This window comes from Varroa destructor, unplaced genomic scaffold, assembly GCF_002443255.2.
Source record: "Varroa destructor unplaced genomic scaffold, Vdes_3.0 BEIS01000007.1, whole genome shotgun sequence".
NCBI classification, from domain to species: domain Eukaryota; kingdom Metazoa; phylum Arthropoda; class Arachnida; order Mesostigmata; family Varroidae; genus Varroa; species Varroa destructor.
The window spans coordinates 19,096,863-19,241,041 of record NW_019211460.1 but is presented as its reverse complement, the minus strand read 5'-3'; the positions used below and the strand labels follow the sequence as shown (position 1 = coordinate 19,241,041).

Here is a 144,179-nt window from a genome sequence, read left to right as displayed (position 1 = left end):
TTATTTTTATTTTTCGTCTTTCATTTTCGTTTAGCTCAGGTGGTTTTCGTTTTGTTGTTGTTGTTGTTGTTGTTGTTGTTGTTGTTGTTGTTTCTGCTGTTGATGTTGCCCGTAAAAATCGTTGGAGTTAAGGTGGAGGTTTTTATCGTCGTTGATGGTATTGTAGTTGGATACTTTTTTCGCTACACGTTTTGTGTCCGGTGATTGAGTGAACTGTTTTCGTTACTCTTTGCCAGCTGCCGCTTCGGCAATAGTTTTCAGTTGCTTAAAGGGAGCTGCGGGCATCAGCGGGGGCGCAGCATCCTAAAAAGGCGCGGCTTGCAGCTTCCTCTAAGTAGCCGAAGACAATGGCCGAGGTGGTAACCAGCAAGCAGCAGTAAAGGGTACTATCCACTTAATCATCGGTCACAAAACCGTGTAGCCAAGAAAATATCTAGCAACAATCACAATAATGTCTATAAAAACCTCCGCCTTGACCCCGACAATTTTTTTGCTTTACTCTTTCTTGCCAGCTACGACTTCGGCCATCGTCTTCGGTTGGTCAGAGGGAGCTGCGGGCATCGGTGCGGGGGCAGCAGCCTGGGCAGGCGCAGCCCGAGCGATCTCTTCCTTGGCCTGGTGGGCTTGGAGCACAGCAACGGCTTCGTCAACTTTCGCACGTAGCGATTCATTGTGCTCCAGCATGTGGAGAAGCTCGGAGTTGTCAATTTCCAAAAGCATTCCTACAATAGACAAAAACGTAAAAAATTATCGTCATAAATTACACCTCCGTGCTCTCGACATAATAGCGTATCAGCAAGAAGAGGAATTATATCGCTGAACAAACGAAATTTATTAGAACAGAAAAGAGCAGTGCTTCTACATCTACGCAAGAAACATCAGCAGTCGGATATTGCTATGATGAATTGAATAATGTATTCGGTTTTTACCTATTGACCAAATCACAGGCACGACTAGCTAGAAAGGTATCGCATAAACGGGATGAAGCGCTCTTATTCGACAAAAAAAAGTTCGTAGTCTCGAGACGAACCTAAGACGAACCTCGAAATAATGTTTTTCAAATGCATTTCAACTTCAGCTTCGACACATATTCCACGAACTGATTTGCGTCGCTGACATTGACTCGACGTCATTTTAGGGCTGACCATGCCTAACAACCAATTGCATGAGGCTTCTGTGGCAATAATGCGACGTGCCATATCAGCATGGGCGGTAGCAGCAGAGGTATCAACGGCTAATTCGAATCGTTTCATAGGTGTAACCGGAAGCTAGTAGGATATTGAAATAATTATGTATAGACTTCTGGCACCGCCAAATTCCCAATAATTGTACAGCGCCAGTGCTACTTCTAGCAAAAAAGAGGAAAATTTAGCGAACAAAAATTTAAAAATTCTGCCTTCCTGGTCAATATTGGAATCACAAGCGACATTAAGAATGAACAGAACATCGCTAGTATTTAAGTCAAAACAAGGCAAAAGTGCCAATCACACCGCCGTCCAGCAAATCGCTGCCGTTTTCGCTGTCATTATTGATTAATATCATGGACGTCATAAACGATACGACAACAAGTGCCATTCAGTTTTCCTGCTTTCCAGCTTTAGCCAAGTTGCTGAAGCAGCGCTGGTTCCGGCCAACGTGAAGCAAAGAGGCCCCAACGGCAGGTGGCCGCAATAAGCAAGTCTTGTTATTAGTGTCCCCACCGTCACCCCACACAGCCCACAATACCTGCTGTTCCACGAAGGTTTAAGGATAAACGCAAAAAAGTTACCTAGTGCGGGCCACCCCTGCCGTAACCAACGCTAAGTTTAGTCACAAAACCCCCAATAGATTTCAGCTGTGACACAGTCATCAGACACGAAAGCTACTACCGCAACAACAGCGAAAAAACAAACAATAAAACAGAAACAATTTCTTGCTTCCCCCAAAGCCTTCAGTGCTGACGGCATCAAACGCGAGGCTGGCTTCATTACGGACAGTGGGAAGCAACAGGAAACAGCAACAACAGCAGCTCTAAAACTGAAGACCAAACGGAACCACATCGGAGCCACACACCGACGTCAACGGCAACGGGGCCGGTAATGCCTATGCAGAATGGCTTTAACATTGCTACAGAATCCATGCTATCCACATTGGTCCTGACTGCCGGCTGCTGGTGGGCTACCTGCCATTCAAACGCGACCAGCAATAATGATGTCAACGAAGATGCCAGCAACGCCTTCTGCGTAGCGACGCAAAACGTACCTGTAGAAGGCCGAATGGATAAACAGGCAAACTGGCTCACAAACTAACAAAGGATCCCCATAATGCAGTCGCAAACTACACTCGCAGTTGTTCCGTTCCAGCAACAGGTATAGTCGCCATTCATTCGCTCGTCAACAATAAAAACAGCCACCCGCTTGGCGCTCCGGTTTCGTCGGCGCTGGCTGGTGACCACTGGGGACATACTTAGTAACCACGACCTGGCGGCAGTAACGGCGGCGGAATAACAGAAGAATAAGCCGACCTATCAGGTCTAGAACTACTGATGCTTAGAATAGTACTGTTAAGTGCCCTCATAAGTTAAGGGAGTACTTCGTAATCGGGCGACGCGGTCCTTATTTTAAGTACGCTCGTCACAACGAGCCAGGACGAGTTAGAGCTTGATCGTGCAAATGAACAGTAACACAAAACTTCTTGCCGTTAGCCATCTCTGTTTTTTGGCCACGCGCCAATGTTAGAGACAAGCGATTTGGACAAGTCACAGCGTCCCGACCGACGTTGGGGATTAAGTGCAATAGTTAACGAACAGGTAGACTGTTGGATCCATCTTAAGCCATACGACCAACTTTGCGGGCCTGAACACGTGAATTTTCCGAAATTATCACACATTCCTGTTCAGCATTCGCTGTTAAGCTTGAAAGCTAAATCAAACCTACCGGCAATCCTACTATTCTAATAAATCGCAAAAGCTCTATCCAAAAACAGCGATGTAAAATACAATGCACTATTCGATTCTTCAGCAATAATCAACACTGAGCCTACCGGCAATCCTAATATTCTAATAAATCGCAAAAGCTCTGTCCAAAAGCGATGCAAAATATGATGCACTATTCGACTCTTCAGTAATAATCAACACTGAGAAGCATAATCACGAACTGAACATATGTAACCTAATGCACCATGTATTTATTTAGAACAATTACTTTTTGACAATTGTCTGTCCATTCCGGAACGAACCAAACGTGAATATTACATTTATACAAAGAACAAATTTGGTGCTAAGACAGGCTCGCAAAACTACTTTTAGAATAAAATCCATGTTGCTCTCGAGGTTATGCATCTACTGTCGTTATGGTCCCAATAAAGCAGAATCAAAATAAAAGCAAGATGAATAATAGGTTAACAATTGGACGAATTTCATCCCTCCGTATAGATAGACTACGGTAAGATATGTCCGCCTTGTTGTTGCCTACTGAGTTCGTCATATTACATACGGAAACGTGTAAACACATTCAGCTTTAGTCGACGGGTCAAAAACATTTTGACATAGTAATTCGTTCAGCACCCAGCTGGTATCAAGAAGTAATTAATCACCACATGTCTTTATCAAGCTATCCAACCGTGATTATGACCGATAGGGCAACAAGCCCAAATACGACTACGTTTTAATTACAACAATTATGTGCATACTAAGGGAACAGCACTACTGCGTACAGTACCAGCTTGCAGTTGTACACTTGTGCCAGTTCTCGTAGTTTCACCATTTTATTGGTACTTCTAATGAAATTCGAAATTATGCTCTCACCAGCTAATCTACGATAACACGCGAAAAACACGAGAAAAGGTGTCAGCACTTACCAGTGATCTTTCCAGCGAGATCTGAGTGCATATTATAAATCAGAGGGAATAGGCGCTCTCCAAGCATCTGCTTTTGTTCACGGGGTGATGCTTCAGCCAACATTTGAGTAGTAAGAGGTTCCTGGCCTTGAACGAGCACGGCGTTCGCTGCATTGCCACCGAGAGCGCCACTAGCGGCTCCAGCGGCACCTGCCGCCCCACTCGGTGGTTGTGGGTTACGTACAGTGCTCGTGTACTTGTAGTTGGCACGGGCTCCGGCAGCCTGCTGGGGTGCTCCACCTGCGCCGATCCGGCCACTCACGCGTCCCCCAGTGCTCGCACCACCGGGCAAAGGCTGTCCAGTGATGGGTCGGGCGGCGTTGAGGGCTGCGGACCGGGCCGAGGCTGGTCCAGCGGCATGAGGAGCTCCATGGCCTGCAGCTACCTGTCCAGGCATAAGTGGGCGCTGTGCACGTGGGAATGTGGCGGTTGCCGCGATCTGCTGGTTCGGCAATGGGTACTGGCCGCCGACACGGATTTGCTGTCCGGCTGGCCAACGTTGGGCAGGTCGCACGCCACCAGCGACGCTGCCGCTGGGGAAATAGGCTCGAGGCTGTTGCATAGCTGGTACGAAGTAACTTGCCGGTGCCTGACTGAATGGCAGTTGGTTGAATGGCATGCGTACGCCGGCGAATCGCTGGACGAACTGTGAGCTAAGGTGAGCGCGACGGTCCTCCTTCCTCTGAGCCAGGGCGACGTATAGAGGCTTCTGCACGATAATTCGGCCGTTCATTTCTGTCACAGCCTTCGTGGCCTCCTCAGGGGAAGAGAAGCAGACAAAACCGAAACCCTTTGAGCGGGTTCCTGTTGTGTCCATCATCACCTTGGCTGAGGTAATTGTTCCGTAGGGAGCGAACTCCCGGCGCAGACGTTCGTCATCAATGACGTCGTCTAGATTTTTCACGTATAGGTTCACACCCTGGTAGCGGTTCATGCGCTCGATCTTCAGTTGCTCGAATTTCCTCTTAAGGTCGGCCTGACGTTCGGCCTTCTTTTGAGCGCGGCCAACGTAGATCTTCTTTCCATTTCCTATTTCCTTATCGTTCAGCTCCTTGACGGCCTGTTCGGCGGCCTCAGGGTTTTCGAAGCTTACAAAACCGAATCCTTTCGATTTGCCACTGGGATCGGTCATAACGCGGGCCGAGGTAATTTTACCATAAGCCTCGAACATCTCCTTAAGCTTATCGTCATCCAGCTCCTCACCGAAGTTCTTCACGTACACATTGGTGAAGAGACGAGCTTTATCGCCCATCATACGTTCACGTTCAGAACGCGGCACGAACTTGCCTACGAACACCTTTTTCTCGTTGAGCAACATTCCATTTACCTTGCCAATAGCCTCATTGGCCGCTTCCTCGGTTTCGAAGTGCACAAACCCGTAGCCTCGGGAGTTGCCTTGTTCATCAGTGGCCACTCGACACGACAAGATGTTACCAAAGGCCGAGAACGTATCGAAGATGGCCTTGTTGTCGATATCTTTGTGCAAGTTCTTGATGAACACGTTGCCAACACCAGATTTGCGCAGGGACGGGTCCCGTTGGCTCCACATGATCCGCATAGGACGGCCCTTTAGGGGTTCGAAATTCATCGTATCGAGTGCCCGCTCGGCATCGCCAGGCTGGTGAAAGTTAACATATGCGTAGCCGAGCGACCGGCGAGTAATCATATCTCTACATACCCGGATCGAAAGCACGGGTCCTGCCTGGCAGAACTTCTCGAACAGCATTGATTCCGTAACATCTGGATCGAGGTCCCCGACGTACAGAGACGCCATCGTGTAGTTACCTCCGCCCGAATTCATCCTCACTGTACCTTTTTTTGGTCCTTACTCGAAGAGACTTAGGCTTTTGCAATTTTTTCGATTTTTTTGGTTTTTTTTCAAAATTTAAGTGAGTGGCGTGGCGATTGCGAGACCTGAGCAACGAAGAATGACCATAGAGCAAGGCTCGCTGCTCTGAACCGCTGTCCTCTCCTAAATCCCAACCCGCCATCCCTCACCACGTGCGAACAACTAGCGCCAAATTCGTCTTCGAATACGCCGTCTGAGCCTTACCAATCCACGAAACCTACACAACACTCGTGCGCATGTCATGTACACAATTTGCAATCTACACGACACATGTTCACTAAGCTAGCATGGACATTTTAGGTTAAAATTTGCACGATTTAAATTTCCCGCCACTCACCGCCTGCCACGAACCCGCCAAACAGCGCGGCTAAGGGCTGACATCACTCGCGCACGCGCAAACGAGTGCTGAATGGTCTTTTTCTAGGCCAGAACGGAACGGCTCGATTGTCGGAACTATCCACTCACGGCTACTACGGACTCTCCTGTTGCTGCTGCTGCTGCTGGCCGCCTGCCTGGCCATCCGCTGTGTCCATCTGTTCGTCCGACCGCCTGTCTGTCTGTCTGTGATCCATCTGGCGGTCGCTGCTGGTAGCGTTGCGGACTGGAGTGAGCGGCTGGTTGTGTCGCCTAGTGCCTACCGCAGCCTGCTGCTGTGCCTGCCGCCACTGGTTTGTGTATCGGCTGCATAGTCGCCGTCTTTGCGTTAGCAACAGGAGCAGCGGCAGCAGGGACGGAGCTGAGCTGCTATTGCTGTCGCGGGCGCCACCGCCGCCGATCCTCGCACGTTTGTCCCTATGGCTAACTCTAATAGTGAGGCGACCGATGTCTCCCGCTGGTGGACGCTGACCTCCATTGTTCGTCCACCGGCCATGCCGTCCCTCTCCCCCCCCCCCCGCCACTTCCCCTCAAGTGACGATTTTTTCATCGGATCGGTTTAGATAGGGACGCAAGCGTGAAAATAGCACCAAGCCAGCAAGACGCCAAGTGCTGCGTAGCAAGGGCGCTGAAGCGAGTCGAACCTGGGCACTGGCTATGGTTGCCAATATGACCAGCATAACCGTCATCGCTAGTTCCTACCGATTGCCCAAGACGGCCGCGAACAGCTAAAGCAACATCACCTTTTTATCCCATTCTAATACAACTTTCTCCTATGTAGACGTTATGTAATGGCGGCGGCGGCAGCAGCAGCAGCTGTCTATTCAGATCATTGTCAGATGCAAAGCGATCGTCGTCGGACGCGCTGGTGACGTCCCGCAGTTTACCTGGCCCCTGTTTTCATTTTCGTCTTACCATTGGTTGCACAGGCCATATTAAAATGCAATACGTACGGTGCGGGTTGACTTGAGTTGGTCAACAAGCAGTCGATTGGCTTGTTGGCTTTTATTGCGTCTGCTGCTACTGGTTAGATGGGTGTAAACTGTTGGCACTGCCGGCGGACGCCTCCTATGATGACGACGCGGATGGCGCTAGCGAAGCCGGTTTTTTTTAGCCGTGAGCTGTAAAATTGCTTAAAGCAGTTTGCCTGCAAAAGCGGTAACAGCAGCATCCCGTCGTGGGCCGCACAGGCAGCCCCAGCACGGCTGGGGTTGACGTTGCTGCTACCAGCCGTTGCTGTGACGACTGCTGCCTTTTTCATGAGAAGTTGCTGGTTATAGCCTTTGCCTGCATGCAGCGGGCCTGTCTATCTTCGTCTGACCGTTTGACTGGCTGTTTGTCTATCTATAGAAATTTGCAACGCTCCGCTAACGCCTGTCACAACAAAAGCGGCAGGAGGAAAGCTAAACTGAGCTGCGTTTCAGTTGTCGTTGTGTCGGTAGATCGGCGAGTTGGTACGACAATTTTCTAAGGTCGCCCAAGCGCTGATCTATCGCGAAGTTCGCGCGATGCCAAGTGAATCGTATGCAATTTTGTGGACAACGTCGTTGTGTGGGGATGACAACGAAGCTAACCGCAGTTGTGTCTAATGTCACTATTGCTTCACTTGCTGCTTCATTGCTGACAAAGACGGCTTATGGGATATGAAGATGACGACCCTATTCACTGCGCATAACGCACGTATCACCGTTGCATCTTTAGTAGGGCAAAAAACTGACGTCAGCAGATGGCCGTTCTAACAAACAAACCAACAACAATAACAAAAACAAATAAAATACGCTAATTCTAGTAGCAAATCGAACACAAAACACATGCTCATGGTCTGCATGAAGGGGAAGGCTAGTATAGTGAATATCGATATTGATGATTATATGTGTAATGGCGAAAACTACCACATTTCCTCTAAAGATATACTTCCAGATCTTTTATTAGCGCATAACAACTGCATACGTGTGTATATAGGTGGTGTACACTCGCTGTATGGTAGAATTCAACTAGTGCGTTGAAGACAGGTAAAGTTATCTAATGTTTTTGTAGCTCCCATTTACTAGTACGCACATCGCATTGAGCTGTACAACCTCCATGAATTGTTCTCGCTTGTCTATGATACTAGGCTGGCAACGATGGGACTCTGTACTCTAAAAGATAAAATCAACAGTAATAACGGGAACTGTTATGGTAACAAAGCAGCTTAATCTGTGTCACTAATCGTTTGTCTGTTCATTTGTATGGTGTCTTTCTCAACAATCAACCCTCCATTTAATGCTCTTGTCACGCATGAACAAATAATAACTTTCATGCTAAGCAATAAATTCGCGTGTCGATTTTAATCAATATTTGACAATGATATTTCTAATCTGCTGCCGCAAGCCGTATTAACACGCTTTGTGAAAGGACTTTCTTCCTTATCATTTTCGCCTCCCGCCGGATCAGTGCTGAAATCCGCACATACTCGATCCGTATCTTTGCGAGGGTTGCCATGCGGAACTGTGTTGCTCCATTTAATCACTTATCGGTCAGGTCTGTGGCACAGACTGTGGAAGATTTCCGCTTGAATCATACGTAGAAGCTTCGCCTTCGGAAAGCAGCCCAACAAGGATTTACATGGTTAAGGTGTGTCACACCATTTATTTATCCATTGCGTCATTTTTACCTTTTTCCTTCATCTGTACCTAGCGAAGGCAGGTACCAACTGGACAGTAGTAATTTAATACTATAAAACACGCTTTGTTTCAAAATGTTCAGCTAATTTTTTCATGCAATTAAAGTTACCGTTGTACAAACACTAGAGCTGACCGAATCGATACAAGCTCAAAAAAAGATTAGTCATAAAAATGCGAGAAACATAAGATTAGAAACAAATGTTGAGTAATAGTGAGCCGTTTGAACACTTTGTGGCAAGATAAAAATCGTACAATATATAGGGGTTAGATTGACTGGGTTTTTGCTTTTCGTTGAATCCACGTTGATGGTCAATATTAGTTATAGAAGCTGAGGCGTTGGAGCAACGGTTGTCCTACTACAAAATTTAGCCAGACAGCGGTTCACGTCAACGTATTCCGCATCGATGTCCGTCGACAATTTTCAGTTTTCGTTAGCGACCATTCACCCTGCTGGTTGAATATCATGTACACATCTGAAATACAACCAAAGAAGAAAGATCATATGCTTGATTTCGTCAGATAGATTTACAAATCATATACATTTTCGGAGCTTGAAAAGCTAGAAAATTTTATACTTTAGATGCAGGTGGAGAAGGATTGATTTCTTGTTGAACCTGTAACAAATCAGTTCAAATATGTTCCATTAATGTTCAATAATGCATGGGCATGCTAATGATGATACGCACTAACATTTGAAGTCGCTTATATTTTTCATGTCTAAACGTGGTTTATAATGATAATAAGAAAGTTATATTTAAAATATTTGTCTACAAGCAGTAACTAGTTATATACGATTGCTATAATAGTAATTTATTTTCCCGAGGCGCAGAAAAATAAGCTCACGTAAACTTCACTCTCTGCACTCCAACCTGTGCTATACTACAATGTATCACAGACGAGAGGTTTTGTACTTTTTACCTCTAAGCACCAGCTCAATTTATTATTTACCTTCACTAATTAATATTTGTTTTGTCAACATACGCACGGATATACACGTAAATTAGACAAATCGATGTACGATTATTTCATTCCCCAAGCAATAAATGCACAATCGTTAGGTTTTGTGAAGAACTATGAATCATTATGGCTACTGGTATTGGCGATGTACGTAGTAAATTGGGCATAATCTCATTAATATATCAATGTACAAATAAAGCCAAAATGTTTATATAGAGCCTTAACGCGTCTTCTACTTTACATTTGTTCACTTCTCTCCGAAATTACTGCTTTTCAATCAGTGTCTGTGTTTTATATTTGAGCTGTAGTTTAAACTTTCACTATTGGCTTTGTGCATAAGGTAAGCACAGCACTTTCGACAGGCTGGCATGAATTGGGAAGCCCCCGGCTGAAGGAGACTAGAAATCATTGCTTTGAACGCTAACGACAGATGTAAAGTACTTCATTTGTGCAAATTAAATAATAAACGGTAAGCATTCCACTTAAAAAAAGTAGAGGTAGAACATGTTGCCTATTTAGGTACACTACTTCGTCCCCGGGTGGGATCGAACCACCAACCTTTCGGTTAACAGCCGAACGCGCTAGCCGATTGCGCCACGGAGACATCGATATAAGGACTAAACTTTCAGCACGGCCAAATAGCTTAGGGTGATTTTTGATGTGAAAAAAGTGGATTTGATGATATCTTTCATTAATCTGCTTCTGATGGATTAGCACGAAACAAACGCTTCTTTGTAATTCCTCATCAGTGGTGTACTCTTTGATGATGATTTATTAGGCGAGTGCTAAGTTCGGTGAAGATCGAGAAATTATTTAAGAGAAAGGAATTACAATAATTATACAAATGAACACATCTTAATAACAGTTTTGATTGCTTGTAGGAAATATTGTTTTGTTTTAAAAGTGTAGTGGTGTATGTCGCCTTAATAAATATTTTAAATGATAAATCTGTTAGTTGTAGTGCGTTAAAGAAACTTACGGTTACGTTATTTTAGTCTGACTACTAATGAGGAGATACGTATTACATACTGAAGAGAGGACCTAAAGTTCCAAAAAGTCAGGATTGACTCAATGGGTCTGTATGAAGCACACGTCAGAGCTATGAATAAGTAGCCATTTTAACTAAGCGAAGCAATCACCCATGAAAACATACTCACCGCATCTGGGTAGGACGAAGAAATAAAATCTACCATCCATCGTTTGAATACATGTAGTCAGAGGCTTCCATAAATTAGTTTGACTTCACGGTCCATCTTATCAAATATTGCTCTTTGAGAGCATAGACGAGATATTCGAGACATAAAGTTTATACCCCGTAAGCAACATTTTTTTTCTAAATTTTCCTTTGGGACAAAGTTTTTATACGACAAAGAGCTGTCAATGCCATTCAAACCCCCAGTTTACTAGCTGATTGACATATTTATCAATTAACGACAAAAGGAAGATAAATAGGCAGAAGTTCTCCACGGTTATGCACGTATGCTCAACGAAGATCCTACCAGTCGAATGTTTCAGGTTGGATACTTTCAATGCCCAGTTCACACGACAACTAACTGTAAAGACCAGCAATCGTACACTACGCAATAGCGCGATAACATTATTAGAAGTCACTCCGTAATAACTACTGTGAAAAGTAATTAAATGGGCGATCCTGACACGACAAAGCTATTCGTTCAAATTATCGGAACCTCGACAGTTCGTGTACACCATCTATTCTTAACTCTTTCATCTTTCATTGACACAAAAATTTGATTTCATTGCCTACAACAAACACCTCTATAAGGTACCTTTCGACTAGCCTTGATTATTAGGAACAGGGTTATTAAAATTGGAAACGATGATGTCTACTGGCTAAAAACGTATATACGTTTTGCTTTTTCCGTGTTCTTAATAATCTGTTAATATCTTAATTAGTTATCCTCTTGTGTCATACTAATACAATGACTACGGCGAAGAAAAAAGCAAAAGAGTACCCATGCAAAAAGTATACAATATGATATTCATTTTTCATTCATTTTCACAGAAACTTCAAGAGTGCCTAAATTGCAGTTCCATCAGCAAAGCAACATTCGTGTTGTGCTATATAAACGCTTTGAGTTATACATGCAGCTCTTAGGCTAGATGACGAAAATCGCTTTTACTTCACTCATCTAAAATTGTCCAGTAAACCAAATGTAGTCAATACATTTCGACTAGTTTAATTATGCATTATTATATATGCATTATGTTTAATTATTAGTTCCCGCCAGAAGATTTAAATGACCTCACTCGCCCCTTTCTCATATTGTATTCTATTTCTTTTGCTGTCTGCTAAGTATTTGTCAATAGAACGAAAGAGAGGAAATTGTTTTTCCGGAACTTATTATAATCGATAGACATTAAAGCGTGAATTACTCTAGGTGTCTATTCTGAAGGTTGAGCGTTTCCAGGCACTTTTCATAGAGGTAAAGATGCTAATCGTAAACACCAAATATTTGTTGAAGCTCTCGTACATAGGCAATCTATTAAGCTCCGCGCTGCCTTGCCTTGTGGTGATAGTCCTCAGTGATATACTAAACATATAAAATTCCATATTTAATGACAATTGTGTAGATAATGGTGACTACTATCGTGCGTTGTACTCTTGACTTGCAAATTGCTGGTCTTGAACCGATGGTGATAAAAGTCTGTCTACGATAAATGTTTCGTGTAAACCTCTTATACGGTGTGGACGGGAGGGCAAATTTCAGGCTAACTTGAGAATTTGTAAAATACTTATTATTATTATTTGAAAAATTCACAAGTTTAAGTTTCACAACTTGCATGTCTGCGGTAATACCGTTGATAACTATTTCGTATGTAACATGTTTTTACGGTGCATGTCTTCTAATACTAAAAAAATATGAGTATTTCCGGTTGATCTCTTTAGGAACACAGATACGAATATAATATTTAAGCCTGCCAAAAATTATATTTAGTAATATAGGGCAAGTAATAGCCAGTAACTGTTTAATAATAACTATAAAGTCATTCTAGGAAGTTCAGTCCGTTAAAATTGCCCAGAAGACAATCATGAGTCGCAAAACTTCGACATCAGACTTTCTGAAACAACTTGTAGGTCGTCCCGTTGTTGTAAAGCTCAACAACGGACTCGACTACCGAGGTGTTCTCTCGTGCCTAGATGGGTAAGTCTATTTAAAGTGTAAGTTCTAGTTGGTAAACATTTACATTCTTTTCCTTGGCACAAAACGGCTTATAAGCCTTTTAGCAAAGAGATGCATTCTACGGTCAGAGCAGTTACGTGTAATATCTGTATCTGTAACATTTTAAATTCACTCCTTTCGGGCACTTTAGACGGTTTAGGAATTCCGATTCGGAATTTTACTAATCTACATATGTACAGAACTAGTACTAATCGTGATGATCTCTTGAGCTAGCTTGTTGTTATACTATCCACATTTCACGTGTATTATAGCTGAATAATGCTGGTTATTAAATAATTTCAGGTATATGAACATTGCACTGGAGCAAACAGAAGAATATGTCAATGGACAACTCAAAAACAAGTATGGAGACGCCTTCATCCGCGGGAACAATGGTGCGTTTAATTTTCTAGGAAAGATTATATTTGAAAAAATCTCTTTCACGCGTGGTCCAGTATCATATATTTTATATATGATACTGTACCACGCGTGATATATATATATATATATCCTAATGTTATATATACGTATATATAACATTAGGAATAATATTTATGTATAATATTCGAATTTTTCATTTCCCATTATTGCACAGACAACAGGTGTATTATATGGCATAGCTCGGAACAGTGATCTCCAGTCTCACAGATACTGTTACTTTAACCATTAAAATGAGGCCGTGGATACCTTCGCTAATTGCTGATTGGACTGTTTTTATGTGATTCCCATTTTTTTTACTATTCCAATGTATTTCAGTTTTTGCTACAGCTTTGCTACATTGTCTGCGGCAGTATGGTTTATAGTACAATTGATAAATCTTACTGAATAAAATAGTCAATAAACAACACAAGATAAACAGTGCATTATTGTAGACCGGATACCTGTAGTCAAAAGACTTCCTTGCGAGCTCTATTTGAAACTACATCTGTGTATTGTTGATTTCTAAAACAATCACTTGTTGTCCCGTCTTATTGGTAACCTGGATTAACGTTTTTTCGTTACTTTCATTGGTTAATATTATTTGCAGTTTTGTATATCAGTACGGTGAAGCGCCGCGTATGAGGACTTTCGCGAGACGCGATCTCAGCATCATCATGTAATCATCCATCGGCTTCAGTCCATATGTATATGTATTCATTCATATGTTTTTCTAAACAATACATTGTTTGTATATCTAATTATTTACAGAACGCATCTTTATTTATTTAACGTGCAAGACCAAAGTTCAACAAAAAAAATGGTTAGTTCTTTGAGAATGGCACAATAGCATATACTTAGTCCACAAGACTACGGTATGCAGCACGTCTACTTCATTTATTGCTAGTACCAGTATCAAAACAAATAATAGTTGTTTAACGGCTGACTCCTTTTTTTTTAATATCATATACGTACATATTCAGCCTTTGTAAAAAGTTATAGATCTCAAACGACTACAACAATTGGAACTCTACATCATGAATTCGTAATGACATCTAAAACAAACGTCCAAAGATCTCTGTCACAGGCTAAAGACTTTGCTGTCTCACAAAGGCTCTCTCATTCTCAAAAGAGAGGAGGCTGTTCCACGGAATATACTTTTTTTCAGTCTACAGGGTCTCTTTTTAGGTCTTGCTGTTTAACGGGATTTCTGTCTTAGACTGTACAGGATAACTTGGGAATTTCTGTCAGTATTGTCCTTGTTGAGGTGCGCTATCAAATCCATTTCTTTCAAAAGCTGTGTTATTACGTGTCTGTTCAAAAGACAGTAACGTGCTTCTGTAGGCGTAGGAAATATTATGCTGATTTAGGAAAGTAAGCATTTTACCATAGCTGCCTTTTTTTTATCGAAACAATGTTAGTAGGCTGATACTCGCGATTAGACTTCGCGAGATAGACTCTAGCAAAAAATCCGAACTAGTCTTTTGTTGAAGGCGATTTTATCCTAAATTACATTGGAAAGATAAACATACGAATTATCTCCCTATGGCTTGGGCTGTATTCATTCGCGCCAGTCAAAAAGGACTGGGTTAATCACGCAACTCAGTCAAAAATGATCGCGTCACGCAAACATCTGCCTTACAGGAGTAAAAACCAGAGACAATTACCCCTTGAAATAGTTGGTGTTAGGTCTATGTAGTAATTCCGCGCAAAATATTATGTGATCAATTATGCAAAAAAGCTATTCCTAATTATACTTACTTGGAAATGCTTAATCTAAAGGGAAATGGAAAAAGAGTTGTACGAAACACACAGTCGTCCGTCCTAATTATGACCACCACATGCTTATAGATACAACATAAGGGTATAAAATACACATCACTTTGATTAAGTATTAATGTGTGGACGTTTTGTTAGGATCGGAAATCGCAATGATCCATAAAGATTTCGAAGGGTTTAGAATACAATGTGTTCCAAAAGTTTAAGACGTCCAGAAAATTCAATGATTTTGATGACTATGAAGAAATATCGTAATGGTTATTTGGCATACGGAATATGGTCAAAAATATGATTTTGACTGATATTATTATATTCAAATATGACTGAATATAATTTGTGCAAATATATTTGTGTATTATCATGCGTTTTTGTTAGGTATGGAAAACCATATGAACGCTGGTAAATGAAAGGTCAGCGCCGAATATACTTCTGAAAGAATTATTAGTAAGTATTGGCTAAAAAAGCTGGAATGTTTCTAGTTAGAAGTAAAATATATCGAATGACACTGGTTTCAGAATTCCTTGTCTTACCGCAGAAACAACTTAAGAAATTGGATTCCGTTAGTCACACCTTTCGCAATCACCTTTCGTGAAGTTTGCTTATTGTCCAAGTGGAACAGATAAGTTTGGCGAAACGAAATATTGCAGGTTTTATTTCAACATGAATTAACAACAAAGTATCCAGCATATCAGGATGCAGGATCTTTAAAACAACACAGTTTAGTGTGCAATACTCGAATCGAGCTTTTATACGATTACCTGTACTAAAACAGGTACCGTTTCAGCTTTGGTTAGCTTCGTGTTTTAAAAAGCGCATATGAAAGTATTTGTAAGTCTTTCCCCACAAGATTGATACCTTATGTCAGTCTTAACTCCTAGACGTGCCGTAGGACATCCTTTTGCGCTGTTGCCTACTTTCATTTTTCATCCAAACTACCTACCTGCTATGCTAGCCCAACCGTTCTACTGCTTCCCGTGGGGCCCTTTGCCCCTATATTTACCGATTATTATCATCTTAAACTCGATTCAACTTCGATCTTGGTTGCTTAATCGTATACAATGTACGATAGTTTATAGTATCAAGGGTAAGCTTGTGTACAAAGTCATTTACATAACATGTTTCCTTTTATTTGGATGGATTCGGGATGTGGCAGCGCGTCATACCGTTCTACTTATTATTACTTACCTCGCCGCAATGTTTGGCGCCGCGGACTTTATGCAGCCCGCCTGGAGTCTGTATTTGTCGCTGACCTACTAACTGGCTATGAAATATAGAACGCAATGATCACAGGTTTTGATATTTTAAAGCGACAAGATGGCGTTACCTAACGTTAGTAATGCAAGTCTGCGACTTCGGGCAGATATCGAAGTCATGGCAATCTTTCGCATTTTCAAGCTCCGTCTGTCGGCAAAGCGCAGCACATTCAGGAGCCAGTTCACCTTTGCCTTTTGAATTACTGCTATTTCATAAGATGGTTTCACCGGGAAGATGCTCAAACTGGTTTAGGTATTTGATGCTGAAAATGTTACACTTGGATGCGTCATCCGCGATAGCCTTAATCTATTATGGGTCAAATTCTGTGGTCTGATGAATCATTAACGAGCGAAATACGCAGTTGCCTTTTGTTCGTACTAAAACAAAAACGGAATGAGGCACAGGATGCCGTTTTGTACGCGATGTACTCACTGTATCCTCGCCAATAGAGCTTATGTTGCTTATGTCCTACAATAAGATGTCCTTGTAACGAGATAATATGTTATAAAATGGCTGACGTTTTTACAATGAATGGGTTTACATATGTGCACTGTGATTAAAGAGTAAACTTGTAAAAGCAACATGTTCATGGGACATGGCAGGGCATTTTCGAGCAAGTTAATGCTTTTCTTTGCTGCTTTCCGATACTATAACTGGGTTGTGATTAATATGAAAAGTCATATAATGGGCAGTACTACATTCAGTACACTTTTATCTTGAGTTGCTCTAGGTCAGGATGATATTGAATTCTGTACCTGCACGGACCCCAGTAGGTGTCATAGAGTCGTTTCAGATTGTAGCTGAGGCTCGGTGTGCTTATTTAGGCAATTATATATACGAGTAGTATTAATAAATGAGCCGCATAATTGTTTGTATCGTTGCATGAACTACCCAAATATTATCATCAGCTTTTGTAATCAGAGCGTGGATCTCTTTGGCACTAAAGATAGGAAAGTCCATCGTGGACAACTGAAACATTAATCTGAAATCCATGACAGAATGGCGCGCCGCGTTATTGACATTGTAAGCAACCTTTTCCAGGCCCTTGTAGGCCAATTTTCCGACTGTCTCCCATTATACGCAATGTGACGAACGCACAACAACGATCATGGAAACAAAGGAAACTTAAAGGACATTATATCTCGTCATTCTTGCTATAAACTGCTTATAATGATGTCCAAATACATATTTTTAAACCCCAACGCAAGCTAGATTGAAGTCAAAAATGCCTGCCGTATACGCTAAGTGGAATAAATTAAGACGAACGTCTATAATATTTAACAAATGTAAAACACTTCAAACTTACCTGCAAACTTCTAAATTAATTAAATCGCTATTAGATCAATCAGAATATGCCGAAGTAACATAGAGAATATATTTGACTTGGTATTGTAACTAAACGTCTACTACTATTTTAAATATAGTTTACACAGGAAAGTGTGTCAGAACCACTGTTCGCACTATGGTATGGCCGCATTAACAGCGAACATACAGTGACGTCCATATGGCAAGATACACGGTCCGGTAAAAGCAGGATCAGATCGCACTTAGCTCAGTAAAGAGCTTCCTTTTCTCTTAACACATTTTAATCATTTGGATCCCTTATTCTCTTTCGTAGGCAGTGCACGCATTCCGACGATTCCCGTCAAATTTCCCTACCTTTTAGCATCATTACTAGCCACAATATTTATCGCACGGTAGGAAAGTCGAGCATCGAACGTCTGCTTCTTCGGTGTAGGATTTGGCACAACTTTCAGCATTACGCGAACGTTTGCTGTTTTTTTTGGTGCTGAGAATATTTGTTTGAGCATTCGGTAAAAGATGTTAAATATTCTGGCGCCTGAAAAAGCATAAGCGTAGTAATTATTCGTTGCTCATCATGTGTGTCAAGTTGAGATTACGGAGGTTTTGGAAAAAGGTTAAAAAATTAAGTGAAAGCAAGATACTCGATTTCGATGTTATGCCGTCATGATAAAACTATTTATGTATGCACGCAAGCCGTCGAAGCAGTCGAAATCACAGCTACATCAGAAGCAATAATAGAATAACCTAAATTATGTTACTATTATCTTATCGTATTTTTAGTGTTATATCTCGCACTTACTTTGAGATATGCAAGCCATCAAGGCGAGATTTGACCTAGTCTAAGAAGCCCGCTCTATTTGTCCGTGTGTCATTTACGAGGTTCTCAATGGCGTCCGAAGCTCAACAAGCTGAATTGTGTCTTTCTAATAAAAATTATTTCACGCAGCATACGTAGAAATGTTATATAGGTTTTTTGAAAACAAATAAAAAAAACTTCCTTGGCTAAACAAAGTGCTCGTTTGTCCATTTTTAGATTCAGCTTGTCGTGATAAACCTAAATGAATATAATACCAGTTTAATTTTGGCAGAGATCAAAGAAATGTTATGAATAATTCTTACAATAATAATAAAACCTTGAAAAGCCATAATCACTATATTTAATTGCAGTGTAAAGATCGTTTAAATTTTTTCGTCTATAGAGATGTAGTTTGGAACATGGAGCAATTTAAACTCTAGTCATCATTACATCGTTGACACACATGGATGGCTGTTAAACAATTTTCTGTTCAGGGCCTTCAGGAAAGTCTACAAGGATTGATGCTTCTGACAAAAAGTTATACAACAGTATATTTAACGATCTTTAGCATAGAAAACTCGTAGCACTATAATCTGTATATTTCTATAAGGTTCACTCCTCTCTTTGGAACGGGTGCCGAGAACTCCTAAAGACTGTCCGATTCTGGCAGATTGAATTCAAACTTCCGTATTGTTAAAAAATGCTTGGGATTGGATCACGCATACCTCGGTGAAAAAAATTGGTGTTGGTAAATGGGTTCTACTATTGCAAGGCTTCTGTCCCATCAAAGAGTAAGCATTCAAAAATAAATAAAGCTCACGCTAATAAATGTCTTTCATTATATAAAATATCCAAACAAGATAGCCACTATTACACCATGTCACACAAAAAAGGCCAATCCTCGTAGGGTTAGAATTCTCTTAGTTGTAGGAATGGTTTATAACCCTAGCTGAATTCCAGTCCATATATCATGCCTCGGCAAAAAATTAGTTAGTGGTGGTGCACATTTCTTTTGATAGGATACTGTTGTAATAGTTCCGCAGCAACATTACATGCATATCACCATTCGACTACTTTTAATATATTTCGTCAATTGTTCGTGTTCTTTTGTCCAATAATAACGTAGCATTACCGAGTAAGTACTTTCGAAGACAGCTGCGACTCATCGCAACTCGCCTGGACAGTCTTTAGTGTTGAAGTTCTTCCTAAACTGATCGATGTCAATCGTTGAATAGCATTTGGATTCTACTTCAGAAATGTGTTTAATTTTTAATTCTATTTGCAAAGGAACCTAAGCTTTAAACACGCTGTTCAGTGAAACGTTAACATATGTTTTGCTATAGAATAGAAGCGGGACATTCGCTACCTTATTCGGGCCATCGGTCACTTCCTAGACATTTATAGGACGCCCTTCAGTCTCAGTTAAAACATGAAACGTAGAAAAAAAATAGGATAGAAATCTTCGCGCTGTGAAGTGATTATTTCTCTATGGTTGTAGATGGTAAAAAAACAAAAAATATTGTGCTGCCTGACTTGTCTTGATCTTGAATGTAATACACGTTACTTACTGCCAGTGCTCCGACAACGTAGACGCCTAGATGCCAAGGTCAAGTCATTGGATGTCTTGTGTGTCCGCTTGATCGTTGGCTTTAATATATATGTACAGCGTGCTCCGTTTGGAGCCGTCTGTTTCTTGTTTACTTTTGTTAACGCCTTGGCTATTTCTACTGTGTAAACAAATTCTCTTTAGTTACCTCTTCAGTATAGCATCAACGACTCGCCCTTATAAAAAGGTCCGGATGGGGAGGGTCTTACTGGATTAATTTGGGCATTTTTTAGCAAAATGATGAGTTGTAAGATCAATCATAGGCCCTGTTAAGCGTTTACCGGCAACGGAATTCAATTAGCGATGTCTGCATATTCATAGTTACCATGGCAGTTCACGAGGCGAACTTTTTATCTTATGCATCCCTCCGCCAGTCTCAATGCATTAAGGAAAGCCAGTTTTTTCGAGAATTAAAGAACAAAACTTATCATGGCGGAAAACGATATGAACAAGGATCGGCTATTATCCAGTAGTCCATAGATTAAAAGTTCTTTGCAGATTAGAAAAAAATTATTTCGGAAAAGTTAGTGGTTTGGGGTTCAAAATGTTAGAACGGTAAAGAGTAATTGTACTGAATAAAGATGACCGTCAGAAATAACAGTCCTAACCTACGCAAAACAGTTCTTTAAGATATCTGGTTTATCTATATATATCCCCCATTGGAAGCGAACATGCAAGACAATGAAGCACGCTCGCGTTAAGCATTACTTCGTCATCAAAAGCGACCGAAAGAGAGATCTTCGATACTTTAAACAGTTCGGTTTGGCGGGGATTTTTAGGCAGCTAAAAACCATTGTCGAAAGGAAGCTGAAAGTGAATCAATACTGATAGAAATATAATATATTATTAATAATATTATTTTACAGGCCTGTGCACTCATTAAAAACGATTACGACTGCGTTATTATATATGATACACCGTGTCTGCGAATGTCAATTAATCGAGTATGAAAATCTATTTATATATATAATGTTCCAGTATTGGATACCGAATAGTGAAATCAATACAGAAATATAAAAAGTTACTAGTTCTGACTCTAAAGGCTTAAATTCAGAGGGTTATCTATTTCGAAAAAGACTTCGTTATCTATACCGGAGGTGTGCAATACAATACGCTTGTTGCGTTTAGCTGCAATGTTGATATGGTATTGTGTACATATAAAGAAATAGAGGTATTTTATTTTATTATTATTATATATTTGTTATTTCACTATTAAATTTGGTACGATTAGCAAAAACGAAATCAAACAATTGGGCCAACAACATTTTGCAGGCATGGCTGTTAACCTAGACTATTTAGCGGGTCCCTAAGCTTGATACGCAGTTATAACAGGGACGCATCTTGAAATTACCTAGAAGGGCGAAGAGGTGCGGAATGATTCGTTCGAGATAAGATTGTAAATGCAGCAAAAGTTTTAGTTTCTTACAGTGACTTCACCGGTATTATTTGAAACCTTTTGAATTCGAATTGGAGACAGTAAACATTGTACATTGATGAACGTTTCGCTGCTCGGGCGAATTGTAATGATATATACGTTTGCCATGAAGGTGCTTTAGAGTAATTCTTTCTCTAGGCACGCCAAAATACAAAGTATAGAAAAAAAAAACATAATCGAACGAACATATCGTCATGCTTTCATTATTCCGTTGGGATAGAATACATTAAGCAGCTTTGCGTTTGGCCTTTGTCTGTTTACTTTTTTCACGCAAATTGCTTCTGAAGTGCTTGTTGTCAGATAAAATTGGTCTACGCATACGTTTGGATTCAGTTCAGAGATAACGATATCAGGCACCAATCCAGTCTTTCTTTCAAATTTAATCAACTTACGCTGCACAAAAGTTTTCGAATTTTTGCCCAGCTCATTTCAAATAATTATCTGCGCACAAACAATCAGTTTTTACTTTTTCTCAGGCTGAGGGAAATATGCAACACTCAACTACCGTAAGACGATGCGCCATTTCTGCAGCCAACAGTTGCCATCTGCGTAAGGCATACAGCTCCTTTTAAGAATAACTTTCACTACAATCCGCATAAATTAATCTTTTCGTAGTTACGAATGCTGTACAATACGCAACATAGATGTCTGTTTATATATAGGGTAACTGGGACCCGCAAGCCAGCTCGCATAGAAAATCGGATTGTTCTCTAGATACATCTGTCGACTGCACCTTTAATTTATGCTTCACCAAATTCGAAATAAATCTGTCAAGTCCTCAAAACACTATAGAGCATTTAAAGGATACCTAAAAACTATTTCTGAATAGTTCCTCCGGTGAACAGGCAAGACCTTGATAATAAATCGATGGGGTGTTTTCGAGGACTTTTCCGCCCAGCAAAATGACATATCTGCAAAACACTACCTCGGAGATCTCTATCATTTATATAGAGAAAGTACTATATAAATATGCCACTCCATATTGACGTAGTGCTTCTAAACTTATAATCTTCCCGTACGTACGTTGAACGTATGTAGGTTGCTGTCATAACCTTACTAAGCTAAGAGGTCAATATGTACGAAAAATCGTTCATGTAACAACGCACTTGATCAAGCCCCGTCACTTTTCTAGATAATGACTTCACCACTTCTGCTCAAGTAGGCGGAAAAAAAAGATCAAAGATGCTAATGCATATCGCTGAGTAAACTGGACCTTCATGTGTGACAAAGACTTTAGATTTTCATCGAAATGACCGCAGTGTACAATAATTAAACGTGTGCACTTCATGTCCTTTAAAAATGTACATGTTTATTCTTTACTAGAAAGGTGATGGTTTTTTTTAATATTTTCATATTGAAAAACAAGTTTTTCATAGCGGAGTTCTACCCATGAAGTCAAATATAGGTTACGTTTGAATATCTAAATATAAACTATTAAATTTAATACAATTAAGAAAGCCAATTAACAAATGAAACGTCAAGTTTCCTTCCAATATTAATCGTATAGACGCAGTCGCAGTAACATAATGCATGGTGTGTAGCAAATAACCAGCATGTAATGTCCGCCTCACCAACGCGTGCATGTTCGGTCAGAGTGGTGCGCGCAAAAAAGTGTTTCCCCTATCAAGTCTTTTGTGTACGTCAGTGCGTAACACAAAATCGTTACCAAAGGTCGAATATGTAACTCTGCCAGTCGATTGCAGAATGCATCAGTTATTGTTGTTCGGTAGCAAGGTGAACAAAGTCCTCACCACCTTGTTCCCAGGTGTTTGAAGTGTATTTCCGAGAACGCAAAGTCCTTGTATTGTCAACGTGATGTACTATAGTCTTTGAAGGTTACAAGCGGCGAATGTTTCGAATCCGACAGACAGCCACACAGGTACAATAGTGCATTTACTTATAGAAATTCTTCGAATAGTGCCGCATAACCCGTTTCCACTGTTGACTGCTAGAGGTGTCATCGAATCCTGGCGAATCCTGTTTATCATGACAGAGCTAAATTGTCGGGAATTTTATTTCATAACTGCTATTGTACAACTGGATGATACAAAACACCAAGTTTCATTTATTCACTTTTATTGGTAGTAATTTATATTGAAAAATAACAATACACAACTTCATAATCGTTAAAAATTCTGCCACTCTGTCTGCCACGTACTGTCAACAACATACTGCTTTTTTCGACTCATAACTGACAATTCTTTATAAATTGACAGAGGTCTTAGATACATAATTTGGTTGATGAACACTTCTATCTATACAAAAAGTGCGCTTCAATTGTGGGCATGCTTATGCCTTATGTCGCAATACCGGTCAATTTTATTTCATTCTTATGTAACAGCAATGATATGGCAGAAAGGTGGATGCTTGCGCATACAAGTCTTGTTGATTTGTATGTCGAACTATATTTTTTATAGTAAAAACTTAACAAAAATCCTGCGACGCAGTGTTTATGTATGTATATATATATACATACTATACCATTTTGTTCCCGAAGGCTGAACAGTTTTGTCGCGTTTCTGTATCGACGACAACTGAAAGCAAACGTTGCGCTCAATTTTTGTTGAACTGAATACACAGATATGCTTCGCGTTTGTTCGTGGTTGTGAAGTCCACTGTGCTGGCTTTTCAAGCGAACAAAAGCTTAAACATACGCCTAAAGATTCCTTGCTATTTATGTTCAGGCGTTATTTATTTCTTTTTTTTTTTTGTTACAGCGAGAATTTGCGTCCACATGAGCATAAGCTCAGTTGCCGTTTTTATTGTTCTTCTTATGTCATGCCAATCTTTGTTACTTCTTGTATATGCAACTGATACAAGACAAAGGTCATGATTAGATAATGATTGACAAATTAACGATCTGTATGATAACTGCGAAAAAAACTAAAAAAATATAAGGATGCCTTATGACAGCCCTTTTAGCTAAAACAATTATACGAGTGGTATTGAATTCTGTGCCAAAGAGATCCTTGAATGCTCCAAAGACCCTACTAGCGAGCGAATTCTTACCTTTAACAGTATAATATAGAGACAAATAGAACGAGCTGAACTCGGCCGCTTTGGTCAATAGGCAGATCAAAACTAAAATTGTGGCTTACTTTTGCGTTTTTTATCTTTCTATGCACACCAAACCCGTTGTCTGGCTAAATGCGAAACTTTCCTAATATTTCATCAGTATGCATTAATTTGTCCTAATTTCTGCCTCAAACGATTCAACATGTCATGAGGTATTTACTTCAGTTGGCGGATTCTGTTGTGAAAACCCTTTATCTTTTGCAGACACTGTGGCAGTTCAACTATTTGAACATGCGTCTATCGCTAATGCAATAGATCGGCGCCGTGGCAATATCAACAGAATAAAAAAAAGTGCCAAATTATGATAGGAAAATAAATAGAAAATTTCTTCATATGTAAATGATATATAGATATTAGTAATGTATATGCACAATAAAATTGATATCATATGCAACGCTAAGAGTAAAAACATACAAGCTATAAAAAAAATTAGGGTAATCATCATGTTATTGTACTCGTTAAGTAGTCTCATCAGTTGTTGAAGTTTTCCTGCATTATTTTGGTGTTATACATTGAATTCAATTTACAATAAACATTTTCAAATTCACTTTGCTTCATAGTCGATACGGGTCGATAGCTGTGAATTGTGCAATAAATTTAAAATACATGCGCACGGTAACTTAGCACGCCTTCGCCAGCTGCTGGTCTCTTTGCGCACATAATGTAAATGCTAAGTCTATGTGTCTGTTAGAGCCTAATGCGTTAATAAAACGTGAGGCCTGTCTATACTGTTGAACTTTGCGTCCGAACAATTTGCTTTTTTTCGAAGTTTTGGCAAGCCTCAGACCAAATACCGCTAAATTTAGTCCTGTGCTAATTTTTGATGATACAGAGACAGTCACTTTAGCCTCAATAAGGTCAACATGAAAATGATTTGACCTCAACACTCGTGATAGGAAAAATTTGAAATTGTGTTAATCTAGAAATTATAGCGGCCTTTGTAAAAAGTGATCGCCTATTAAAATTTATTTTGTATATGAATGAATGAATGAATGAAAAATACTTCAGCCTTACCATTTAGTCTAAATTTCTGTTGTAGTGACTGTATTCTTGACGGTTAGCTTTTTTTGGGAATAGACATGGACAACAGATGTACACGACACCCATTCTTGTACTCAAGCTATTCGGCTTCATCTGAATCGTGCTCCTCAATCGCCGCCGGTGTGACACTTCGTAAGTGTTTTAGATCATTGAGAATTAGTAGTCGGTGCTTTTTGTTTACTTTGCTTGTTATCCTGGTGAAGCTGATTTTCTAAATGTGCATCGGAGACCCTTCAGTACGGCTAGCATATTTTAGAAGTCAAATCAAAAGATAACTTATAGTGTCCTGAGGCTTAGTTATTAATATTTAACAAAATTTATGCACCTCACTTTTTCTTTCATCTAAATTTTTTGTTATTTACTCTAATTGCTTTATCATTGATAAAATTGAGGAACGTATAAACGAAACATCTATGTTACAGTTAATCTGATCGTTGTTTCTTTGGTGGTTCCTTGCGCCTGCGCTTGCAGCGGCACACGTCTCTGTTCTAGGACAAGAAAACGCTTCTAACAAAATGCTATTTCTATATGGGCTGCCAGCCGGTGTGGAGACGGTTGCTGTCCGAGATGCTGTCGTGGACGTCCTTAAGGCCTGTGATATGCGCTTAATACGTCATCTCGAGACCCTTGACATTAACAGCAAATATGGCACATGCATCTTTTACTTTGAGCGACATTCGTGAGTAGCATGAAGTCTATCGGTTACTCAAGAATGGATGTAACGACACGTATGCGCTGCTAAACGTTCATGAAAGAATCCAATCACAAAACGTTTTTTGATTAATACAGAGTGGACTGCGGGCAAAGTTCAGATCCAGCCACATTTACTAATTTGAACAAACTATTCTAGATCTAGATACAGTTATGCAGCAGAAGCGGTCATTCGTAAGGCTTTCAGTCGTTCCGACACTCAATGGGCATGTGATCGCAGTTATAAAAAATAATAAGGGATAATTTGGATTTGGTGAAATTTAGCCTGTCCGTAGGATGTTAATCTGACACAAGTGGGTCCTCTGAAATACAGCGGTGAGCTCAGTTGAAGTCGTACTTACTCAGAAGTCATACACATGTCTCCATAGGTGGGCTGCGGCCACTTTGAGTTATTTTACCAGCAACGGCGTCTTGGAGAAGCTACAGACACTTCTTGGAGGATTCGAACTGAATATCTCCTTCAACAGCCGCTATGATGGGGACGTCGCAGATCCCGCCGCTCGAAAGGTACGAAATACGTGCCACCCATAAAAACCAATCGTAGCTACTCATGACTGGTGTATATAACCCGTACCTACTACTGTCGAAAATGAACAGCGCAAATGATAGCATTGACAACCAAAAAGCACAGTGCTAAGTGGGGGGGGGGGGCTGGCGCCTCGGATACGGCGCGTGGATTACGGTTTGCTTGTACAAACAAAGCTCATGTCGTCTGTGTGCTTGTTTCAGACTAAATCAGTATTCTTGCGATTATATTTTATTTGTATGTAACAGAAAACGTCCTTTGACATATAAGTGCTATGTAAGTTTTTGTTTCGAGAAAAAGCGAATATTTACAGTTGATACGTTTTTTTTTCTTATCCTTACATTGACTGCTTACTTGATGTAATTCAGAAGTGACGATTTGCATGATAAATATTCGCGAAGGCCATACATTAAAGTAAAGATAAAAATCTCAATATAACCTATGTGTGTTGTATTTTGCACAGCTGTGCGAGCTAGTTCTGGACAATCTTCCATCGACGGCTAACAGCTGGGACATATTTCAGCGGTTGATGTTTCAGCCGAATTGTGACCTGGTGCCGTTACGAGTAAAAATAACAGACAACAGAAAGGCCATTGTAACGTTTACACGGCGCGAGAATCTTCTCTACGCAGTTTTTCGGTAATTAGTCAAACTAATAACTTGCCATTTGCCTTATTTAGAATAGAAACTTTGTGGAAAGAATTTTTTTTTACCTAAAGGTAATTTATTTTTCGATTTTATATTTTTTATGGGGTCATGGCCGGATGCTTTATTGTTTTTTCTATTATAGGTTAGTTACTCATCCATTTTTCCAGCTTCACAGGACATGTATAATTGGCATCTGCCAAGCTAATCTTAGGTCATTCAATTATACCTCGTTGATGTTATGCCAGGCTCAGCTGCACACCATTAGTAATCGATGGAGTCAGACTGGAACTACATTGGATTCAGAACTCAAATGACATAGTTCCAGACGTGACAGTGGTTTGAACGAATGCTTACCCCATCGGACGGCTCTAGTATATCAACGACTAAAACGATAGCTCCATCACCTACATCGGTACGCCCATCGACGTCAATAACGGCCTATTAAAACTAACTCTAGAATCAACGAGCTACTGACCTACATTCGTCCGACCACGATAGGCACACGATGAGGTGTCAAAATGGTCAAAAAAAGCAGAGGTGTGGCTAACCGTCAAGAGCCTGATTCGAAGCAGCATTTTAGAACCAGCTCAGCCTGAACGTTTTTCCCCATCGTGTTTTTTCGTACTCAGTGTCCAGATTGTGTATTACAGATACATCGGACCGGATAATCAAATTATCGAGTGTCTATTGAACATACTTTGTTCTATGTAGAAATGAATTAAATATTAGGGAGGCGCGTATGACAAATTTCTGGGAGTATGCATGGCGAATCTTATGATCACTGGATTCGTGAGGTAACCTTTCAGGGTATGCTTCGCCGATTGGGGCATTGGTTCACCCCTTTGTACGTATGATTATGCTGTAGTGAAACGTCGTAACACTTTTGTTCTGTTAGTTTTGTAGATGAGTTCCAAAGTATGGACTAAGCTCGAAGATTTTAACGTAGTTAGTTCTATTGCCTATTGAAGGCTCAGGTTTTTTCTCAGGTTTGCTCATCGCATTTAGTGCTTAAACGAATACATTTCGTGGAAGTATTCTGTTTCAAAGCATATCATAGTCTTAATTATGACCAAGCTCGTATATGTCACAATCTACGCGGATTTATAGTATGTAAATATGAACGGAAAGTACGAATGCGCAATTTGCACTTAACGATAGTCGCTCCGTAGATGCACATAAGCGTATCTTTGAGTCATCTTTGTTTTGGTACCTCTTACGGAGATACCTAAATTTGAACACTGCAAATGTTTCGCAGGAATATTTTTAACGGTACTTTTCATGAAGACAAAAACATTGCTTGAAAACAGGCTCAATTTGTAGACATGGTATTAGTTAAAATGTCTTATAAAGTATATCGAACCTTTCGGACACCACGTCCAAGTCGGCTATGTCATAGACAATTGTGGATTATGAACAAGCCAGCAATTTGGTAGTTATCAATAAATAATTAAAAAGAACTTGTAAGATACATATTTAGATGCTTAATGTAATGAAAATTTGTTGCTAAGCTTTCTAACATTCGAAGCAAAAATCGAGAACCGCGCGATGGATGAACGATAAGAATGAATGTAACGCAATATCTCATACGAATAAAGTAAAAACTATTTTTCGTTTATATAAATAACTTGTTTTGTACAGAATTACTTTAATGTTATATATTTCAATAACTTCGTTTAAGTCGTTGGTATGGGTTGGGTTTGGACGAGCGCGTTAACGCTCTCAGCCGTTTCAGAAGCGTTTCAGATCATACATTTTCGTGTTATTCGATCACCGTGCAATTAGCTGACTGCGCAATTTCGAAACAAAACAAAAATTAAAAATTATTTCCACAATATTACATCCGAATGTATGTGCTACACTTATGACTATGATCCAAGCTAAAATAATACTATAAACGCTTATTCTCAGCAACTAGTTTTTCTTCCGCAAGATCCAAATTCTATTTAGTGTTAAAAGACGTCGAAAAACACGAACACGAAAGTTGAGGGTAGTTGTAGAACGGTTTATCAGGCCTTGCCCAACCGCTCTACCTTTTGGAGGCAAGAGGGGTGCCCGGGTTTGGTGGGTTTGCGAGCCTCGCACTCTGCTGTTGACGCATGTACATCACGCAGTCCAAAAATCCTTTAGGAAAAAAGTATCGTAGAAGCAAGTTTTCAGCTGCTGCTGATTATGCAGCTAGAGCAGGAAACAACGAACAGATATGATCGCCGTATTCTGGTAAAGCTGACTGTTTCTTGAAAGAGAAAAAATCTACTGGCGGTACGTCTCATCAACACGTTATGACTCATACATTGTCAGTTTAAAATATTATTATTTATAATATGATATTGATCAAACTACTGGCTGATAGGTTTTAAATGCATGTACTTTTCATTCGTAATATTTAGACATGTCAGCAGATGCATTGATTAGTTCACGTACTACCTTCCTACCATTTAAATGAAACTACCAGCCCTAATTAAAACAGACAATGTTATTACTATATTATAAATAAATACAATAGATACAATCATTTGCTCACGGATATCGATCGCATTAAACAATATGATGCACAGTCTTTTGCAAATCACGTGACAACGGAACTAATATATATGTTTTCCACTTAACGTAAAGCTAATAGATAATTAATAAAATAGTGAAAATGGACACATTTTATCTAGGTGGAGTCCCACCTCGGTGTCTCTACACAAAAATAAAATGTCGAATAGACTTCAGCAGCGTTGATTGTATGAAAATTCGAAAGCTCATCTATTATTCTTTACTCGTTAATATGGTTGATAGAAAGCACTTGCTTCTATCTGTCTACACTATTAAACAATGCAGGGCAAATGTACGATCGTTGCTGAGAACTTTGGGTACACTCCGCTAAGGTGAAAACCGTTATAGTATCGTACGGACTGTCCGACCCCTGATGCCCGTTATAGACGCCATCGTCCCTGCGATCTGCTCTCCCGAGGACGATTCGTCGCTACAAAAACGGTTGTTCGAATCATCACAATATACACTGATAAGCAAAGATCATCGTTTTTGGAATACCACGAAGATTTATTGGACGGTCAAAATAAATAGCAAGAAGGTTGTATTACAGTTGACTTCGGTTATATTAAAAGCATAGATTATTAACATTGTTGTTCTATAGTTAAAAGTTTAATACCACTAAAATACCTGCCTGTGCTCATTACGCGTTTGTTCCAGTTCGCCATGATGGTCGTGTTGTTTTGCTGCTGTTGGAAGTTAAACTTTGAATGATTTTTTTGTAAAAGTGTTTTCCAACATAGGAAGATTCTGCTTGAGTAAACATATGGAATATCTCCATATGTTTCTAAACTAGAAATTAAGAAGCTATATTTATTTGCCGAGAAATTACACATATTGTGCAGAAGACTCTTCTTATATGAAGCCTATTCAAGATGGATAAGTACATTCATTAGCACAAAGTAATTGTTGTGAAAATTTAACATTCTTTGCTTACTGAAGTACTAAAAGTATTCTTAAAATATACGTTCCAAAAACAGACCAGAACTAAAACCTGTACAGGCAGACAAACGAAGATATAGGGCTGAAAGGCTAATCAAGTCGGGTGTCGGCCACAGATATTGTTAATTGTAAGGTATCTAAAGCTTTTCGAAAGGTAATAGCGGTATCGTACATCGCTTTCTTTGTCCAATTTTTATTCGGCGATCGTTAAGCCCTGTATGCCGTTGGAAAGCCGTTTCTGGTCTATAAGCCTGCTACCATCGTTTTGCACCAGGTTTCAAAACAGTACCTTAAATTTATATTCAAAAAGTGGGGCGCATAGACATGTAATTCTTGTTACATTTTTTGATAAAAATTCAGATATGATCTGATCGATCACCACTCGTCACTCAATCTATCGTCGTTCAGTGGGAAAAATGAAGTTGCAAGCTGCATAGTTAAATGTTATTACTTAAAGTAGTTGATCATGGTCTGAGACACATGGATATAATTAAATTTGGTCAGTTTATCAGGTTTAGAAAAGCCCATATAAGACCGAATTAATTTGTATGCAGCCTTAGTTGAATCTTGAGTCAGGACTAACTTGGACATTAGGCTGTCTAGCGTAAAATGTGCGAAAAATATTACGCGGTTAAGGAGTTCCGTTACGAAAAACCCTTGAAATTATTAAAATTTGTTCCTATCATAAATTATTTTTTACAAAACGCTGAGATTGGCTATTTTAAAAACGAGAAAATTTTCATTTTAGCCGAAATTCGAAATTAAGTATCGTGGCTTAGACAAAGCGATAGTAATAGACTTGTTCAATCCGCATATTCGCTTGGCCAAGGAAAAAAGAATTCATCTTCGTTACTTTGTATTAGTGTCTCTGGTTTTCCCTAGGCAGTCAAAGGTGACTGCCGCATATGTAAACTCATCGAAGGTTATCATCCTGCTAGACAATAGGTCCGCCTCGGCCCGTTAAAATCCGCGTATCTCTCCGACTTCTTTTAATAATAAAGAGTTAAAAGTTTCGCTGTGAACTTCTTTCTTAATAGCATTGAGAACAGTATCTGCGACGACAATGGCCAATATATGAGATGTGGGGCAACCTATAATACAATCCGTTCCTTTAAAGTTTTCTTAATAAAGCAGGTGGGCTTTCCTCGTGATATCTGTGCCCGCTGAGCCATCTAGCACTGAATGCCTATTCACGCAAAAGCAAGAGAACTGCAAAGAAATACAAATCTAACATTCATGCAGACAATTTTTTTTGCCAGCGGGGAAAAAGTAGGGTTACATTTTAAATTATAAGTATATTTTAATGAAACTTCAGTAGATTTTTTTTAAATTAATTGAATTTTCTAGACTTAGTTGATTATTAAATATTACGTTACATTTTCACCATAACCATATCAAAAATAATTTTTGCTAAATTTTCTAGTCAGTAAGTTTCATCGCATACGAATGCATCTCTAGTGCAAGAAGCGCTTTGTCTTCTAAATTAGCTTTTCTTTACACGATTATGCTGATGTTCGATTTTTCAAGCTTTTGGTACATTGGCACGTTCTCTATAATCGACGTATTCCAAAGAAATCACTGGTAAGCATATCTACGGGCCCACTGCACTAATTACTGTGCAGTTTTTTGCTATGTTTAAGGATTAGCTTATCGGAAGCTTTTTTCTTGCATGCTCATCTGTTAAAAAACGGCCACGGATAAATAGTCGTCATTTGGCATCAACAAACAAATTTAGATGAAATCGAACTCACATATCGTAGCCTTTTATTCTAATTTCGAATGTTTGCTTCTTAATAGAGTTATTAAAATAAGCCCATAAAAATGTGATGAGCAAATTGGCATTTTTGGATTTTTGCTTTCTTTATCAGTTATCAACAGGCAGCAACTTGTTGTTACATCTATTCAACATTTTACAATTATGCATAATTGCCCTATAATTTCAGTCTTGATTATCATATTCATATATAAAGGGATTCATATAATGTAAACTCTGAGTCCTGTTTTTGGGTTCCTAATATTCCTAATAATAATAACGGGGTGGGTGCTGATACTTAAGTAGCTCAAAAGAAGGCGGCTCGCTTTTAGATCATGCAAAAGCCGCCTTAGCAATGAACATGACATCGCAGCGCCAAAGATTAGACCAATTCTAGCTGTGGCCATACGAAGGGCACCCAAGAATCCGTCCGACAGTGTTGAGCTGGAAAAAGAAAGCGGTTAGGAGCTTATTTCTGGGCCATTCGGAGCTTACCCGCCACCCAACGACCAATGTATTCTATAAAGGATATCTTCTTAATCCTGTTTCAAGAGGTTGAGGCAGTTACAGAAGAACTGCTATGCATTTGGACAATATTTTACTTGCAGTGAAGATTTTCCCTCACGGAGAATCTACATTCAATCTTTACGTTGATGAAGAACACCATTTTTCAACGAGACGGGTGCCTCATGGAACAGAAAAGGGCAATCCTAGTCCTTACGAGTAGAAAGCATCAAAGCCTCCATTTGAGGGCATTCTTACTAGAGTTCCTTCAAATTAGATGAAAAAAAGAAAAGCCTTAATGACTGTCATCGATAGAAAGTTGGCGGCAGAATTTGAAGAGGAAAGCGCATTATCGAATAATCAGTTGATTTTCAAAGAGATAGGTCCACGGATCAAGGTTTACAATTAATTCTCGAAAAGAGCGAAGTAATCCTGCTAGTCGAAAGCAAGAGACATGAATCCATTTATCTATCCCTGGAATAAGGCAATACATATCTATTTCTAGCTAACTCTGCCCTTTGCAAAGCACCCACTTAAACGTAAATAGAAAGTAAGAATTGGTATTCGAATATAAGTTTAGCTCAGTGGACTTGCTGTATGTGAAGGTTTTCCTGATCCAGACGTTCATTTTACGTTTTTCTGCTTGTGAATTCAGTTCATCATCAGTTTCATACGTTTCAATCAAATGTGGATTATCCGAAACATCTGTAATGTAGTTAAGTGTAGATGCAGAATCCAAAAATGATCTGCTTACTGTTTTTTTTTTTGAGAATTACATATAGTGTATATACCTTCGGTCCACACTAACAGAAACAGGGCCTCGCTGCTAGTTAAACTAAAACCTAGGTACACAATTTTAGTTAGATTCTTCCCCATTATTACCTACATTTTACTTGCTTTCTAAGATAATCGAACGGACTCATCACTAAATGTGAAATGGCATACGGTTTGTCCGTTTAAGTCGATATACAATTAAGTGAAGACATAAGCATTGTGATTTTCTTTGTACCTAGTATTCTTCTACAGCGTATTATTGGTATTGATTTTTTTCGCTGAATTTCTTAGACTTTACTTGCTTGCATGTGTCGATGCTGATGTAGAGGTTAATATTATTTCTTTTATTGTGTGTAAACGTAGCCACGTTTTCTGAGTGATTAAGCAAAGACTTCCGCGGTTATCTTTTAGGGAGGGCATCACCATGTTCTTAATCATCTATAAGCTAACGTGTTATTATCAATCATCATCACAAATAGGAAAGTTATTTACGTTAATAGAGCGACTTCCTATTATCTGACCCGATTCATATCTGATACTATGTGTCCTACTCGCAAGGTTAGACTCAAAAGTTCTAGCTCGGACAACCAACCACCGGTGTAATCGTAACCGTGGAAGCTCAATTTATGAAAGGCACGCCGTGTATTACCGCTGAAATTCAAAGCTAGAATTAAGTTGCCCATTATGTTTGTCTCTTTCCGGTGATGTCAAAGCTAGTATTGTATCAATGCTATGCTTTTCTGTATAATCATTTGAGTATTTTAGCAGTGCATGTAGGGTACGACGCTATGTTAACGTATATTGGACAGGAATACATAGAGAATATGTTTGCGTTCAACATGTTTGAACTTCTTGTGTGTGTACCCTGAAAGTCTTCAGCATTAAAGATTTCGAGATTTATTTAGCAGATTGCGAGTTTATAACACGTACATTTGCTTTAGTTGGTCATTAGTTGCACCCTTTTTTGAAAGGACAAAATATGAATGACCTATGCTCCTCTTTAACGTACTAATCTTGCTCTTTGTTTGTTTGTTCTCGAGACGAAAGCGAATGCACGACGATACCATTTATACTTCACCTAACCGATGATGATCGTTAACACTGAGTAACTGGCCGACCGCCCTAAACTCTGCATACTGTTATAATTATATGAACCAGTTACTAAATAGAGGCTAATTATAATAAGAAAAAGAACTTGCAATGGCAGTAGATAAGGAAGTCGTAACAACCATTAGTAGTAGTAGTAGTAACAACGATATTTTATAACGCTGTAGGTATAGAGCGTAAATTTATTTACTTACGACGGCCTTCAATTTCTACCAGGGCTAAGTCAAACGAGAGAAACGGGAAATCGCATTTAACTAGGAAGTCCTTCGCATCGTGAAACTGTTCATTGATAAACTCTTGAAAACGGCTTTCTAACGCCAGTTCTTCGTAGATCGCCTTTACCTTCGACTCAGCCGATCCGCCTATGAATCGAATCGATAGAAGAAAAAGCTTTATTTAGTAAACAATAATATATACACATATATTATCGCAGTCTGCTGGTATATAGCAATGTCAGCTTCGATAGGTTAAATATGTTCAACCAAGAAGTGAGCGCGTTTTCCGCAACGCCAACGCCGACGATATTTTACTGAGTTTACTGTTTTTACTGAGTCCTTCTAGAACATGAGTGACATTTGAGTTCTATGATACTTTAGTCGAATAGTAACACTCATCTAAACGTAATATTTGAAACCGCGGTACTTTTTTCTTTGTTTCTAACTTTGCTTTTATTAGGGTTAATTGAAATATTTACAAGCCTTTTTTACGTTTGCCAACTATGTCAAGCTGTCGCTACGAGTGCATTTGGTATTCTTCCGATATTTGATCAAAGGGCTGTGAGAATATACATCAAAATGCTTATTAACTTTATTTATCCCGTTCAATTACCCCCTTTTGGTGAAACATACTTTCCGTTTATTCCACTTTCTAGGAATTATTGTCGTTCCAAGCAGTAATGCTAAAGCGAGTTTTGTGAGTTTGCGGTAGATTTAAAAGAAAAAATTGAATGGGAAATTTCAAACAGGTCCAAGAAGATTTTCTAGCACTTCAGCTAAGAATGTAAATAACAGTCAAAACTTTAAAGAGTAGCAAATTATATTCATTGCAAGAAAAAAGTTAACACTTCGATTGGTCAAGCCAAAGGTCTAGTTAAGATTTTACGATGAATACACTAGAGCTTAAGGCGCCTACGCATAACCCAATAATGCTAAGTGAGGTATGAGGACGGGTTCCTATAAGAACAAAGGATCTGATTAATTTGCTAATCATTTTTTCCGTGACAACTGGCGTTAGTGTTGTCAATTTGAAAACTATACCAGCTAAAATTAATCTGATATCATTAGCAGACGCAAGATAAGCCCTAGCGTATAATGACCCACCCCGTAGGCTGGGCCAGCTCGCGCGGCCGTATTAATAGCTAGTACACCCAGGTTCCTTCATAACGTTTTTCGTCGGCTCACACAATCTCTACGAATTTTCTGTTCATATATGTTGTACGACGTACACAATCTTACCCGGTTTACCCTGGCCGTAATTTTCCTCCAGTACTTTTCTCTGAGATTCATCTGCTAATTTCATTGCTGTCACGTAAAACCATGTGCATTTTCCGTCGGTAATATCCGTGCCGATTTTGCCAGTTGCGCTCGGATCTCCATAGCAATCTAGAAAATCGTCCTGCTGTTGGAAAATTGACCCGATCTTCAAAGAGAACTCTCTGACCTTCATATGGAGTGCGAAATCATCTTTATGAGCAAGAAGCAGGCCAAAGCGGACTGGAAGGTAAAATGTGTACAAAGCTGTTTTCGCGTTAATAAGTTCCTTATACACTTCTTCACTCGATAGGCGACCTCGTTCGGCCAGCATATCCAGGCTTTGACCCTTAATTGTAATTAGGGCTATCTCATGTGTAAGCTCTAGGAAATCAACGTAGTGCCGATGGTTCTTGAAACGCCGACGCATCACTTCATAAATGCCCTGTTCGAGCAAAAAAACGTCGTAAAGTGCCATCGATCCGACGTCGTCCCGAAGATGCCAACAGACACGACCACGTCGCGTTTGGGCGCGATCGACAAAGTCATCCAAGATAAGCGCTAACGCTTGACTCATTTCAATGAGCCAGAAGGCTATCGTCGCCAACTCGAGAGATTCCGTATTCGACGACGTTTCGACCATCTGATAGGTACTCAACAATAACATACCCCGAATACACTTTCCATGCGGTACCGTTTCTTCTATGAGCCGCTTGAACCAAGCGTCCACAGGGGCCATTCCACTCGAATCGCTATGGCAGACGATTTCGATGATCTCATTGAAGGCGCGCTTCAGCATAGGATGATCCGGTCGATCGATCATATCTCTTATATTTGTTGACGCCATCTGCGCTCTGGCTGTACCTTTCTTAACTTTATACACTATTAAGCTCTTGACAATCGATTCTCATCTGCGGCAAACGATCACTAATGTAAATGTTTAAGCATACAGGCTTGACAGGCAAGAAGCTCTATTGGTCAAGATGAACAATAGCTGAATCCGACACTAATGTAGAATCCGTTAAGCGCTTAGTGTAGAGATTCCATAAGACTGCAAAATACTGTTCACAAAAACGAGTAAGAGCTATTAGTAATGTTATCACATGTAATTATAAAATATTCGTTTTAGGAATTCCTGCTCGTGCTACTTTAAATAATTATGGCCCTTTCATCAAACAAGGGTTTTAGCCGACTGTTAACGGTGTGTGTCTACAATTTTCCACGGGGTCAATTGAAACAACATCAATTAACTGACTTACTTAAAACTAAAAAACAACAGTTAAATAGACAGTTGTTATTCAAGTCATCCCGAAATAGTTCTTGCAATTTATACCATAGTAGCCTAAAATTTAACCTTAAAGACGCATCCAGCAAAAAGCGGACGTCGTTTTCTGCAGCTGTATCCAGAAAGGGTAGTAGTCCCCACAGTGTGAGGGCATTCAAAGGCAAAGTTGCAGCGCTCAACACCGAGTTGTCAGCCGACAAGGAGCAATGTGACCTTTATGACATCGATCAAATGCATTGATTAGCCAGGTCTCGGTTCGTGCGAATAATAAACGTTCTCAAGCCGATACGCCAGGTTTACTCTACAGGAAAACCACCTGAGAATAGGTGAAGCCTCGAATAGACGGAGCTTATCCAAACACGCAAGGTCGCGCGACTGCTTACGGAGCTGCGATATACCCCTGCTGCCTACGATAAATTGTTTCGACTCCGTCGATTCTGGAATCTGCAGATTGGCGCCAAAGATGAGCATCGGTTTCTTAGTGAGATGGATGAATCGCTCTCGCGACAGCGGGATTTACTTCAAAGCGTTAGTATGTTTGGAGCCCGCGAGGCATCACTGGTGCCTTTGAAGGTTCGAAGTTATGCCATCCGCCAGCCGGATTCGGAAACAGTAAAGTTCAGAATGAGGTATGCGCAAATTGATTACGGTGAGATTCGGACAACGAAGCATTAGGTCAACAGACCTTACGGGACTGTTAGTAAAGAAATAAGAATCCGATTAAGATTAGGTGCATCGATTCAAGATTGAGCAGAATCTTAATGAAATACTAGGGTCTAGTTTACAGCACATATCCCAGTTTTACACGTAACACCTGCTCGTAGGTACGTACTCACCGTTTAATGATCCGAAATATCAAAATTTGACGACTCTTTTCTGTATTTAAATGACCTGTGAGCGGAAACAACAGCTAAACCATCTTCGATGCGACAAATAAGAGGGAGAGAAGAGAAAGACGCCATATTCTCCTTTCCTTTCCTTAGAATGACTGATAGTAATAATCTGCTCGGGCGCTCTTCTGAGCCGCAATCCAGGAACAACGTTATTGTCGACTGCTGTCGTCTGTCTATATATGTACATAATAAATGATCATACATAAGCACAACATGATTTATATGGTAGTATGTATATATAGATGCACGGATTATTGAGAAAGTGCTGACTGTTTTTCTAACTAAATTGTTTGAGGTCGTCTATTTCAAACAATATAAGACGCCTCGGGTTGGCCTTTGTGTCATTTGAAAGCTGATATAAAAAAGCTGAAACTGGATACAAAGAAAAGCCCCATGTCTAGGTATCGGATAGCTTGGTAGTCTATTTTTCGAGTCTTTTTCAATGATATTTTTAATATCATCTCTTTCGTTCTACTAAATGATCTAAGCGATGTTTGAAATGGTGTACAATCCGTCAATTTTATCGATACGTTGGCACCGCCAATAACGTACACTATACGAAAAACACATACATAGATAACGATTTTTTTTATCAATCCAGGTCACACATTTATTTAATTTTTTATGTTTTAAAGTAATCATTAACCTTAGAGAATCAATTAATAACGTTATAGTCGCATTTGCACATCTAACGTCTTCGAATATATCTTGACTAAATATATGTGACAAATTTTGTTTCTATCAACTAAGTCAAATCGTCACAAAAGAATGCTATACAATATATATCAATAGCATTTTCATAATAACATAGAGATTCAAACGAATACCTTGCGTGACCTTGATTGAGTAACCTTCATGATAAATTAACAGCAACTTGCAGAATTATGCCTACTTTTGCTGCCGACAGTGACAGTGCCGATTTTTTCCATGACCTGTCAAAATCGTCTTTAAATAGGAATCTCATTGCAACTTACTCTTATTGAAGCTTCAAGTCGTTTAAGTTCTTTTAAATGCATTTAAGAGCGTGTTGCCAGGGCGAACGGGTCTCCAACTCGGGAACGTTGTTGCAATCTGCTGGCTGTACAAGTGATTTTTTCGGAAGGTAGGTTTAGGGATTGGCTATTAGCAGGTAGGAATAAGATATTTCACGCGCATAAGGCCAAGTATCAGACTTGAAACGGTGTATTTCATAAAAATACTGCCGACGCAAAAAAAACATGCGAAGTGTCAATGCCCTTTCGGACATGCCAACAAGAACGGCCACATTGAGCTGGGTTACGATCAGCAAAATTATCCAGGACGAGCGCAGGTACTAAGCCGTATTAATTAAGCATTTCCTAAAATGTATATGACAAGTATACAAAGTACACAAATGTGCGTATCATAACGGTAATCAAGCTAGATTAAGGCTCTGGACTATGAAAGCAAATGCCTGTGTTAACTCCTGTTGATAACAGCCCTTCAACACATGCTAATGAATTACAATAAAGTTAGAATAAATCTATATTTTTGTCATGTGTAGTTATCTATTTTGGTGTCCTTTTGGAATCAGTAAGCTAATTAGATATTTTTTTAGATTGTGTAGTTTTTTTTATTTTATCTATTATACAGGACGAGGTAAGAATTTAAAAAACGTTTCTTGGCGAAATCTTTTTGGCTTTTCAGAGTTCGAATATCAAACAAACGAAAAGCGAATATATTCAGATTGTCAAACGAATATTTTTCACACTTCCAAGCGACTTTTTTTTTTACTCCGAATGTTAGAAACCAATTTTTGTAACTTTCTACAGCTTGTCTGGTCCTTCTCACTAGAAATTTTCAAGTTTGTGGTTGCTCAACTGGTAGAGTCAGTTTTTAGGACCCTCTTCGACGTTAAATATGTTGTTAACAACTGAATTTGCTAGAGACCTAAAAATGTGGTAATCCGTTAACATGAAACCTGAAAACTACGGTAATTAAATAGAGATAGCTAAGGTCTAATAAAGCTGCTTTAACGGTATTTGCCATGTGTGTGCTTAGCGTTATCTGGCCAAGACAAGCTTTGACTTGCCTGTAAGGTCCTTTTTGCTCGATGGCCTCATGTAACTGGCCTTACATAAACCCTTGGTAACGTGTAGTATCGCAACATATCTCAGTGTATAATCTTTAAAAGCAAAATAATAAAAATTTTATTAAAGATTCGTAATGCGAACAACTTCGATGTGTGAAAGGGTTTAATACTCTGTACTATATATATATATATATAATAAACCTATAGAATTTCCCGTACAGCGCCGGATTAGACTGGATTAGACAGTATGCCAACAAGAGTAAAACGTAAAAGAGAACGCCAATGTTATGATCGTAGGTCGATTAAGAGAACATACGCAGTTGGTGCCTATGCATCCAGCTTATCTTAAATGTGGTACCATCAGATGTAACGTTGCGACATTTGAGGTTTATAACAATCATAATGTGCGTCAGTGCTTAGTTCTGCTACGTTAGAAAGTGAATTTGTTTTACTGCTCCTTGCGACTCCTCACAATCTTTGCGACCTCTTTGAAAGAACGGGAAAATCGCATCCAGTCAAAAAAGTCTTCGAACGCTTCCAGAATGAACTTATCCTAATAGTCATTCGTCTGGAACTCTTCATAGACAGCATTGAGATTAGTTTCCTCCAACCTGCCAGTAAATCGAAGCCGCAGAAAAGACAAAAATTAAATTTCTGTATAGCAAAATGTTCACGTATCGTGCTACATATATAAACAGTGTAACTGGATTGTTTTGATTGACAACTGGGTGTCAATTGACTTATAGATTTAATACCGTCTTTCGGGCATGTCAGTAGTCCCCTAGAAATGCAGTCCATAGATTTATGGGTATAGCTTTCGAGTGCGTCAAGGAAACTGTATTCCATCCCATAAAATTGTTAGATAGAAGATAAGCTAAGACGTAAATAGCATAGCAAATACAAAACGCGCCAAATTTAAAAGCAAAAGAACAACTAAAATCGCACATACGAAATTTAAATGTTACAGAAATAAATTTCAGGCTAGCCTACTATAACATTTAAATATGTTAGTATAATTATTGTGGTCACTAACTAAGCCAATTAATTCTGTTTTTAGACAATTAGAAAAATTAGATAAAATTTGACAGAATAACACAAATAATAAAGTTAGAGCTTATCTAGTTATAAATAAAATTTCTGTAAAATTTCGACAGTGTTTGCCATCCAGCAACGTGAGAATTTACAGAATATACATTGCTTCTTTGGATAGTTATTATACTGTAAGATATTATATTTTGTAGAATCGAAACGACCTCTTTACTTCTTTAGAAATGCTAGATGGCCTACAAAGAACGGGGAGGATCACTGTGTAACTTAAACTTAGGTATCTGGGCCAGGCGGTTGCTCCGATTCACTAACTTTAACTCAGGTTGATTCGTTTATTCGCCCATTTCTTTATAATGAATAACGATAAACATACCCACCAAATTATCCTATTTCCCTAATAATTACTCGATCATAAATAGTATGCTACAACTGCCTAACGATTTTCCTGAGGAAATAATTTAAATTTTGTAAAAGTGAGCACTTTGCTGCCAAGTAATGTCAAACAAACGCAAAACTATTTTGAAGATGATAGCAGACCACTGTATTTAGAGAGTTAAATACTCATGAACTGCAGGGCAAGCGTAGAACGTATCGTGTGGAAAAACTGGAAACATGCAAGGTGCTGCGCTTCAGTTTCAGATGACTCAGTTTGATATAAGGCCAAGGCAAAATGTTTACTAGTCAGGACAGATTGAAAGCTTGATTGATGAAGGAGATTAAATCTGCCACGATGAACTATAGCTAGACTGTGAATGGTAACATAATTAGGCATTGATTTTATGTTCTCGAAAGCAGTGCAAAAGACTGTTATAGTGCATGAAGAAGGAATATTAGTCATATAAATCCAGTACCGGATTTATTGCCAGAGTATCGCCGATATAGCATTATCATTGTTTACAGAAACAAGCAAAATCTAGCAGTTCTTGTAGCTCAGCGCGAGTAAATATAAAATATTTTCTCTCCATTTTCCTGAAGATTGTCTTTATTAGGATGAGAAGAAAGACACAGATGATTATGACCAGCGCTTTTTGTCCCATGAAATGTTTAGGCAGGTTTTTATTTTATGCTCTTAGGGCCTATACGGCACGGGATACAGGGTCGATAAACACAAATATTGGAAAAATACAGCCAATATATTTTAAGTGGTTCGTTGCTGGGGTGTCGCGGTACATCGCTGAGGAGCCGAAGTTCTGAGCCATCCCATAATGGCTCGTTGCTTAATTTATAATAATCCTTGCTAAGCCGCCTGTTAAGACTGGTACTTTAATTTTTTGTTTAATAGATGTAGTGCCTGCATTATAGTGACGCGGGTCCTAATTGTAGATGTAATATCTTGTCCTACTAATTGTACGTACTCACCGCTGAAGTGTGAAGAACACATAAAGTAGCACAATTCGATGACGACACGGTGACTCTACAACAGCTACACTTCGCTTACTGTCCGATAACGAATGACTGTTTTCCGGCGTGGCACACAGGATATTTTCATATGATAATTTCACATATTGTCCTGCCATAGATTTCATATACAACGGATAGCGATGGAAGTTCTGTTTCTGAAGAACTCCCGGCTACTCATTATTTTAAGAAAAGGAAAGATGCTTGTTGTTTCTTCTTGTCTTCTTTTCATAGTTGTTGGATCGGATTCGGCTTATTCATTTATATATCAGACGCAGCTCAGTTCAGTACTTTAACTCGTTACAAAATTTTGTCATTTTATGCTGTCTATTTAAGAGGTCGGTACTCGTAATTATGAAGACAAAATGGTATATGTATAACTGATATGGTGCCATACTGTAGATTTTAGTACTTCTCCAGGACCAAGGGCCTCAACTAGACCAGTGCCCTTCTAACTTTGAATTGAGCCTTCTATTTGTATTGTAGCAGTTAATTAAGTTCTGAATTCGCTATTTTTTACGCTTCTTTTAAGAGAACGTTGCTCACAGCAGCGATCTGCTAGCTTAATCTGACGCTTCGTTGATAACTTCAGTTATGATCTCGTTACACGAGGGTCAGCCGAGACCTATTTTCTCCGAAAGCGACTAACGGATGGCACAGGTTCAGGATTTTGATGCTATCGGCGATGCCTTGCATAAGTCCGCTGCAGCAGGCGCACACAATCGAACATCCACGCATCTTAAGGTAGATCCTCTTGTTAGGGAAATATTTGCCACTCGGTTTCCCTAATAAAAACCTAACGTTCGCCCTCTTTAAGCGGCAGATTCTTAGATCCTGGAATTGAGGATTTTTCGTTGTTTTTTTCTGTAATTCGGGACCTGTTCCAGACACATATCTACCTGCCCGCTTCGTTTCGGATTCCATTGTCCAGATGAAAGGACGCAATTAATCGAAGTGAAGTATTATCTCCCTTCTTCGAGAACAAAGTTTGCATACTTTGTATAGCATACTGATCTTCTGCGCCAGCCGAGAACTAATTAGCTAATGCCGTAAGGCTAACACTGTTCTTGGCGGACTAGCAAATTTAGTTATTTTCCTTGACAGCCGTGACGTTGCCTTTGAATGCGTTCGCTAACGTCGTTTTGGTTAGAGTAACGGTAGACAGCATTCACTCTTTGCTGATTACGTTTACTCAAGCGATGGTGTCAAACGTATCCAGTGTGAAATTTTGAACAACCCTCCGAATCAAAAAAACACTACGAGATTTCTGCAGCAAGTGGGGTAGATGACATCGGTATAAACAGACAATGATTTATATCAACTTCAATCTTTGGTTGATATTATACTCATCTCTTTCGGGCATAATCTACGATTAAGTAGCATTTAATTATTGTTCGTTAGTGGGTAAGTGAAGGATCGAAGTCTTAACTTCAACAAGCCACTCGGTCTCAATATGCACTTTTAATTAAGGAACGGGCCATTATGGAGCAGTTCAGAACCTCGGCCTTTCAACAATGTCTTACTCGTCGTAAGCAATCCACTCGAGAAATACGGGCTAAAAAATAAAACGTGATTTAAAAATATTCTTGAAATCGTATTTCGTGCTATGTTGAATTCAGGACCCTGTGAGCGATAGGTAATGCCTAGCATCAACAAAAAGAGGACGCAAGTATTCCTGGTAACGAGCAGTTATCTTCGTTGACTAACTTAATAGAGACTCTTTCTAGGAAGATGGTTTTCTAAAGTTTTAGGTTTGGCTGTTGCGCATCTTGGCAGATTGGATCTCCTGTGTCTCGAGCTTGTGTGCTTCAGTCGCTTGCACTTGTGTACATTTCATACAGCCAACCAATAACCGTTCGATGCCAAACGTTCAATAGTGTGCAGAGCTAAGAAGGGTATTTAGTATATGTGTGATACCATTACCCATGGAAGATGTCTATCGGCCCGATCACTCAATGCTGAAACGCACCCATTAATCAAACAATCGAAAATGTTTTACCAAAGCAATGCGAAGTTTCTTTCGTACCCCGGGGCCCTTGTAGACGCTCGGTCCAAGCGGGTATTAATTCAAGTGTAAAGCAAGCGGTTCATCGAAGAAACAGTATCACATGGTCAACACATTCGAAATATTCTTTGCTTAAGACTTATTAAATGGTTAAAACATTACCAAGCGGGTAAATGTTGAAAGTTACGACCTCAGTGTTCTGGCTCATTCAAGCGTCGGGACCCATCCCGGATGACTTTGTTGAATGCTTCTCATAAAAATAGTCGATCCTTCACTCCATGTGAAAGTTGAAGAGGCCACCATGGAGATCGGAGCTGGATTGAGCTCAGTATGATGTCTTAAATGATAAATCGTGCTTTATAAATCGGTACCATCTGGTAAAACAACTGATGCGGACCTCCACTATCAAAAAAATTGACCGTAACTGGTTATAGCAAAGGCGTCATTTTTCTACCATGACAATGTAAGACCGCATGTATTATTTGTGCCCGCAAACCATAAAAGTTCCATAATGATAGGATTTCTGGTGTTCCTATAAAAATGCTATCAAAATAGCCTATATTTAATTAGATTGCATTTGTTACGCGTTAAAGCGTCTGATGTAATTCTGAGCGTGGCTCTAGTCTATTAGTAAGTACGTTTTGCCAATGAATAAAGGTGAGTTCAATCGAGATCTATCTATACATCTTGGCATTGTTATGTCACAATCGTTTCCATTGAAAGTATAATATTATCATGATGATCGGTCGAAGCAGACGTTTTAATAGCTCCTATAGAAATAATAACAGTTAGTATCATCGTAGGTGTCACGAACGTGCTGATGATGTTCGTTCGTTCGATACACAGCTGCTTGACACGCTAGGTTTACATTCATAGACATACGCTGTGTGAGCCCGAGCATGAAAAGGCAGCCATTTCTAGACAGATTAAAGGATTTTTTAATAACTCTTTCTGGTTACGCTATTGCACACTCATCGATAAGGAGCGGAACATTTCATGTAAATTACTCGTGGAAAAGTCATAAAAAAAAAGTAAATAGTCGTACTTTGTTTAAATAGGAAGATTTACGCTTACAAGTTTTAACTATTCTATTTACCCTAATAATAAAAATAATAGTATCGATAATGATAGTGACCAACGGATTAATGGAAGAAAGTTGCAATTCGACAGCCATTAGGAGTGTGCAGAAGTCGATTGAAAGCCTTTTGGTAATTCAAGAGTCCTCACTTTACGTCCGTTAAATTTTTAATATATAATACGTATAATAAATAATAATAATATGTAGATTATTACAGTCAAGCGCAGATGTGACTTCGCAATACGTCCGTAACAGTAACACCCTAATACTATCCTAATCACTGCTATAATATATGCTACAAATATACTGCGTGTGTCGCAATAACGTTATAGTGGTATATGTTAACATATAACTGAGCAACTAATTAACAATATTCTATTGCCTTTTTGCCAAATATTTGTTATCAATTCAAATATTTATATTGTAAAGTTTGAATCGTGGTACTGTCATATTGGCCAGTAAACGAGCGACCACAATACTTATTGCTACAACTCTTGTATTCGGGACATATGCTAACGCTATGACATGACAACACAGCAGTGTAAAAATCGGGATGCCCCCGCTGATACTGTGTGTAACACAGATAAGTCTGCTCTATATATATATTTCAACTCTGCGCTGCGAATTCGAAATAATTCCTGTCCATTTTCGATAATGTTGATCGCAGCTGCAGTTGCGTCATTAATAATAGCTTTGTGAATATATTTAAATATGTACATATACATTTGAGCGAGTAGCGAGATCTTCGCAAAGAAAACACCTAGCGGGAAGTCTAACGAAGAACGACTCGAAAGATTAAGGAAAGTCATAATATTCAAGGCCAGTCACCAGAAATCAATTAGGAAACACACTAGCACGATTTTCCTTTACGGTATATTCCCCTGATACAGTCGCATACTGTATCGTGTGAGACGGTTGAGTTTGTTAACCAATATTTTGTGCAAAATTGAGTATACCATACTATACAATAGAATAGACTATGAAAAGAGGTACACGACAAATGACAGAAGCAGGCAAATAGAATTGTCTCAACAGCTAAAACACAAAAGCAGGCAAATGGTTGCATGGCACCTGTCTATTTTACCTTAAACATAGTGGCAATGTGTCTGTTTATGGAGTAATGACACTCAAGTGTATCAATGATTGGTAATCACAGTTGGAAAACAACTAGATGATAGCATCACTAAGAGAAATCAAACGCGAAAAGGAATCGTCATTAAACTGAACTTTTCCATAATAATTTTATTATAATTTCTGTCCTTTCATAAAAGAACCTCTCAGGAGGAAATGTTCCCGCTCCATATTACCCCATAATAGATGATAGGTTATATTGAAATTAGCCTCCTATTACTAAACAAAGTAATTGTTTCTAAGGCTACAACAGAGCCAATTTCCTAATTACTTAATAAGCTCGATTCTTGACAACAAATCGTGACCCTTTAGCTAACCTCAAAAGAGAACGCTTGTCTGGCTAACTAACTCTAAGAGCAAACCGCTGATTACTACATAACATAATATCTCTATTTGTGCAAACATCGTTGTTTTTTTTTGTTACTGTCATTCGTAGTCTGCGATCACATCGACGGTAACGCTTATGAATCTGCCATTCCGTGAGCCCTCACGTCATGCGGAGCCTTGCGCTGCTAACAACTCTATCATACGTTAAGCGCACGATAGACAATCATTGTACATTCTAAAAATTACTAACATACATGCATTGTTAAAATACCAACCGTTGCTAACGATGGCTTGCGTTAATGCGGATGTAAGCAAAAAAATCGTTCGGATCGAATCGAACGGATGATAGGATATTTCATTAAAAGAGAATAGAACAGTAACTTTATTCGAACTAGGTTATTTTGCTAGTGCTTACCAGTCGAGAAAGCTAAAAAGCGAGAATTGACTACGTTAGTGATACGGTTTAGCAAGATGGCACCTATTAAGCTGTAAATTTACTCGTCATTTTATGTCAAGATACTTGGTCGGTTACAATTTGGCGGCGGTTGTACGACAGGATATTCTTATCGTGCGGCCGTTATCTGCTACCTTAGTGGGTTTAACTTTAAATTGCACAATCTAAAGTGATGATAAAGAAATGATCTCATCAGGTTTTCATTGTGTCCAAAACTAAGTAACGAACGATCCAATTTCAGGTACGCCAATAGGTTTATACAACCAGACCTCCCGTCATCTCGAGGACATCCCGAGGAAGATCGTCGCCATCATATTTATCAGCACAGGCAGCTTTTTGAAAATAGCACCCCTTATTGAAAAGGGACCCGTGCTATCACGCCGAAAAAGTATAGTAGAGGACGGGGGTGATGGCTGTCGAAACAGAACCTTACGAAAGGAATGCTTTTCGAAGGGACAGTTAAAAGCTCAAAGTGGACAGGTTCTATGGGCAAGCTTATTCACAGGACTATGGAAGTACTTTTTAGAGAGACACATTCAGAACGTTGGAACGTCAGCTTTTATATTTGTAGTACGTTTAGCTATTATCGTTCACAAGTTCATATTTGCCAATGGCGTTTAAGAGTCTTCTTGCAGAAATGCGGCTACCTTTCCACCGATAGCTATTGCTCGACGTTGGACCTAAGGGGAGTGAGGAAGTGCTTTTTTCGACGACACTTCGCATAAAATTGTTCCTTCTAAAGGACTCAGTTCGGCGTAAGCAATTCATTGTACTTCTTACGACACAGCATTGGCGATTGAATATGTTGCAGAACGCGTTGCTGTATCCATTAGCGCTAAACTTATGAAGAATTTAAATGATGCAAATGTGGTAGGGCATCCAAAATGAAAAAACATAGTACCATGACTGAAGTTAACTGGATGAAGGAAGAATTGAAATGCCTAGCACGACTACTGCTTTCAAAAGAAATTACTGTTGCTTTCCCGTTAACTACAAGTTAAACTCTGTGCCCTTAACGACATCTGGACAAAATGCATTACGAAATAACGAAACCTTTCGTGGCAATCTAAGGCAAGAACAAGAGCTTTTATTTAAATTTCAAATACCATTTTAATTTCGTCATCTTTAATTTCGTAAATTCGTCATGGTCTAAACGCTGCCAGTAGACACTACGGCATATGCTTACCACTCGATTTCGTAAATTTTGTTGGAAACACCGCAGATGAATCCAGCAAGATGCACCCCAGCTAGGCTTTGTAACCTAAGCAGGCCTTCGATGCAATGTTTAACTCCGATTCTAAGCGAAAAAGACAAGCAGTTGAATAACCTAGACAAAAAATTCGACCCAATAAATGTAAAACACTTCATTGAACCCTGAAAATTTAAAACACAACCCAATTTTTCTAAACAAAAGCAATCGAAAGCACGTCTTGTGTATTTACATCAATTATTTAAATTAAGTAATGTTTGGTTGTGTCAATTTTTAAGTTGATTCCTTGCCTTATAAATACATATTTAAAGGGAGACACCCAAGACAAATATTTCTTACCGAACGTTACATGTTCGTCTACAGATGTTGAATGGCGATCCAGGACTTGGACTTCTTCTAAGATAAATCATTCTGCTTACTTCCTATTACATATTAGTGTAAAATGAATGCTACCATATAGCAAATATACGTTTAAAAAAAAATAGCTAAATATATCTGAACGGAACGTTACTTCTAAAACTGTCAAATTTGATTAGATCAAGATTAACTATTTTTTGCTATCTTTACGTGTTGCCTTGGTTCAACGAGGAAAACACTATAGTTAGAATAGCATGTCCGAAACATATCTATGCTAAAAATAAGAACACCTTCTACAGACTTTTATTTTTACAAACGTGCTTCGCTGCCACACAGGTGGAGTGGCCATACCCGCTTGGTCTAACCATTTTATAATGAATAGAATTAATGGCTATCTTATATTAGACGTACTCTAATGTGGAGTCTCAAATACGGCGCCCCAAACCTGCCCTACGTGTATCACAGCCAACTATATAACTAAGGAAAAAGTAAGTTGCAAAATTTAAGAGGGCTGCCTGTCGTACGGGTTACAATATTTTATTATCAATAAAAACTATATCTATATATCTATTAAAAACTATATCTATATACTATCCGATATACTGCCCTCGATTGGCTTTTTTCACATGTAAAAATTGTCCTAGAATTCTCCTTCCTCGTCGTCCCCTGGGTCGTTTGAGTCAGCACCGACTTCTTCGTAGTCTCTTTCTAATGCTGCTAGATCCTCACGAGCTTCGGAAAATTCACCTTCTTCCATGCCTTCTCCAACGTACCAATGAACGAACGCCCTCTTTTGGTACATTAGGTCATATTTGTGGTTCAAGCGAATCCATGCTTCGGCAATGGCAGTCGTATTTGACAACATGGTAACAGCACGAGGTACCTTAGCTAGATCGCCTGCAGGAATCACTGATGGCGGCTGATAATTGATGCCAACCTTAAAGCCGGTCGGACACCATTCGACGAACTGTATCGTCCGCTTCTGTTTGATGGCGGCAATTGTTGCGTTCACATCTTTCGGCACAACATCACCACGGTACAAAAGGCAGCATGCCATGTATTTGCCATTTCGGGGGTCACAAACAACCAGCTGATTGGCTGGCTCAAAGCAAGCATTTGTGATTTCCAGTACGTTATGTTGCTCGTGATGAGCCTTCTCAGCCGAAATAATCGGAGCATAAGTGACGAGCGGGAAATGGATTCGCGGGTAGGGGACGAGATTCGTCTGAAATTCGTTGAGGTCAACATTCAACGCTCCGGAAAAACGTAGAGAAGCGGTTATCGCCGAAACGGCCTGGCTAATCAGTCGATTGAGATTTTGATACGCCGGTCGTTCAACTCCAAGATTCCGACGACAGATCTGATAGATCGCCTCATTATCCATCATGAATACGCAGTCAGCGTGTTCGAGGGTGGCATGTGTCGTCAAAACCGAGTTGTATGGTTCGACAACGGCAGTGGAAACCTGCGGAGCCGGGTAGATGGCGAAGCCCAATCGGCACTTTTTACCGAAGTCCTGTGCGATGTTCTCCATAAGAAGGGACGTAAAACCGGAACCGGTTCCGCCGCCGAATGAGTGAAAGATTAGGAAGCCTTGAAGACCATCGCACTGATCAGCCATCTTATGGATCCTATCCAATGTCGGCTGAACGACTTCTTTGCCAATTGTGTAATGGCCCCTTGCGTAGTTGTTGGCCGCATCTTCCTTGCCAGTGATCAGCATCTCAGGGTGGAACAGATTCCTATGAAGTAAGATAAATAAGATAGAAAACGAAATAACAGCTTCATTCATGCCGCAATTAGACTTTCAGACGACAAATCATGTATTATCATATATATATATATATATATATATATATATATATATATATAGCAGTGCAGTTTCACATGTCATAGTTATTTTATTTGAATGCTAAGAGTTGCAGTTAATAATGCTAAACGTGGCTTGTCCATCACTCAAATAATTCAATGGGATATCTTTTGACACAAATAGGTACATAATCCTAATAGCATACACACGCATAAAATAATTAAATCGAAAGGATAAACAAAGCGAATCCTCCCTTACTTGTATCGTCCAGTCCTGACCTCGTCTATCACTGTCGGCTCAAGGTCGACAAAGACTGCTCGTGGTACATATCGTCCTCCGCCAGTGGCTGAGAAGAACGTATCAAAGCTTGAATCTTTGGGATTTTGCTCACCGCCCTCGTTGAGTGTACCATCTGAATGGATGTTATGCTCGAGGCAATACAGTTCCCAACAGGAGGCCCCCATTTGAACGCCAGCTTGGCCTATGTGAACGTTGATTATCTCCCTCATCTTGAACGGTTTTTACATGAAGAAGCAAGCGAACCAATAGGTTGAATGACTTTCGCAACAAGTCAACTAGCGCTTATACCATTGCGTAAGCTCATGGCTCATATAAACTATCCTTATATGTCTCACAATATTTGAAACCTGTCATGTCATTCGCGGTATACGTACAGACATACACATGCGCCACGTGTCGATCGACTGTCGCATAAGGTTTAAATAAACTAAATTACCGGCATGAGACTAGAGGAGATCATCCAATCTGCCTTGCACCAAACGGTGCTTGAAAGATTGCATCAACAATGTATCAGCCACATATTGAAATACTAGTGAGCACAGTAATTGTCTGTAGAAGCGGTGGAAGATGGCGAATTCATATACATATACTCGTCCATTACCGAGGTTCTTTAGTGCATCATTAATGCTACCAGCGGTTCGTGAATATGGAGACTAGCCAATGGTTACCTTCGAAAACAACCAATAAATATCTCTCCCTGAACTATGCACAGAAGGGTAAACTTACCTTTTTGCAGGCGTCTCCCGAAAAACTCAGGCTCAACCTTAACTGCGCAGAGGTGGCCTGTCAGTTGGCTTCCTCGAGCGATATGAACGTTTGGCCAACAAGCGTCGTCTAGCAACTACCACGTTGAGGGAAAGCAGATATAATAGAGGACGCCGTCAAATGCATACTGCACGTTAACTGTGCAAGCTGAACGTGTAGACGTTCGTGGTGATGAATGACGAATTGCGTAAAATTGAGTTCGGATTTATTTTTAACGGGCCTCTCACTTGAGTGTAAAAACGCTGGTATTCACTATTTATGAAAGAATCTATAGCTTTTCAAATTAGAGACTTTTTATAGTTTGAGTTTTGATAGTTAAGATAGTTGAAAAGCTTCCCGTAAAAGTCTGGTTATGTAGAGATTGCGTGACCACGTAGCCCAGTGTGCGCATCTTACTGCCTTCGTAGTCGAGTTTAAAAAGCGCCGAGGGTTGTAAGGGGCTCCAGGACGAGAGTCGGCCATAAGAATGTTATTTAGCAAGGGTTTCCCAAGTGTCCTTAGGTCCCAACGTTTAAATTGACCGTTTAGAAATAGCAATGTCTCTATAAATTCGCAATTTTCAATATATCATAGGCTGACCAAAAAAGAAAACTACTATACTTTTATATGGTCTTTTTTGTATGAAAAATAAAAATACCGAAACTCTATTTTTAAATTAAATTTTTATATTTTTCAAGGCAACATTACGTTAACTGTTGATTAATTTAATGTAATATAAGTAATCTTTTGTCTATGATTACGATATAGATTGTAGCCTCCTTTATGATTATTTGACTTTTCTTTTATGGGGTAGATATTTGATAACTAGGGATTGTTCTGGGCTTTGGGCGATTATATTTTAGAAGAATTAAAAAAAGTACGAATCGCAGTTAGGCAGATCAGCTGCACTTTGTTGATGAGATCGTACATTTCACCATAGAAAACTAAACCTGGCAAATATTACTATTAACGTAGCACTTGAAATAGTGTTTTAACGTTTTCCCACATGTGAAATTTAGCTTTTGGTGATTTTTTTAGATGATCCCATGTGATTAACGTTATTTGTTAGCTTCTTATTACGGTACTGACGATATTATCTTGCTACATGCCTCAAGTGGAGTTGCAACTGAATTTTTTTTATTTGGTTTTTCTTAAAATATTTGAAGGCTTTTACTATGTGATAGTGATCAGACACAGGATTTTTCCTGTCATATATAATTTGATCAAATTATGTAAGACTACCCATTTCCACATATGTTCAGGCATCCTATAAAATAAGATGGCAAACCAAAGTCAATCTATTAAGCTATATCCTAATAAAAATGTTTATCTCTAAAGTAAACTATTTGGTTGCTAAATCGCTTTACGTTTTCTAATGATAGAACTCGAAGAATAACTATCGAAATTCTATATCTACCCACTTACGAACGTTTGTCATAAGATTGCTATGTACCGCTGTGTGTATATATATGTATATATATAGATCTTTTACTGGCAGCGTAAACACTGAGACACGTCTATTTTAGATGCACAATAGTCTAGTTATTTAGAAATGGGTATTATTTTGTAATTATCATATTCATGACGCAATCTAAAGAGAAGTTGCTTTCGAATACACTATCGTAACGTTATTTTCAAAACGCTGCCGGCTGGTACCGTTGATAGAACAAACTGTTTCTCCTCCTTTGCTGTTGTGCCATATTTCTAGGGCTGCAGCATATTTAACAGCTCCGCGTTAATTAAGATGACTATATAAATATGTCCTAAAGGTTTTTCTACAAACTACCATGCAGGACGGTCTATTTAAATTGGCGAAAGCTTTGATGGGTAATTTTTTGAACAAAAATCATTACGGCGAACAACTATGCGTTGTTTTAAGCAAAGATTAGCTACTGTGGAATTTAATCTATTAGTCACAATCGCGTTTTATATACTTGATTTTTTATTTAAAACTAAAGAGCCGTTTTGGAATGGAAAATGTCAATTGCCACTAACTTTTAACGGTCAGTTCTTTTTTTTAAAGCTGTATCCTTTCATGCTATCGGCTGTTTTGAATTACTTTTATTTATCGATTCGAAATTTAATTGTGTTAGATTTATTTGCTTACCAGTATTGATTTTGGTGCACGGCTAAAGTTAATTACAGAATATTTTGAAAATAGCTAGTTGGTGGTTTAGGTCCCGAACTGGAGCTGTAAGCACGGATGATGCTTATCTTGAACAAAATATGATCATCAGGGATGATACCTTTAACATACACAAAAAACACACTTCCGATATATAAAAAAAATCTAAATTTTTATCCAAATGCAGCTTTCTTTATAGATAAGGGATATCGCAATTCAGACACGCTATCTTGTATATCGTCGCTGGGTCAAAAAGGTATATCCATTAATCAAGGTTTACGAAGTAGATTACGAAAACGATGCAATCGTAGAATATCTAAGCAAATTTACTATTTTATAAATGTTCTGCTTTCAGTGCTCAAACTACCACTCTTGAAAGCTTATTGACGTGACGATACATAACTACCGAAATGTAAAACATTATTGGGGTACGTTGGAACACAATCCACAGAAATATTCAATATGTACCAGGTAACAACTTCGCGTACGCCATCAAACCAAGTAAGGATGCGTGAACTTTTCAACATGCTTTATGTTGCATAAGAGAGCTAATTTTGTTAATGTATATCCACCAGGTACACGGGAGAATGACTTAGCGTGGTGTTTTATGTGTAATAGTATGTGAAGAGAGCGTAGCGTAGCGGTACCGAGTACTTCAACAAACCCATTTTGAAGAGAGTTACTCAACAACCCAGATTTGCTGTCGGTGCCTATTTAAAGATATTATTTCGTTTCAAAGTTGTCCAACCATTTCGTATCATTTCGCATCTAGCTGCTAATTTAAAAGTGAAGCACTCTAAATTTTTTAGTTAGAAGACTGGTTAGTCGTGTGCGTCTGATAAAAGAGGAGGCTGTCGTTCTACTATTAGACGGACGCACTTACAGCTAACCGGTGTCAAAATCATCGACAAAAAATATAGACGTTATCGAATCTAAAAATGAATATCATGGGAACTAGCTAGTTACTCTACGTATCATGTTAACTTTTACTATAGAAGATATTTTTATAAAAATATTTTCATTGAAGTCTGAAGGTTCTTTCTGTCGTTGAAACGTTTGAAAAGCTCGGTGACAACGTCCGTGTTTTCTTACTCTTACACATTTTTAATATTTTTTTTTTTCTATTTATGACCAAGTGTTATATATGTCATTGCAGAGTTATTCTGTAAATTACACTCACGCCTTGCGTCCTCACCGGGCCCCTAGAGATAAAAGTCTTCTGACGATAAACTGGACTCCATATACAAACCAGAGATTAGAATGGCGAGACAATGAATCAAAACTGACACTACATGTACCTCGTATTAATCATTAGTATCATACGCAGTTTTTCTGTTTTATAAAAAATATTTTCTCCAAACCTCTCCTCACTGTAAAGTCCTAATTTCCAACATTATGCAATTAATAAATTATCGATAGCGATTGCCCTAATAGCTTCTATTTAAATGTTGTACGAGTCTATAGTCATATTTGTTGTCGCTTTTGTGTTTCACGTTTACGGTTTACAGAACAGGCTCATCGTTCAGGGCACACTTACGAAATAATTGTTTACATAAGAGTCGGTGATAATAACTAGGATAGTTGACTATTGCCAAATGCAGGTCGCTCCTGCTGGATACTCAGAATCACGCTTCCATGTGTTTCTACCAACAACTTAGCCATCTAAGAGTATTTCCTTGGCAGCAGTCACCAATTTTTTATTAGTAATAAGAAAGTACATAACAAAGTCTGTTTCCGGACGACAACAGCGGTAAAAATTAATTTACTTTAAATACAAACGAGATTTAATTGCATACCTATATTTTACAGGAAATCAGAAGAAATCAAGTTTTGTAGCCCAGGGTTTAGCAAAGTTGAGTTACAAACCAATTTATCTTAGAATTCTGAAAGTAAATGCATTATTATTAAAAATAATAACCTATGTACTTTGTAAATCTGGAAAAGAATAAAAAAATGTACGCACCATAGCAAAGTTGTTGAAGCATTTGCCCACCTGATTGCAATAATTTTGGGTAAAAAACTAGGACGCCGTGCTAGCTTTATGCGCGAAGCAAGTCGCTTTACATTCTAAGAGATCTATCCACCAAATACCTTTGTAACTTAAATAATTGGATAAATGCATTACGCAAAATCAGTCGCGCAGATCCTTAAATATTATGATATAGAATATATATCTATGAATAGCTACCTTGCATAAAACTAAACCAATCACAAACTAGTTCTTTTATTACCTACAACATATAAATAAATAAGTTTAAGTAGGCGTCTACCAATAGGTAGTGCAAATCGATAGGCTTTTCATAGAATTTCACCGCTAAATTCACCTCAGTAACGAAAATGCAGCTGAAACGTTCACTTGAAATGTTTGAACGCTGTCGAATGATAACTTTATAGAAAATCTGTCTTTTAAATTGTTATACACAAGAACCATATCATTTTCTTAATGCATTATGTTTCTATGTAATGCCGACACCCGCGACCAGCTGTATTTTATCTATTGCGCATGTTTTTTTCAATGGCGATCTCCACCACGACAAATTCAGTAGTTGCCCGAATGTGGTCGTTCGAGAGAGCGTTTCAATTGTGGCAACCACAGTCGGCAGCGTCTGACAAAAAAGGCTAAAGGGGAATAGCAGAGAAATGTATGTTGGCCATAGTAAATTGGCAATAACTGCTGCAAATGTAGCGTTTCGGCTAATGCTTTAGACCATAAAGCTATCGACCCTTTATTCCTCGTAGATTATCTGAGCTTGTCACCAATAATGGGAGAAGTACCGACTATAACGGGTCAGTGTCCGGACACAATACCCACGGTCGTAGCCCGCCTCCTCAGAAAATTATAGATGGCGACAAAAAAAAACAATACGACGGGGGCATAATTTATTTATCACTATTATATTAACATAAATTATTCGGAGAGCGAAAAAATTTACACCCGCTTAGAGCGGCGCCTTCTTTGTCGGTCTGTGTAAAGAAACGTCGAAGCATCGCGAAACGCTTTGCTGTGACGAAACAGCCAACTTCGAACATTGTAATGAAGTTTAGCTAAACAATTCCAAGTGATTACTTTTCGCAATAGCTGTGGGTTACCGTAACGTCAACCAGCGAACAGAGGCGTCAATTCAAGCGATCTTTGTTTATGGAAAAATGAACAACGTAATCTAAGAAGTAATTTCTTATGAGCTAAATAGCACCTATTACTCTGTACGTTGTATAATAAGATTCTACGGTGAAGTGTCCAGTACCGAACAAAATCTCACTTGCTTAGTGCAAAAAGGAGGAAGCTTCGGCTATTAGGGTGCTAGTAGAAGCTACTGTTCATATTCACTGACTTCCAGTAAAAGACCTACGAGACGGTAGTATATATCCGAGCAGTACAATATCTGTGATTAAATAAAGAATGTTGGGTTTCTATTGATCTTGTGTGGTTGTGGTAGATCTGATTAAAAGATAAATAAATATAACGATAAAAATAGATAAATATAACAACACCTAGAGCGTTTGGTGCAGTTAAAATTGCGCACTTGGCAATTATCTAAAGTTTCAGCTGGTAAGTTTGACATAGTTATTGTGTGCTGTTGTTTGAGCTATAAAGCTTTCTAGTCTTTGCGGATTTGCCAACAGCAGTTGCTTGCTGTTCTGACCAACAGAACTTCATAAAACCAGACTGGAATTGTAGAAAAGTTTCCGGGACTGTAGTCTTCGGTGCATCTGACGACAATTGCGACTCAATCTGCTAAGACAAATTTTTTTTAAATCCATATGTTAGTTCGCCCATGGTGCTACATAGGTATACGAAAGCGGCTGTATTTAAATGGCTGCATGGCGCTAAATGTATTGGGCTGCAGTGAAGACTACAGTGAAACACTTTACTTTCTGAAATTACCCAAACTGAAATGATTTGTTCGTCTTGTTCCATAAAACAGATATCAGTTTACCTACGGACGTCACGCTATGTCGGAAATGCTTGTATTGTTACTTTATAACGATTTTTCAAAATGAAGTCGTATTAACCTATTGGGGGTATAAATGACCAGTAGTACTTATACAGAATAGCAGGCTGATGGTACAAACAATATGTGATAGTAACAACATAAGTAGTACATTGAAGCTCTCGGTTATGAGATAGTGAGTCAGCAATGAGTCATATTAATTGCAATTCGTAATACTGTATAGATTTCCTTATTTTAAGTATTGCTAATATTTCTGTTATTTTCTATAATGATATAATAATTATATTAATCACACAAGCACTACACGACTCTTTGCAATATACTTAATATAATATAAACTGTGTATTTAAAACTCGGTATTATTCATATTTTACATATTATTACCTTTTTAGTATGTCGATTTTCGTAATAATAAGCCTTAGCTTTGCGTTTCGCTTAGGTTGCGTTTCACACTTTATTGCTTGCAGTCGCAGGCTTTGCAGCGCCTGGAGCAGGCCACTATCCATGGTAAGGATTACACCGAATATGCCGAGAGGGTACGAAGTATTCACTTTGTGTAAGTGCCGGTTTGGGTAACTTGCAAAATTTTATAAACTTCATAGCATAGTTCTACAAACTAAGCTAGAATCTACGATTTAGGAATTCGACGACCTATATATAGATGCGTTGATTCTCTCTAATATACAAACGTCTACTGCACAGGTAAAAACAGCTAAATAGAGCTTACTGTGTTAATAGATACATACTTCAATACGTAATTATTAGCCCTACGCTAGTGACCTAGCAACTCTCTTTCACGTCTATTCGATCTACACTCTCATGAAATGCACCTTCCCAAATGCCTTGCGCTTGTCCTTTTTGACACAATTGAAACGGTATTAATGCATGAGAGTTAGAATATGATTAAACAATAGTAACTATCTTGAAGTCATATCTATATAAGAGACTCTTAGATATATCCGAGATTAAACAAGTTTTATTTAATGATACCGTATTTAAGTTTGTTTTAAGTTGTTATGTTGTTGTGAGTTTATATTTTCATTCAAGTTTACTGGCCAAAAGATATGTCAAACTTTATTATTTGTATTGTGTTATCTTGAGGTTCGATTTAAAAGTGTCGTTCATAAAACATTATCTATAGAATATCTGGTCGCTGAAGATTGTTTTCGAAAGGTTTTTTTGTTTAATCTTACTTTTTAAAGATAGCTATGTGCAATATACATCGCTACTAGCTTCTTAAGTTGGCTAGACGTTTTTCGGCCAACTTTTTACCGCTACTTATGTAGCTGTAACAGTTCTAACTGTTAAGATTTTATATTTCATTTTATATAGCAAATGTTAAATCACCCTTTGAGACTTGCACTGGCTCTTCCAATGAATATATTTCATTTCATACAAATGTATAAATGGCGCAAAAATATATCGATTGCAATAAAGAAGCTTTTTTTTATCTAACTGAAAATATATTTTTCTCAAGTTCTATCCATTCTGTGTCATTGACTTTGTTTTTGAGATTTTCAGCTATCTTCCTACTTACTGAAATGGTATAAATTGAAGATTGTTCAATAGTTTTCTATAAATAATAGGATAACTCTATGCTAGCTGGTAAAGGAACCTAATCTAAACATTGCTCCGACGCATGTTAAGTCCGCAATGTCATCAGCACGCCATCTTTGAACAAATATTATGTCAACAACCAATTAGTAATCGACCTTCAATTTCATATCCAGGAAATTCGGGTGCTAAAGTCTGTCTTGTATCTATACAGTAAATGAAAAGTCAATGGATTCTATTTGAGTATTAAAAATAATCAGGTAAATATTTCAATAAGAGTGAGTCAAATACCTGTGGTATCTCGATAAATTGAGCGATCTATAGTTAGGGGTTTTGATGTATCCGATCACTAACAAAAAAAAGTCAAAGGTTGCTAATAAAAATGATCGAAGATAGCACGCTAATTGTAAAAAGAGCACATATGCAAGATAGACTCTTTGCTCATAAGTATTTAAGACATTCTTTCCAATTTATTAACTGTTACTTCATTTCAATCCATGATGGTAACTATTAAAGCACGAACTCTCCCAAAACCGACCGTCGAAAGAGTCTCCGTTGGCTCTTTGGCGAAAACTGAAAGCAAACACTCTGAAACGCACTCTTGATTTCAGATATTTGTCCTATTATCATAGCTACGTTTAATTATTCCAGATTACCCGAGTAAATTATTAGAGTTTTTCTTTAGCTGCAATAATTTTTATTAATAATTTCCATCAAATTTACTGCCCAGTTAGAACTCCTATCAACCGTTAGAAGAGACGCTTTATGAGACGAGCCGTTCACACTGGCAAAGATTCTAAGCAGACCTTTCCAATTCTGCCAATTCTCTGTGGGTATCTAGAAATGCTGGGGGCATCTATGACGGACTCCTTAGTCTACCGTCCGTTCAAATTAGTTTTAGTCGAGTCGCTCTGTATATAAAAGGTCGATTATATAGTGCTTGCGAACGCTACGTGTTCTTTGGACCTTTAGGTTTATCTATTCATACTACCAGCGATAATTAGCTTCATTGAGATTGACTGCATATTTTCTGAGCGTGTATTATAAACTCTATGGTCGGACGGTTTCTTATGGACCATTGAATCCTTGGATGAGAAACGTGGTTCAATCCTCATATGTAGTATACACCACAAAAAAGTATGGTCAAATTGAAAAGCATATTTTTTATGGTAGCTTAAATAAATACAATATTTTTATTCTGTTGCGGAAATAGCTAGACTGGTGTGCACTTCTTCCCTTAAATCCATTGTTCTATATATTTCGAAACTTATGTTAATTCGGCTATCGTCAACATACTTATTCATAACAGAATCTATGTATAAACAATCGAATCGGCAAAAGTGAAGCACATACCCATGTAGTCTGCAAATAAGTTTATATTCAAAAGAAAATTCTAACTTCACTCATTCAATTTAGGCATGATATTTAATAAGCCCCTTTTTACTATTTTACTAATAAATAATAGAAAAAAACAACTACGTAATAGAAATGTTTGTGCTTTCGTGTTTTATAATTATTTGCTGTTTGTTTTAAGCTAAATTTAAAAAAGAAGATTCATGCTAACACTTCGATGCAGAGTTCTTCATTATCCGCTCAATTTTTTCTCAAGTAAATGAGAAAAAATCACTAAATGTGACGAAGATAAATATTTTAAAACACTTGAACCGATCGTAACAAGACTTTCCGACGAGAATTTTGTTAAAATATCGAAATCCGACCCCTGGAATTTGACTTGCATTTTAATTTTGCCTTTGAGCGCAAGAATATTTCAAATAAAACCCTTATGATCCTTCCTGCTTACAAGCTCAACCATGAAGCTCCCATGCATGATTCTTATTGGCTTGCCTGTGTCTATGATTTGCCTTACTTTTCGTTTCAGTGACGCCTGTATACTGAATGCTAAATTGAATAATTCCCATTCACCTCTGCCTACCTTCAAAAACCTCGATCACCTAGCAAGTTACAAAACGTGCGGCTCTGACACGTAGAGGCCAAGCTCAGAATTCGAAATTGTTATTACGCACCGCGAATCCATATACAGGAATCTTTTATGCGACAATTAACACGCAGACAGGCCCATGTCCATCTGCCCATTCACTGGCCACATCTCAACGTGACTAAACCTTCGGTAATTACCATAGGAATAAAGACAAATAAATCACCACAATTGACTGCGTTCATTGTAAGTGCATGGGGTCAATAGCTACCTAATACACGCGGAGACCCCGTGGTTCTTTTTCTTTTTCCTTCAAAATCAAACGAATTATAGGAAAAGGTCAGAACAGAGGTTGAAACAATTTGTCAACAACTTGAATCAAAGCAGAACCTCTAGCGATGAACTGCAAACATGTGATTAAATAGAGCTGTGACAGAGGAAAAGCTGACCAGAGCATAGTGCACGGGCCAATCACGCCTTGGGCCTTCACGATTGTACCCTTACGTTGGATGTCTTGTTTTCGTCAGTTGTCCGTCGTTTAGCGGGTACCGGTGAAAGTGGTCTGGCGGAACCGGTTGCATGGGTCGCTTCAGAGTTCAAGCTGGTATCACTATCTCTTGCCCCATTTGCCGCTTTGCGATACTGTCAGCGGTTTAACTTAGGAGAGAGTTACACGAACGCGATTTGTTGGAGTCTAGGAACGGAACCGTAGCTATGGAACCGACTGCTATACATGCTGCTGCTGCTGCCACCATCGTGAGAACGCTTTTATGAATTTGAAGGCCTGATCGTCAGACGACGAGAGCGACCTCGCAGGCGACGACTGGCAGTAAGTACTAACCAACCATGGCGATTAGACAAAAACCATCAGTTATGGCGCAAAATGACTGTAAATGCCATTCTAGAATGAGGCAACGCATTTTTTGCCTTACCGTTCCCTATGCTATTCCATAACTATTAACTAAGCATCTGGAACGAAACTAACATGTTTCGGTTAAGGTGATTCATAAAGAAAATCACACAATTGATTTACAAGTCAGTCGGTTAAATTAACTTTATTTAGGCCGAATGAGTGATAACTGTTAGAGTTGCCACATCTACTTGGAGTTCGCCATGGTCAAAGGCTTATTACGATACAGTAAAGTGCCACGACGACATTAATTCATGTTCGATATTATACAATGCCAATTGCCAATTCCGACATCGTGTAGACCATCACCTACTTACTGCTCGTTATCATGTCGTTTTTTAATTACGCGATTCTTTGTTAATGGCTCGTGACCCTGAGGAATAACAGGTTTACCAGCTGCGTCCAGTTGAACATTGTGCATTTGGAAAAAACATCTGAAAGTGCAGACGTTCGGCAAACCCATTAGACCATCATAACACGATGCTAACGTAATGACTCTGTTTCGAAGCTATGCATATCAAGGCTTTGCAATAAGCAGAGTTTGTCGATAGATTTCAATACGGTACAACTCGCATGCTATAAAACCCTAATGATAGCATCAAATGAACGATACCAGATATAGATTTATGTGAGTTTCCATGTTAGTAAAGCTTTGTTTTTCAATCATTTGCAATTGTATGTACCACAACATTAAGGAATTTTTTTTCTTTTTATTTATGAAATGTTATAAATGCTGGATGGCAGCTTTTTACCCCATATCGTATATAATAGATTCCTATCATTCTTGATCAAGTTAAAAGACATATCGAGTTTCTCTAATTATTCAAAGGGCTTGCTTTAACACTTCATAGGCCGTACTTACGGAGGGCAAAAATAGGTAAAGCAGTCATAATGGCGACAGAATACAGGGCCAGGTCCACGTTTGCACACTGCGCATAAAAAGTCTTGAAGGAATGGATCGATTTGAAGGGTCTTTGCAAACTTATTGCTCTCCACGCGAATATATCCCGCCACAAGAGCAGCAACTTGTGAATACGGGTGCTGGAAAGTGACGCGCGCGGTGCCGCATGGATACCTGTGGATTTTAAAAAAATAAAATCAACTTTAGATTATTTGTAGGTGTATGAAGAAGAGCCGAATTGAGAAACTTATAGATCTGTTGCATCACATTAGAGGTATATTAGTCAGAGGAACCTTCGAATCCCGGTTGGGCAATACATTTGTAACTAAACGAATGTCGTAGTAATTTTATCTACCGGTGCGTCTTCAATAAGAAAAATTAGAAATCCCAACCGCAATCAAACTAAACTGAGCTACAGCCCACCTTAATCGATTATTAAAAAGTTGCTTTGAAAAAGTGTCAAAAATAATAAACATTTATGTATTATGTAAACTTGCTTAAACTTATCAGTGTCAAGTCCGACGGAGAGCACAACTCCAAAACATTTTTGCATTACGATCGCCAGATCCTTAGCGGTCATTTCTCCATGGAGAGCACCGACAAATACTGTTTGTTCGTTGACTTCTGGCCGAGCCCCCTGAGCCACCAGTTGCGTCTGGTCAGAATCATCAACCAACCAGGGAATCAGCTGAACCTGTCGTTCCCGATAGGGGCGCAATGTGCCCACCTGCACAACAAACAATATACCGTGAGAATCATGATAAGATAAATAGAGCGAGTTTGACCGTAAAAGATAAAATAGAAGGTAAAGTCACATTTGTGACATGCATTTGATTAATTATTGGCCTATTGAAACATTTGTCTTGCCACTTAGATACGCTTTCTGCCACATTCTAATACCTTAAAGTAATAACGGCCCTGCGCATCCCTGGAGCACACGTTCAACAGCATACGTAGTCTAGATTCCCGACGAAAGATCGCGTACGCAAAACCTTTTTCGGCACGAGGATACCACTCGATTCGTTCTACGCCAAACGACTGAAACGCCTCGAGAAGGCAACGAGAATCCATATCACGGCTCAGGCCCCCAACAAACACCTGCGAAAGAACAAACGAGAAAGTAATACGAAGCATGCAAACGAGAGGAACATGACAATCGCTGCACCAACCAAGAAGGTAGTGGCGCTGTACCGTACTGTATTACGTCATACAATATGCATTCTGAACGAATAACGTAAAAAAAACGAGTCGTATTTGAATGCGGCTCCCTCTAGACCGCAATTTGACTCGACCAATCAACATATGTTTTTGCTACTTGGGACACCTTGGTTCCTTCCGTAAGTAGATAGGGATCCATAATATGTTGGTTACTTGTTTAATTGTAGAACAGTTTGGCACTCCATAGCAGAGCCGTCGCGCAATGCTTATTTCTACTAAACAGTGGTATCAGGCGCCACAGCATCTTAACGGAATATAGGCCACTTACGTACAAAGAAATCAAAACGCATTAAACTTTCATAAACGTACAAACACCGGAAGTCAAAACAATGATTTATTGGCATGTAGATCGCACCTCACCCGCGACATTTACAAAATATATATACTTGGGTAGATAAGTTTACCTTAGGAGCCTTTCAACAGCACCGATTCCATGAATCACCTATAATATTCAATGGCACATCTCGTGTTACTGAACTGCTTTTTCTAAAAATGTCTAGGAATAATGCATTTAAACAGGACTTCACTGCTAATACGATATTTGTCTAACACTGTCGGACTTTCAGTCGTTAAACCCTGGACCCGGTACGCTTGGACCTTGGTTCGGACCTGATTTAACTACTGCATGAAATCAAAGCCTGAAATGAAATACCTGGGATAAGCAAGGACTGACTGGGGCATTTTATATGTTGAAGTGTGACCTAACGATTACGCGTTCCCTGCGAAGTTTAACAGGTTTGCCTTCCGCACTTTTGCGTACCTATATGAGCTTAAGCTTGTGTTACCTTTCTAGAAAGTGTACGTCCAGTCGCGTCCTCCTTCGGTTGGAGAACACCTTTCCATGTAATCATCGGATCGGGAGCACGATTCCCGTTAATCAATGAGCTACGCCTACGTCGAGCCACGTCCTCTAGAATGTCTAACAGTTGTGATGAATCCATCTCGCTCCTGAGACGACTTGAGAAAGGGGCAATTTTGTCATGGAATGTCGTTTTATTGACTTGATTTAATAAGGGTAACCGGAAAAGATCAGTCGAAGAGTTCAATTCTGTCGCTGAAGTCAGTGACGATTCTTTCCAATTCGATCGATCCACAGGAGGTCCATTTACGTATCGGTTGACCGAGACGCCTGGAAACGTCGATGAAACAGCCGACGACTCAAACCTGTCATGAACAGTGTATGCGAAGAATATTAGTTTTTGAGCGATTTAATTTGGACGAAAATCATATCGCCCCTTAGAGATGAGTTACGGATTATCATGCGTTCGTTGATGAGTAAAAAAATTTTACAAATATTGGAAAAGAATTAAAAAATAGTGCGTGCGATATCGGAAGTTCACTATGAGATGAATAAAGCCTTCTGTTAATATAGTTCTCAAGTATTGTTCTAGTAAAGTACAAATATTCCTTTGCCGATTACGGCGTTTTGTACCGTATTTTTCTATTCTGTCGAAGCCTTTCGATCCTTAATATTCCTATAGCCCACCATCATTCGTGTAAATGAACTTAGTTATCGGTAATAACAACTAAATGAGGCTAAACATTAACAACGATTTTCTGTTCTTACATCTCGATGCAGACCTGAGCATTGGATATTATTTTATCACTCCCCTGACCGATATTGGCCTGATCAAGTGCGACAGGATCTTGCCGGCACCGTCGTATTCGTCGCCATTATCTATATCATAACTACTTTAACGACAATTCGAGTACCTGTTTTATGATATAGCAGAGAAATTCTTGACTTGTTCATTACATGAATCGAGTTAAGTCCTTGAAACTACATCCCGTTCACGCGACACTCTTGTCAATGTCAGCAGGTATATCTATGTGATATAATTAGGTGCGTTGAAGTATGTTTATTTATTGGGGTATTGTTATCTAGAGCCAGCATTCTCCGATTGAGGTAACGTAGGAATTCGAATGATCTCGTATTCAAACAACATTTAAGAATAACGAAGGTACTTTTTGTTCATATTACCATTAGGGCAATAATCCTACCCTTAGATGAAGAACGGTTCATTTTTTTTTGGGCACGAAATGGAAGCCACTGTCATCGTAATTCAATTTTTGCCATGAATTATATATATTAAGAAAAAAAAAAAATAAATAAAATAAAAACAATTTTTCGCTATAACAATCGTACTCAAATTGGTACTTAAAACTAGCAAATGAAATCGTAGCCCCACATTTGTCCCATATGCGAACCTCCATATATTCGACGTGCCGAGCAGAGGCGAGCAAATCGCTTCGGGATTGGACAGGTGACATTCGTAGTCGTTAGAAGATTCACTCATTTCGTACATTGCACACGTACTCCTGCTACTTCCACAATGGGCTCCGCAGCATGTAGTATTGCTGTCATCGCTCATGCTGGCGCTCGCCCCGGGGCCGCTAATTCGGCCTTTACTATTGTAGACTCCATCTCCATTGTTTACGCAGGTGAGGTGGTCGGGGTGAGGACTCACGGAACTCTGCTGATGATTCCCCTGTGAATCTCTGGCGTGGTAGCTCAGATTCGAAAGTGAAGTTAAGTGTCCAGCCCGGCTTTCGCTGCCACCGTTAGCGTGTGATAACGATGTGGATGACACCGGTGATAAAAGTCGCATATCCTCCGAACAGGACAGGGCGCCTAGCATGGTGGATATGTGGGGCATATCGGCTGTCCCGCTCGTCCGATGAGGCAAGTTGACGGCGAATCTTGTTGAGTTACCACTAGATGACACAGAAGACAAAGAGGCCACAGGAGGGACACAGCATCTTGCAACTGAATTCGTCATGTTAGTGCTTACTGCAATAACGGGGTTCCTACGGGGTTTAACGAAACTCATGGTTTCGAAAATTACATCCGCGTAACGGCTAAGTTGCACGTTGGATCCTTCTTGCAAGACAAGCTTTGTTTTGAATCTGTTGTCGACTGGTTTTAGTGACGACTTCAGCTTACTTAGGTAATCAAATAATTACACGGACCCAAAGAAGACTACTGACATTGAAGAAGCTCAAAACGAAAATCGTATGGCCGCAAGAAGTGTCTGACACCGTGTCCTTTATCAGAGAACGAACAGAAACTTATTTAGTCGTAACACAATATGTTGCATTACAGCATTGCAACAAGCTGACTTGACTCGATTAGCACGCAAACTATGCACAGTTCACATAACTTGAACATTGACAAATAATGATATCACATCATCTTTAAGTTTCACTATTTAACAACAAACATAGAAGAGATCGCGAGATGTGCGCACGGTTGGTCTATGCATTACACACCCACACGACTTTCACATAGACCATAACGGCTCTTTCTTGTTTTCATTACTAATTTTAGTTATAGTGGGGAACATTTTTACCAACTATATATTCACACGTTAGTACTGAAATCCTCTAAAACCTGCCAGACGATACAGCTGCCAGTGTTCAACTGAAATCCTGTCAGAACAGCGCAGTGTGTAACGGGACTTGTATTCGATGTACCACCTTCAGCCATGGAGTGCCCTAGAAAGCTAGAAAACAGCACCAATGCTGTATAACAAATATGTTTATAACCGATTGATACGGAAACTAAATTTGCACCAGTCAGCGACGAAGCAACCGGTCTAGTGCCAGAGTCACTCACGACAAAGTACCACTGCTTTTTATCGATTACAGACCTTTCTTTGCACCAGAAAAACGGCAGGTTCTTTGTTATGCCATTGTGAAATCAGAAGAGGCTGTCGTACATACGCTCCTTTAACTTCCAGCCTCCCTTCAAAGAAATGCAGAACTTTTGTGGTGATTCTTCGCCACTCTGGATCGTCTAAACAATACAAGCCATGCTTTCCAAATCCTACGTCGCTAAACTTGTCGCCAGAGAAAAGCTTCTCCTTTATTCGTTCTGCCAGCACTCTTGATCCGCGGAACGAATACGCCGCCTCTTAGCCGTTATTGTCGCCGTCGTTAGCGTCATAATGTCTATGCACTGATGTATCTTATTGCGCACGTGCCTCAAGCCGAATTCATAGCGCTGGGGTCGATTGGGCAAAAAGTAGGAAGACGACGCTCAGATTGTTACACAAAAGACCACCAGCAAACATGATGCAGAGCCGTCACCGGAGTGCCACACAAAAACACACATACACAAGAGTACTGGATCGAGTTCCGTCTGACAGGTAATCCGACGCCGGTCTCTTAGCTCAAGTCTGAGCGAACGAGCCTTGTTGGCAGCTGAGGGCAAAAACACTCGAGACAATCGGCGCAGAGGGGCGACGGTTGGGGTCGAGTGCCACGGGGAAATATAGGGGCTGCCTATGTCCATATATAGTAGGTACAGTTTAGGAAACTAACATTAAGCGAGATTCACGGGCACACACGAAGCCCACAAAGGAAGAGTAGCGTCGCACAGCTAAAACGCGGAGCTGTTCGAGGATACGAGAGATTTCCTTGTTTTTACCAGTTGTATTTTTAATACTGTTGTCTTTACTGCACGTGCTGGCGTTGATGCATTGCTTGTAATGAACTCGACAGCAATGTGGGTTCAATATTGATCAGATTCATTCAACGAAACTAACGCCTTCGATGATTCTGGTTAGAAAAATTGCGGTTTTGCTAAACTGGAGATTATATCCGACAGTTTACTAAGAGTCTCTGCAACACTATAATATTGTTCGCTTTCGTTTAATCACACTTATCGTAAAGTAATATATATATATATCATTGATGGGGTTTGAAACGCTGGCTTCTAGCCTATTTTTAGCGAAAGATTCAGGCGCCCAAATCGTCACGCCCACATTATTGATCGTATGAAATAACTGATATCAATAACAGTTAGTGGTCACGATCGAATTACTGCCCATGATTATATACATGTTCCACCCATCCCTTCAATGTACGTTTAATGTTTGTAGAATATGTCATGCGCGGGCGTGCTTCATTAAGTGGCGCTAAAATTTTTATTTTAACTATAAGAAAACATTGGGTAGTACTTCAGTCCGAGAGTCCGCAACGCACCCTGTAAAGGCTTGCGATGATCCGTAGAGCACTGATTATATTCAAATGTGTGATATACTAGTACTCCTTTTTTTGTTAGTAGCCCAAATTCTATAGTTCGGAACGCTATATAGGCCCATTGCAATATTCTAGCAGATAGACGAAATTCGAGATTGAAATAGTTATCGGGCTTAAGGCAATGACTTACCTGCAATTAGCATAGGTTAAAACGAAGTCAATTTAGAACCATTGTACCACCTTTCACTTTGTTAGCTGCGTGTTTTATTCACTCGTCTCGATTAGAGCTTGGAAGGCTATGTTTTGAATATTTTTCCGCTATTGTTTTAGTCAAATGTCGCTTCAAATGACTGATTACCTCCGACTTTTAAGGGGGCCTAGACTACTTCATGTGTCTCCGGATTTTGTAGGCATATACGTTATTGATATACCGTCAAGGTTACTTTTTTTTCGGACTGTTCCGCGTTTATTGTTCTGATATTTGTCCGAGTTCATAGTCACAATCAGATCGCTGAACCGAATAGCTACATACCCACCTACACATACGCCTTTATTATATAAATATTACGTCCTTTGCTAAAACTGAATAGAGAGTTTTAGAGCCGCTAGAGATCTCTATATTGAGATCTCCACAAATTATGGTCCGTACGATCCGATGGCGACGAATTGTAGGGTCCTATATTGTGCCAAAATTTGATTCGGGCACCTTGAGATTTCTCTGCACAATAAGAAGTTGATTGTGCTGAATATTGTTTTGAATTAGGGGATATTTTAAAGCCGGGAGGATGGAACCTAGTGAAAGAACCACGACCAACCGCACGGTTATATTCGCAGGATAGAATCGATATGGAGAAAGGGTACTTAACGTCATTCATTAGCAGAAAACGGTTCTACTTCGAGCCTTCGATTCTTCACGATGCGGTAAAAAGCTTAAATTTGAAAGAACTGTTATATTATAAGCTTTGCGAGAATAGCCAAGTAAAGTATACGGACGGACGGACGGACGGCCGGTTGCTTCAGCAAAAAAAACAATGAAAAAATAACTAGCTGCTCGAAGTAGTTTTATTCAATTGACTTTGCAAGACTTTACATAGCTTTGATTTGGACAGACCATAGGAATCCTTTCAGCTGCCCCAAAAAGGCGTCTTCCATTAAGCAAAAAATCTTTATTCGAATAGCGAAATAATACTTTAATAGGGGATGTAAATTTGTCCCCAAAGTTAGCGACACTCTAAGCGAGTTAATGTCAACGCATATTAGCCTTATCTTGGATTCTACACATCGTGGATTATGGGCAACGCCAGGATGACATAGTTACTGTCAACTCGTCGCAATTTCAGATGTACCTATTAGCAGTTTGTAAGCGAGGCTAGCGAAAGTTCGAAGGTTCAAAGACCTATGCCGGCGTCCTACAACCAAGGGATTTCCTGTTTCAATCTTATTTCCGAAGCCGGAAACAACGATAGGCAATCGGGACGAGCCTTTTTGCGATAATAGAGACGGTCGTCTCCTTTTGTAATTGGATGTTATCATTGATTCAGAGCACGTAAGGCTCCTTCAGAAAGAAATAGCTCTCCTTCCTTTTACTAAACAATCCCATGTTCTCGTGAATGCCATTAGGACAGCAAAAGCTGTTTGAGCAGATATTAGTTAGACAAAATCGTGGCCAGTGCCGCGCTATAAATTGACTCTTCAAATTTTGAATTCATCTTGCTAAAACTATTAGTCAGATACAAGCCAATTCGGCCGATTCTAAAACCGAATAAGGCTCAATCACGCGCCGTTAGCAGACGAACGTAAATACTCTGCACAGCAAATGAATGGTTTTGAGAACGGAGATTGTGTTGATGAAGACCCATAAAAAGGTGATCAGATATATAGCATTACGTCAATTGAGGAAATTTTTTACAAAAGGAGATTCTGGAGTCTTTGGGCCCTGTTGGTCAAAACTGGAGCAACAAGTGAAAACATACGAAAAATAATTTCCCCGTGAGTTGACCCCGGGCAAATTAGAAATGCATGAGAGATACTTCACGTGCCATTTGCGGCGCTCTAATACACGAAGAATTCGCCTGGAACATACGGTCGCCGTAGTCAAAGTATGGTTCAGTCTCTACCGCTGGTCGAAGGGATAATGATAGTACCTGCGATCGGGGTCAGGGGCATCTGTTATCACGAAAGACTTGCCAATGTAAAATAATGAATGCAGCGTGTAACCTCAAGTTACTCAAGACGCTCATAAAAGGTTAACACGGCGATCGAGAGCGCGGTGTCTGGTCACTATATAGACCTCATCGCCATGCCTTAATTGCTTCCTTGGTTAAGTAAGGAAATATCCAACTTCAGGCTTCAACTCGCCAATTGTCCTAATTTAAATCTATGTGGATACGGTACCTGCATGCCCTAAAAAGACAACTGGTAGGAAAGCGTACCCTTCTATCGATTTGCTCCGACATGCCATAATTGAATGAATTACATTTGGGATTATGAATGGTAAGTATTGAGTTGTCCAGAAGCTGTCAGAGCGCTGGTACAGGTGTGTAAGAAAACGAAGACGGATATTTCTAAGACATATTAGAAATATCATCAGTTTGAAAAGTTTATATTCAGTCAAAAGTTACTTAATTCTGTTGGATTCGCTTGTGATGGCCTATAGGTTGGTGAAATGCTGCGAAAGCGTACGCTCACTTCGCAGTACGCAAGATCGCTTCTGTTATTCAATTGAATTCACACGCACCGATATCTTGAAGGTAATTATTATCTATCATTTAAAGCAACCCACAGCCTCCACCAGCTTACGCTACAAGGTAACTGTCATTTATAATTTTATTTATGGCAGTTTTCAAGTGAAAACTCCATTTTCCTTCGTTTGCCTCCACGACGCCCATCTGTTGTATTTCAAGGGAACCTTGTTAACAGTTAATCTTTGCCATCAATCAAGATTCCAGATGTACAGTTTTGTTTTATTGCGATGCTTCGCCCGAAGTACACAATATCTCTCAGCTCCAGCCTGAGCCTGTCAAACCCCAGCACTTGTTCGTGGGAGCGGTCAACAGCACCTTCTCTTATCGGCTTAACCACGAGAACAGCGTGTCCATGAAAAACATACTTATGTTAATTTTTTGATTATGGAACATTTAGAAACAGAGATTAAATTTACTCGCATCAACGAAATACATTTATTTACGGCCATTTGGAAAGTTAAGTTAGGTAAGATTCTTAGAATTAGAGAGCCTTATAATTTGAGCTTATTTACACATATAAAAGAGGAAATCACATCTTCTATATTCAAAATGAAGTTAAAAGCTTACTTTAATTCAAAGCAACGGGTAACGGCACACTTACATTACCAGTGAAAATCTGTCCTCTAGATAGCTACATATCCAGAAGGGGAAGTACCTGTCAATGTTCAAAGAAATCTATATATATATATATATATAAGCCCATGAGGATTCGCTTAACGCTGTGGAGGAATGAAAGAATGTGCGATCAATCCCAATTTTATGATACAGGGCCGCTAGTTGTGTATCTGCTTTCTGTAAAAGCTCATGATAAGAGATTTTATGGTCTGATAGCTACGAGAGATTGACGATCATGAAATTGGTCTTTAACTCTTGTCATTTGCCTTAATACATTTTCGCTGAAAAATCACTATGAAGATATGTTGCCTAACCATAATAGCCCTTAAGGAAATGCAAGGTTGGTTATATGAATTTCATAAACGATGCACGTAGCGCTTGCACTTTTTTTATGCGATGGCTCGCGGCACAGTGAAATTGCTGCCCGTTTTTTTAAGTGCCCTAAAGCTCTCCCAGTACTTGACTTTGTCGGGAATATAGATAAAAATGTGTCATAACTTTTTGCGAGTTTACCCAAATAGATCTATTAATACCCTTCATATAATGAAAATATCCTTCAGTACATAGATCATACATAAGTAAAACAAAGTGCAATTATAGCAAAAAGCTGATGATTATTGATACTTTCATAACGTACGTATACGTTTATTTATTTTGACAGTACTTTTTTCTATTCAGCGGGCACTTGCTCACGCTTTACTTGGGGTTAAACAATTATGCATGACGCATTTTCCTCCTTCTCTTGGCAATTGTGGTATTTACGAATAAAATAATTCTTTGGCCATCTTTTAACAAACCGACAGGGAAACAGGCTAATCCTTAGGATCATGGCAGAACTGACCTTAACGATCACGCCTTCGTTTGCCGTACCGAAAAAGATCAACAGCTCCTTAGTTTCTATATAGGATGAATCTATGCTACAGAGATTTCGAGAGGTTCCGACAACATTTAAGGATATCGCTACTCGTATTCTACCTGCCTTGTTACTTTAACGACTAGTCGTTTGTTTCTATGTCAAATAACGGCTCGGAGCTGTCGATTTGACGGGAAGTTTACTCTTTTGCCAAACGTTTCGTTTTGATCAGACATGTTCGCCACTGTAAACTGCCTAGATGATTAGTGATTTGCGCGTTGTGTCAAAACGAAGTAGATTATAGAGGAAAGAAGTAGTATCCATAAATAAGCTAACTGAACTTTGCAATACTTGAGGAACAAAGCTGGTCGGGGAAAAAATCTTATCTAGATCGAACCATTATAGAATTTACTTCACTCCAGTGGAAACAGGAGCAACTGATTGAAGCGTAGCTATGTACAGCGGCCTCTTTGATTTGTATATGGCTCCTCTTTTTCCCTCAGGCCATATACAAATCGAAGTCATAACCAACTATATAAAAACGGTTCATTTTAAAAATAATAGTTGAGTCAAATAGAAAAGACATGCAATTTAAACATATGACAAGTCAGTATTGGCTTTATAGTATCATACATATCCTTTTATAGTCTAACGCTGTCAAACCCTGTGGGAATAATCAAAGTAAAATAACCGCGACCCTGATTTACGAAGCGAAGTTTAAATACTGAAGGTCCAGCGAGTGTTTCCATAAAAGTATACAATCATAATCCGCATATATTTAACCTCGTCCGTTCCGTTTTAGCAGGATATTCCTGACCAAAAAAAATTTCTTTGTGCTGCTCTAGACGGGACGCTCGGGCAGCAACAGACATCAGTTTTCAGGCTCACGCGGGATATCACGCGGCGAGAGAGGTCCTTCTTCGGTGGTTTGCTATTCGGTCCGCCACTATTAACAACAGTGCAGACTGTTGCGAGCATAGTATAGCAGTGGTACACTTATCCCTCTGTCAAAACTCTGCCCCTCACCCCACCCCCCAAAAGAAAACGGCTTTGGTGCTCAGCGAAATGGTCAGATCAGTAGTATTGCCTCTAAGCTTAGGCGAACGTGGCGTTTCCAGGTATATATCATGTTGTTCCTAAGGAGGGAGTTCCAACAAAGAGCCACTAATTGTTTCGAAATAACTCTTCCTTGTTTGCATCGCTTATAATTTGAGCAACAAGTGAGTAAGCAGCTTGAAAGGGAATGTGGAAGCAGATCGATTTGTATATACGTGACAACGTCATAGCGGATCTAGCTTGGTGAGTTCTTCCTCCGCCTTCTTTGTTTGAATTAATTAGTTATGAGTGCGCCATGAACTATCCATAGCGTAGTATGCAAAGGAACAGCAGGGGCAGACAGTATCACGTAATTGTTTGTGGATATGTACAGCTACAGCTGCCATATATTCAGTGATTTAACGCCGTGATGGTGGCAAACCATAGCAACAAGCTACGACCTATAAGTCGGTTAGCAGCAAGAACAGAAAATATGTACTCATGTATAGCCTTCCCTATATATACTGGTATCCGTGTTCCTTTTGGAACGCTAAGTGTTAACATTACGCTTGGAAGCGTATACCCTTACAAATCAAATTTAGGTTATGCCGAAAGGGTCGAAAAGTATAGATTTTGTGGCTTAAACCACACCCAAAGTCGCGTACTGCGCTAGTAGTTAGTATCGTCGGTCTTCGTATGATAGAGCAGCAATTATCCACCCTTCAATCGTGTTATATACTTCTTGCTTTCCTCGTGGATTTTATCCGTACTTCGGTCTTGTTTTCTACTCGTCGACCTGCAAAATGCCGCCAAATGTCTCGGATGTTTGTAATAACCTTTAAGACTAAGACAACGAAGAGGGCAACTGGGTATATCTTGTTGCGCTGTGCCGTAGTGGTGTAGGCTCTTTGTAGGGAGGGCCGCTCTTAGGGCCCTCTGAGGACCCCGAAGCGGTCAGGCCCAAGGGTGCTTGCGTCCAACAGTAGATCCGGCCAGCGGCCTTGGTGGCCTCGGCTGTGGCCGTGGTGTGGCGTGCCAACACGATGGTTCTAGTAGGCGGCTGTTCTCGTGGTAATGGTACCATTGCCATTCTGCCATACTCCGTGTGGCGGTGGTTTCATGCGGGTCGTCGCCTCCCATCGTAGGAACCCTCTCCCAAGTGCCCTCCCCAGTCCCTCCCTTTAACGGCTTTTGACGGAGAACGCATACATGACCCGTAGCTGATTGAGTGAGGACGTTCGCGCTAACAACGGGCCCTTGAAATCACAGGGCGACCAATTAGGCAATCAACCAGCCGCGCACCTCGACTGGCACAAATGCAGCATAATAGTTTGGTTGAGGGACTTGCTGGCAAATGCATAGCTCGTCTATATCATAAAGATATATAGATATATAGGCGAAAGTCAATGATGCAATCGACCGCGCGATATATTCGAATTAAGTAAACATAGTTAAAAAACATCGTAGGCCCTCAAAAGTTACTATTGTAACCAAGATATAGATGTAGTAATTTTAGTAATAGTAGTTCTTCTTCATTTTGCTCTCGTTAAAGTCATTCATGATCAACTAAATTGAAGCCAACAGGTAAACCGCAAACAACAAACTGGTAGAGTTCATAGGTGTGTAAAGTCCTGATTACTAACTTTGAGGAGAAGTGTTGTGTGTTGAAGACGATGAAGCCTCTCCGTCGAGAACAGGCAAATACCTGTGAAAGGCAGGTGAGTGATTGAAGTCGCTCACCCCGTTTTCATGATACGTTGAGGTGCCTCCCGGTGAAGTCTGAGCGATTGTTGTGCGTGCCCCAAAGTAGTAGCAACCACAACGAAGCAATATCAACATATATATATATACATATATATATATATATGTATATATATATATATATATATATATATATATGTATATATATATATAATAATAACAATAATACCTACTGTAGTCATCACACAATGATATTGCCTGGGCTACACGAGCGGCTTTTTGTGGTGTTACCATCGTTGTAGTGGTAGTGCTTGGGTCAATCTCATGGTGCACCCCGGTGGATTTACGTTTACGTTGTTCCGGTGTTACTGTTTATATGTAGCGGCAGCGACTCGTCACCTCATCGCCACCGACGCCAGCCTTATTTACCGAGCGTGTATTTGTGAAGTGCCTCGTCTTCAAAAAGAAGAATCACTTGGGCTCTCCGTTTACGTATTCCCACACGTCGGTTCAAGTCGTATGATAAACGTCTGGTTGCACGCGGACTGCCACGTGAATAACGTGAATATTGAGCCGGTTTGCATTCGGCGTTTGCTACTCCAACGACTGCTGTTAAAAGAAGCGATAATATCTACTACAGCAATAAAATCATTATCACCATCATTATCCTCATCATAACAACAATCAACCTTGTAATTTACAAATCTAGCAGGTTTGTAAGAACATTAGCAGTGTGGAGGTACTGAAAACAACAAGCGGACAACTCCGCGCGATCCTTGTTTCTCACGAAACTTGTATCAACGTCGTTGTCGTTGTTATCTTCATCGTCGATATCATGATCCTCGGTTCGCAGGGGGCAGATCTGCAATACGCACATTGGGGCTTCTGAACCCCCGACCGGTTTCGACCATCCCGTCTGGGCAAGCGCCGCGCGGCAACAGCTGCAGCAGTGACAGACGCTTGAAGCAAGCTGCAGAGGGGCGGAGATGTAACAGTCCGGGTTGAAAACTTAATTCCGTTTCATAACGCTGGAGTTGTCGGGCCTCTCATCGGCGGCCGCTACCAATGCGGCCGTCGGCGAGCTCGCTGTGTCGACCGAAGGGGAGCCGTCAGATTCGCCCGAAGAAATGACCGCTTTAAGATGGTTTGGAGCGGTGGTGGGAGCGTGCATCATGCTCACGACGCTGGTCGGAAACATTCTTGTGCTTGTCGTCGTATCGAAATTCCGTCGTTTACGCTCCGCGACGAACATCCTGCTCGCGTCACTCGCGACAGCCGATATTACCGTGGCGCTATTCGTCATGCCATTCACGATCATCGTCGATGTTGTGCGCGAGTGGCGTTTCGGTCGCGTCGCCTGCTACATGTGGATATCGTGTGACGTCATGTGTTGTACTGCATCAATACAACATCTGTGTTTTGTATCGCTCGATCGATTCTGGGCGGTGACTCGACCGTTACGCTACCGCGCGTGTGTGTCAAAGAAACGTCTATTCGTTGTCATCATCTTTATCTGGATTCTGTCGGCGGCGATTTCGTTCATTCCAATTTTCTGCGGCTGGTTCGGCCCCGAAGACCAATGGGACGACTATACTTGCGAGCTGGCTGTCAATCCAACCTATGCGTTGATATCGTCGCTGATTTCGTTCTACCTACCGTTACCCGTCATGTTCTACGTGTACGCGCGAATATTGGCGGTAGCTGAACGGCAAGCTAGGGAGATCCGGGTGCTCGAGCGCTCTCTCATCCAGAGTGGTCAAGGTGGTGATACCACTCGGCGAAGGAGCCTTCGGCGCCGGTCAAAGCAGCTGCTCATTGACACGAAGGCGATCCGCACTCTCGGCATAGTGATGGGCGTCTTCAGCGCGTGCTGGCTCCCCTTTTTTATAATGTACCTGGTAGCGGCCTTCTGCGAGACCTGCCAACCGCCCTATGAGGTGCGCACAAGCATAACATGGTTAGGCTATGTGAATTCGGCGTTCAACCCAGTTATCTATGCTTTTCTTAACACCGAATTTCGAGAGGCGTTCCGTCGAGTACTCGGCTGCTCGAAACGCGATTCAACCGCTACCGCGGCATCCATCGCGGGTTTGGACGTCGATCACCGCTCTAGCAGTTGCAGTTGCCCTGCACAGGTGACAAATAAGATCCCCCGCGTATCCCCAGCCAGAAGTCCTGACCACCAAGACACTCCCTGGCCGAATCTCATCACAGCAGGCCAGCTGGACAGGGCCAAGCATGACCTTATTTAGGTGGCAATAACCTAATACAATATCATTATTAACCTTTTCACTTGTAAAACGGTAACAACAGTAACAACGACAGAAAACAGAACAAAGCATATGCTACGCTTGTAAACATTATACAAGCGAAAAGCTACAGGCGCTAACTTTGAGCAAGTGTGGCTCATAATTCATGACGATCGTACCGATGACATATTGTCGACATTTATTATAAACTGCCATAAGCACCAACAACTGATACGCGTCGCTTTCCATCAAAAGGCAAGCGTCAAAACAGCTACAGTAAATCGAACCCATCGCAGGCCATTTAAGGACGTGGCAATGCGTAACGTGACAACATGTTATGTAAAGACAATATATTACTGTCTGAAAACAGAAATTAATTTTTTTTTTCAAATAAAATACACAGCCATAACGCACTAATTAGGTCCACTGAATAGTGGTGTTTTCCACAATGCGAATAATTAACAGCAGCGTTAATAAGATCGAAGAAGGCAGGTCAATGTTTAGGGCGGTGCCCCTTTAATAGTTGCCGGAAAATCTTAACAAGGGACCCATTTGACACACGGTTTTGGCTAGGCTTTTGAAACTAACAGCATAAAGATCTGAATAACGTTTTCTTTTTTTTAACAAAATGCAGATCAAGGGTAAAATAATTATCCTGTGTCGTGTTTGTGTTTGCATTACAACAAACATTCGGGACCTCCATTCATACTCTGCTAGCCGTCCTCGACAAATCTGACCGGCAGCCATCGTAACCATACGAACTCATTCAATTGTTGCTCGTTGCCTATTCTATGAGCTATCAGACAATAAAAGCAAATACGTGAAGATCAAAATGTCTATAGTCATATTGTACGAAGGATCGCCTGTACTAGAACCACACAGCGCCGTCACCGATCTCATTGCGCGCACATTTTTCGCGTTATCATACGTTTCTGCCAATAGTGAAACGAGCTCCCAATGCTGTTGAAACTGCGGCGCATTGTCTAAACGGCTGTGGCAATGGCAGGAGTTGTTTTTGTCAACATGTCGCTAGCTGACCGTCTCTAAGCGAGCATTTTTCCGACGAAATGAACGAAGTACGAAAATAACCTCTACATAGACATTACATGGTTACACATACACACATACGCACATGTATCTACACTCGCCCATGCTGATGCTCAAACACTCGAACATAAACATCAATAAACAGTACCAGACACAATTCGCGAGAGCATAACATACACAAGCATCGCCCCATAGAACTGCTGCATCGCCGAGCGAATGGATGATGGGGTACATCCTTTGATCGGAGCGGCGTGGAAGATTAATGTACTAGAAGAGAAGACGACGACTATGTATGGAAAAAGGTGGTGATTAAAGCAATGAGGTATAAGCAGTACCAAGCATTAGACGGACGACACTCACGTTATCATCAAAATGACTTATGCTAGGACCAGGTCCATTGAAGCGGAAAGCTCTGTGAATATATGTAAGGCGAAAATGATGTAGGACAAGCAAAGCTCTAGACTTCTAACCGCTGTGACAATGCCGCTAATTCGACCACAGTGCTTGGATGATTAGCCGGCTGATATATATCAAATGGAAAAGCAAAAAATACAGAGATCTCTATTGATTTGCCGCAGTTCTAATTCGAAATATAAGTATTATGTTTTAGGTAGTTTGCGTGGCGCCGGCCTAGATTTTTGCCCTGCTCACAGAAAACCTTGTCTGTTCACATTGTGATTTCAAACGAAGAATGAAATTATACTCAATAAAGACACACACATACGGACGCCTACACATAAAGACAAGCGAAAATGTTACTACTGAAGAGATACGCCATATTCCCCTTCAGAGCAGCAACCAATTTCTCTGGTAGATTAATATTACTAGCCATTTCTGCGTAGGTAGAGAGCCAGGGCAAAAGAAACTATGGTCGAACAACTCAAAGCATTTCGCTACTTTGGCAAATCGATATAGAAAGACATAACATTTTTACCATGCCGTTATGTTTTCAACAGAACTATTTTGGATCGCTTCAGATTGTACATGAGCATGTACTATAGAATAATCTGCATTCTTAAACGCGGATTCGTAGTATTGGATGCTCTTGTCGGAAGGAAACCACGCAAAAGATGCGGTAAGAGTGTAGAATAAACGAAAGTGGCTGTTCAGCGCCACGAGAGCCTGAGCGGCGGGACCGTTTTAACTGGTTGTAACATTAATGTGTTGTATATTTTTTGGATTCGACCTGATTTCAGGTCGACGTCCAGAAAACCGACTGGAGATAGGTCAATTTGGTTTGTTCGAGTATGTAAGCTTCCTTTGGTGAGACTTGATCTCGTTATACATTTCGTTCGTAATGGTCAGCAATGAATAATTCGCAATATGTGTTATTTTTGGATTTATATGACCCCATGAAACCTGTGCGGAAGAAAAAGGGCATTTGAGAACAGGAGTGAGCCGGCGAAGTGTGTCCTAGTTTCAGAAGTAACAAGGCGATGCACAGCTCGATCGAGTAGCGTGTTAGTGGCCATTTTTGGTCCCATACCTGATAACATTATGACGTCAGTGTAATAGTAATAATGATAATATCATGCCAAAAACTCGACAGCGCTAGATATTTCACAAGAAATACATACTCTACTTGTATCGTTAGAACCCACTCGTTCATCTAAGCTTCCTCGTTCAGATCTATATCCATGTATCATCCGTTTGCCTATACCCACTGACGTCTGCTTCATTTTGTCTGCGTTCGCTTGAAGCACCCTAATCGACATCTAGTAATGATAGTATCTTTCGGCCTGAACCGTGGAGTACGCATCGCGGTCGAACCTGAGGCACGTGGCAGTGACGCATAACCGGACGCGAATGGCATTCTTTCGGGAGTGATCTTAACAAAAAATATATTACATGGCAGCTAGGACACAGAAAACGTATAAAAATGATACAATAACCAGTCGATCTCGTGATACGTGACGATCACTACAAGTAACTTCAATTTAGTCAATCAATTTGCTTTGGCAACACAATAACAAATATAATGTTGTAATGAGCTGAAACGACAAACACCTATTATACTGTTATATATATATATATTAGTGAAGATTGATAATAGAGGGACTAGAGAGAGATGGATTTTGTATCGAGAAATCATGCGTCGTTTTTTCTCACTAATCTGAGCCAATCGCGCAATTTGTTTTAATCCCGTAATAGTACTCCTGATCAAAGTGTCGTTGAACGGTTCGTACGTTGCTGATAGCGCTCGATGTTATTTTTCGTCGTAGGCCTCGAGGTACGGTTAAGCTGTGTCGAGCAATCCTGTATACGTAAACACTGACCCTCTTACATTGTTAAGTTTATATTGAATTCGAAGCAGGCGAAACTGAGCGAATAACATAGCATAGGAAATGCTGTTTGTTGATGGTAGTCGGACCCAGATACATACGGTAACGAGAATAACGTTACTTATAATATCTACTAATCATATGAATAGGGAAGAAAAAGAAGCCAACAACAGTGTCACGATGGGCATTACCCTATCGCCTTCTGCTAAACGCATTGTGGCTAAGACCCAGTGGGCACCGCATCTTCATGCTGTCAACGAACGTCCTAAAATCGCAGGTGCAATTATCCAAGCATTTAAGCACACCAACAACTTAACTTGTACATAGAACTAGGAATCGTTATCGATGCGAGAAACATGAAAGTGACATTTCCATGCATAACTAATATGTCAACCATTTATATCTGCTGCATAAAAACAACGTCAATCGTTTCGGATAGCAATGCCGTAATAGATTCGAATCCGCCGGAAAGAAAACAACTGCGACTAAGGACCGTGACATTTGCCATGCATTCAACAAACAACTTGCCCATAAGTTAGACTTCAAACTGTTCAAAAGTTCATGCTGAATCTACCTTTGCCGTGAATCAAGGAACTTGCCATGTATGTAGAAATTATCAACAAGATTACATATATATATATATATATATATACATTATTATTATATATACACATATATATTGCCAACTGAATGAACGTCTTCCGTGATAAGTATTAAGATGGACATATTTGCTGTAGGGTCCAAATAGAATACCCTATTGAGTGAGCACTGTTTGTTCTCATCTAAGAAACAAACATATCAGCGTTCTCTACTAACAGACTCTTCGTCAGAGCGAAAACATCTGGCCGTATCTACAACCAGCTGCCGAAGTGTTACAAAAAGTACATTTGAAGTATCATACAACATTTGAAGCTCATACAACAAAAATAATAACCACAGCAACAGACTAAGCGTCTGCGTCGTTAAGTCACATGTGAACCATAGCGTTGGTGCACTATTAACTACCCTTTTCATTTAATGCAATATCGAGACTTGATTATTATTATACAATATCTATAAAAAGAAAAAAAGGAAAAAAAAGAAAAAAAAACAAGAACACATCAGATTATTCGTGCCATTCACGTCCGTCAAGCGGTCACTAACCGTCCAGACACGTTTCAAATGTAGACAGTCACATTGTTACCTACAGTGCGTATTTGTTATTTTTGATTAAAACAGTTTCTTCAGGTTACCTACTGTTGATTAGAGAGAAGTTGCAAGCACGGGAAAAGACAAGGAAATATAGGACAGTTATTATTAGTAACATATCCATCATCACCTACGTGCTTCAATGACAAGAAGCAAGCGTTACGGCGCATCTTCACCAGAAAACTAACTTTGTCCTAAATGTTGCGTTCTTCATAATGAATGTATCTACTAGCGATATATTTTTAATCGCTTCTAAGAGCCGTTGCTATCATCATTGTTTGCCTCCCAGACTACAGTGACATGGTCCAGTCACAAGGAAGCCTAAAGGGAATTTGTTGACTTCAGGGGATTTTGTTAGAGACTAGCTGTCGCCGTTATCTACGATAATCAGTATATGTCCACATGTGCTGATTGCAGAATGAAGATTATCGTTTGATACGAATCGTAATTGAGGACTTATACATGATTATACATTTTTTTTCTTATTTAAACCAACCAAGAGAGTGCATCGCCCTACCCTCTGAATTGGGTTTCGCCCGCACAAAACGCTAGAGGTCGCTACGTACATCGATGAACCCGTTCAACAATACGTATTCGAGGTGATTCAAGCTCACGCAACGTTCAAACAAAATGAAAAGCATGAATCAGTCAAAAAAGGGGAAATGGATTCAAAAGAAAAGCACGTTCTTCATAAAAGTTTATAAAAGAACTCAGTAATAAAAGATAAATGCATAAATGGCTTGATTCTAAATCGGCTAAGGAGACAAGCTGGCCTCTAACCTTTGGTACCTTAAAGACTCTAGATGCAGGCAAAGGTCGAACGTATCGTTAAACACAGTCTCCAACAACTCTTGCCTTTCTCAAGTAGAAACGTCTGCATTGGTCTGATTTCATCCTTGTTGACTCCACAAAACGAACTCGGCTGTTATCTAGGCTCAACAAAGACCATGCTCGTAAGCCATTGATCAATTGCACTCTAGATACGTTAGCCTCTTCATGAGCTATACTACGAAGCTATGCGTTGCGTCGCCATTCTGCGAAGAACTAGCTATAAGTGTTGAAGCTCGCGAAACGATCAATATAGAGCCCTACAGGACTAAATAATCAAGACGCAAGCTATCATTGCCTATAGTGGTCAACAGCACTGTTGTCATTGCTAATCATCGATTATGAATACGTGTTAGGAGTGAATAGCCGAACCTCAATATGGGTGATTTTGTGAAGATAGTCTCGTTAATGAAGAGCTTGATATCAGTACAATCTGGGCTAATACCGTTGACACATTGACACTTGTCCGAATACTATCGACAAGACAAAGCCACTGAACAGCTTTATGACGAAAAAAAAAAAAACGAACCGGATCCAGCAGTAATCATAGATTGCGTTCCCTTATCGATAATGATTCGTTTATCGATTCCATTATAGCATAGCTAGCCAGATATGCCGATAAGAGCATACCTCAGATATCTATCCTGTTCCAAATCTCTTTTTCTGCATCGACTTCTGCTGATAGTTCAATGCATTTATTGATCTGAGCTTCCGACGCAACTGAGTTCATCGAATTAGCAGAAATGATCAGAATGTGAATCGATAAATGAACTAAAAGCTGAACAGAAAATTAATTTACTTATAAATTAAATGGACATAAATATGTACCTGTTCAGAAGTCTTCGTTCATATTGTTGTCCGTCTTCTCCGACGGAAGACAACTAGCTGATAAACAAACTATGTATAAACAAGAGTAATAAATACTAATTATAGTAATACAACTATTGATGATTTACTAGCAACTTGCGACAGTTTTCAATGAATGGGTGCGAACGGCGTGAATGCGTTGTATACGGCAATGTGCTCAGTGACCAGTTGATATGCTTATTATCCTTGACGCTAGTAATTATTCTTAATCATGATGACGGTGTTGTTATCAAGATAATACAATATATAGCAATAATCCAGAGTGACGGAAGGGGGCGTCATGCATGACAGCTTCAAACAATGAAGATAGAACTGAGGAGTTACGAAGGGTGGATAATTAGCGATAATTTATTGCTGTATTGATATCTGACTAGCGACAGAGCAATCATATAATCTAGTACTACGAAGCCACTGTGGTCCCGCTATCGGCCAAACGTCGAATCAACGATAAGCTAGAGCCGAAATCAATTAACAACGATCTAATAAATAGTTTACTATTGAAATTTGAACATTCATTAAATGAAGGGGGCTCATGGCGCATGAATAACGAGGTTGACCGCCTCAATTCTTTACGACATCATGCTTAACGGAAAGTCAATTAAGGGTATTTATAGACATGATCCCTTATGGTTGACGATCCGTTAGAAAGCAAATACGAACAGAAAGCTCTTTGTGTGACGTACGTCAGAGAGGGAGAAGGTCGCTTGTTCTGGGCTATGATATCGATAAAACTCGAAGATGACCATTTGGTTCATAATGACAGGAGTGAGTTAGTATACCTACTGCTGCTTATAATCAAACATATTGGTACCGGTATAAGTTAGGTGGCAGAATTGACTGCCTGATCGGTGATTTCAGAAAACGGACACCTGACAAGACTGAAAACTCATGCTAGACATTAGAGGCTGAACTCTGCAGTTACTCGCCATTGACAAATGGCCCGACTAATAGATTGAATGACTGTTATGACCCACGTGAACAACAGGTTTGTTCACGTCATTACGGTAATGGTGTGTTTTAAAGAAAGCCGCTTGTTGTGACGAACGTTATGGATTGTATGAATGTTTGTGTGCCTGTAAGCTTGTACGTACAACAAATTCAAGGGTCACTAACTGATGTGGAGGGAAGCTGAAACAGGAAGCACGAAGCGACAAGAAAAAGTCGACAGAAAATGCAGGATATAGGGTAAAATACGGAGTACTGAAATTTAACAAACACAGGCCGAGTACACTCTGAATTTATTGGCATATAATAATAGAAATAAGAGAAATAAAGTTACATGACAATGTGGCCAAATGCAGAGCAAATGCTCAGCAGAGTCTGCTGGGAGAGTAGAAGCTCTTCGATTGTAAGTTACAAACTATTCAAGCAAGTTTCCGATATCGCGAAAGAAGAGTAAAGGCGCGTCTGGCGAACGAAGTGAATACTTGTCCTAGGTTGACTCAGGCTTGAGTTATTAAATATTAGCCTTATCCGCCCCGCTCGGATTAACTAGTAGGTTTCCGAGCGTGGCAAACTAGCTGACTACGTTTCTGACCTATTCTTTCTGTGTCCTACATGAGAAAAGAACATTGCTAGAAATAATCTAGCTTTTTAGATAATCAACCCAGATGACTGGATAACAATTAATTACAAATAGTCAGACAGTCATGGGCTTTGGTGAAGACTGATTGAAAATAGTACGCTGCGTGTAAAATTAAAATTGTAATGAAGTTTGTTTATTCAGTTTGTTCGAAAGAGTGTGTTTGTTTTCATTACACATAAATCGATATACTTCTTCCTGTTTTCAGCGTGTCGCACGCGTCGCGATACGCTAAACGAAATCCTACGATGGTTATCGGAATATGGCTCATCCTATCTAGCAATATGATGAGCACTGCGTTAAGGCAAATTATACTAGCGGCAACTGACTACGTGTAGATCAACGCAATAACTCGAACAACAAGGTGCAACCCCCAGCAAGAGAATGGGCTTTAGGCTATATGGGGCCTTTTAGATAAATCCAATCGAACGGATAGAAAATGTGATCGCAAAAACGAAAAACAAATTAAAATAGATTGAAAAGCTCAGCCCTGAATAAGAAAAAAGCATCCCCTTAGAAACGTCTTCTACTTACAAAAGCGGCCAGAAACGGAAGTTTCTAGAATGCGGCTTTAGGCTTTATAATTAATGTAATGGTTTGCACACATCAAAGCCAAGATGATAAAGTTAATGGGCAAAAAAGGGGCTAACATGAGCACCAGGAGCACAAATGATTTTAGCTCATTTAGAATGACAAAAATACGACGCCTTTCAAAGATCCGAAAGTCAAAATCGATGCCAACAACTAGAGGGTAAATGTAACAGGAAGGATAACCAAAAGACACCATACACATTTGTAGTGTGAGGCAATGTAATTCGCTTGTAGGCATTCTAAGTAACTTGATTAGATCTCACTTTTATTAGGATGTTTTAGGCGTTCGTTTGAGTTCCGGGTTCACGTAGAAGATCTGTTTCTACAGTAAAAAGTTTTCCTTTCATAACTAGTCGAATACTGTTTGTAGATCCATCGTCAATCGATTCTATCCATTTACCCTTTAAAACTGTAAGTTTGCCTTTTCGCAGTTCCTCGCATCTTTTGCCCCCGCTTGTACAGCAGTCGAACAAGACCCTTCTCTGTGAGAGTGTGAATTTGTGATGAAGCTGTTGTAAAAATGACAGTAGCCGGATAGCTGACGATGATTGATTTCATTGTTGATATGTATGGCTGATGTGGTGATTGTGACATGTTGAATGACAAATTGAATCGTATGTCAACAAATATGACAGATTAAAAATGTGGTCATGTGCATGCTGACTGAAGGCGTATGTAGCCTTGCACAGCTTTAAGGGAGAAGAACGAGCGCGATTCAGTGTGTGGCGGGTTGGGGGGATAATGGACCTTAAGAATAGGAAACAACAGCAGGACACAACGAGAAAAAGTAGACTGGAAGCAGGTAAGACGACGTGCACATGTCTGATGCTTTTAAAAAATGAGAGACACGAAAATAATGGCGAGACACTATTAGGCGTTCGAAAAATAAATATTGCTTTGGCATTCGACTTTGTTATTATTGTCTTTAGGTAGTAGGTACCAACTATGATCAGGCAATTGTCTCCTAAACGTTTCGAGTTTAACAGTACTTAGACCGTTAGGTGTTACTCTTGACGACTGCTCCACTATCAGCACATAAATCAGCTATATCTATCCACCACTATAGAATTGCTTGCCGATAGAATTGTTTCTGCACGAATACCAGCAGGTACGTGCCGAAGCAAACGGTTACGACATCATCATACATCTGTCTTGAACGCCTTATGCGAAACTATTCTCGCGTTACCTATTGCGCTGCTTCGGTGAAACGCGCTTCTAGGGTATGTCTACTTTCAATACTAGGATAAAATTTCTTTCTTTTGAAATATCCCCCCATATAACAGATCTCTGTCGAAAAAGGCTATTTAAAAAGCTGTGCCGTTATTTTGAAGGCTATTGTGAAATCTATATTGAACGAGGTCGAATGACATCGAAGAAAGTTACATTGACAAGAAAGCTTTGGGATGGCGTTTTCCGAACAATATGAACAATGCCCCACAAAAATCTCTTGCGGAAGCACCAAGACGCTCTGTATATACATAAACTGTATTTATCAACTACGAATATGTTTTGTTCTATCGAGGAAGACGTTTCCGATAGGCTGAGCTTATAGATGATTCGATAACGTAGGTACAGTATTAAAGTGACCAATCGAACCGTAATAAAATCGAATTATAAACGTCGGAGCGACTATCCGAACAGTGACTTAAAAAGTGCACGACATCTACCGTAGCATAAGCGTCTCTGGAATAATTTCGAAATTACTACTTATCGTTCGAATCGGATACGCTAATAGACCTCTACCTCAGAGCACCTATTTTATTAAATGTGCCAAGTCCTTTTTGGATATCATTTATTGATATTGACAAACTTGTTTCTATTGTTGTCGTCATCATAAGCGGGTGTAAACGATTTTCGAAACGAAATTTTCGAACGAAAGATAAATCGTCATTTGACTCTCTCCTAATTAGGCCATACGTATAATCAAGATTTGTGTTCTTTTAATTTCAGTTTGATATCAAAACGTCAACGTGAGAAGCGTTATCTAACGTTGCTTCAAAGAAATGGAACAGTATCAACAAACTCCTAGATAACACCCATTTGGAAATATGCTTATTATTGTGGACAACAAAAAAAACAAACAAACAAAACCTACAATAATTAACCTACCACCAAAGGTTTATTTGATCGTGTATTGCTGTCATTTTATCGAACTTTTTCATCCTACTGATCTTTAACATATCGATTAAAATATATCATTTAATGGTTTTTAACCAACGGTTATACAAAAAGTGTCCGTAGATGTTGGGCTTTTGTATATGGTTCTATGGCATTTCTGAAGTATATGTTTTCAGTAAGATGCGTTATACGGGGGTACGAAGAGGCTGTTAAAAGAGTTTATTCGATCAGATGTGTGAGATAGCCCGCTTTTTGGTAATGACAATTCTCTGGAGTTGGATGTCTATTCCTTCACGTGAAAGTCCATTATTTTTGTGAAATGTTAATGGCAGTGACTTGTTTGCACTGAGCAAAACATTGACGCTTTAGGAAATCCGATCGCGGCTGGTCGTGCTAGATATCCATATGTCTATATATATATATATATATATATGATTTTTTTTTACTTTTATAGAGAGCCTCCTCCCTCTGTTCCTTCAACTTTAGCGGGATATTAAACGAATAATACCACAGTTATTCTAAATAATAATTATTATAAAGAAAAATGAGTTATTTCATTAGTGGCATAAAATCGACTCATAACACTTTATATTGGGCACCTGATATTTAACCGTGTATCATGCGTTATCCATAAAAATAGCCCTGTCTGCTCAAAATTTTAGAATTTCTATTTTGACATTGCAAAGCCTTTTTTTTGTACGAGGTTCTAAGTAAGGCTCAATCGTCTATAAAAGCTGCCAGCTGAAAGAGCAGTACCTGTCTACGTTTTGATCGAATGCATACGGAAAGAGGATACTTTTACAGAATGAATCTTGAAAAGGGTTCACAAATATATCAGCTAACATCTATACATGATTGCCACTTTTCTTCTAGTGGGTACCGCGGTTCATTTTCACCGCTTCGCCTTCGCTAAGTCCACTTATCTGCAGGACGAGAGCAGAAAGCGATGACGGAAGTATCGCGAATTTGCGCCATTTTGTCCCCTTTGTCAGCCCCCCATATAAGTATAATAGGCTTATTGATGCTCTATGTGTTTACAAACGCGCATAGTGCTTACATGAAACTCGGCCATATGCACGCCAGGAAAATATCGAGGATACCATCTCTGTTTACTTACTATTCCCCTGTAGTAGTGAACGGCTCCTATATGTAATAACCCTAAACTGTTTCTACAAATTCCGACAATTCAAGCTTAAGAGATAATCTAAGATTTGAAACCATTCTTTATAAATATTACAGTTAAAGCATGAAAAGCTTGGAATCGTTCCGCCTATCGAGGCTGATAACAAGAAACTTTAGATTTTTCTGTCGTTACATCTCCGTGTAAATAACAGAAACCTATAATGTACAGGGACGAACCGCAGAATGCATTTCGTGCGTTTTTTACACTGTGGAGACAAATCACAAATAAGTAGTTTACATTATTTATTATTAATTTGCGAGCTCAAGACCGCCTGGATCTGTATGTGTCCAACTAAATTAGAACAAGAGACTATGCGGTTTCCAATCTTCTCCACCGCTACCGCCTATACTGCCAACGAATCCCGTTTTTTCGTTTTTTTTTTTAGCGTTCAGTGAATTAACCAAGCATGTCGTGTAATGTTTATCACGATCAGTAAATTTAATGGTAATCTTTAATCTACAAGTGTAAGTCTACTCTATTCTAAGCCAAACTCATTTTCGGTACACGTGTGGATAATAGAACGAGACGAAAAAAGTATCAGTTTAATTGATGAAGGATCAAAAGCTACTTCGGTGATATGATGAAATTTTTACGTTGGCTTTAGATACGTAGACAAAACACATTCGTGAAGTGAAATAAAAGGCCATTGTCACTGTAGTGGTTAGTAGGCAGTTTTGCAATGGTGCGTTTAAGCACATCGTGATGGTCTCGTTTCTGGCCTACAAAATGTAAAGGGTAATCCTATATAAGACGCAGCTAGGGCTTACTACGTGGTACAATCTGCCACTGTAAATATAGCGTTTCGCCTAGAGTTGTTAGGCTATTGGAGAACAAATAGGTTGTATACTGCGAGTGGTTAAGTACTAGTGGAGTCGATGAAAGGACGGGAATTTCGCTGGTGTCATCGGGGAAAGCACCCTAATAAATACTGCATTCAAATAACAGCTTCTCTACTACCTAGGTACCCGTCGATGTACGCAGAGATAAATACTGGAACGGTATCTCCGCTTGTACGACGAGTCCGGAATTGTATATTTTTATACAATAAAAATAGAGCAGATTCGTTTCGAGGGTTTGAAAATTGAATTTCTATAGTGTACAAAGCAGCCTTGTAGCGTTCTGCTTCACTTTGCCGTCTGGTCCTTTTTACAACGAATAACTGATATTGAATTTGACGTAACAGCTATTTGTTTCTCTTAAGCACTTATTATACAAGTTTTACCAAATACGTCCGCACGTTTTCTCGTTGCCCGGTGCGGATCACATATTAGGTGTCTGATAGGAACTAAGTGAAAGTCTTTAGAGGAATGTCGTTGATACAGGTTAATAAAAGTCGAGCCTATAGGGAGAAAGCACGGAGCGTATTTCAGCAAATGGAGACACTGCAGATGGCTTCCTTTATGGCAGATTCCTATGGAGGCGGCAAATGTCGACGACAAGGAAAAGTTATAACGCAAAGAGAAACGAACGAGAAAGTCAAAAATGCAGTCGACCTTGCCGTATCTGATGGTGGCTCTTCATTTGGTCACAGAATGCATTTCCCACAGCCAGTGGGGTGAAATTATGACATTTTACTTGGGCAGAGGTGGCTGAGGGTGGAAAGGACTTTACGAAAGCATTGGTTTGTCAGAAGTATGACACGTGAAGAATAGCGCTTAGCGGAAAAAAATTCATGCTGTATGTCGACGTAAGAGTATTTGAATGTATTTCTCAGTGAAGTGGGACGCATACTTGGAAATGCAAAAAATTCCGTCTGTTTGATGATGGGAGAGACATTCAATAATACTCGAAGGAGTTTCGGCAAAAAAAAACACTTCAACCTAAAGAATCTTGGCAGATAGTAAGTTCTCTAACCATCTCTAACAAGGTATTGAAATTTCAGACAAGATAGTAAGGGTCGCTTTCTCATTTAGCAGATATATAGTGCTGTCATTCTCAGGTAGCTAGCAATCCTTGACCAACAAAAATAGATCATAGAACAAATATATACATACTTACTCCAACCTTGTTTCTACACATCTTGCATCTGCTTATGTGAGGTATTCATTACATGGCGAATTTGGCTTTTTACAGCTTGAAGAAATGTTAGGCTGTTACGAGGAAATCCGGCATACCTTGATTTTCGAGAATAAATAACTTTTAAATTAATTTGGCCAAAAATGATGGTTTTTAATATATGTTGAGGGCACCTTTCTCTATATTTTAGATCGTCGTCTCGACGCTCTGGCGGCTTCTATAGCCATATATCCGTCTCTCAAGTTCCCATATATAACCTGTGGCCTCTCGAAATAAATTCATAATGAGATATGTTTCCCTACTAATTATATTTCTTAGAGAACGGGAAGGCTCGTATCTACATAGACTTACACCGAGTGGGTACGCGAGTTGAAGCTTATATTGATTAGTTTCTTGTTCTAAAACAACATAACATGGCGATGAGGTCTGGCATTGTCATCGAGTAAGCAGACTCTTACTACTCTACTTTCGATCGACGTGCCAACGGTTCATAAGCTGGAGAAATTTAAATTAACGGGCTGCACTTATTGTTTAATTTTCAGCGAGTATCTTATAGCAGCAGATGTTCCTGATACCCATTGCAGGTACTACCATCATCTTGCGTCCGAACTTACTCGACACTTCTACCGAACTTCATTTCCCTTCAGGGCAACACCATTCCCTCCATGGAGCGCTTTTCGCCTGTAGGAATTGAATTTTGGCTTTTTTATGGCAACTGTACGCTTTAAACGAATTTTTTGTTTGACTAAAGTTTCGCAAATCGTACGCTGACTACACCACACGCATTTCCAACCGGCCTGGAATCAATTCACAAGGTCTTTTTTTTCACTGTGTTTACGTATTTTCAGTATTTAAGCTGAAATTCTGTAACATGTTACATGTGAGATATCAGTTTGGCCGACAAAGTCCTTAGACTCCTAGCTCCGCGTCCGTGAAAAGCCTCCCCGATTACCGCACACATTGTTGTACTTTGGGTCCGTTCTGGCGTCTAATGCCTTGCCTATTGTCTTCACCAATCTTCGATGAACTCCTGTAGCGCTATGGCTTTCACGAAACAAAAACTTGACACCTAAGTGTTGATTTTCGAGAAAAAAAAATATGTTTTTTCCTTTGAACTCATTCTTATTGGAGTAACTTCAACTGATTTTCATTCCCACGTTTCTAGAAAATTGGAGCATCTACCAGTCAGATTTTATCTGCACGAAGTTTAAGCTATTCAGTTTAAAAGTCTATCGAATTGCATTTTAAGACCCTATGTGCACAATATATTTGCTAGCGAGCGATCTACATAAAAAGGTATCAGTAGCTTTCTTATCTCTTTGAGAGCTCTGCCACCTGTATTTCTCTGCACCGTACGCCTGCATTAATTAACAACAGGGCTGCCCATAGATCTACCTCTATTGCCTCTATTTCTTGTCGTAAATAAATTGAAAACTCTCATTTCGATAGCCCCTTCATTCCTTTACCCTAAGCGGCACTTTCCGCCTCGTCACTAAACGAGAAACGGAGAGCCTATTGAAGGCGAGCCCAAATGAAAGATTCGTCTTTCTGTATGACCAACCCAAGGCAATTGAAGATCGACGTCTGGCGAATCCTGAACTGGAAGCTCCCGTAGCAGAAGAGATCTAGCCTGTTTTTTTTTTCGCGATTCCACCTGTGCCCGTTCTTTCGCTTAATAGACGGTCGTTGTCTAGATTAATGCCTTTCTTTTTTGAGGGCGTTCGCGCCGAAGCACCTTGCCTGATTTTGGCTCAGACTGTCAAAGAACAAGCCCATATTCCCCTGGTGCTTCCATGTACGTTCGTACAATATGTCGCGTGCAGTCTACTTTAGTCCCCTACAGCCTATCCTACGGTTATCCTGTTTACGGTGGCTATGTCTTTTCGCCGTCAATTTCCATCACTCGCTACTAGCCGCCCTTCCACTGCAGCATCCATCATGTCCCAACTCTAGGTAAAAAATAGGTAGAGTGAGCAAGCGATCTAAAATATCCGCATATTTCTGGTTGGTTTTTTAGTTCTTCTCTAAACCACCGGCAGACATAGCAGTCCCCGAAGATACATTGAGCACGATGATAAAGTAATTCGTCGGAGCTAACAGCTAGTGCACGTTCTGACCCGCAGAGATCGGCTGATTGGCTAAGTGATATATTGTACAAGAATACCACACACAAATATACGAACGTACCTCAGAACAACGGCCCAGCTCTTTTCGGCGTCCTCATTCGCTATCCGACACAGTTATGATTAGCGAAATTAGTTTAATGGTAAGCTCTGCTTGTTTATCGTTGTGATAAAGGACAGTTTTTCAAAGCCCTTCATCTTGTTTTTCTTCGATATATGTTGATCCGATGCGTTCTGCTGGTAGAGTTTCTAGTTCGCACTAACATTACGCGTTAGCCCGAACTCTGCACTTGCTAATGATAAAGATGATTTTGTGCTTTATTGGAATTTTTGACTTTGGTTGCGATATGTCCTTTTCTATGAATATCCCTGATAAAACTACAGCCACAACCGTCGCTTGTAAACGCCCACAAACTACTCTTATGAGCAGTGATTTTTGCAAACAGAACCTCATCACCTACTGATTGGCCTGTGAAATAATAGAATTTAACCATGAAGTCATCGTTTTTCTGCAGACGTTTGCCGGCCAGAAATTAAACTTTTCCCTGTTTATTGTAAGTCGTACAATTCACGAACTAATCTACTAACAATGTTTTACCATTTTATTTAATAATTTATAGTCGCGAAACCTGTAGTTTTGTTTTTGACAAACTGCGTAAACCTGTCATCTATAATAACGCCATTACAATCTACTCGCACGGAGTCACCTAGGTTCACTTTGCTTCCTCAGGCCTGCGAACTATCCTATTTAATTCATTTGCTTTCCACAACACTGAGCCACCTTCCAGGTCGCATCCAAAAAAGTGAACCATTTTGACACTTGATAATGGTGCCCTGCAGCATTATGTTACCTTGTCGAGTTCATAGCGATATAGCTTAACCGCCGATATACATCATTGGGCAATCTGCCCCGAATATCACTTGAACCTGTCTGCGTTACCGATGTGTGGTGAGGATGAGCTCTGTCTGATGGCTGGTCATCGATAAGAGCCGAAAGCACGCTACTGTGCTTCACCGTTCATGTCTGGATAAATTTAACGAGGGTAACAATTGATGCCGGCCACGTTGACTCAGTGTGTGAGACCAAATCGTGTCGATTCGCCTACACAGATCTAGGCGACAATATAAACATATGTAAGCAAGTAGGTAAAGATAACGATTGCCACCAAAGGTTTGGCTAAACAAAAACCTACTTAAGTTCACCGAAGTTCTATAACCATTTAAGTTCCTAACAAGGGTCTATTACATCTCAGTCGTTACGCTTTGCGGTTGGAACGCTTACGAATGCGGGGACATGGCTAAAAACATAATATCAACACTTCGTTTTATACTTACCAAAAGTGATAGTGTGTCCTTTACGGTAACGTTAAATAAAATAACTAATCTATTTTCTTTTTAAGACCATCCGAAATGACGCAGATCCAGCGTAGCGGTCGATCGTAAATGTCAACGGGCCGGACACTAGTGAGAAAATTTTCTATGTAACGGTTAAGATATGAATTCAAAGAAACATTCTAATCAAAGAAACAAGCTAATCTTCAATAGGGACTTCATTTTGTATTTTGTGAACATTCTGCTTGGCAGATGCGGTTAAAGTGAGACTTCAAAGATTGCCTGAACTAGTAATACTTCTGACCATTTTTATCGCCACATTTCATACGCGTAAACAGATGTTTATAAATATGTGGCAACGAGGAGCCAAATAGAGGAAGCGGCAGTCAGCATTTGTGTATGTAGATGTACACGGAGCCAGTAATATTTATCAAACTATAGAGAAACTGTTCAACTAATCTCGTTTCCAGATGAAAATGAACATTAGCCGAAGTTTAAGTGCTTGCCGAGCGTAACTAACCCTCATCCGTTTTGGGAGAAGTTTTTAGATGCGGAAAAAACCATCAACGCAGGTGGAAAGATACGAACCAGAGAGTGAAACACAAATAAGGATAGACTTCAGAGGCGAATATTGTAGGACAATTACTTGAATTTAAATAGATAGTTTCGCACTCAAGTTTAGTGACTGAGTATACATACGTTCCTTATTCAGGAATTAACAGTATCAAGTTATGAGATTTGTTGAGTTAAACAACTGCTATAATAAAATTTTTTACACAATGAGTAGTCTGCATTGAAAATCTTCATGATCTGTCAACGTCTGCAATGCGCTAGGTCGCATCCATCATGCTTTCCAACCACATAAATTGTTACCTGAAAAGTAAAAAGTGTGATATATATATATGGTAAACCAGTAAGTTTAAGTTCGCTCAATTAGGCTGAGATACCAAATATAATAACTAAATATGATTCAGCACTATTTGAACATTTCATGTCTACTTGAAACAACCATATTTCGTACAACACGCAGGCCCGGCAAGCTAAATCCAATTGAACTGAACTAGACAAATTATTTATTCTGTTGTCAACATTTACTTTAATAAATTAGACAACGTCCAAATGACAGCTGCTCCTGCGATTAGATTTAGTAAATACACAATATTATGTAAAATTAATAGGTTTAATCATCTGCCGTGGGACAGATTAACCGAATCACTCCAAAATAGAATATGAGTTGGCTTTTTTTTTTTGCTGATTCGGGCTCGAAACAATGGATATATCCGAAAATGTTGTGCTTTTTGACTCATGTAACTCTATTGCATGTTTGGACGAATCATCTGAAACGTCGGAAGAAAATGTGTGATCGAGTAGCTTTGCGCATGGGTAATATAAGTCTGATGATTTCCAAATTCACGAACTTAAGCCTAGTCATACAATCATGCGAAACGATATTAATAATCTCGGTGGAAGCGTATTCAGGCTCGCCGCAGCTCTGACGAAACCCATTGCAGTTCTTTAATCCGATTCGGTAAACCCATTGCGCTGTCGCCAAGTTACCTTCACCGACATTAACTAGCCTGTTTCAGTAATTTTATCACGTTTTTTAGGTGAGTCCGTCCTTGTAACTCTTCAGTAGTTGTTGCGTTGCAGCCGTATTTTCTTGGGAACGTTCCATTGTTTCAAGGGTGAAATAAGTCTTAGCTTTGAAACTTTCATGTAAGTATTAGACTCTTCGAAAATACATCCAAGTAAGCAATTTATTCTGGGGTTGTTTCGGCAGCTTTTCGATCCTTGTGAACTTCGGGCTAGACCTGCCTATTTACGTGGTCGAAATTCAACAAAAAAAAAAAGCATTGTAGCCTGGAAAAACAGGCTTTCCTAGGTTATAAAATACTTGGATGTAAGCAAGCCACCTACTGACAAGGGAAGTCGTGTAAAAGATGACTTCCCGTTTAATGCGCCAACCTAGATATGGACCAACGGATTCGCAAAAAAAAAACTTTCGAGTCAGCTCTTGAGACTCGAGTGGGTTCGATGTCGTTAATTAGGTGTAGCTTTGGGCTACAGGGTACGTAGTGTGGAGTCAGTATTGGCATTTTCTGTGGCTCATGCCTTGTTCATTTCTATTATCGTCAAACATTTGTAGGTTCGATAAAAGAAGACAATTCAAGCTTAACTTACGCTTACGAACACAAGCTCGACTCAAATAACGAAGCATTTAAAGGTAGAGACATCAGAATTGACCATCTTAGCTTTTAGATAGCCCCCTGCGAAATGTGTTTACTTCTATTTGCCAGGTAAACAAAGTAGGTAACAGACTAGAAACATTACAATCGAAACCAGGGTAGATTTCCAACACGGTTAGCCTTAAGTAATCGCACCTAGATCTGCCAGGGGTGTTTAAAATTCCCTAATGAGACGACGGTTTTCTTACCAGTTTAGTGGGCTTGCAACCGGTAAGGTTTGACTGGGTCAACCTGTGGGATACGTTTTTTCGTCAAAAAATGCTTTGAAGAACACTTACATTCTAAGAAGCTTCCGAGGTGCTCCGCCCTTTTTGGACGATTTCCGCGAAGGACCAATGATGGCGACGGCTAGTTAAAAACCAGTCATATAGAAAGGAATTCGTACTTCGGGCGATACCAACCACATAAACATTGACCGTTCATTGCAATCTTTCTTATAAGTTGTCTTATAAATATGTATACATATATACCTTATACCAGTATAATAACAGGTGCATCATAAATATATGTAGCAATTTCCTTCTATTTTTTTCATAGCTTTTTGGTTCGCGCTAAGTGATAATCGAGCTATGCATACTACAGACTTTGCCCTTTACAATATTAATAAACACGTTTGAACGTAGTTGACAAACGCTTTCGTATAGATGTTATTTATGCCTTACCTACCTTAACACCTGTTTGAATACACAATAGTACATATGCAATAGATGTACGGGTGCTAGAACTACTAACGGAAGAGCTCATAGCTCTGAAAGGATAGGGCCTTATTTTGTTGACCTGTACGGTCGCAATTCACCTTTGAAGATCGCACTGTGTAGAAAGATCTATAATTTTCACTGGTTTCCACGCGCTGAGTTGCTTCTAGCTACACGATGACAGTTGGCACCTTAAACCTTTTCCTCTAGCTAGTGGGTTATAAGATCATTTTCTAGTTAATCTGACTCAAGTTCGTCCTATTGGGTGAATTAATATCGAGCTTTTTAAAAAATCTGAGGTTAACTTGAAAAATAGAGGTCATATTTTCATTGTTAATAGCAAATTTTGACTATAGCGTCAATCCAACACAATGTAAAGTGGCAATGTAAAACTGTACCATTGGTGCTAGTTAGTTATTAACGGATTAGTTGAGGTGATAATAGATACCAATTGTAAAAACGTTTATGTTATTTACATTTGTCCCAAGTGAAGAAAACGAGCCTTTGAAATTTTCTGTAAAGGTAAGCTATTGTTGCGTATTGCATAGGGTTGACCACCCTGTCGTAGTGTCCGTCAGAGCGGGCTTGCGCAAATCACTAATGTGTCAACTTCGAGAAGACATTTTAGACCACATTGTCACATACAGTGAATGTAATGTCTTCTAAAAGCGAATAAATGTTTTTTTTTTTTAGAAAATGCCCATCTTCCTGTACATAATGGTAATGAACTATGGTTATGAACCGAGCACCAAATAGCTATCGTAAAAGATGGCCGCTATCGGTCATATCCTCTTCTTTTACATAGGGCTTTTAGTAGAAACGATCGTATAGATCGAGTAATATAGGCCAAATATTGCGAAGGTTGTGCATTGCCTATCCATTATACTATGAAGGTACTTTTCTTCGTTCGAGATATTCATCGTTTTAAAGAACAAACAGCTTGATGATTGGTCTCAAACACGGTCTCGAATAAGTTTCTGCATGCAGTTTTGAAGGTACTTACTCCTAGCTCAAAACTGCTGTCAGATCTATACGGCTATTCGTCCGTAACTAGAGATCTGTTAAAACAAGGTTCTAGTTCCTTCTATTTTACGTGAAATCCGCTAGGAGGCAAAATAACGCTATTCTGTGAAAGCTAGCTGGTGTTGCTGCAGTGTAAAAAAATATCTATGTCAACGTTGCAATCGACGTCTTACGAACGGTACGGAAGGGTCGCTGCACAAAGATCCTTTGGGACTTTTCTTGTATAACGTGTTTGTCCGCGTTTCCAAGGGTCCGGCGTTTGGCGATACGATACGATATGATATGACAAGATCACTTCTATTAGGATTGCGTGCGGTATAATTGTTCGGAGATCACGAAAGCACAACTCCGAGTATGTATGCATTGTACATTGTCAGCAATCTAAAATATGGGAACAAGTGCACGTAGAAGTTAGCTGAAAATGGATTTTCTAAGTAATCTTTGTTGGTAATTTTTCGTCTATTACAAACTATGCAGTGGTGACACGTGGTTATTTCAGATTTTCGAAAATCGTCGGAAAGTGTGCAAGTTATGTTTTCGAAACTAAATGAAGTGGTAGTTTTGAAAAATACAGATTTGTATCAAGAAAATGTCTAGTTGAAGGTTAACCGGTTCATGTCTTTGTACCGCTTTGTATCAGAAACAATAGTGAATATTTATAGTAGATTTACAGAATAGTAAGAAATGTGTATGAGAAATTCGTATCACAGATGTTGATATGACTAGTTCTTATGACAACGGTTAGTACATAGGTTTCATTTATTTGCTTTTGTCATGTAAATAAATGAAAGTAATAAAAATTCGAGAATTAACTAACCTTGAAAAATGGGATACTCTTAACAGTCCCACACTCAGATACACATAAAACGAACAACCAATAGTTGCAGTGTTTATATCTCTTAGAACAATCCACCAAAACGGTTTTAAGCATTATCGCTCATTTTAACCTGCGTTATTTCCTCTTCTGAGGTGATTATGTGTTTTTAAGTAATTGCTCGAGCACTGAGCTACCCCCAGAAATGACAAGGTCTTAAGGGGTGTTTCGTTGAACGTAGCTTATTTGCTCGTACCCGTTTTTTAGACGGTTCAATGAATACAGTAACTCAACTCGTAAGCTTTTTATACAACCATTGCCATATGGGATATGATAAGACAAACGGATCCTTACAACCTGATAACATACAGATCTCGTAGCATTTTTATATTTAATTCAAATCGTCCACTTTATTAGAATAGATTGCATTGCTTTATGTTTGATCGGTGGGTCGATGATTTCATGAAATTTTTGTTCGTTGATAGGTCACTATACCTGGCGTTCGTAAAGCTCTGTTTCTAGACCACCCCATGCATGGCTGGTTATTCTACATCCTTTGTATGTTGAATGTTATTCAACTTACATGCACTGTTTTACGCCGGCTTACAGGTAACCATTGCTTAGTCTGCTGACTTAGCATCTTGCCAACCGATAGATCCAGGTCATAGGTTAGCGTGCCTTCAGTTTCCTCTAGCTTCTAGTTGGTTAAACCGTAAATAAAGCCGTCTAGCGCACAACTCTCAAGGGGTAAGGCGTTTGCCATAGCTTCTAGCGAACTTGTATGTACTGTCATGCAGCCTAGGCCCCGGGCATACCAAACAGAATAAGGGCGGCCACTCAGACGGCGTCAGAGCCCCTTCTCTCGGAACCATCTAGGCAATTGACCGACCGACAGGCTGAAACCGTCAAGGGCCCAGCATCGCACATCCAGGAGGGGCTAGGTATTCTTGCTCGGAAGCTTCGCGGTTACAAACAGATCTTTCGAGTTGAGGATAGAAACGGAACCATGCCTGTGTGCGTGCAAGACTGTGTGACAATTTACAAGGGTTTTGAGTTCCTACGGGAGCTGTTGTACTTTAACAATAGTTAGCAGAGTAGACAAAACAGACTTTGTTTCTTTACATCCCCAAATTGCCAGGTCAGCTAAAAAGGAGCTGGCACGCGTCTGTTTTGTCGTTAGCAAGTAATTCGTTTTGTCATTGGCAGGCAGCAAAGTAAACAAGGGAAAAAGCAGCCGGAAAAGAATCATCAAAGTCCTCGGCGCTCTGACTGAGCTCACTAGCTCCGACCGCGGCTGCAACGACATCAATGATAGCTGTTGTAGCATCTGCGAGAACTTTTGCTTAATTCGTCCACAACCGAATGAGCGAAAATAGCTTGTGTCGACGGAAATAGGTAGTGTGAGGAAATCGCGCTCTCCCTGCCGCCCTTACGCGAAACTGAACTACAAAGATGAGAGCCGATTCGTAAAAACACACGCTAACTTGGTTTGAAAGTGTACTCACGACATTCACTGAGCTATTGACCGACTGGCCGGTTCCCAAGAAGCACGATAGGCGCGTGCTGTCGACTGCACCCTGGAGGACTAAAGCACGCTTTAGGTGGACAAGAAGAAAACATACAGGTAACGGCCCTCAAAGAGAAAAATAAATATGTGGCTTGGTAAAACTTGTGCGATTTTGAGCTACGTTGCACGAGCGAGTGAATTAATAGGTGACAGCGTTACGCAAAATGACGGCATAAGTTGATGCGATCAAGAGATAAGATAGGGAACGTACAAAAAATCCAATTGGCTCTATTCCGTTAAAAGCAGAAGTCATGTTGCTGTAGACGTGGAGCGTTGGGTTTGTATTATACCTTTTTATGGAGCTCCCTCCCTCTGTGAGCATTTGTAATCCTAATATATATCATACACAAATCTTAAGCCAATTTTGAAGAAAATTTATTTGGGAAACTGCTTTGCCGGCAATTCTAGTCCCTCCAACGTCTCGTCGTTTCATTGCCCAAGAATGGTTGAACCCCCTAACGCCTAACTTAGATATAAAGCTTTGCTTGTACATTTTAATTGCATGTTTCACATATTAGATAATAAATTAAATTTTAAAAAATGGATAAAGAAATATGATTACATAACTGTGATAGCGTTCCAGCTATGGACGTCACTCGTTCATCGCGGGCTTTTTATATAAACATATATGAGGTATATTTATTTCCCAAGTTACTACAGATAGGCAGTGTGAAATTTTTCTGTTTGAGCTTACAACAACGAGTTTGAAACAGGAACTCTATTGAGACCTTGACTTTGATGATGGTCTTCTTCTCTTCGTATGATAGCAAGCACTAGCTTATCTACCTCGAACATTTGGAGGCCGTTCAAAAGGCAAAATTTACGCATATATTTCAAATAATGGACAAAGCCACATGTGCATGACACGCTCAGTCTAGGAAACGCTACCTATTGACGGAGTTCTGAAAATCGCTCGTTCGCTGATGAGTGAGACAGGCTGGAAGTCGCCCATAAATAACGCGGATCGTCCCACGAGGCCATACTGGGTCTTTTAAAAGCATATCACGGAGCTTCAAACATCAAAGGGGAGCTTAGTTGCTGGCAACGAGAAATTTCAGTTAAATGTTCAAAGCTCCCTTCCCTTAACTATCCTTTTGTGCAGATTGCAGAATTTACTAATAGTGAAAAGGGAACTAATTATAATTTTAAATATCGACGTTTCACCCCCACGGTTCAAATAGCTCCTGCTTCTTGGAATAGCTTAATGCTATGACAAATGGTAGTGAAGCACTCATAACCCTTACGCGTCTCTCGTTTCTGACGGGGTGAATTTTATGGCAAAACGTGTGTCCGCTGTACGATCATCAACCATTTTTTAATCGAGTGACTTTTATAAAATTACATGACGTGGTCCTTAAGGTACCGCTTTATAACTTTATTAACAGACATATATCTAATTGGGCAAACTGTTTCATTACACAAGTTGGTGTGAAGGGGATCGCTAAGCAGAAATTTGCAACCATCCTAAGATCCCAAAAATCGTAAAAACTAACCTTATACAACGGTGTACTCTCAACTGCGCCTCAAAAACACCTCTCCAGAGTTTTTCATGCAGGCGGCGATCGAAATGTAACCCAGGGTCGTAAAAGGACAAACAGCAGTAACTGGTCTGTTGGGCCAAGATATTTCACTACTATTTCTATTGAAGTAACGCAACCGCCTCCCACCATGTACGAAGTATATTTCTCATAACGTATTATTTCAATAACGATCTACATAGCGAGACGAACCTATTCAACATGCACAGCATCCCAAATACGGTCCCAAACGGTCTACGCTCAAGCAGTGTCGATAGTGGAAAAGATAATGTTTTGACTACAAAATCATCCTAGCATTTAGAGATACTCACTTAATGGAGGTTGATTTTGTTGCGCCTGTTTGTATATTTGTGTATTTGTCTATTGTAGCACATGGGGCTAGTCGTCACATCAGTAGATCATAGCAGTGGCATGACCCAGTTTACGGTAATGATTACTGGACGATGACTGTGACGACTATGTCCTACTAGCGGCCAAGTCTTTATAGAAAAGATGCATCAGACATCTTTTCTATAAAGACTTGGCCTGAATCCCACAAAAAATACTATACTATGTCCGATTCAATTACGATCTTGGATCAATTCTCAATAACTAGGTACACACCAAGTAACCTACAAACATACTGTACACTTGACTACAAAAAAAAAATATGCCATATATTTAGAAAGAATAGGGTTGTGACTACCTAACGATGTTTCGCATATAATGGCAGTTATACGTAACACATACACATTTTTTCTGTTGAAACAGCAGCCTACGAACAGCCTTCCGCATTGGATTAATTATGTATTATTTCGCATTGTGCTTATGGAAGCCGAAAACGTTGCGTACTTGGTAAGTTCTAGCTTATATGCTGACGTAAAAAGCGATCGTACAACGCCATAATGGACTATTTTTCGGCGCGAGGTACTCGAATGGCATCGAATAGTAACGGCAAAAATGCTCACACTGTCTTCGAGAGCATTCTCCTGCCCGAACGAAATACGCCTGTCGCATTCGGCTCTGTCGTGGGGCCTGTTACTGCGGCTACCAGCCTATATTTTACCTATAGCAGTTGTAATTACGAATCGAATTTGTCTTGTATATGACCTTACTTCGAAGAATCCTCCACAGATGATTTATAGGCATGATCAGTCAGGTCGCTATTGAGTCCAGAGGGCTCGTTCAGTCGTTCATGGCGCTATTTTCATATTCTCAAAATACAGCGATTTTTTTTTTCTTTTCTGAAAATCATTATAAACACTAGCAATACACTACACCGATTCTTCATTGTCTTAAAGCAGTTCTAGTAAAGAGAGATGCTTTTGTATCTTTGATTCGACGGATCGATGCGGCGGACCAGACCCCAATTTGTTCCCATATGCTAGAGTGTGTCTTCGTCAGTTCAAAGATCCTCAACTCTATTCTAGGGTGTCTCACCACTGTATTTTAACTTCTGCATAAAATGAGCCCGTCTGCAAAAATTGTGCGCACTTTAGGATCGAAAAAGCTTCACTAACGATTTTTTATTTATTCCACGTATTAAAACAACTAACGAATTAGATTATGGCATTTATGGACAAGGGAGAACGTGCCTACGGCGGACGGGCGTCCATGATGGAAGGTTCCAGTCAACAATTTTCACATACATTCACAGTTGAGCATAACATTAATTTGAAACTAAAAAAACTAAGCCTCTAGATGGAAAGAAATGCAATTTTAAAGTTCAGATAGATGCGTCTTAACTGCCTGCTTGCTTATGTTTTAACTGTGGGCATAGGATTCACGTTTAAGTAATCTATAAGCCTGTTTTTACTTTGCTCCTATTGTTATGCGTTTGGCTTTATGACCGTTTTGGGAGTCATAGTTTGCTTGCGGGCCTCGTGGGTCTACAGGTTCGTTAACGAGTAATGTAGATTGCTGATCAGTTGGTGTTGTTTTTTTTACAGAGTGAGGGTCACGAGGTTAAGTGACGCGGCTAAGAGTGTTTCCGCTGCTGAAGTGGGCCGGGCCGTGCATGATTTTCTGATAGAAACAGAGCCTCTCGATTGCAATAAGGGAAATGATCTTAGATAGATATGTTTATGACAAGTGGTATTTGTTAATAATATGACACGTTTACATCTCGTAGTCGATGTTTATGTGTATCTAGCCATGTGTTCCAAGTTGGATATGTCTATGATTTCTGTGTTTGGAGTCCCACGGACTTGCGAGAAGGTGGTGATCTGGACAAAAAATTGTACCTGTGTTTACTATATTCCTGCAACGAGCTAAATACCCACTTTCGGGATTCCTATTGTATCTCACAGAACTGTCAACCTCAGTGAGACACGGTCACCTACTTGAGACACGTTTGTCTCACTATTTTGAGTATAAATATTCCAGTTAGGTCTTGGTTCATATCCGCTAGTATAGGCGTAGGATCCAATCCGCATGAACAGTTCAATGGTGATGATTGATTGCTATTTCAGTTTTCGTAAGGATAACTTATATGTGACAAAACTGTATATTACGTTGCACTTTGTTGAGTTATCGAAATGCGGAGGCATTAGATGTAAACGAATAAACGGTCTAAAATTTAACGGCATCTTCAAAAAACGAGTAGATTATACTTATCGGATTTTATTCATGATTGATAAGGTGGGGACAAAAGAATTGCCCATTTTGCACGATTCCCAGCCATTTTGTTAGGTTGTTAGATATGATACATGTTGGCTATTTTCTGTACAGCCATTAGCGTTCTAAAGTAATGATGCTTCATCAGCCAATGTACATTTCTTGCTTTCGTAACTGAAATCGACTTGCAGCTCGGCGGATACCTAACTACTAAACTCTTCAGGGAACGAGAGCAATGATCGAACCACGTCAGTGTCGGCATGGTAGAAAGATCAGTTCGGGTCTCGTGACTGTCAGCTTCCTCGAAGGCTCCGGTTCATAGGTTCGATTGCTATAAAAGGACTTGGTCTTTATATTCGGACAGAGACGATGTGTAGACCGTTCTAAGGTGCGAGACATAGTCTAGCAGGAATCATCACTGGTATTTTGACAATTTACATAGCATTTCCTAATGCTGTTCTAATCTAAACCTTAATTAAACATGCAATTTGCAGTAGTCAATGTAGGTATTATTTAATACCACTACCGCATAACAGCACGATTAACAATGCGTTTGCTTCTGGCAAGCCCAGGGTCTTGAGCGTGCGTTAAATGGCTCGAACACGAGTGGGGTCGTCTTATTTTTGCAGCGGGTATAGTTTTTCCAAAGTTGGCCATTGAGAATCAGAAACTTGCATCAACACAGTGGGGTACAGTTAACCAAAAAGACATACTATTTATACTAGCAAGTTCCTGACCTGGTTTGTGGTGATTACAACAATTTTAAGCGACAGCTTATCTTCTTGTTCTATTTACATTATTTTTTAGAGGCTTTAAAATTTAAATTGTTAGTCATCCATACATGCTACGAGACGGAAAAACGTCTTTGCAATTTGCGCAAATAGCCTCAATAGTTCGGATTTTTACGTGCGGTATTGCCGTTAGGCATAGTTTTATCAAGCGGCTGGCTCGCACTACGAAACGAAGTCTGCCTATGGGTTCGACTTTAGACCGCAACGTATCTCTAAGATTAGTAGGCAAATACGTTGCTCACTAAGCAAATGGTCTACCAAGTCTCAATTGGCCTCTTTAATCTTTAACAATCCATTGCGATTGCATTAAAACGACGTTCACGCTCTGGGATCGACACACTGTTTCGTTTTCATTCCATTGCCTATAAGTCCTGCATCGGTAAGTATGCTGGTACAGATTCTATACTATATTTGCTTTATATCGAAGTTCTTCAGGAAAACCACTTCTAATCCGGATCTGACCACACCGCGCAGCTAGACAACGTGTGTCAAGAGAACTGCGGACAAAAATAACATTCGGTCTTGAACGAGCTTGCTTAGTTCCGGCACCTCAGCCCAAGTATCTGCCAACGGCAGAGGTAGACTTGCGCACGAATCGTCGGTAGATATCATACATCATGGTACTTTTTTGTTGCAGCTATCCGCGAATCTCAATTAGGATGAACGCATCAGCGTTCACTTGGTCGAGAACCTTACCCATGATCGTTAGTGGAGTTTTTTTTTTTATAAGTAAATTAAAAATACAGCCCATATATACTTATAATCGTTAATCCAATGTCGAAACACCCATTTTGAGTCTATGCTATCATTGAATACATTCGCGTAGAATTTCGAAAAGTTACTATTATTTTTCTTGTAGTAGGATTGATTTTTCCTACTGTTGTTTTGTAAAAGCAACAATATGTGTATTCACTGCGTTGTTGACAAAGTACTAATGGTCGCTGCATTAGCATACTGTATTTAATTGTATTTATAATTCCTGGTTAAAGATTGATTGTCTAACTCTGTCTAGATAGAATACGTGACGGATCCTTCCTTAGCCTGTTTACATAGTACATGTATATATACATTAGCTTGTTGTGGGCTTATTCCGTCTCAAAGAAGACATGATGTAATAATCGCTCTCTGTTTCGCCTGACAATGCAGCAGTCCATTAAGCCGTCAAGATACGGTCCGAACTGTATACGAAATTGATACAATATCAAGCAACCAGCTGCAACAGGTTCCGTAAACAGCAGTGTAACCGCGCATTTCAGGCGGATTCTCCTTTTAATTCCTGTTGATGTTGCATCTTTATCCTATAAATGCTCGGTCACTGACGAAACGTGACGTCTGTGCCGTTTGTATAGCCACTGTCTCTGAGCTGGAATGAAGACCTAAGGAAAAGTCTATCTCCAAAATGCCGCCTATGGTTAACGACCGCGCCAACGCAATTGTTTGCGGATGGAAAGTACATCGTGTATGTCGTGCACTTGAAGTCACTGCAGGACTTTTATTTTGTGAATCGGACATCAGTACGCAGAGCGTATTTGGTTACGGCAAACAGTATTTTCACGCCAATGCATACCCCAATGTTTATGTATGCCTGTCCTTTGGTCCTGTAAGTATGAGCAGAAAAAAAAAAAAGCATAACAAAGCAACTTAGCAATTTGTCAAGAGCCGACGTTGACGTCTCATGCATAAATCATTTCGTGTACTTACTAACCATTGCGTCTTGTTTTTATTATAAATATCTATTGCAACGATTTGTAAAGAGACTATTTACGAGCCATCAGGTTTTGCAAATTAATAGTTAACTATCGTCTTCTTTTAGTTGTTAGCCATACGACGTTGTATTTACTTCAGTATAATAGCGACATATTCTACCTATTTGCTAATTTTCATTAGCTTAACCCGATCTAAACCTTAACCTTCGTCATCTCTGACGGCTGTCTTTTTCTTTCACATCAGGCCCTAAGCAAAATAAGCATTGCTGGTAGGTCCGCAACCCGAGAGCCTCTACGACCTTGTCGATAGTTTTATGTGAGGCATATTTCAACGCAAGGAGATAGCAGGGAACGATGAAGATTCGCGCCCTGCGTCAAGTTTGAATTTATACCGAATAGTTCCATAGAAAGGCTCGAAATTTCCAGCGGCTTTATCAACAACAATGATAAATGCTCGGGCAGCAGTAAATCATAACGTCAATCTGCATAAATGATAATTAGCGGGATTGTGGATTGTTTAACAATGGCGGACAATGCAATCTAATCTCTAGTCATCGGAACGAAGCATGACGTCGAGCGACAACAAATGCTAACTAACGTAACTGTGAAGGAACGAATGCTGATATTTAGGCTTGGCAGGCATTGGCTGACAGCGGCGCAAAGCATAACTATCTCTAAACTAGTCCTAAGATGCTTCTATACAATGACTATTACATTTATCAATATTGTGTAACATCTATATGGTGATGAATGGATAACGTGCTTTCCTACTAAACGTACGGGCACGTGATAGCGTTTGAAAGCGAGCAATGACATACGATTTCCTCCATGCGGGAAAGGGCCACTAGACAGAAACGATGCTGTACGGCGCTACCTGATCTAATTATCCGTACGCTTGTTCATCTTTTTAGTTTTTAGATGAAGCAGTACGAACTTGCTACGTTGTATTATACCTTCACTGGGTCAGAGTTTAGCGGGCATACAACTTACCGACACAGTTTTTAGACTCATCAAGCTCAGGCAGATGATTCATTTTGTCAGAGTTTCTTTTTTGTAGTAAGTTAGATGTACCATTCGGGTAGTGTTCTGCTAAATCATGTTCCCGTTTTACGTAAATAAATTCTAAACACCCAAGGTCGTACTAGTTTCTTTTCGAGACGCCGTAACCATAATTCAAAGGAGTACTGTACAAAATTCGCCATCGGGTGCCATATGTTGTTTGGTTATTTTTATATATTTTTGTGTATTGGTGAGTTTATTAAAAATTTATTAGTATAAAAAGTATATTTAATTTCCAAATTAGATCTATTTGCCTATGCCTTAAAGCGCAAAGCAAAAATGTCTATATAACTCCTACTAATAAGGTATTCCGTTTACGCGGAAGCCATTCATATGTATAACACGATAGCAAAAAAAAACTAGCTTTCGAACATTTATATACATAAATATACCAGATAACTTGAACGGAGTAAACCCTAATCGTGCATATGGCTGTATCGGGGCATCAGATAATTTTGGCACAATCCAGCTTGAATTGGATCGACACTTTGCTTAAGCGATTTTTTTATTTACCAGATCGGAAACTTCGAAAAGTTTCAATTTCGCCCTCGGACCGAACGCTCCCAGAAATTAGGATATCCTCAGAAAGGTTTGCGTTCAATTTCTGCTTAAGGTTATCAAGGTGGGCGGCGGAAATCGTAGCTAGTATCGGAAAGAGTACATGATTGTTTTTTTTTGATTGCTGTTTTTCCATAGTTCACACCGCAGGCAGTGGCAGTATCGGCAGTAATATTATTGTATTGTCATGTTGACTTACTAATCTTTAATGGGCCGGTTGCTGCTTAGGGTGTGATTGACCCAGACAATGCTCAAGCTTAATTAGGTTGCGAACGTTTCAAGCAAACCAATGTCTACATAATACATGCGTATGTGGCTGAGACATCGGCGTAATCCTTAGCACAGTTACACAACTAGATAAAAGCTATTATAATGTGTTTATGTTGAGTTACCTCCTGAAACTATCTTTGCATCTAGTATCAAAAAAGATAATCATATCTGTGTTTTTTTTTTGTATCCGCAGGCCCATAGATTGCTAGGATACATTCGCTTATACAGGATGAGGAAAAGATACGAAGTAGAAAGAACTCGAACATAAAACTGGAAAATGTTAAGTTTACAGCTGAAGCACTATTTATATCAACTGGAAATCGATTTTCCTTCCCAACAGGAAGGCCACTTTGTCTAATCTATAGACTTACGTTTTTCTGTACCTTGAGCATTCTTTTGCCCCACGCTTTACAAACTTATACCGCTAATCATGAATCCAATGACCAATCATCCTCTGAATTATGATAAGTATTCATAACGCGATTTATCTATAACTTCAGCAATACACAACTTCCGGGCAGATACAGTACATAAAAGTAAAAAAGGAACGTAGGCTAATAATACACGAGCCCTCCATTTGTATTAATGGTAAACACCGAAGCATTTAACGCCATTACGTGCTGACCACCGAGGCGTCGAAACGCGGCTGAGTGTCCACTGCTGCGCGAGGGATTTCAACACTGGCTTTTCCTATACTTCTCCCTGTTTTTTCCTATTCCTGCTTTCCCACGTGCAGAATGTAAAAGCAATTTCTAGATTAAAATAACTTGTTTTGCGTACCGTTTACATATTAATCATCATTCGCCATCAGTGTCAGCGCCGCCACCGACGTTGATATTAGCTGTAGGAAGTTAAATGCTGAAAACGCTGACCATCTGCTTTTTGACTAGAACGGCCAGTAGTAGTAGATCGAAAACACATCGGTGTCAATCATGGTTACCGGTATTAAGGGCGCTTGTTATACTGTCTCGAAATAACCATAGAGGCATTGGCGCACGTACGTACTTCTTCACTAGCATTAGCGCTATAGTAAAATAGGAACATGCAATTATCGAAACCTATTATGGAATAGGACCTAACTTGCGACATGGGAGACGATGGGGTCATAATTGTGTGATACTTTATTGTCGTTATGTATTTATACAGGTGCTGCTAAGATAGCTGTGTTTGTGGGAGCACAGAATAGAAGAACTAATTTTTATGGACGAGCTCAGGCAACATCACACGTCGAAATGGTAGGCTTGTGAATACTGCTACGTATCTATGGGCTGGTAGAACTGTAGACAGCAAGAGAGAGGGTGTATTTGTTCGAATGTGTATAGTAGAATTGTGTGTTCTATTTTATAAGCGAATTTTACGTTGCTGGTTGTATTGTAGGTAAAATCAAGCACTAGGTAAAAAACACAGGAACAACGTTAGACTAGACCAGTCTTAAACCTAGTTTTCACTTGAAAACTTTTAATAGAAATATACTGTGGGATACCGTTTGCCTTATCGGTTGACCGAGAGGTAACGTATGAAATTGTCCACCGTTGAAAGAAATGCCACTACGCTAAGCTAACAAACTCAATCGACGGTTAAAAATTTCTACGTTACACAAAAGCACGTTTCATACACTCAAACTTCTCTCGTACCCGTACATCTTTCGTGCAGGAACATTTTCGATTGCACTATTCATTGTAGTAAGGGTGCGGTTGTAAAAATAAAATTGACATGATTTTTTTTTACAGTTGTTAGAGGTGATTTATTATATCATACACCTTCTGCTTGTAATGGTATTGCAGTTTTTTCTGCCGATCGATTTCTGTTCGTTAAAGCCACGCCCGGTGCCCCTAAAAAGAACCGTTAGTGTTGACTCCTGGGTACAAAAACTCCCATTTCAGCTTCAGAGTCCATTGCCCAGGTAGAAGCCTGTTCGAAAAAAACTTTCTGTCGTTAGCAATTTACAAGTGTAGTATAATACGCAACGCTATCATTTTGGTGAAGCTGCATTTCTGGGTTGACTTGGTTTCTTTGCCAATCTAAACATAGAACGTAATTATTAGGCATCATGGCCCTCTTTGACTCACTCCTTCGGGTTTGTTTGCAAGTAAAATTATGTGAGGTAGCTACTGTAATTTTCCCCCTGATATTGTTCAGGCAAGATCGAAAAGCAGTCTAGCTCCATTTTGCATTAGGAAATCGTCCTGACTGCCGTCCGTAAGTGTTCATTTTCGTCACAACGGGTAGACGCCGAGCAGTTGCGTTCAACCCGTATGGTTATTACTGTCATCGTGAAGATGCAGTAGTAAGATATTTATAGACCGTAGAGACATTTCGTCTTATGCTGGAAGGGATCAGCCTTCTGAAGCACTGTGAAGTAACAGTTCCAGGCATAAACCTCAAAAATGTATCAGAATTATTGTTATTATTATTATTATCGTACTATTTACCTATACTATATCCACGATGGTTTCCATCGCGTTATAAGCAATGACCTTATTTTCAATTGACGTTTAAGCCCGTATATGAGATCACTATAGAACCTTTGTGAAGAACCACTCGAAATTACCCGTTTCAAAGTCAAAACCGGAACGTACCGGCAGCTTTGCCATCAAATGAGGAGAGGTTTTCACAGAACGCTTCCAAAATTCCATTTTTATTTCCTATTAAACATTTACCCTTTTGATCTTGTCCTTAAGCTTACTTGTCTCGTGGGAGCCCTCGGTGCCGAGACGCTTTAGAGGACTTTATGCAGCTCTACCCGCATGTATTTGAATCAGCGTTGCTTGGTCAAAGTGAAGTATTCTGTTGCGAAGATTCTTGCTATTGAAAATGCAATTATGTCAGTACGCTGCGGTAACCACAGCGACACAGGGAATCAATACTTGCGAGATTAGTCCCTGCCGAGGCATAGGTCATCATCAAACAAGAGCGACTCGTAAGTTAATACTATGTCATTGTATGTCTGTAATAAAACGCATATGAGGTAAGCCAAATAAACGCCTTCTAAAGTATTACTGTAAATCGATAATGTAGCATTTAGACAAAATAACTGTTTTACGAGATAACAAAACGAACGCAAGCCCTCGGAAAGGACTAACGAAAACATAGAAACTCGTTTGAAGCAATTTTCAAGGTCTTGGTTTTACGAATTCGTTTTAGTCAATGATAAAGCCCCATTTTGACGTTCGAAGCATGCGAGACGTCTATAATCCGAATTGAAGTTATACAGTTTCAATTACAGTACCGTGCCTCTGCTCGCCTTGTGTTTAAAAGTCGTCTTAAGACTTTCTTGTTACTAGTCGTTTCGTGGTCGGAGTTTTGTTGGTCAACCCGACATAACATTTTTACTATTAAACAACGCAAAGCTAATACCCGATAAAGATGGATGATAGCACTTGTTTTCACGGCAACAACGGTTTCACTAATAAAAACGCACTATGTAAATGTAGGATTTTATTTATCGACAGTATTAGATACATGGTTAGTGCACATTTAGTTAACACTCATGGGCTCAGATCGTCTGAGATCCTATTTGAGAGCTGAAACAATATTAACTGCCCTTCTTGCAGAGCAATGTTTATAAGAATGTGCATTGCTTGTTATTTGAAGAGATTTAAAGGGTAGTGTAATAACGACATGATGTTCTGTATTGAGTTCAAGGTCTATAGACCTTGATTTCTACGAGCAGTAACCTCTGTATAGACTTAGAGCATGGTACACAAAACCCGGTTCATTCCATTAAAAACTAAGTAATAATATAGCTCTCGGCCTTCAGCCTATGCTCCGGTCTGATTAGGCCCTAACGTCCCAGATCTAAGTAAGTCGTTGTGATGATTTAGGCGTTACTAGGTTTATATCATAATCCAGTCTTGCACAAATTTATTGCATGCTCGAATTCCTACATCTGTACAAAACATTTTTACAATAAACCTTCCAATAATAAAATATTTCTATGTGAGTAAAAAGAGAATGAAGTGAAGCCGAAGGCACATATGGAGGTTGCGTGGTTACAAAGTTAAGCCCGCATCACACAGGTTTCATAGTGGGACCCAGAAAAGCTTCCGAACAACAAGTTGTTAGACATTTTAGGTCTAGGATTGTACCTAGAAGTAGCTAAAGATTCGACGGAGCCCTAACAAGACTAATAATGTTCTAAACCGTTCTTTGAACAATCTATTTGAATAAATATTAGGACGGAAAATTCTGTGTTTTTAATTCTAGTAACGGTAAAGGTAACTTTGTTACTGAGTCCTTAGCTCGTCCCCGAACATGTTCTCCGACCGAAGTTTAGCTGAGTCGATCTGATCTTCGTTTAGTTGTTGTATTTGTAGCTTGCTTTTTGGAAACATGCTTTGATCATAGCGAAATCTTTTTAAAAAATGTAAAAATTGTTCAATTTTTTTAAAATTTTGCAGTTCCGACGTACGTATTATCAACTGCATTACCAGGAAAAAGACAAATCGAATTCGACAAAGGGCCAACATCACTTGAACCATCACGAAAGCCTACCAATCGATCGGCCCAATTTACTATTTTGACAAATGTGAAGCTCGAATTTACGGTTTCAACTACTGTAAAATGTCACCTATTTTTTTTCAGATTTGGCACGTAAAATCACACATTTTACGAAAACACGGAGAAGCAATGTATCAAGCTCTTCTGGTGTATGCTATACCCGGTGTAGGCTAAAAATAAGATCGGCATACGATTTCTAAGCAGCACGATCCATAATAGAAGTGCGCATGGGGCCAGCCACCGACTGGCGATGACGGAACTTCGTAGACGCTTCATAAAAATTGGAAACTATCCAAAATCGAAGCCACTAATTGACAGTATGTAGCGTATAATAAGATCTTCAAACAAAACCTAACGATAACGAACTAGTCTTTACAATTATTGAACTTCATCCATCCATCCATCCATCCATCTAAAGCATGTATCGTATCGGTTTACTCAAATAAGCATATTAATAACTGACAGCATCTATAGTTAAGCATAAAAGTGAGGAATAGTTGTTTATTCGAAGTATATCTGCTCAGCCATTCCTACGAAACGCGATTTTCTTTTTCGCTTTTGCTGACCGACCCTGGGTAAGGTTTCCTATCAGGTGACACTGATCCCAGGGGCCTGTTCGCCGGCCAAAGTTGACCCATAGGTCGATGACATTGAAAGCACTGATTTGAAAGTTCAGTGTTATCGATGATCGGTGAATAAGCAATACATCCAAATTATCCACTCAGATTCAACAATCAGACTCCGCGATTTTATGACACTGCAACATGCGACACGGATGCAAGAGGGTTCGGAATAATATTTTTACGACGCTATTGTGGATTCAAAGTCGAGAAGAGATTATTTGTATACCAGAGGGCGCTCATTTAATATTTACCGTTCTAGTTATCTGAAGTATAGATGTTGATTTACAAATGATTTATGCACACTTTTGAAGTGTGCCGTGAGAATACGGCTGCTTTTCTCTGATCTTCGATTTATTTTTGCCTATGCTGGTTTTCTCTAGCTGCTAGTGCACGAAATGCTACAGCAAGTCTATCACATAGAACGCGTCAGCTTAAAATTTTTATCACTTAACCTTAGTAGAACTTATCGAATATTCTATAATTTGTCTAATGGACAAATTGTCAAACTCATACTTCCACGGGGCAGAAATGTTAACATCGGACTCTTAAGTGAGCAAGGCATTTCTCTACGAAAAGCATCTTCTTCTATGCAGAAAATGTCTGGTGTGAATTATCGCTCTATTTGCCGAATGTTTATAACAAGAAGCCTGCTATAAAAACTTTCGTAGTTTCACATATACACCAATTTAGATAGTGTTCTTTGTGTACGGTTCCATGGTTCGTATAAGTACAACCCTTTACAAGCCAACAACATCCGTAACGAACGAAAGTAATTCTTTGAAGGAGTATTTCAAGAAACGAAATATGACGCGATACGATATTGTACTGGGGCAGACGAGCAGTAGCGGTGTCTTTAATACATAGATGATCCATTTTCATTTCGTGTTCGAAATTGACTTTTACTATATACAGGCAGGCAGGCAGGCCCTTTGCATTGTACCTCTATACAATCAAATTTACATGTATTAGACTATGTATCTAAATCTTCTGCTCTCGTTGACGCCAACTTTGGTGATCAAAGTGTATCTATGTAATTATAGTCTAGTAACTATAACGCACATGGTCTTATTCACAAATTTCTCTTCATTAGCCCAGCGTTCGCTTGGTGGGCAAATTCGAGTTAACTAGTGACATAGTGTTCGATGCATCCCAAACGCTATCCAAGAGGAAAATAGAACAGCCGATTCTTTGCATTCTGGGACATAGCGTAAGAGAAGCCACTGATGTTATTCTTTCTGACTTCTAGCGCCAGAAATGTGGGATATTTTGAACCTTCACGCTTGTGCTAAGACTTGATAGACTCCCTTTACTTTTACCTATGCCACAAAAATTCGAATGTCAGACCTTGAATGTTTTGTTGCCAGACGCCGCTGACTCTGTCGGCTCCTTTACGTACGGTCCGAATGAGAAAATGTGTATCAATGTTTGAAGATGGTGTAGACATCTGTCGTTCAAAGCCTGTAGCATTAGCGAAGCCATTGCTTCTACCAAAGCAACTTAGGCACTGAGGGCTTGATTCAAGCCGGCCCCTGTTTGTGTTCACTTAACGCAAGGTTTTCATCAAAAACAACTTCAATCAACGTCCTCAATTTGCATAAGAAGCATTTGCGTTGGCTGTGGAGTCGATAGCCTGCGAGCTACGTGGCCGAAGTTCTAAATAGGCTTTTTTTTGCGCCTGTTCATAGAACGTTAGTTTACAATTAGATTAAACTTTTCTACGCGTTCAATGACTGTGGCTGCGTTGCAGTCTAGGAGAGGTTTATAGCTGAAGAAGCTCATCGACATCTATGATTTTTTGGTCTTTTTGATCAGCGAGAGCGGTGAGGTGCTTTTGTTAACAATGTCGAAAAGCTATGGTCTACCTAAAAAGTGAGGTGTATTCGCTTGATTTAAACGTTCGCCAATGTTTTCCTTGAAAACTCATTATTGTCATTGTTTTTCTGCGTCTGCCAGATGCGCGGCGTGGGTTTTTGCCGTGTATGATATGGAAGCATCACCGCCGTGGCAATAATGCGTTCATTCATCGAGATCATCCAATGAATTTTTCTATATTGGGACATACTTTCACAGGGAAAGTGTAAGATTTGTAGTCCTTATAATTGTGATTGAGCTAATAGATAGAAGAGCTCTATTAATTAGTTCGCGTATTTGCTTAGAATCAGCTCTAGAGGTTGCAGCTACTAGACTATAGTTGAGATTTGACGTTAAATCGAAGATGTACTATGATCATTCTTGTAGGTTCTTTGTTACAGTGTTCGACCAAACACGTACACAGTGGTCCGTATCGAATATGTGAGTTTATTTGTACGTATGTACCACGAATATACAATCTCTCTATTTAGGATTATGTAAAATTAACATATACCTTAGCATTATTGAAGGGTACAAACATTAGTTATCAGTTAGCAACTTTCCCTGCATGATTCTTTCTAATGTTAATTCGAGTTAGACAATTTTTCCTTTTGGAAAAATTCGGAAGTAATGTGTACAAAGTTGTTTAGGAGATAGGCGTCATAGTCGTCTTCTATTACAGATAACAAGTTTTACTAATATATTGGTAAACTTTTATTGAATTCCCTTCTACTAGACTCGTGTTGCACGATGGCTCTCGATAAAGAAGAGTTGGGCTAACTTATTAACGGGTGACTACTGACAGAACACAGACTCTCTTTTTGAAACTATCAGCCTTAGTACTTCCGTCAAAATGTTCGTCATCGTAAGGTAATGGTGATCAATTACATACAATTACAGTACATATATATCTTACTATACATTACGGTCGTGGTGTAGTCTTATCTTGTTATCGGTTATATTATATGATATGATGTCGGTCTCAAATTCAATTACGGTTACATCTTCTTTGTTGAGCTTCTTTATACTAATTATGTTACAATCGTCTTATACCAAAATAGTCTTATTTTAACTAATCAGTTTGACAATAGGGTGCATTTTCAGAGAGGCTATTTTAGGAGGTTTTGAATTGTATGTTCTTGACACCCCTTTGCCGGGGGTGATTTGTTCTTTATATCGTATAGATTTTTAAGCGTTTTTTATATATTTTTTTTTAATTGATAGCCGGAAATTTAGTTAGGAGTCTATATAGGGATATCTTTTGTGCTGTTGGATGGTAGTCCTTGACGTATAGAGTAATGTCCATAAATATTAATCTGCGCATTAAAAATTCCTGGGGGCAGGGGCAGAATTAACATAATGTTGTATGCAAAAGTTGTTTTTTCCTATTTCAATCTATAAATATTAAGAAAAGGAAAGCAAATGGCAATATATAAGCGTATGTTTAAAATTTCAACTTCTGCGAAGAAGAACGAAAAGCAAACGATTTTCGCCTCTCTATCACCCCCCCCCCCCCCAACCAATAATTGAGTACGTTTTAAGTGCGTTTCTTTAAGAATTTCTTATGCATGTAAACCATAAAGTTGTAGCGTCTGAATATTTTAGTATGATTTTTTCTTGGACTTATTTTTTAGTGCAAAACGACGATAGACTGAAAAACAAATGCGTTAAATAAAATTTTCAGTTTCTGATATCAATTAGTGAGTTTCGACAAATTTCGATGGTTTTAACTAAACTATATTAGCTTGAATATGTATTTCACTTTGCAAACGGCGAAAAAGCCATTATTGCATTAACTTGTGATTCTTTAAATAAATTTGTAATAAATATCAATTGGAAGTTGCAAAACCTGATGTGGGCTAGAATGCGGTTACAAATTTTTGTTTCAAAGATTTTCAACTTAAACACCAAATATCTATTATCGTTGCTTCAATCAAAACAGATCGCTTTTTACAGTTTTTTTTTTCTTCCAATGAATAGATTTCGAAAAAAGTATGTAAAATTTTCACAGCAAAAATGGCTTTTTTCTATTTGCATCTATACTACAGAAAGGGTGAACATACCTTCCGAGCTACTTCTTAGCCCACTATTGAAAAAAACTTATAAGGAATATCAAATTATAATTTGTAACGGTTAACGAGACGAACTTCCTGGTAGAGCAAATTTCACTTCAGATATAATACATTTTTTAGAATGAAAACAAGACAAAGTATAGAATATGTAGTTTTAGGCAACATAGAGTACTCCTAACGTATCTTTTTTACATCAGCCGAGAGTTCCGATGAACTAAAGGAAAATACAATATGTTTTTGTATTTTGTAAGTATTCCATAAGTATGTGAGTAATCTTTTCGGGTAGAAATTTGTTTGCTGCGTAAGTTCTACGTAGCGGCAGAAGCGGGGGGGTATCAATTGGAATGTAATACGTGTTCTTAAACGTACGTTTCAATTTTTGGGTGTAATATAGTGCTAAAAAGACAAAAAATCAGTATAGCAGTCTATTTAAAAAACCGTTTTTCTTGTACCAAACGATAGATATCGATGAACTGAGTAAAAATGCAATATATGTTCTTATACCAAAAGGTGATACTTGAAGATGGATAGGGCCAAAAAAAAGAATATCGTATTCCTTATTTTTATGTGGTAAAAATGCGTTCTTTTTGAACCAGAAGCTTTGCTTAACACATCCCTGGAATAGAGTTAATAAGTCATATGCGTTTGTTATCTCTCATACGGTAAAAACGCGTTTTAAATGCATTTTCACCTTTTGGGATGTCCCAGGAACAGGGTCAATACGCCAGCTGACGTTATCTGTTGTAACAACAAATGAATGTTGGCCAGCAGTAGACTTGACTAACGAATGTCGGTGAGACGTCGCCTGACAGCCGACTCTATTAGGGTAGGTCGTTTTTATGTACGCTCCATAAACAATGGCAATTAACGTAAGTCGTTGAGGCGTCCACGAGCCGCTGACCTATTCACATACGTCCTAGAAAGCAAGTTAATTCAGCCAACATTCGAAGGTTTCCTTTTACAGATTTATAACAAATGACAAACTATTAAAACTACCACCAATGAGAGAGATAGTATTTAGAGTTATTTACTCCATACTTATTTCTACTTTACTTATACATTGAATTTCAAGAGCGAATATATCAGCTCTATGATAATCTCAATTATCTGCAACAGACTGAGAAACATAGAATTCTAGTTGGCAGTTTTAACTTTTCTACAATTAACCAGAATTTCTTTTGTCTGTCGATTTCAAGCGAACATTGTATAGAATAAATTTGCCCTACATTTTATACCCCGAATGATTTTTCTGCTGGTCGATCAACCTACAAATCAACTGAATGATGACGATCATCTGCATGATTTGAGATCATCAGACGGAAAAAGCCTATAACTCATGTACAAGTCCTACCAATGATATACGCTGCATAACCGATATGATTAAATAAAATTAGCTAACCGTACTTGAGATCATCTTTTATGGAGTAATATTGAAGTTATCACGGCCGTCGACATTGTTATCAGTACTTTTTTTGTTTGTCAATGTAATGATCTCTCCACTTAAGTTAAGTTCCTTTTCTCGATAAAGAATGTATCGTTTTGTCAGCATATGTTAGCCGAAACGTCAAAACGGTAGCGCACTTCACTGTAACAGAGTGTCGGAACCTGGGAATTGTGGTATACTTTCAAGCAGCAGAACTTCTCATACTGAGCCGGTCGATATGTACAGACTCATCGCAAACTCTCCGTATGTTTCACGCATCTACAAAGCTAGTTTTTTGTTCACGTCAGAACTCATACATCACAGATAGCGCTTCGACAGCACTACTTAATTGGGTATTTGCAAATGTCAGCCATCGAGTTTTCTAAACAATCGGATTTTCCCTAACGTGCTCGCATCAAATCTTCACTTTCTACTTCAGATAATACATTTATGTTCACTATAATATTCATCTGAATGTACAGCTTTCAGTTGACCGCACGTAACAAGTCGGAGATATCAAAGTGTAAACATTGCTCGAAGAACTTGCTTATGACTGGAAAACAACAATAACTGTATACAGTTATTGGTAATTAAATTACTTAATAGGTCGTATTGTACAAATGCCTTATCATGGGCAGGCCATGTTTCTAGACCACGATGACATCGAAGGATCCTTGTAAATGGCAGTATGCACACACTTACATGTTATTATCTGCATATACCAGCAGCAGCAGCAGCAGCAGCATATCATACACAGCTACATTGAAAGTTTGTGTAATTTCCAGCCTTCACCGCAAGAACAGTTCGAATCAGCAATGGTAGCCGTTTCGTACCGCCTGACCGTCGCCGTAGTAACAGCAGACTTGATTTTGTATATCAACTGCGGATCTGCCAAGTATACTCGGCAGCCTACCTAAACGCCTCAACATCCCATTCAGCACTCAGATATGGGACAGCTGGCGTATGGGAAAAGCTTATTTATGTTACGATAGTACGATGCAAAACACGCCTGGCAGAGTTGCCCTGAGCTAGTATATATATATATATAGTAAAGGCTGGGCAGGGAGACAGGATGAAAAAGAAAAGGAACACTTGACTGCCGTTAGACTGCACCGTAATATTTCGTCTAACGATCCGGCACAACATCGTTTGTGATCAAAATGCATCTGATCCGATACGAAGCTAAGTCGCTGACTTCAGTAATACCTCGACACAGACGCATCAAATATCCATTCGGTAGAATGTGAACGTGTCGAATGGATAGACGTCCCATAAGATAGCGAGTTCCCGTTAACTTCAAACCAATATATCTTCCTCACTCGCACTAACCCAAAGGGGAACGTGTTATTGCGTGTTTCGAGCTCGGCATGACACTAAATCGATTGCAAGGTACATCTGAAATCGCTACTGCAAGAAAATTCGAAGTCATGCTGAGTTAACAAATAACATTTAAGAATAGCTTATTCCCGCAGCTTTCGCATTCACTCGTAAAGCGGCCGCTATAAATAGTGCAAAACCTATTTCAACACCGACGATTTGCATATATGAAACATCTCGCCTTCGCCATAGACTATGCTCATTTAACTAAACAGAGGTTGAAGAGACATGAGCGCCTGCGTCATTATTATTAGGGCTTCCGTATTTTCCCAAAAGAGATTATTTCCAAAAATGAGCAAACTCGATCGGTTCTTGTCAGGTTACTGTGTCCGAGCAAAGGACCTGGCCTTCGATAGATGAAGCCTTAAAACTGTGAACTGAAACGGCCAAACAGTATATGCATAAAGTTTAAGGCATATTTAATCAAGGTTTGAACTTACCCTGTAGTATCTCGACATATGATATTTTTTCGTTATTTATGGATGTAAATATTTGTCAATATAGAATCGCATATGGTCGCTTTCACACATAAACGATGTTGTCAACGTTCCCGGCTTAACATTTCATGAAATATGCACGCCTAAAAAGCAAGCTTACACGAAACCTAAGCATTCGTTTAAGGGACCTGTCAAGCGTAACCGAAATGCGCAAAATGGATCAGAAAATGTGTATGTCTGACGATGCAGCCGGTCCACCCAAAAATGGCTTGTATTCCGAAAATCGCCCTAAGTCACCCATAATTATATGCAGCTATCGGCGTGGCGCGCACTTCGAAAAAGCCAAGAGTATTTGATTCACCGAGGCTTATACAAGAATTAAGCGCAGTTAATAACTAATTAGAGAGCCCTCACCCATTACATATCTAGGGCATGTATAACTAACATAGGCAATAGAAAACATTCCAACATATACTAATTGCGGCAGATATGTACCGCATAAAAGCTGCACGGATATGGCTCAAGTACCGTCAAACGTAGATGATACCGTGTTTTACTAATTCTCCAAACGGAGTAAAAATTAGACGTATTACTATCAAAAAATATTAACGAACTATACGACCTTGATCAGGCTGCTCTAGTTCACTGTGATTAAACTCCAAGCAAAAACATCGTTTCCGCTTTAAGTGGCGCAACTTTGCCGGCAGCGTCTGCATTGTTCATCAGTTTTACAACATTAGGCCAATAGGAAACTGGCCAAAGGCAAAGCGCCTTTTGGCTTGAACAGAGGTAACCCGAAGCGTAGGCTATTCTGGAGACGCAATACAACTGCAACAACGTAAAAGTTTGAAGTATGACCGCGGACAAAAGGATTTCAGATATAAGATGAGCGTATTTTTACGTTTCCTTGTGGCATTCATTTTGATAGGGCCCAGTGTGAAATGACCATTGAGATGTAATATTCGCCCTCATTGGTTAACTGTTAAAATTTAACTAACGCGACTTTTGTAATTCGTCGTTGATGAAGCGTCGACGAGGAAATTGTTTATTCCGCACTGTTCAATCTGCTAAGTACACGATGGAAATCCACAAATCGTTTAGATTAATGTCTAGATTGTTCGATTGGTAAAATCCTCAGATTATTGCTTTCGACTCCTAGTGTTTGGTGTTCTAGCGGCAGCATGCTCCTATTCGATACTTCTGGATGAATTCGATCTAAAAGGCTATCCTTTCTAGACATGCGACAAATAAAATGAACGGCCACACGAATTACTGCACTCGTTGCAATAACTCGTAATTTGTTAGTAGATCGTAATATGCACCTGCCTCCAGTGAACGAAACGTTTCCTTTTTTCAAGCTATCACTTACTTACGAAATCGGCATCAATGGTGCATAATTCTATAGTGGGCTAAAACACTGATTGCATCCTACAAGTACAACTTCACAGTTAACAAAAAGGAAGGAACTAATTAAACTCTGATTTTTGCTACAAGCTAGAGAAAATAGATTGACACGCAGAAGCTTCATGATTAGCAGCTCCATTGCATCAGATCACAAACAGTTGGATCGGTACCAACAATAAATGTATTTAATGACAAGGAAATGTAATAAGTAATGTAGAACTGATTTTGAATTTTTGGCGTTTATGCCGCAAGATACAGGAGATTATTAGGACGACGACGTCCATGAGGAGAACCCCGCTACAGGTATCTGGTTACGTATGAAAATGGTATTTCTAGGGATTAATAGTAAAAAAAGTCAAACAAGCTAAACTAAGATACATGTGTATTAATAATTTATTCCCATTTATAAGCTATTGTGCCAAAAAGCCAAGGACGTGTTTGCAAGGAAGGACCTGGCTGAAGAACGTCGTAACGTGCTACATGAACTTTCATTGGGCAATCCTCGTTCAAATCACCGAGATATTTTATTACGGCGCTGTTAATAGTATGATTAAAATCAAGAGACACTGTAACATCTTTTCCCGCTGCAAGCGACAATTAGGAGACTCTCACAAATTTTCCATGGCAGCCAAGTCCAGCCATCCAACATTATTGCCTCAATAAACCTATTGCACAAATTTACCATTTCGCACTCACAAACAGCATTGTGGCCCTCCATTCAGTTCACTTCAAAGTTCAAATACGTACTTGAGTACGCTGGTACTTTAGGTGCACAGAACCTATTGTTTTTTATTTTACTTTATTTACTAAGAATTATGAATGATAGATCACTCAATAGAACTAGCCAGAGTGAATAGTTTCTAGCTACATTATATTTTACTAAAGAATTATACTCTAGATATGCCACAAGTTTAACCACTGCATTTTATTTATTAGCAGCGTATGATGCAACGTACATGGGATGCACATATTGAAACTTTGCTCCACAACTTTGCTCTACTTTTTATTGGTTTGCATTCTATCGGTTAGTAGCAAGCAATGCTCTTACGATGTGTGGGCAGACGTATGCGCTAAATTTTGTATGTAATTTAAAAGTTGTGATCAATTTTTGTGGAACTACACAGACAGTATCTCACTATATGTTACAACAGCCTTACGCGATATATTATCCGAATTGAACCCCTTGCGTCAAATGTTATCCTTAGAGATAGTTTGTTCGTCATTTCACCTTAAGATAATCATACAAAAACGACAGTCAATATAACATTAATTACGCATCTGACCAGTCCTTTAAGTGCATCCACTTCAGTCACGGCGAATAGTGCAGTGTTCGTCTGCTGCTATGATTCGCCGACGCAGTGGCGCGAGTATTTAAAACATTACACTTATTCAGAGGTGGAATAGGTCGATAATAATAGCCAGTAGCCATTTATATGCACTTTGCGCTAATTGGTAATCTTTTACTTACCCCCAGACCAGAGCAACTCCCCTACGGCTATTTTCCGTCCCTTTGCGTTGCTTTAGCGTCCTGTATTCGATCCCGGCGGTTAGCAGTGGCCAAAACGCTCTATCGGATCTATTGACTAGGACGTACATATGTAGCACATGCTTATTCTAACCGCTGAAAGCTACTAGTTGGTCCATGATTTGGCAGGTACTGCTGAGTGGAAAGGCCCAAGAGGCCATGGCGCGTTGTGCCAGGTACAGACTTGAAGCCATGGCAAACTCCATAAATAATAGTTGTGCGGATTCCCGTTTTCCTGTTTCCCTTATTTGTGTAAATAAGAACGACCACCAATATGTTTTATATATAGGCCTGAGCTTCGTTCGAATCGGCACGTATGCATCATACCGACATTCTTTCCGTATTAATGCACGTTGCACGTTGTAGGTTCCAATGGGTAAACGTGCTCGCATCATACAGACCATTACGATTTTTCATACATCGACGATCAAGCCTCTTAGTTTCCTACGGGAGGAAGAAATACCGTTTATGATATATCTAGCGACAACGGCAATTTTTGAAACATACACGTAAGTAATTCGCATTGGTATCCATTACACTAACGTCAACGTTTATTAGCACCTGAATCGCCCAGCTTCAGAACTCACCTTTGTGAAACCAAAAAGAAAGCATAGCCGTTTCCGAAGGAACTAATGAATTTTAATTAGTAAAAATGTTAACTCGATTAAGTGTTTTTAGGCATTTAATTACACACTTGTAGGTATATCCTTTCTTGTTGGTCTGAGTTGTGATTTGCAACGTATTTAAACGTTATTCATGTTCTCAACTTGTTCAAATGTCCATTGCGGGTTCAGCAAAAAGGACATCTTTACAACTGACGGCGATTTACGGTCCCATCGTACGCGGGAAGTAGCTTTCTGGTGATATGCAGTCAAATTCCGCACCGTTTAATTGATCGTTATAAAAGCCTGGCGACTTATCGAAGTAGCGGGACCTTTCACTGGGAAAATTTTGTATATTCAGCGAATCTTAAGCCATAGGGAAAGGCTCATCTGGTAACACCCTTAAAAACTATGGAATCACACTGCGACACATAGCGCGGGATTCGCGCGTTGCGATTATTGAAAACCGCGTGCTTCTACATGCGATCATACACAGGTGGAATTGTGAGACGCTAATACGCTAATTTACAGTTATTTGTTGCGTGTGCCTCAATTAAATTTCACCTCAAGTAAAACAGCGGCAGTTTTGCTTCCGCTTGTCAATAGAACATGCTCACATACGTTCCATTTAAAATGGGTAATTCTGAAAGCGATCGCACTCTTCTGTTGTTTTCAGTGAGCTCAAACGATCCATCAACCTCACTTTCCCCAAAAACACGCACGAAATATTAAATTGGATCTATTCCTGGGAAATGCTACCGCACCTTAGCTGGCTGTAATCATAAATAGTCCTCATTCCTTCACGTGTTATGGAAATGAAGTTAAATCGCTGTTAGCATGATTCTCTGAGCAGTGCGCCATGAGCACAAATTGATACCGTTTTACGAAATCACGAATATCCAATATCTTTCTCTTGAGGCGTCGTAGCGTGCGAGAGGCTGTCCCCCAATTCCTCGAGTAGTTCCATCTATATAGTCAATTGATCGCCGCGCAATCCACCCGGGTCTTACTGGGTTGTCGCGTGAAGAGCCCCCGTTTTGACCAATAGTTTAGTATCTCCGGGTATACTTGGTACATTCGATAAATTTTGAATACGTTCAATATATTGATTTTTATGCTTATAAGGCCAAGTAAATTCAGGCGGATAATACATGCGCATATGGACTATTCCTTATTACATTCAGACAAAATTCGATTTGTATGATGAATTGGCACAGGAAAATTGTGGCCTTTGCAACGAATCTGTAAAATTTCGACTGATATCCCTTGTTGAAATCCTGCAGTAATATATCTGGATTATGAAAATAAACGACCGTTTTACACGGCGATTCGGAAAACGCTAGAAAGCAGATACAGTGATCTAGTGGAACCACTCCAACTGACAACGAACTCATCTAGCGAGCATCTCATCCCTACCATTAATGATCTGAATAGCGACAATGAATATATTAACTATATACTGAATTCCTATTTTCTACGCTCAACTGTCAACCTTCAGAAACTGTTCCTTATTTCGCGTTTATATCGGCGTATCGAAGCTTGTCTCAAGCGCTATGCAGCTGAACGTCTTGGCACGCCAAGCGTTCCACAGTCCCAACAATATCAAGGATTATAAAATAATAAGTTATTCGGGGGGCTATTTTGCTCTGAATTTTCCGTCCGCACACAGGATAGTCGCATTCTCATTTCGTTTCACGAATGCACACGGTTTTCCTTAATATGACAACACTGTCGCGCTCGCACCGTCGCCGTACTGACGTCGAAATAGTGATATTACGACGCAGCTTATGTACGTAGCGCAGGACGAGGTGTTTTGCTGCTGAGAAACGTCGACGTCAGTGCCGGCGCTACACGTACAGGCTCTTGACAATGTACCATCATGGTTTTACATTTATTAGCCAACCCAACAGAAGAGCTGCCTTTTTATCAAAGTAGAATCACCCTAAACAGCTGACGGTTTAGGTGGTAAACTTTAGTCCTTATGTGTTCCACATAAATCCAAAACAGCAACACAGATCGTTGTAAGGTAACAAGACACAAAAAAGTGACGAGCGCGCTGGCTTCGCCTCGAGCTAAATCACCCTACCGGTTTTTTTCCTGGCAAAGTAGAATTTTGCTCGGTGCAATCCCACCCGCTATTATACGTTTTTTCTTAACATTGAATGCTAGAAAATTGTTTTTTACCACAAGAAGGGATCGTGCCATTGAAGTCTGATGGCGAAGCCGGGGCAGGGGCACCAGGCATCAAGTTGGCGGAATACGAAAAAGAAACAGAACTCTATGAGAACATTTACTCTCCACTGCGAATGCAAAACGAATAAAACGACCCCCCCCCCCCCATAAAAATAGCTCATCAACGTGTTCTAGCTAGATTCACTTGATGCGCTTTTGCGTACGCGCCACTTTCAGAAAATTCATTCTCATTGTGTGTTTATCTCTCGTGCTGACAGAGATATATATAACTTGGCTGTGAGGAAAATATTAAGCTGAAAAGCATATAACGAAAGCCATAGATGCACATTTTAAATTTTTACCCGAGAAAATATATCCGTTAATGGACAACAGTGATAAATCAGTGGTTAAAGCGTTCAAACGTTGGCTTGACAACGAATGTACGGAGCCACTAAAAGTGCCTGTCACCGATAAAGGTAAAGAACATACGGCTTTTTCAACGAATAAAAAAAGACATACACTTTGTACGGCATTCATCGCAGTGCTGTGGTTCCGGGGATGCCTTTACTAGATCTGGCAAATTCTGAAATTGTTTCTTACCTAACACCTTGTACAGTTCGAAACTAAAAAAAGAAAACAGATCTATATGTTGCTCTGCCTAACGCTGCGGCATAGTTCGCACAGTTTAACGCTAAATTTAGTGAGGCAGAAAGGGAAAAGACGAAGATAAAGCCATTAACAACTGTGCTGAAAGAGGCTGCGTAAATTTGAAGCTATACGCCCAACGTACAAAGCAGAAGATCTCGTTCGAGCTAGTCGTTAACCGTCAGCATTTGAGGGACGCCATAGTACAACGTACACAAACGAATTGTTCGAAATCGTACAAGGTCTGCTCGCCGTTCCACCCACGCAAAAGGGAAGACCCACTGAACCGGGCTGAGAGAAGTTCTTGAGGAGTCTCTCCATTCAAGCGAGCTAACGCCATATCAGTCGCTCCGGCTCCGCCATTAAACTTCGTAAACAAAACTACGCAAGACTGAAAACTTATCCTAACAACATATATGTATGTATATTTCGTTAGAAGGTTAACTCACATATGTGCGCCGCTGTCGTGACTATTTTCCGCCGTTGTAGCGGGCCGTCAACATGGAAAGTGCAGGCCATGGACGAATCAGGTAGAATACAGAATTGCAAAATTCTACTATTTCAAATAGACCATCTTCACCGATCGTGTTGAACTGCGTCAGAATCTCTCTTCGCCGGGTCCAGTTTGCACTCATATAACCACTGAGTGCTCGTCGTTGTCCGTGCTGCTGGTAATGACGGTCTATTGTACGTTTCATATTCGACGACGAGGTTGAGGCGATAAAACAACCTAACTTGGTAAGACGTTTTAACCGTTATCGTCGGTGATGGCCGTTGATGAAGCTTTTCAATCTGTAGAAAGGGATCGCGCTGCGCTATTGTTCTTTTCCATGAATTTAACCAACAATGAAATTTCTTAATGCTGGCGTTAATATTTAAGGGTGATGAGACCGGAGGCGGCATCGAAGCTAATTGGGTCGTTTATTTTTATCTACTTTGGACGTCGCACGAAGTAGAGAGACAACAAGGCCGTTCTGTCTTTTGCGTTGCTTCCTTCTCAAGATCCGCCACATGGCAGTAGTGTCTCTCTCTCTCTCTCTCTCTCTCTCTCTCTCTCTCTCTCTCAAGCCGTTTACTCTTATTTCTCTTTGAGACTTTGGCCTAAGTATTTTCGCGAGTAGCATCGATAACACTCCTTCTCTCCGTTCTTCAATCCGAAATTTATACGCGTGTATCTGGATGCGCGTTTGCAAACGCCAAATTTGCGTTCGACTGCCATTTCTGTTTGTGCACGCTAATTTACGTCCAGGCGTCACCTCTGCCTCCCTACTACTACTACTACGACGCCATTGCCCGGAAACAAATCGACAACCGACCCTTTACGGATGCCAGTGCTGCTGCAAATGTTGACAAACAAAATTCAACTCAACACAATAAAAACAGACTTGACATTGTCGAAGGCCTAGCCTGGCGAACACACAAGAACGATGACGCGCGCCCAAGCTCCCTTGCAGACAACGAAGATGGATACGAGCAAAGCACTTCTCTTTTTACCCTGTAAAAGACAAAACAGTGCAATCTCAGCTAACGTTCTTGACAACTTTCTCAGCGCGCCATAAAACGATACATCTGTTCGAAGTGGCGAAGTTGTGTAATGGTAAAAATAAATTTTCCCGGCTGGTGGCCAAATTGTCAAGCTTTGTACTTCGCTACGATGATCAAACAAATGGCACGAAAACTTTCTTTCCTAAATCACGTACTGCCGAAGGTGGTGGTGATGCTAACTTAAAATCGAGACTGTTCAGCAGATATTTGGCTGAGTTACCATTTTGGTTAAGAATTTTAAGGTATGTTACACAATTTATAAACAAGCACCATTCAGATTTGAAAGAGGATTCATTTGGCATATATATGTACGTACGTGACGCGTAAGTAATATCGCGAAAAGTGAAGCGCTGCCGAAGACGACGGCAATGATGCTCAATGACATCATTGACATACAACAAGTTTTCTATATTCCTTAAGTACGGACAACAATTGCTCTGTATATTTAATAATGCAAATAAAGAAGAAGATTCAAATAAGTATACAAACGGCTAATGATAACTGCTGCTCTGTCCTAACCAGTGCTGTATTCATTCGCCTTACGGCGAAGACGTCGGCGTCGTCGCCAGCGGCATAAATGACGATTGATGACCAAAGTTTGGAAAGGACGAACTACCAGCATCATAACTGCTACAGCCAGCGAAAGCAGTCAATATAGAGTGTGGCTATAATTAAAGGTCTACTATATAAAGACTTTTTCCCCGTCACCTAATTATATACAACGACATTTCGTCTAAAAAAATCAGTTGGGGAGCGTCGTTGTCGTCTACGCCAGCTATTTCTATGCATTAAATGAAGCCAATCAACAACACCAGCAGCAGCAGCAGCATTCTGTACGTGATTCTAGTTAGCTAGTTATAGGTAAAAGCACCAGCAGTTTAATACCGATGATTGGCCACACCGCAGAGTTTAGCGGCGTTAAATGACGCTTCACCGCTGGCTCGAGTTCTGCCGTAATGATTAAGCACCCCAGCGGCACACGTTTGGCCTCGGGCTCGTGGAGTTACAGCCCCAGGCATTAGGCATTTAAAATACGCAGGGAAGGTGGGCCAGCACTTAGAGGAGGGCAAATGGAAAAATGAATTACCCTTTCTTTCAAAAGTAGGTGAATGGCGTATGGAAAAGGCAGAAGAGAAATTGAGGAGTTATATTTTTTTCAATTACCCGCTCTCCCTCTGCCTCCGCTAGACAAGCATCCTTATGTCGTCATAAAGTCCATTGTAATATGCAGATTACCTACACGCCCTATTGCAGTGGTAACGCCTCTCAAGGTCGTTTTTGGCGATCGAAGCAAAGCGAAATAAAAACAACAACAGCGAACAGGCTTTGTTAGTGTTTTTGGGTTTCTATTAGCGAGGTCTATCAAACATAGTAACGTACTAATGTTAAGCTTTTCTTGTTATGTTTGTTAATACATGTATTATTACCTGTATTCATGGAACTTGTGCCATTCCAAAGTTCAAGTCACGACTAAAGGACTTTCTGTTCAACTAAAAAAAGACGTAAAATTAAATGAAAAGCGAAACCTGAAGTAACCTATCTGAGGAACCAGATAGTTTTATATAAGCTGATGGAAATCTTAGACGAAATGCTTTAAGAGCTTAACAAAATAAATGGAAACGGTTTTGCATGACGGATCCAATGTATTCCTATAACTTGTTGCCCTTTTGGATACCAGGTGCAGCATATATATATATATATATAATTGTTCTACGATGAATAATCTAGTCAGTTAGCGCTAATGCAGGGTATGAACGTCGTAACGGCTCTGTAATACAGTATCCGTCTCCAACCAACAGCCTAGTCCTTCACAATAGTATAGGATACTACTAGTATAGGATATATATATATATATATATGGAGTAATATCCTATATTTAGAATGTCCATACATGCGCACTTCCGTGCTAAAAAGTCGGTCAAATTGACTTGCTTACTAATACAATAGGTAGTTGCCCTACATTAAACGGTTAGAATTAGCCGTCCCGTGTCGACTAAACGAACGTCCTGCTAGCCGTACCAGTGTCAAACTTTAGCTAACATCTTTGCAGGAAAACAAAGCAGAGTTGTGGAAGTAGTTTTTCGAAGAGCGAAACCATTTTCGCAGGTAACTAGAGGAAGATATGTACGAAATCCTGGCGACAGGGACGAGAGAAGCGCAAGGATTACATAGCAGCGAGAGTAAGCTGCAAGCGATCATGATGACCAGAAAGTGGAAGGTCTGCGTCGTCACACGTATTGGCCATTTTTGTTGACTTTAGCAAAAATTTACATTTTACTTAGCGATTGCGACTCAAATAATAGAAAAGGAAAAACACAGACTCCAGCTACGTAGTACTATAGGTAAAAGTTGGCGTTTTTTCCCGCTAATTACTGTAGATGCAGCTGGTAAATGTCTAAGAGATTATTAACAAATTCGCTCACAGCAGGGCAAAGTTTCAGCATAAATGTGATAAAGCATAACTTTCCGCCAAAGTGCCCTGGGCACCTAAAGGCTAGCATTCTTGGACATTGCATATTTCTTTGGTGAATGAAGGTGTGTCTTTTTATGCAATAATAACTTATTATTGTTTAAATCAATGTGTCCTCTATAAGTGGTAGTTATATTATAGATATATTTTTGACCACCTACCCGGATTAATGCCATAGTTTAAGGCTGTTAGGTTGATTGTTTGAGCCTATATCGGCAAGTTGCAGGACAACTATATTTGAAGAAAAAAAAAACAACGTTCCATCTGTCCCACGATAATTTTGCATCGATCATATTCTCTCTTTTACAGCGACACAGTTTCGTAACACCTTCCAAAAGAAAATCGAATTCACAGGTCTTACATACGAAAGAACTTAGTTCCCAACCTCGTCGGGTGCGGTCAACATTCTGGAAGGAAAATCAATGCTCGTACAGACGCATAGACAGTTGTCTACACGGTTTTGACAAATAATTATTTCTCTTATCCATAGTCTTCGTTCTTTTGTTTCGGCTTTAATTGCTTAAGAAATAACTTCAGCTCAAACCAGTTCCCTTCAAGCGAATATCTCTACCAAGCCTTTCGTCAATGCAGAATCGTAGCGACAGTAGGACAATGATGGGCGGCAATGGGACAGACCAGAGCCAGGTTTTACTTAATGCCTTTTAAGGTTATTTGTGACGCAAAACAACTTGCAACATGGCCGAGGGAAATTACGATGGCGAAGCTCTTGGTCGACAAAGCGTTCCAACTTGAGGTAAATAAGCTCTCGAATCAGCGAATGGCAAAAAGTCGAATATGAAAAACGTATTATGCCACCATAGAGCCCGCTAGAACGTAGCTTTGAGTATTACCGATAGCTAGTAAGCGTCTGCAATCACTTTTACTTAGAGACAGATCAAGTGGAAATTTCGCATAGAGCGGTAAGAAGCGAGTTTGTATTCTAAAGCTAGAGAAACACGTGTCTACAATTGGAAAAATCTATTGGGTTCGAATGGTTGGATCTCTCACACGTAGACTCGATATACCGTGGCTCCGAGCTGATGCAATGCTGAGCTTGTGTAGGTAAGTGCCTGCGCGAAAAGCTATTGTAGATGATAGTTTACGCAACTGATGGAAACAGAAATATCAGCAGAGAAGGATTCGGGAAGAGATAGTAGCAAATAAGGCGCGAATATCCAAAGGTCAAATACTTTGAGCAAGTGGACGTCGTCTGTGTATCCCCTTGCGCGGCGAAATAATCACAAACAATGTAGCGGTGTCTTCGTATACCGGGGTTGTGCCTAGTCAACGGTTATATCTTCGGACAAACACCAGCACGAGTGATTTGCCGGTGAAAAACGAAGGATAAAACCGTTGGTAAGCGTTGCGAAGAGGAAGAAGATGGTGTTTTGGCCTGTGTGCTGTCCATGTTTAGTCCTGTGGGGGGTTTGTAAAGTCCTTCTAGATCACCTACATAATATTCAATGTGGATCCAGTCGCACGGTTACTTGGAAACAATTGAGTTTCACGTTACGTATTTGAAATGCAAGAATTTCGATTTTGGAGGATGTTACGCGTGACGAAAATTGCGTCTGCTGTTTCAGATCCGATATCGATTCGTACGTTTCTCGCAGCCCGAGAACGATAAAATTACCTCACTTACTGTCAAGCTCTACAAAAGTCAGTTATTCAGCGCGATACGTTCTAAGAGGTCCATGAACGCATGAAGCCTTCAACCTTATCCTTTCGGCCTCTCCAATCTAGAAAAGCCCATATCAGTTTCGAGTTTCCGTCTCTCGCTACAACGCGAGCTGTTGACCGTTGAACAGCAACAATAGCAAGACACTGACTGGTGAAGACCAACTACATTAAACCGGAGCTTTGAGTAAAGTAGTGGAAAAGGGGTCGGTATAAAAAGAGCCTAAGCGTCCTGTAGCAGCCCAGATGTTTCTTTCTGTACGTATTACAACGTATGAGGAAACGGTATTAAACTTACCACTCTACAACTTAACATTTCCTCAATATATCAGTACTGTGGCATGATAATATGACGCTAACTATTTAGAGGGAATGCTGTAAATGCATCCATCTGCACAAACTACCTAAGAAACGACACAATAGGTATAAACTTACGGTCCAGCTTGAAAGCGGTCTCCACCAACGTCAGTTTGTAACTATATTTTTGCAAAGCGCAAGTATTTACCATGATTTAGGTCAATGTCAAGATCGTAGAGCTTTGTTAAAGAATAGAAGTGATTTTTTAGGCTACCGATGAGGCCGGCAGTTAAATTTGCACAAAACCTATTCTCACCTATTTTTTTTTTTCTGTGTTGCAACCACTGGAGCAGCATAAAGTATAAATAATTCTTTTTCAAACGCCTGTCTTAGATTATTACTGGAGTCCTTTTTTCCATGAACGTAGTGGAAAATTGCTTTTGGTTTTACTAGGTTTGTTCATGCTCCGCTTTTAAAGCTGACATATATTTACAAGTTTGTGCATTGTCTAATTCCCCCTAAAATGACCTTCAGGCTTTTGTGGCTGACGTTATGTGCCAATTATTATTTCCTATTTCCAAATTTACATTCATTGTAAACTTCTACTGCTTGTATCGTTCTTTGCCATAGTATATTTATATTTAAGCACTGCTTAGCGGTAGGATATCGTGTTCAATGAGGTAGTATATGGCGTGATGGTATTCGTCGCACAAAGTTGAAAAGTTGAAAAATGGATTTAGGTTAAGCAAACGAATTGCTCGTAGCAAACAATCGTGGCTTATTCCAAATCGTCTTTCCCGCTGGTAGCAGCAACATCTGATCCAGTATCTTTCCTTATCGTCTGTTATGTACGCTGTTTTATACATTCTTATAGATAACCCACCTTTTAGCGTTTACGTACTACGATTAATGAAATTCACTGACTTGGTATCGCATCGCTCATAGAAAACTGCCCTGGCAGCCCGTCTAGAAATATTCGGTTTACGGTAAATTCTGAGCGCATATTTTCCGTTTGTTCTGAAATTTCTATAAAATAATAGTGTTACTGCCATTTCTACATTTCCAATAACGTTCCAAAACATTATTTGTTTAGAAATAGTGGCAGAATTAGATATCTTTTAAGCTGTTTTGTGGATTGCCCTTAGTTGAGTGTTCTCTGTTTCACGCGCCATTCATTTGAAAAACGCAGTGAGCACACAGCTGATGGCAGATGATTCTGCTTCGTAAAGCTGAGCATCGTTACAAAATATTACTAGGAAATCATCTCTATCTGTCAGCACAATCATGAGCTGAAATTGACGGTTTGTAATAATTATCAGTCATTGTACCTTCACCTGTTCAATCAAAGTGACAGTCCTGTCTAGCGATAATTCAAGCATTATGCAAGCATTGTTCATCCATATGCCAATGCCAAACAATATACTTGCCTAAAACTTAGGGCCAGTTGAGCCTCCAAACCTTATTCAGCGCCTAGGTAAGCAGGCGAGACATATGTAGTTTCTCCCTCGAGAGCAGCGTTCCTAGAACATCGAATGGATGTACGCAGTGGGTTACCTTCAATCCGCACGGTTTAGTCGCTGTTATTTAAGAGTGTACCTACCCTGAGGATGTACTCAATGTGTAGATTGAACAAAGGGGTCCCAACCAGCCACATGGGTGGCGAAACAGATTAAACAACTGTCATAGATTTGCTAGGTTACTATATAGCTAGTTTTACCATCTCGTCAATCTGCTCAGCAACGCGCTCTGGCGCATGGAGGCTCTAAACATCAATACGTTACACTTTGATCGTAACCAAGAAGCTGAAACACAAATGACTAACAGTAGAGCCTCGGAAAAAGCTAAACCCAGGTATGCATTTATAAGTAAAATGTTGCTGCTTATGGGTTTATCGTGATCGGTCGGGTGGACTGAATTGCTAATTCCAACAATTTAAATAAAAAATATCGTTGGGTTTAAGGTGAAGTACGAACTCGAATAATCTCATGCATATGAGTGCTAAGCCGTTTCCCGGTAACGGTCCTTACGGCAATCAACATATCTAGCTACGGTACTTATCGTAAATCCGTAACAAGTGTTACTTTTCCGAAGGAGTTTTCGAAATTTTGAAGAAGTACATGCAATAATATGCCAGCCAAGGTTATATGGCATTAAAGTTCTATTTAGTGCTACTGACACTGAATAACCCACAATCCACTAGAGATTCTTTCCCACATAAATTAATACTACATCATTTTTCTGTAGGAAGCATGAAGTTTATATATATTTATATAGCAATACTAACAAACGTTCGACCATCGTGCAGTGTCGACAACTGAATGTAGTGATGACTCCGAAACAACCCCTGTTGGTATATTATTCTTTCATAATAGAACAAACTTAAGTAACTAGATAAATAGGCTGTCGATAAAAATGCATTGTGTATTTGCCCAAGAAGTATTATCAGTCAGCGCTTATTTTGATAACTTCATAAAGCACTTGTTCGGCCAATAACAAATAACGCATGGCTATGGACCCGGCTTATAGCCGCTGTACTTCTTCATTGCTAGCCGTCAATACAATATAGGGCTTAAGTTTAAGTCAACATTATTTCAACTTTTGCATGCCGGTCTGATGGCAGATAGCCTAACTATCGAAGCGCAAATGCGTCCCGGTCTGATGGCAGATAGCCTAACTATCGAAGCGCAAATGCGTCACGGTGTAACTAACTTCATTATCTACGTTTTCTCATAGCCTCTCTGTCCGTGCCTTATCCTGCGGATTACTTTCTCTTTACGATGATTCCTCCTAGGATGTTTTCCCTGCATCGCGTTTTTTGTTTCACAAGAACTAAAGTTTAATAACGACGACACACTCCCTCGTACTTTTGTAACTTATGGTGCAGGGGCATTCCTTGGGCATGTCCGTGCAATTCAGAACGACAGAGTTCGGTGAATAAACGTGTTCGCCATGCGTCTGACGTTGATCTGAACATTTCTCGACTTTGTTAAGTTGTTCCGGGTTTTGTTCGCCTTCGGCTGCAAAGTAGAAGAAGCAGTCAATGATATCAGGGATTTACTCCAAGTACTCATGTAGACCAGCGGTTCTAAGAAAAATTGATATCTAATTATAAAGCTAATGCAACGATAATAGAAGGGTTAGACGGCTAAACGCAGGCCACTTGTGACTCAACAGTGTTTGCCTTTAACAACACAACTGTTTAGCGTAGTCCAAAGCCTGGAAGGAAGCAATGACCACTGCTGTTACAAGCAGTTAAACAGCGGCAATATGTAGCACTCAGCACTCAGGGATCCTGTCCATTTTACGTATTGGTAATCACTCACAGTAGATATATCCCATGTTTACAAACTCGTAATTGTATTTGAACAAACTTATCTAGTCTGTGGGAGATACATACATTCATCAACGACATGTTCAAACATTGGCGATTAATGTTATATCATGTTTTCCTTAATTAGTTTCTTTATTTTACAGCGTTGTTTCTGGAGGCGTTTTAGAACAGAACGAAAGTGTGCCGTAGCATGTCGTATCTGTACATGTACGATGTTGAATAAGGCAAAATTGCATCAGTCCACCTATTGGATAGCATAAAATCTCCGCTGGTGATCAACTCCTCAATTGCAAATAAGGTCAAGTACGCCTTATGACAAAACGTACTACACATCGCCAACGTCTTCTCGCGGTCCAGTATCCCCGCTGCCTTGAAAGCATAGAAACAAACTCACGATCAAACGACACAGAGTTCTTAACAAAGTTGGAAACTCGGCTTCACAACAGCAGCATACTTGCAGGAGATTGTTTCTTTCACGAAGGCTTACACTTGTTCAGGCTCGACCTGAAAATAGTATAACACATTAACAGAAGGGCGAGAATCAAGATAATGACGAGTGTCACATGTATCCACTTCATTATTACCTTCTAATTGATAGGAATCGCCGGCAGATTACAGAATGGATTGGTGGAGAGGAAACCCTTCTGTATCATTTGGATGTTACCGTTGAAAATCTAGGTGAGAAGCTAAGTAAATGTACATTCTTAAGAAATCAATTTCTACAGCGCTCTCTGTCCCCCGGACTCGCTTCGATATCGGTTCGTCGAAACTACAGGCAAACAGTGGCCATAAATAAACGATCGCGAGCTCGGAGTTGTGCGCCTTACAGGTGGTTAGTATTGGCTTTCCGCACGTATCTCTATTGTAGATGTTCTTGGAGAAAAGCCGTTTCCGGAGGCATTTTTATTTCTACATTTGCTACTGAGCAGTGTCGCTGGTTTACGTTCTGGTTTCAATATGGACAAAGCACAGAATAGAATATTCTCTATGAAGAATCCAATGGCTGCAGTTGAAGACTAAAATCTGTCCTCCGCTTTACATCTTATGCATTTGGTCAACACGGTCCTTCAAGTCGCAAAGATCATGGGTCGCATCACTCTACCCAAAGCGGTTTGGGCTATAGAAAAACTAATTTAGGAACTTATCCAATGCTTATGCTTAGTACTCCGATTTAGACTTGGAAATTTGTTGGCAGAAGTAAATTAGTTAAAATAATTGAACCGGAGTATACGAAGGTGCTACGAAGTATTCGAGTACTAAGATAAATTGAAAATGGGGAAAAAATCGTATGAAACCGATCACACTTTGAAATAGTAAAGTACAATAATCATTTTCAGCCGATTGTCGACTCTTTGTTGGCACAAATGGCGTTCATCTTCAAATCGCGTACTTCTTGACAATGAACAATTAGCTTTCCTCCGCGAAATATGAAAGTAAAGTGTTAAAAGCTTTTGTTAGTATAGTTGTCTATTTTAGGTTAGATTTAATAGGACGCAAGTAAAACTTGTTTGTTAGATACCTGCACACTTATATGTTATTTCTAAGCATGAATAGGCATTTTACATAACCTAAATTTAAGAAATGTCTGCGGCCAGCCGAACTATAAATAGTGTATTAACAAAACCATGTATGGATAGCCTATTTAAGGTTCCGATTAAGTCAATGTCTACAGAAAGGCCAGTTATAGATTCCGTATTCCCGTACCGGTCGAAGGTAGAAGGGTATATGAAAGCACAGCCGTATCTAAAGTGTTGTATAACTGAAATAAATAAGTAAAGGGGACGTAAAAGAGTGCACGGAGCTGGGGCAAGGTCAGTAGTACAGGTTCAACCGCAGGCGACACGATATGTTAACAAATCGAACCTACAAACCTTGTGTAAGTAGTCTGGGTATTTGCAGATGTAAGTAACGTTTGAACTTACAAACAGATAATCAGTCATCGTTGACCGCGATCGACGTAACAAATGAGGTCACGCCCAAAATGTGTTGTTTTCTTTGTGGATAAAGCTGATCGCAAAAATAGCTCAACCAGTCTCAGCGTTTTCCAGCTGTAGTTGACTGTTGATGTTGCTCAAAGACACCAAATGCTGTTAGGCAACAATATGCGTTACAAGCAGTTGACCAGAGGTAAACTAGCCGCCTAGGTTCATTAAAGGTGCAACCTACAGATCATACATATATGTGCTTTGTTCTACCGAAAGAAAATGGCTGCTTACGTTACACCTCACGCAATTGTTAATAATAATTTAATAGTAATAACAAATAATGGTTAATCTTAGCTTGTTGCATTCATTTCATAATGGACCATGTGAAGATGAGCACGTTATGGTACAAAGTTTATATTTCTTTATTCCTATATACAGCCTCTGTTTTATCTCGAAGCGTAAGACTTTTGATTGATTGCTTTACGTCCGACGCGTTATTTTATCATTCCTAGCGCTTGATGGGTAATATCCTGCACCTGGTTTGAGGCATGCCCTCACCTATACATATATTATCACGCGTAGATAACTCGGCCAAAGCATTGATCGATCTAATTAATCTAGCTTGTCTATTGATGCATGCAATATACCACACCTGATTCTTTTGGCATATTGGCTAACCCTATTCACCCTAATATTATAGATAGGCTATATACACCATTAATGCCATAAATGTAAAAAAAAAGATTGTTTTACTACCATTAATACTATTCACAGCTATTTGCCTGGTTAAGATAATTCAGCGGACTGAAGTTCCCAAGATAAAAACGCTAAGCTAGATTTTCCAATACTCGAATTTCTCGTCGCCAAAGGTGTTCCTCTCTGATAGGTGATACGAAATCTATTATTTTTTCCTACTTCGATTTTTCACTACACGTTTATCACCATACCACGTTACTATTTGGGTAGAGCTACAAATATGGAAAGGTCTCACTTTGTTGAAGAGAAGAAGTTGCGTATCTTTTAAGTCTCTAATGGGTAGCTAATCAAAAAATCGCATGAAAACGAGAAGACCGACTGGGTCGATGGTTTCTTTAAACGTTACAACCAATAAGGCAAGACCCAATCGCTGTTAATCGAGACCGTCATTGGTGTGTATCTGTGGTTGACCTGACACCTCGCCGTTCTGTAAGATGCTGCAATTTAGCTTTCCTCCCTCATATAATCGGCTAGCACAAGTAATGTTTTAATAATAAGATAACCCAGTCAGTTTATATTTCTTTACTCGTATATACGCCATGTCGAATTTTCATAAGACGTTGAGACTCATTATTTTACGGGGCTACGGGAAACTTTTTCGGCATATATCGGTCTGCTTTTTTTTATTCTGTTTCACTGGGGGATTTTCTATCGAGATCGGTCAAAACACAGTGAATGCCAACAGTGGAACAGGGGCGAATCTCGGGTTGTTTATCATAATCTCGTTTCATCCGATCAGTGCAGTCTTCTAGTTTTATTAACGCTGGGCAAAATTTTATATAACCAATTGATAACCGATAGAATGTAAATCATTTCCTAACACATAAATAGCTTGGTTGAACAAGATGGTGCTACTGAGCTAGGAGGCATACTATTACGCCTTACGTAAATTTCTCGCACATCTTGATAGGCAAATGCGATACGCTTACTGCCTTTCCTTTAGGTGTCAGTTTTTCATCTATTCGATCAAAGCACTCAATACAGACACGTTTGTCTCGAAGCAATTATTGAAGATGGTAATTATGGTATTATTGGCCACTGCGAGTATGTACTTATTTTTTTTTTGTTCAAACTTCTTTTTTTAGAGCACGCTTAGATCTCAAAGAAGATTACATCTCTTTCTTAGCCAAAAACTCATATGCGGTCTAAGGCGAAAATGAAGGCGTACAATTACCCGTATATATTTGTGGAGGTTTGTTGGCTAATAACGAAGTGGCCATAGTTGGTACGCGAATGTTCGTAGAGTTCTAAACAAGTTCTTGTAGTCATGATTCTGCAATTACGTACGGTGGAGTTATTGTTTAATACGTGCACACGTAGTGTACATGATTGCAGGTTTGTAATGAAGCCGAAAAGTAGCGAAACTTATATTGTGCATATCGTGACGCTGCCTGTTTTAATCGGAGACGGTACAATAAAAATTACGTGTAAAAAAAACACTTATTCTTCAACATTAAACATATTCTTCCTTTAATAGAAACAATTACCTCTACTCGCCGCTAGAATTACATAATCTGCTCGTTCCTCGATGCCAGATTGGATAATTATGTACCTTCTTAGATAGACCCTAAATAGACACTTTGTTCTACCCACATCTAGAACTCTCAAAGAGGACAGTTAAGACCTTTGGCAGCCACATCCGAGTAGGACGTCGTCGAGAAGCTGAGTCACGCAGTTACTTCGTACGGAAGACTACTTTTCTACAGCGTGACAACGTATACTGCTGGGGCGACAGACTCTTTGAAACAGAATGACTACGTTTCTGCATTACGTGTACACGAGTGATATCTTTCTTTGAACTTGTATAAATAATTATCTTTTCAAAGTTAGAGTAAAGCTATGCAACCAAAATAAAATGAACGTCTTGTAAACAAAGAGCGAATGCAGGGCCTTGTGCTTCAAATGGGCAACGCTAAGCGGGAAGCCTCACAAGAATTTAGATACTGATTTGGAGAAATTTGGCCACGGATCGTCACAACATCTGAATATGAGAGGACTTTAGAAATCAAAACAAACGTTTCTATTTAGACGTTTGGTCCTGACAAGTTTCGCCAGCCCCCGCCAGAAAGGCCCCTCCGCTTTT

The 144,179-nt window shown here is 39.7% G+C and overlaps 7 protein-coding genes, 5 long non-coding RNA genes and 1 other non-coding gene across 37 annotated transcripts in view; 4 read left to right on the top strand and 9 right to left on the bottom strand.

Annotated features, from left to right (window-relative positions):
- The window catches only part of pAbp (poly(A) binding protein), a 6,905-nt gene extending 1,085 nt beyond the window's left edge, over positions 1-5,820 (bottom strand). Inside the window, exons 1-2 of the mRNA XM_022813623.2 lie at positions 3,838-5,820; positions 1-722 (exon numbers count right to left, since the gene is read on the bottom strand). The exon at positions 1-722 is cut by the window's left edge and continues 1,085 nt beyond it. Of these exons, the coding sequence (XP_022669358.1) occupies positions 496-722; positions 3,838-5,677 (2,067 nt within the window). The 5' untranslated portion in view covers positions 5,678-5,820 and the 3' untranslated portion in view covers positions 1-495. The remainder of the gene's footprint in view (positions 723-3,837) is intronic.
- A 2,187-nt stretch (positions 5,821-8,007) lies between these two features.
- On the bottom strand, positions 8,008-20,073 carry LOC147754418 (uncharacterized). Its single transcript, XR_015317536.1, has 3 exons — positions 20,022-20,073; positions 18,012-18,192; positions 8,008-9,236 (listed from the first exon to the last, which is right to left on the bottom strand). It is a non-coding gene; the product is annotated as an uncharacterized LOC147754418 (long non-coding RNA).
- TRNAN-GUU (transfer RNA asparagine (anticodon GUU)) lies at positions 10,251-10,324 on the bottom strand. Its single transcript has one exon. It is a non-coding gene; the product is annotated as a tRNA-Asn (tRNA).
- On the top strand, positions 12,008-14,092 carry LOC111253995 (U6 snRNA-associated Sm-like protein LSm6). Of its 2 annotated transcripts, none has more exons than XM_022814379.2 (4): positions 12,008-12,164; positions 12,736-12,884; positions 13,206-13,297; positions 13,930-14,092. In XM_022814379.2, the coding sequence occupies exons 2-4, from the start codon at positions 12,772-12,774 to the stop codon at positions 13,962-13,964; spliced, it is 240 nt and encodes a 79-aa protein (XP_022670114.1). In that variant the 5' UTR covers positions 12,008-12,164; positions 12,736-12,771; the 3' UTR covers positions 13,965-14,092. The 2 variants fall into 2 exon arrangements, with proteins under 2 accessions (XP_022670114.1, XP_022670112.1); XM_022814377.2 differs by having other exon boundaries at positions 12,011-12,164; positions 12,727-12,884.
- Positions 20,074-23,116: 3,043 nt separating the features above from the next.
- On the top strand, positions 23,117-29,119 carry LOC111254830 (uncharacterized). 8 transcript variants are annotated; one of them, XM_086975464.1, is made up of 7 exons: positions 23,122-23,373; positions 24,774-24,860; positions 25,609-25,742; positions 26,082-26,289; positions 26,690-26,828; positions 27,311-27,486; positions 27,741-29,119. In XM_086975464.1, the coding sequence occupies exons 3-7, from the start codon at positions 25,649-25,651 to the stop codon at positions 27,835-27,837; spliced, it is 714 nt and encodes a 237-aa protein (XP_086831590.1). In that variant the 5' UTR covers positions 23,122-23,373; positions 24,774-24,860; positions 25,609-25,648; the 3' UTR covers positions 27,838-29,119. The 8 variants fall into 8 exon arrangements, with proteins under 8 accessions (XP_022671819.1, XP_086831592.1, XP_086831594.1 ...); XM_022816084.2 differs by lacking the exon at positions 24,774-24,860 and having other exon boundaries at positions 23,117-23,373; positions 25,631-25,742; positions 27,371-27,486; XM_086975466.1 differs by lacking the exon at positions 24,774-24,860 and having other exon boundaries at positions 23,118-23,373; positions 25,631-25,742; positions 26,151-26,289.
- Positions 29,120-32,702: 3,583 nt separating this feature from the next.
- LOC111254683 (farnesyl pyrophosphate synthase-like) lies at positions 32,703-38,829 on the bottom strand. 4 transcript variants are annotated; one of them, XM_022815788.2, is made up of 5 exons: positions 38,701-38,718; positions 37,934-38,308; positions 36,565-37,640; positions 35,305-35,472; positions 32,703-33,169 (listed from the first exon to the last, which is right to left on the bottom strand). In XM_022815788.2, the coding sequence occupies exons 3-5, from the start codon at positions 37,424-37,426 to the stop codon at positions 33,108-33,110; spliced, it is 1,092 nt and encodes a 363-aa protein (XP_022671523.1). In that variant the 5' UTR covers positions 37,427-37,640; positions 37,934-38,308; positions 38,701-38,718; the 3' UTR covers positions 32,703-33,107. The 4 variants fall into 4 exon arrangements, with proteins under 4 accessions (XP_022671523.1, XP_022671524.1, XP_022671522.1 ...); XM_022815789.2 differs by lacking the exon at positions 37,934-38,308 and having other exon boundaries at positions 38,701-38,829; XM_022815787.2 differs by lacking the exon at positions 38,701-38,718 and having other exon boundaries at positions 37,934-38,684.
- Positions 38,830-40,381: 1,552 nt separating this feature from the next.
- On the bottom strand, positions 40,382-44,403 carry LOC147754417 (uncharacterized). The gene is made up of 2 exons (XR_015317544.1): positions 43,214-44,403; positions 40,382-41,418 (listed from the first exon to the last, which is right to left on the bottom strand). It is a non-coding gene; the product is annotated as an uncharacterized LOC147754417 (long non-coding RNA).
- Positions 44,404-50,335: 5,932 nt separating this feature from the next.
- Positions 50,336-52,811, bottom strand: LOC111253874 (tubulin alpha chain-like). Its single transcript, XM_022814018.2, has 3 exons — positions 52,651-52,811; positions 51,883-52,133; positions 50,336-51,556 (listed from the first exon to the last, which is right to left on the bottom strand). Exons 2-3 carry the CDS (start codon positions 52,131-52,133, stop codon positions 50,455-50,457), a joined length of 1,353 nt encoding a protein of 450 aa, XP_022669753.1. The 5' UTR covers positions 52,651-52,811; the 3' UTR covers positions 50,336-50,454.
- A 9,959-nt stretch (positions 52,812-62,770) lies between these two features.
- LOC147754416 (uncharacterized) lies at positions 62,771-115,638 on the top strand. Of its 13 annotated transcripts, none has more exons than XR_015316766.1 (4): positions 62,771-63,065; positions 65,832-66,000; positions 107,272-107,468; positions 108,307-109,580. It is a non-coding gene; the product is annotated as an uncharacterized LOC147754416 (long non-coding RNA). The 13 variants fall into 13 exon arrangements; XR_015316765.1 differs by having other exon boundaries at positions 108,299-109,580; XR_015316772.1 differs by lacking the exons at positions 107,272-107,468; positions 108,307-109,580 and adding exons at positions 96,671-96,734; positions 97,073-97,717 and having other exon boundaries at positions 62,779-63,065.
- On the bottom strand, positions 63,281-65,837 carry LOC111254283 (cytoplasmic polyadenylation element-binding protein 1-like). 2 transcript variants are annotated; one of them, XM_086974530.1, is made up of 5 exons: positions 65,670-65,837; positions 64,948-65,145; positions 64,545-64,774; positions 64,009-64,221; positions 63,281-63,580 (listed from the first exon to the last, which is right to left on the bottom strand). In XM_086974530.1, the coding sequence occupies exons 2-5, from the start codon at positions 65,116-65,118 to the stop codon at positions 63,460-63,462; spliced, it is 735 nt and encodes a 244-aa protein (XP_086830656.1). In that variant the 5' UTR covers positions 65,119-65,145; positions 65,670-65,837; the 3' UTR covers positions 63,281-63,459. The 2 variants fall into 2 exon arrangements, with proteins under 2 accessions (XP_086830656.1, XP_022670698.2); XM_022814963.2 differs by lacking the exon at positions 65,670-65,837 and having other exon boundaries at positions 64,948-65,652.
- LOC111253936 (beta-4C adrenergic receptor-like) lies at positions 76,203-88,733 on the top strand. The gene is made up of 2 exons (XM_022814196.2): positions 76,203-77,213; positions 77,579-88,733. The coding sequence occupies exon 2, from the start codon at positions 78,324-78,326 to the stop codon at positions 79,446-79,448; it is 1,125 nt and encodes a 374-aa protein (XP_022669931.1). The 5' UTR covers positions 76,203-77,213; positions 77,579-78,323; the 3' UTR covers positions 79,449-88,733.
- Positions 115,639-116,204: 566 nt separating the features above from the next.
- On the bottom strand, positions 116,205-124,162 carry LOC147754415 (uncharacterized). Its single transcript, XR_015316776.1, has 4 exons — positions 123,751-124,162; positions 123,140-123,340; positions 121,202-121,426; positions 116,205-116,721 (listed from the first exon to the last, which is right to left on the bottom strand). It is a non-coding gene; the product is annotated as an uncharacterized LOC147754415 (long non-coding RNA).
- Positions 124,163-138,381: 14,219 nt separating this feature from the next.
- On the bottom strand, positions 138,382-140,222 carry LOC111254222 (uncharacterized). Its single transcript, XR_002674974.2, has 3 exons — positions 140,000-140,222; positions 139,742-139,919; positions 138,382-139,101 (listed from the first exon to the last, which is right to left on the bottom strand). It is a non-coding gene; the product is annotated as an uncharacterized LOC111254222 (long non-coding RNA).
- Between the last annotated feature and the right edge of the window lie 3,957 nt (positions 140,223-144,179).

Coding starts and splice junctions, on each gene's coding strand:
- LOC111254830 (XM_022816081.2), top strand. CDS start 23,344: ATGTTTCGAATCCGACAGACAGCCACACAG. Junction 26,290..26,689: donor TTTTACTTTGAGCGACATTC/GTGAGTAGCATG, acceptor ATGTCTCCATAG/GTGGGCTGCGGCCACTTTGA. Junction 26,829..27,310: donor CAGATCCCGCCGCTCGAAAG/GTACGAAATACG, acceptor TATTTTGCACAG/CTGTGCGAGCTAGTTCTGGA.
- LOC111254283 (XM_022814963.2), bottom strand. CDS start 65,181: ATGCTTCGTATTACTTTCTCGTTTGTTCTTTCGCAGGTGTTTGTTGGG. Junction 64,775..64,947: donor AGGGCCGTTATTACTTTAAG/GTATTAGAATGT, acceptor TTTGTTGTGCAG/GTGGGCACATTGCGCCCCTA. Junction 63,581..64,008: donor TTTACCTATTTTTGCCCTCC/GTAAGTACGGCC, acceptor CTGCACTTTCAG/ATGTTTTTTCCAAATGCACA.
- LOC111254683 (XM_022815789.2), bottom strand. CDS start 37,426: ATGGCGTCAACAAATATAAGAGATATGATCGATCGACCGGATCATCCT. Junction 35,473..36,564: donor TTACGGCCAGGGTAAACCGG/GTAAGATTGTGT, acceptor TTCGATTCATAG/GCGGATCGGCTGAGTCGAAG. Junction 33,170..35,304: donor GGTAGAAATTGAAGGCCGTC/GTAAGTAAATAA, acceptor TTCTTTTTCCAG/CTCAACACTGTCGGACGGAT.
- LOC111253936 (XM_022814196.2), top strand. CDS start 78,324: ATGACCGCTTTAAGATGGTTTGGAGCGGTGGTGGGAGCGTGCATCATG.
- LOC111253995 (XM_022814379.2), top strand. CDS start 12,772: ATGAGTCGCAAAACTTCGACATCAGACTTTCTGAAACAACTTGTAGGT. Junction 12,885..13,205: donor GTTCTCTCGTGCCTAGATGG/GTAAGTCTATTT, acceptor AAATAATTTCAG/GTATATGAACATTGCACTGG. Junction 13,298..13,929: donor CTTCATCCGCGGGAACAATG/GTGCGTTTAATT, acceptor TATTATTTGCAG/TTTTGTATATCAGTACGGTG.
- LOC111253874 (XM_022814018.2), bottom strand. CDS start 52,133: ATGAGGGAGATAATCAACGTTCACATAGGCCAAGCTGGCGTTCAAATG. Junction 51,557..51,882: donor GTCAGGACTGGACGATACAA/GTAAGGGAGGAT, acceptor CTTACTTCATAG/GAATCTGTTCCACCCTGAGA.